Source organism: Panicum virgatum, chromosome 7K, assembly GCF_016808335.1.
Source record: "Panicum virgatum strain AP13 chromosome 7K, P.virgatum_v5, whole genome shotgun sequence".
In the NCBI taxonomy this organism is placed as follows: Eukaryota; Viridiplantae; Streptophyta; class Magnoliopsida; order Poales; family Poaceae; genus Panicum; species Panicum virgatum.
In genome coordinates this window covers 34,127,884-34,246,635 of record NC_053142.1, presented here as the reverse complement: position 1 = coordinate 34,246,635, position 118,752 = coordinate 34,127,884, and the positions used below count along the sequence as shown (strand labels likewise).

General features: G+C 49.3%; 13 protein-coding genes, 1 non-coding gene and 3 pseudogenes across 17 annotated transcripts; 8 read left to right on the top strand and 9 right to left on the bottom strand.

The window, feature by feature from the left end:
* The first annotated feature begins 8,286 nt into the window (after positions 1 to 8,286).
* LOC120640163 (predicted GPI-anchored protein 58) lies at positions 8,287 to 12,150 on the top strand. The gene is made up of 4 exons (XM_039916034.1): positions 8,287 to 8,412; positions 8,586 to 9,233; positions 9,302 to 9,643; positions 12,142 to 12,150. The coding sequence occupies exons 1-4, from the start codon at positions 8,287 to 8,289 to the stop codon at positions 12,148 to 12,150; spliced, it is 1,125 nt and encodes a 374-aa protein (XP_039771968.1).
* A 2,559-nt stretch (positions 12,151 to 14,709) lies between these two features.
* On the top strand, positions 14,710 to 18,531 carry LOC120640162 (aspartyl protease family protein 1-like). Its single transcript, XM_039916033.1, has 7 exons — positions 14,710 to 15,048; positions 15,147 to 15,744; positions 15,847 to 15,985; positions 16,815 to 16,891; positions 17,041 to 17,231; positions 17,406 to 17,483; positions 18,242 to 18,531. The coding sequence occupies exons 1-7, from the start codon at positions 14,742 to 14,744 to the stop codon at positions 18,529 to 18,531; spliced, it is 1,680 nt and encodes a 559-aa protein (XP_039771967.1). The 5' UTR covers positions 14,710 to 14,741.
* Positions 18,532 to 18,815: 284 nt separating this feature from the next.
* LOC120641160 lies at positions 18,816 to 21,329 on the bottom strand (annotated as a pseudogene).
* Positions 21,330 to 23,696: 2,367 nt separating this feature from the next.
* LOC120641159 (F-box protein FBW2-like) lies at positions 23,697 to 35,311 on the top strand. The gene is made up of 2 exons (XM_039917160.1): positions 23,697 to 24,516; positions 34,461 to 35,311. The coding sequence occupies exons 1-2, from the start codon at positions 23,783 to 23,785 to the stop codon at positions 34,975 to 34,977; spliced, it is 1,251 nt and encodes a 416-aa protein (XP_039773094.1). The 5' UTR covers positions 23,697 to 23,782; the 3' UTR covers positions 34,978 to 35,311.
* A 658-nt stretch (positions 35,312 to 35,969) lies between these two features.
* On the top strand, positions 35,970 to 40,136 carry LOC120641158 (gamma-glutamylcyclotransferase 2-3-like). Its single transcript, XM_039917159.1, has 9 exons — positions 35,970 to 36,091; positions 36,429 to 36,610; positions 36,716 to 36,792; positions 37,368 to 37,418; positions 39,170 to 39,226; positions 39,311 to 39,351; positions 39,432 to 39,503; positions 39,610 to 39,689; positions 39,776 to 40,136. Exons 2-9 carry the CDS (start codon positions 36,487 to 36,489, stop codon positions 39,844 to 39,846), a joined length of 573 nt encoding a protein of 190 aa, XP_039773093.1. The 5' UTR covers positions 35,970 to 36,091; positions 36,429 to 36,486; the 3' UTR covers positions 39,847 to 40,136.
* Positions 40,137 to 56,831: 16,695 nt separating this feature from the next.
* Positions 56,832 to 57,628, bottom strand: LOC120640161 (annotated as a pseudogene).
* A 3,327-nt stretch (positions 57,629 to 60,955) lies between these two features.
* On the bottom strand, positions 60,956 to 63,016 carry LOC120641157 (aspartyl protease 37-like). Its single transcript, XM_039917158.1, has 2 exons — positions 62,190 to 63,016; positions 60,956 to 62,109 (listed from the first exon to the last, which is right to left on the bottom strand). Exons 1-2 carry the CDS (start codon positions 62,648 to 62,650, stop codon positions 61,224 to 61,226), a joined length of 1,347 nt encoding a protein of 448 aa, XP_039773092.1. The 5' UTR covers positions 62,651 to 63,016; the 3' UTR covers positions 60,956 to 61,223.
* Positions 63,017 to 63,159: 143 nt separating this feature from the next.
* LOC120641156 (aspartic proteinase nepenthesin-1-like) lies at positions 63,160 to 65,180 on the bottom strand. Its single transcript, XM_039917157.1, has one exon. It carries the CDS (start codon positions 64,801 to 64,803, stop codon positions 63,466 to 63,468), a length of 1,338 nt encoding a protein of 445 aa, XP_039773091.1. The 5' UTR covers positions 64,804 to 65,180; the 3' UTR covers positions 63,160 to 63,465.
* A 1,751-nt stretch (positions 65,181 to 66,931) lies between these two features.
* LOC120641155 lies at positions 66,932 to 73,620 on the bottom strand. Of its 2 annotated transcripts, none has more exons than XM_039917155.1 (6): positions 73,020 to 73,620; positions 72,639 to 72,895; positions 70,275 to 70,966; positions 70,092 to 70,178; positions 67,549 to 68,538; positions 66,932 to 67,422 (listed from the first exon to the last, which is right to left on the bottom strand). In XM_039917155.1, the coding sequence occupies exons 2-6, from the start codon at positions 72,733 to 72,735 to the stop codon at positions 67,372 to 67,374; spliced, it is 1,917 nt and encodes a 638-aa protein (XP_039773089.1). In that variant the 5' UTR covers positions 72,736 to 72,895; positions 73,020 to 73,620; the 3' UTR covers positions 66,932 to 67,371. The 2 variants fall into 2 exon arrangements, with proteins under 2 accessions (XP_039773089.1, XP_039773088.1); XM_039917154.1 differs by having other exon boundaries at positions 67,549 to 68,550; positions 73,020 to 73,493.
* Positions 73,621 to 75,870: 2,250 nt separating this feature from the next.
* On the top strand, positions 75,871 to 79,464 carry LOC120641153. Of its 2 annotated transcripts, XM_039917152.1 has the most exons (3): positions 75,871 to 75,961; positions 77,478 to 77,562; positions 78,171 to 79,464. In XM_039917152.1, exon 3 carries the CDS (start codon positions 78,183 to 78,185, stop codon positions 79,098 to 79,100), a length of 918 nt encoding a protein of 305 aa, XP_039773086.1. In that variant the 5' UTR covers positions 75,871 to 75,961; positions 77,478 to 77,562; positions 78,171 to 78,182; the 3' UTR covers positions 79,101 to 79,464. The 2 variants fall into 2 exon arrangements, with proteins under 2 accessions (XP_039773086.1, XP_039773087.1); XM_039917153.1 differs by lacking the exons at positions 75,871 to 75,961; positions 77,478 to 77,562 and adding an exon at positions 77,571 to 77,751.
* Positions 79,465 to 79,582: 118 nt separating this feature from the next.
* LOC120641152 lies at positions 79,583 to 81,628 on the bottom strand. The gene is made up of 3 exons (XM_039917151.1): positions 80,413 to 81,628; positions 79,972 to 80,314; positions 79,583 to 79,878 (listed from the first exon to the last, which is right to left on the bottom strand). Exons 1-3 carry the CDS (start codon positions 81,436 to 81,438, stop codon positions 79,742 to 79,744), a joined length of 1,506 nt encoding a protein of 501 aa, XP_039773085.1. The 5' UTR covers positions 81,439 to 81,628; the 3' UTR covers positions 79,583 to 79,741.
* Positions 81,629 to 84,741: 3,113 nt separating this feature from the next.
* On the top strand, positions 84,742 to 85,692 carry LOC120643044 (transcription repressor OFP3-like). The gene has a single exon (XM_039919579.1). It carries the CDS (start codon positions 84,797 to 84,799, stop codon positions 85,541 to 85,543), a length of 747 nt encoding a protein of 248 aa, XP_039775513.1. The 5' UTR covers positions 84,742 to 84,796; the 3' UTR covers positions 85,544 to 85,692.
* LOC120640160 lies at positions 85,687 to 86,452 on the top strand (annotated as a pseudogene).
* Positions 86,453 to 94,254: 7,802 nt separating this feature from the next.
* On the bottom strand, positions 94,255 to 96,409 carry LOC120641151 (glutamate decarboxylase 2-like). The gene is made up of 5 exons (XM_039917150.1): positions 96,254 to 96,409; positions 95,946 to 96,150; positions 95,194 to 95,863; positions 95,024 to 95,076; positions 94,255 to 94,916 (listed from the first exon to the last, which is right to left on the bottom strand). Exons 1-5 carry the CDS (start codon positions 96,343 to 96,345, stop codon positions 94,419 to 94,421), a joined length of 1,518 nt encoding a protein of 505 aa, XP_039773084.1. The 5' UTR covers positions 96,346 to 96,409; the 3' UTR covers positions 94,255 to 94,418.
* Positions 96,410 to 97,426: 1,017 nt separating this feature from the next.
* LOC120641150 (deoxymugineic acid synthase 1-D-like) lies at positions 97,427 to 99,796 on the bottom strand. Of its 2 annotated transcripts, XR_005662156.1 has the most exons (4): positions 99,306 to 99,796; positions 98,726 to 99,152; positions 97,874 to 98,225; positions 97,427 to 97,477 (listed from the first exon to the last, which is right to left on the bottom strand). XR_005662156.1 is itself a non-coding variant. In XM_039917149.1 (3 exons), exons 1-3 carry the CDS (start codon positions 99,632 to 99,634, stop codon positions 97,995 to 97,997), a joined length of 987 nt encoding a protein of 328 aa, XP_039773083.1. In that variant the 5' UTR covers positions 99,635 to 99,796; the 3' UTR covers positions 97,724 to 97,994. The 2 variants fall into 2 exon arrangements, 1 of the variants encoding a protein (XP_039773083.1); XM_039917149.1 differs by lacking the exon at positions 97,427 to 97,477 and having other exon boundaries at positions 97,724 to 98,225.
* A 4,519-nt stretch (positions 99,797 to 104,315) lies between these two features.
* On the bottom strand, positions 104,316 to 106,932 carry LOC120640159 (deoxymugineic acid synthase 1-D-like). Its single transcript, XM_039916031.1, has 5 exons — positions 106,625 to 106,932; positions 106,307 to 106,369; positions 105,743 to 105,986; positions 105,101 to 105,271; positions 104,316 to 104,675 (listed from the first exon to the last, which is right to left on the bottom strand). The coding sequence occupies exons 1-5, from the start codon at positions 106,930 to 106,932 to the stop codon at positions 104,448 to 104,450; spliced, it is 1,014 nt and encodes a 337-aa protein (XP_039771965.1). The 3' UTR covers positions 104,316 to 104,447.
* A 4,804-nt stretch (positions 106,933 to 111,736) lies between these two features.
* LOC120643240 lies at positions 111,737 to 111,875 on the top strand. Its single transcript, XR_005662927.1, has one exon. It is a non-coding gene; the product is annotated as a small nucleolar RNA Z247 (small nucleolar RNA).
* The last annotated feature ends 6,877 nt before the right edge of the window (positions 111,876 to 118,752 follow it).

Here is a 118,752-nt window from a genome sequence, read left to right as displayed (position 1 = left end):
CAGGCTAGGGAAGCAAGTGGGGGGAAATGCTTGAGTGGCTTGGCTCCGAGGAGTGTGATTATCCCTACATTATATAGCTAGCAACCTGCCGAGACGTCCAAGCTGGCAAGATGAGCACCATGCATACATATGTCCAGCTATACAGGCGTCGACGATGTAGATGAATTAGATGTATTACCTAATAATGGCTTATCGATAAGTTTCAGAAAATAATGGCTTATCAATGTGTACAAAAGTTAGTACCACTGGGCCAACGACGTAGTACGACCTATGGGCGTGGTCCGTGTCGGCAATGTACTCGTTTTGTCACAGCCCAAGGAAAAAAAAGAAATAAATAAAAATCCCTCGCCGGGCCCGCTTGTCAGCCTCCCCTTCCCTCCCTCTCTCTGTTCTGCTTGGCGCCACACCGCACGCGTCGCCGCCGCCGGCCATCCTTGCGCCACGTGCCGGCGATCCTCATTCTGCGCGTGCGCGTCCCTATCCGCGCTGCTGTCGCCGGTCTTATCCTTCCCCGTTGCCGTGTTCTCCTTCTCCTCCCCATCTTCCTCCTCCTGGAGCTCGAGCAGAGCTCGCCCCCATCGCCGCGCCGACCAACTCCGGCCGCTGTTCCTCGATTCCGCGCGCCCACGGCCCCCTCACCTCGCCCTCCACCTCCTCCAGCCTCCTTGAGCTCGCTCCCGCGTTCTCCCGGCCGGAATCGAGCCCGCGCCGCCCGGCCGCCATTGCCGCCCCCGCCCCCGAGCTCCGTCGCCGCCGCGATTCGTCGCCGCCGGTGAGGTCCTCCCCGATCTAGCACGCGCGCCACCTAGTCCTCCCCATCCTCGACCGATTTGGGCCCTAACCCGACCTCCTCCCCCTCCCTGCTAGGCCGCCGGCGAGCACCTCCGCCCACAGCCGCCTAGCGCCGTCGCGCCGCCCCCTCGTCGCCGTTCCCCGCCGTCCAACTCGCCGGTGAGGCTCGCCGCCACCTCCTTCACCCCGTGCGCCCTCGCCCCGAGCCCCTCCGGCCTTGCATCATCGTGCCGCTGTCCGCCGGCGCCGCCGCGTCTGGCCGCGCCCCGCCGCGGGTCAAGGCCCTTGGTTGGCCTTGACTCGGGTTGGTGGGCCGCTGGCCCATGGGCCCCACTTGTCAGCACCTGTGGGTGTGGAATCCGGGTTCGTTTAGCAGTTTAGCTAGGGTTTTCTTAGGTTTTGTATATCTGCAATCTTGCAAAATGTGTAGAAATTCGTGTATAACTCCAAAAATTATGAAACTTGTTTTGTTAGATTCCTCTAGCTTAGATATACTCAATAAAAATATTTTTTTTGCATATTACTTTGCTGTAGATTTATTTATAGTTTTATTTTGCAAAAGTGAGTTTAATGCTTAGTTATTTGTATACTGCTCGAAAAATGCCAAACCAAATTTTTTTAGGTTCCTCATGAAATATTCTTTCCAGTGGTGCAACTTGCTCATGTGTTTCCTTGCTGTTTGTTAGGGTTTTATTTCGATTTCGTGCTTGCTGTCCAAAATGTGGTTTAATATAGAACTGTTTGCTGGAAAGTGAGAAAATAGTAAAACCAATTTTGTTAGCTTTTTTTTCATGCCTAGTTTCTATGTTAATTTTCTTGGATTTGTTTAGTTAAGTTTGTATGCATTTTCTGTTTTACCTTGCTTAGAGTGGCTGAGAATTGATCTGTTTATGATTAATTCTAGGAAAATGCTTTTGCTGCAAAACCAATTTTCCCGAGTTCCTTGTAACATCCTCTACATGTTCAATTTAATTTGTGATTTATGCTTGCTGTATAGGTTGATTTATTAATTCTCGATCTAGCTTTTCTGTTCGCGTGTGCGTTAGTGATTGTTTGTCGTTGCGTGTGTTACGTTTGTGCATCATCGCATATGTGCCATTCATTATGCATGTCTTATCACCCTTGCATAATCTATAGTATCACACTAATGCATGCATCCCATTTTATGCATAGCATTTCTTGCACAATCATGGCATCATGCTAATTCTTGCATCGCATTCATGCATTATAGTGACCGAGCCGTCGGAGGTCGAACCCGTGGAGCCCGCCGAGTCCGTTGAGCCTGAACCCGGAGTCCCGTTCGTGGTCGAACCCGAAGTTAACCAAGGCAAGCAGCTAAGCATAATTCCTTGCACCTATCTAATTTGACTAGCTTAGTTATCTCACTTGGGTAATGTTGGTTTATATATATATTATGTATGTATTGCATTCTTGTACCTACTTTGATGCACTAGCCTTCCTTGAATTGTTCAACCATGTCCTTGCCACATATTAATCAGATACTCACTTAACTTGACTAGATGCTGAGCTATGCTTAGAATAATCTTTTAGCTTACTACAAAGGATAGTTTGGAGTATGACACTTACCGGTTACCCTTGATCGCACTGTTTCGGTTTAGTGGTAAGGGTTTGGTAGTATCAAGATTCGAGCGGAATGGTAGGGCCTAGAGAATGAAGTCATATGGGCATAGTCCGCTTGGATCGATTAAGGACCGAGTGGATGTCATCGGCCTTAAGCACCTTTCCGTGCTACCACATATCCAATATAATAGTATGAATGAGCCAATTACCTTCTTTGACTTGATCATTGATGTGCAGTCCTAGATACGTGGCTACGGGCTATGCAGAGAGGCTTAGTGTGTCCCCAGGTGGACCTATGTGTAGGAAAGTTTAGAAATGTCCCTGGTGGAACTAAGTCTCTACTCGTAAGCTAGGTGTGAGGTTCAATGATCGAGCCTTATTGGGAACGGTTGACGTGAGTACCCCCTTGCCCGGCGTGATCGGTTGGGTGAGTCGCATGGTCCTCGCGTCGTGTGGGTAAAGTAGTACACCCTTGCAAGGTTATAATCAATTCGAATTGCCGCGCTCTCGGATATGAGCAAGCTCTTGGTTCGCCGAATTCCTCTTAAAGAATTCCGGTTTTGTTGGTGTTGGTTTCATGTCTTGTCAGTGATCTGTTGGTTATTATATTACTCTCTTAATCAACTAAAATTGTTTGGGGTTGGGCAAGATTAATTAATTCTGATAGGTGATAGTGTAGAGAGCTAATGCTTATGCAATAATTACTTAATTTTAAAGCTTTTACTTGAGCCATTCCATGATCCTTGTATATATAATCACGTAAGTCTTGCAAGTACCTTTTGTACTCAAGTTGCTTTCTAAACCTAGTTGCAGGTGAGCTCGAAGTGGTGTTCGACCAATTCTACCCCGCTGATCCAAACGCGGGGGAAGAGTAGGTCGTGGTGGCTGTAATGTTGTCCTTGAGCAAGGCATCATTACTTTAGTAAGTCTTTATCGTAATCGAGCTTCGTGAGAGCATGTAAATGCAATAAACTTTATGTTTCTGTTTAATATGACTTTCGTGAGCCCACGACTTGTAAGTGAAGCTTGAAACCCACCTATATTGAACTTGTAATATTAAGTGTGTAAAACTGCTCTTTGTGGATTATTGACGATGTAAACGGTATGTGCATATGCTGATTCTGGGCGTATGTTGGAGCACATACCGGGACTACCGGATTTGATATTATTTTGGATGAATGACGTGTCGGTTATTCGTGTCTCTAGATGTGAGATAACACGTGGCACGCTCTCCGGCAAGCATGTGTTAACTCTCATCTGGATGATAATGACCGGCGGTTCGTTTAAAATAGTATCAAATTGGGCGGTTCTCGCACGTTTCACCTTCCATCATGAAAAATCTCATTTCTGTTCGCAAACTGACTCGCGACAACAATGTTTCCATTGAATTTGACCCTTATGGTTTCTCCATCAATGATCTTCCAACCCGCACGGTGATGCTCCGATGTGAGAGTTCCGGCGAGCTCTACCCTCAGCCACGGAACCTTGCACTCAGCACCTCAGCAAAGACGGTGGATCTCTGGTATCATCGTCTGGGACATCCTGGGAATAATTCTTTGATTCAAGTTCTGCAATCTTTTGATTTCCAATGTAAATATGTAATAAGTCGGCTGTTCATGTCTGCCATTCCTGTCAAATGGGCAAACATGCTCGGCTGCCATTTTCCCACTCAAATACAATTTCCTATTTCCCTTTCCAATTTGTTCATTCGGATGTTTGGACGTCTCCCGTTTACAGTAATTACGGCTACAAATATTATCTTGTTTTACTGGATGACTTCACTCACTACATTTGGACATTTCCCGTTCGCAATAAATCTGATGTTCCAGCGTTGCTCCGTTCTTTCCATGCATACATCCGCACGCAATTTGGCTTGCCATGGCTAGCTTTGCAGACGAATAACGGCCGGGAGTTCGACAACAACGACATGCGCCCCTTCTTCTCTGAACATGGCATCGCCCTGCGGCTCTCCTGTCCGCATACGTCGCAGCAGAACGGGAAGCTAGGCCGAGCGGATTCTACGCAAGCTCAACGACTGCATGCGCACGCTGCTCATCCACAGCGCCGCCCCGACCTCATTCTGGGCCGAGGCTCTCGCCACCGCCACATTCCTCATCAACAGGCGTCCGTGCCGCGCCACTGGACCAACGACGCCGTTCGTTCGAGCTCCTTTTCGGCGTCCCGCCCTCCTACACCGACCTCCGCATTTTCGGCTCCTTGTTCTACCCCAACCTGACGTCCACGGCGCAGAACAAGCTCAGCCCGCGCTCTACCGCGTGCATCTTCGAGCGGCCGCCGCAGCCGTTTTCATCGAACTGAACCATGGAAACAACCCAAGCGGAAAGCCGGGCACCTCGTCGAACCGACAAAATAGCAAAGGGGCAGTGGACCAAAACCTCAATAACCACAGGTTCGAGTGGATCGATCCGACCCCTTCAATCAGCTTGCGGAGACAGCTCTCCCATCAGACTTACCTCTGTCTGACACCACGCGCAAGCTGAAGGAGCCGCCGCTTGGCTGCCGGCGTTGTCCTCCGATGACGAGTGGAGCAGCAGAAGCCTCGTGCAATCGTCTTATTTGAAGGAGCAGCTAGCAGGAGGACCATGCATGCATAGGGGTGGCGCTTCCACATCAGCTCGTGACTCATGCTGATTGAACATTCTAGCCGCGATACCCTCCGCCACCCCATCCAACTCGCCGCCTCCGGCATGCGGCGCGCATGCATGCCGCTATGCTGTCGTGATCGGGGCGATGTAGCTCATCACAGCCACGCTGACTACTGCACCACAGGAACTTGTCCCCTGCAGCAAGGGAGATGATCTTCTCAGCTACCTGAGGTCTCAATGGTGATTCTGTGCATCCTTGTCCTCAAGGAAGAGTTGCTCGTTCAAAAGCTCCATGCAAGAACGTAAAGCTGAAATCATATTTGATCTTACATGGTGCCAGCAGTTGATGGTTTTGTGCAATTAAGAATCAGTTCTTTTGATTCCGATAGGTGCATTTTATTAGTTAGTAGTGCCACATATACTCTGATTTTGGATTTTTATTGGCCGATTGGTGGTCCGATCCGACACACGGGAACCAATGGGGCACCAAACCAGGCAGTTTAGGAAGATTTTTTTTTGAAACGAAAACCAGGCAGAAGAGCTGTCGATTATATTAAACAATAGTTTAGAAAGAAATGGATCAACTAGTGCCCCGTTACTGCAAGTTTGAGTCGATGGGTCTAGTTGCGGTTCGATCCATGGAGCAACCTCGCCCAACCTACTGCCATTTCCATTGTCTTCATGTGTACAGGCCGATGGGTAGGTGCTGTATATAGATGGTCAAATGGGCGGCCTAGTACGACGTGCCCCAGCACGATAAGACATGGTTAGCTAATCGTGCCAATCTCGCGGCCAGGCGGTCGGCCTGGTGTGCCTGTGCCAACCCAAGCTCAACACGATGGCAGCGACAGTACGGTGGTGGTGACTGGTGACGGCGCGGATGCGGAGGGGGGGGGGGGGGGGGGATGACGTCGATGACGGGGAGGGACGCGAGGAGGCTGGCGGCGACAGCAAGGGATGCAGGGAGGCCGTTTGCGACAGCAAGGGACGCGGGGAGGCCGGCAACGGCAGCTAGAGATAAACATGGAGAATTGATTAACAAAGGGCAAGATACGAAGCTATAATTACCATTACTAGTAAGTTGGTCCGTGCTAATGCTACAGATTAAAAAAATAAACATATTTAAGTGCAACATCACATAATTCTACTCAGAAAGAATGAGATTAGGCGCCCGAGCAAATAGCTTGAATCTCTTCTCTTGCAAATCCATCTATATAATTCCACACAATGAATATGTTTTAATTTAGATGTCAATGGGATATGTTGATAAATTAACTGGAACTAACATCACATGCATGGAAGAAATATGGAGAAACAAAAAATGGAATTTAACATAGAAATGCAGCAATGGAGTCATTGGAGCAAAATGCTAGCATTAAATCGAGTCATTTGAAGAAGCTATCCTTGATGCCTTAAGGGACGACAGAGCCAAATCGCAATTGCAAAATGCTAGCACCAAATCGCGTCATATTCTGAAATCTAAAAGTTGAAAACATAAAATATGCCAAACATACTTGTGAAAGGTTTTCTGAATGTCCCGTTGGCTGGCATTCTTATCAACTCCAAGAACCTGGAATCAAAATATAAAATCATGAGGGCTATGTCATGTAGAAACGGTGACAAACTAATACATCAAATATATGCCTGGATTTCCAATTGGGAAATAGGCTCAAACGGAAGTAATATTTCAGGCCTAGAACGTGACTATTTTTTTTTACAATTATCACATGACAGTTATGAAATTATGAACATATGCCTGCACACATCATCTCAAACGTGGGCAAGGAAGGATGCCGGGAACTCGCAGCCGCCAGAGCCGACGAAGCGGATGTCGACGCCCATCAGCGGCTGCAATCGCGTTGGGGACACCAGGTTTGCCTTGCGCCCTGCCCACCACCTTCGGGCCCATGGTGTCAAAGCTCGTACGTCCTGCCGCAGTAGAGCCGCTCCCAGCCGGAGCTGCCGCTCTTCACCTCCGCGGCTCCGCGTCCTCGTCGCCCTCGGTGGCCGCGGCCGCAATGTCGGCGAGCTCCTCAAGTTTCACTGTCCGCCCGGTCGCCGCAGCTTGCAGCCAGAACAAGAGTTGATCCGTCGTAGTCTGCTAGGAGGGGCAAATTCCAATCAATTGAAATCACACAAAAAGTCCAAATCCAAATCAAACTTTGGTCATGGCCAGCCTCCGTCCCGCATGCCAAATCCGTCCAGGAGGTCGTGATTCCGACCAGGATCTCGCGATTCCGTAGCGAATCCGTCCGCTCTTTGCAGCCACCTGCTGCTCACGAATCCTGGGTTGCTGCCAGGAGATGCCGCGCCGCCGCCGGGTCCTCGCTTCCTCAAACCCCGCGCCTCAGCTTGCGGCTCGTGCCCGCTCCGGCAGCCCAGGTCCATGCCTCCGCGCTGTCACGCCGGCAACGGACTGAAGGCGGGAAACAACAGGACGTGTTTAACGGCGTCTGTAAGTCGTCCACGGTCCACCTGCGTGTGGCGCGCGTGAATATGTGGGGCCCAAGGGGCAGTTGTAATCGGCTATTAAGCCAGAGCCGTGCACGGGAGAAACCAAGATTGAACTGAATCTGAAATGAAATCGTGAAAGGGGTCAGAGGTTCTTCCTCCTCTCCAAGTTATCCCCTGTACGCGTCTATCTCACGTCGCCGGAGAGCCGGTGGGAGAGCGCGAAGCCGGACGCAGCGGACGCGTGGATGACGGCTTTATAAGTTTCTATTGACTTAGTAAAATTGACACTTTTTTATAATCATCTTGATTTATTTGACATTCTCATTGTTTTAATAGATTTTATTTGACAATTTGCCCTTGCTTTACTTTTTTTAATCACACAGTACAACTTCGACACGCACAACGCACGCATACTCACACTTTATGAACACACGTACGCAAGTCCTACCCCTATGAGCATCTTTGAAGACTGAGTCGTCAAATCTTCGAGATTGACAAAGTCACCATAGACGCCTCACTATCGACGGGAACATCGCCTACTACTGAATGCATAACGCCGTTAAATCCCAGAATATTCGCTCTCCTGGGGAGTCAAAACTAGAACCTCAGGTGCTATCGAGTCTCTTATAATCACTAGGCTAGATGCCCTTTCGCATTTGCCCTTGCTTTACTTGGTTGGCTTGATTGGGCAATTTGATCACAGATTGATCGGGCCCATCAGTTTTGCGCGTCGCTCCGGCAGTGCACCTGATTCGGTCGCCAGGCTCTGCACCTGATCGAGTTCGCCGGCCAGTCCTCGGCCCTGCTCCTCATCAACGCCTCTTTCAAGCACTCCGCGCACGGGCGCAGCCAGATGGAGCTGCAGTTCAGGCACATCTTCCACACCTCCATGGCCTACGAGGAGAACGTGCTGGGTGTCACAGCGGCACAAGCGCGCACGGTGGCCGTCGTGTTGCCGTACGTGACCATGCATGACGATGTGACCGCCACCGTTAAGGACCGGCACGCGCCGCTGATCCTGCTGCCCTTCGGTCGGTGTACGGCGGCCTGGAGGTGTTCCACTGGCGATCCTGCCGCTCAACCAAGTAAGACTGAGTCCAACGAGAACTTGCATTTTTGAGATGCAAATCGGCGATTGCCTCTCGTCTACAGTGTTTTGCCTCTCCTTCGCACCGCGGCGTCTCCAACAGAAGCGTTGCATTTCCACGGACCCTGCCACGCCCACGGGCTCGCGCCTCTAGCTCCTCCCCGCTCGGCCCTGCTCCGTGCGCGCCGGCCCCCTCCTCGTCCACCGGCCGCTCGCTGCCGCACCTCGGCGCGCACCTGCCGGTCCTCATCGCGCCCCGGCGGCCCCGCCCCTCCGCCACCGGCCTCGCGCGCCGCGGCCCGCGCAGCTTGGCTCCTCCCCGCCGGCCCCGCGCTCAGCCGTCGGGCCGCCACCACCTCGACTCCTCCGCCGCCGCCAGGCATGAGCAGGAGGGGGAGCAGGGGACGAGGCGCCCCTCTCCTGGAGCTTGCGGCCGCCCCGGCCCCCTGGAGCTTGCGGCCGCCGGCCCTGGAGCTCCGGCCCCGGATGCACGACTCCTCCCCTGCTCCTCCTCCGCCTGCGAGCTGTTGCGGCCGCCCAAGGCCCACCGCCGCTCGCCACGCTCGCTCCGCCGCTCGTGGCCGCCCGAGGCCCGCCGCTGCTCGTGCAGGCCGCCCGCCACACCCGCTCGGAGACGCGCGTGGGGGCGGCGCGCCTCTACGCGCGTCCGCGTTCGGCCCGCGCCGGAGACGCGCGTGGGGGAGGACGCGCCTGTGCCTCATCCTCCTCTGCTCCGGTCCCGCGGTCGCACTCCTCCATGGATCGCGAGCGCTGCGGCCAGGAGCGCACCCGCAGGAGCGCCGCCCCCCTTGTGCAACCTCGACCCCGGCAAGGACGCGCGCGGCCGAGGACGAGCAGCCCCGGCGAGGTGGCCGCGGAGCAGGAGGCCACGGATCAGGTGGCCGTCGACGTGGCCGGCGAGGGCGCCGAGGACGAGGAGGAGACGAGGAGGGACGAGGCGATGGAGCTGGAGCGGATCGGGAGCCAGTGCCGCGCGGTGCGGTCGCGGTCGGGGCGGCCGCCGCCGCTCGTCCCGCGGTCGCACTCCACGGGCCACTCCCTCGCGACGCGCCTCGACGGCGACCTCGAGCAACGGGAGTTTGCATTCGAGGAGAGAGGATGTGTATATTTGCATCTTCTCTCTCCACCGAAAGCAGTTTGCGTCGCGTGTTGCCTCCGCTGTTGGAGAGGGTGCCGCGAGCGCACAGTGCTGACGGGAGATGCATTTTGCTTTTGCCTTCACCGATGCCTCGCCTGTTGAAGTCAGTCTAAGGCAAGGGCAAATTGGTCACTTGCTTAGTTTTGTAACAAGAAAAGAAAGTAAAAACCATTAAACAATGATAATGTCAAAGAAATCAACATGATCATAAGAAGAGTGTCAATTTTGCGAATTCAATATTGAGAGCGTTAAACTTGCAAAACCCCACAAACAAAATGTCAAAAATTTAAATTTCGTTTGGACTGGGGGAGTCGGGGGCTCACTACGGGAAACGGCCAGTTTGCCGTGTGTCCAAACTTTTGTCGTGTGCAAATTTTCGAGCACACGGCAAACGGACCGTTTGCCGTGTGTCGAACAAAAAACACACGGTAAACTGTTTGCTGTGTGCCCAGATCTGGGGCACACGGAAAACAACCACCCACCCCACCCACACACTTAACCGGCACCACCTCCCTACCTCTCCTCCCTCAGATCCACCGCCGCCCCCTCCTGGCCTCCCCTCCTGCCTGGTCACCTCCCCTCCCCTCTCCTGCCAGGCGGGGCGGCCCCTCCTCTGCCTCCCCTCCCCTCTCCCCTCTGCCCGCCCCTCACCGGTAGTGAGGAGCAGCGGCGGGGCGAGGAGCGGCGGCGGCGTACTGGGAGCGCCCCCTGCCGGCAGTGAGCTCCAGGCGCGGCGCGAGCTCCGGCAGCGGCGGCGGACTGCGCGGCGCGAGCTCCGGCAGCGCCGGCGGACGACGCAAGGTCCGGCAGCCCCCTCCCGGCGCGGCCCTCTCACGGTGCGGCGGCCCTGCTCCTCCTCTAGCGCGCGGCCCTCTCCCTCTCCTCTCCGGCCACCGGATCTGCGGCCCCTGCTCCTCCTCCACCGCGCGGCTCCTTTCCTCTCCTCTCCCGCCGCCGGATCTGTGGGCCCGGACCCTCCTTCCCCGACTGGAGGCCGGATTCGGCCCGCCGCCGCTGGAGCCACCACGTGCTGGCCCTTCCCTTCTTCCCCGCCGGGAGGGCGCACTGGGGGACGGCAACGGCGACGGCGACGGCGATGAACTCTTCCTCCGATGCTCGACGTCGACAGTGGAGGGGGATATGGCTCCTGCGGCGGCGGCTTCTAGTGGTAGCGGTGGTGGCGGTCTGTTGGTGGCAGCAGCGTGCGGCGGCCGGCAGGGCAGCAGCGGCGGGGGTGCGAACGGCGGCGGGGGTGTGGCCGGGCCCAATTTTTTTATTTACTGTTCATTTATTTTGCCATGTGTCGGAAGCTTCGCCGTGTGCCATGAGCAATTTACCGACACATATATGCCGTGTGCGCGTTGCCGTGTGTTGCACACGGCAAAGCTTTTGCCATGTGCAATATGGGTAGTGGCTCGTCGCTTTCATCTGCAACCTGCCTCGGGCACCGGGTCCGCACCGCTGACGTGGCACACTGTGGGCCCGCTGGCAGCGACAGGCTCCTGGCCTCGCCCGGGCCCGTGCCGCCGTGCGGCGGCCGGCCCCGAGGACGAGCGAACGTGGGACCGAGGGGGTTGCGGCCGGCGGCCGGTCGCCGTACCATCAGCGGGCCGCGCACTGCTTTGGGAGAGCTCCCGGACGGCCGGACCCCGGCTGCCGTCTGGTCCACCCGTCGGCGCGAGCCGGTCGTCGAGGTCGAGCCGATCTGGCACGCGATTGGTTTCTTGCATCGCATTGGCCCCAGCGGCCCAGCCTGCCCCGCACCACCGAGCCAGCTTTGTCTGAGTGTCGGGCCAGGTCGACGCCATGCAACGCCGTCGCCGAGAGCCTGGCTCGGGCAAAACCGGGCAACCAATCAGCCGCCTAGCCAACCTCGTCTCCACCGTCTCTCACAAGCCACACCCGTGCTCCCCTTTCCTCTCTCTCTCCGCTTCTCTCCCCAGGCGGCAGCTCCAGATCCGAGGAGGCGCCTTGCCGTGTTCTCCGAAAAAATGACGAAGTGATTAGTAGAATGAGCATTGGCAAGAGAATCATAATTAACAGAATTTTATGAATGATTTATTGACCGTAGGCTTTTGGAGATTTCTCTTGGTGATTCTTTGGCTATGGTGCTCATCCTTGTCGTCAAGGCTTTCCACCGGCTTTGTGCCATCCTTCTTGACCCACGGCTTCTTTGAGGTTTCTTGGCCCATCTTGGTTCCAAGACCTGGCGCGCCATTAATTGGGTATATCTTGTCTCGTCTTCATCTCCACTCCTTTCTGCAACCACAAGTTCACAATAGGTATTTCTTCAATCTCACCGGACTATCCCTCCAAGCTTGCCTGCATTGCTCCAAGACCCAAGGATAAGTTCAATGATCGTTGCTGTTGAGCTCCGTTATAGATATACTAAGTTTTATTGTAAAGTTTAACGTTATGTAATTAAACACTGTTGCTGATATGAACCATTTTTATGGGTACAGATATCTTAGGCATACATATCACAAGCGATTGGTTTTAGTCGTAAAACCGGGTGTGACAATATGACAAGGGCAGGAGCACCAATACGTTCTCGGCCTCTCTTTCTCCACGCGGCACCTAATTCTAACCTAGAGCTAACTATTGGCGACACTCTTAGATCAAAGGAATCAGCAGTGATTCAATATAATGGCTGCAAACTTTGGATGGCACGGCTTACTATTTGCATTGATTGAGGTTTATAGCAATTAGTGATTGGTAGGAGCCTCCACTGTATATACAGATATGATCCAGCTCTAATAAATTTTAAGAACATCACTCACCGGAGCATATCATTTTTCTGCACTGTCACTTAACCACCTTCTGAACCGAATTGATTCCATTATTGACTGAGCAACATACGCTACATTAGCATAGTGTCAACGAACACATGAAAAAAAAAGAAGAGCGAGCTCACATCTGACTTTCGTCGATCCTAGGAAGAAATGATTGACAGACCATTTTTTTTTTCAAAATTATCTTTGCTCTAACCTTAGTTTGTCGCTGACCGCCCATGATGATATGGAATCATGGAAGCATTTTTTTTAGTCATTTATTAGCCGTTAGCTTATCAGTCAGGTAGGAGTATGTTTCTAAATTAAACTATGGATATGGTTGCACACAAATACGTAGAATATACACGTAAATAAATAGGAGTAAATTCTGGGTTTCACACGAAAGGCTATGTATCATGTGTGCACGTCTGCTCTGTTGGCCAGACTACTGCATTGTTTTTCATTCCCTTGGACGGCATCGACCACCATGTAGTTTGACTTTGACAACATAGACACACATGCATGTTTCTGTTCAGGCTATTAGTTAAAATTAGCTTGCTGTCTGCTTTGGCGATTATAAATTTCTATTGTGCCATGGCCTCTGATTGTTAATAATAGCAGGGCAGTTTTTTAACTGTGCCATGGCCTCCGTTCAGGTTATTCTATTGTGCCATGGCCTCTGATTATCATTACATATATAAATCTCTAAGCCACAAGTAGTTAAGGTGATGAGGAACAAGATGTACGTTCCATTACAATATATAAGGGCACATTTGCTAGCTAGTAACCTCAAATAATGAATAAAATAATATCATGACTAATGATATATATATATATATATATATATAAGCAATTAAGCATATATAGTTTTGTGTAAAAACAAGCAAAGTTTTGGCACTCGAACGCCTGCCACATGAGTACACAACGAACAACTCATAGAGGCGCGTACGCTAGTACCCCTTTAAACTTTGTTGCTTTTTTTTAAAAAAAAAACTCAAACTCAACTGAGAAAGGCTCTATACCCAATTACACATGCAACACTGCAATGTTTTGTTGCTTAGGCCTTCTCCAGTGGCCGCACCCTCCACCCATGTGGCACTAGCAAGAACCGAAGCAACTACTGGAGAGAGCGCACCCTGGATGAGAGAGAGAAGAACGGAAGCTTATTTTGGGTTCGAGGTATGGGAATTGAATATGGTTTTTTACGGTGCTAGCGCAACTCACCGTGAGAGGGCAGGTGAGGATTCTAGTGAATTGAATACGGTAAATTTTTTTAGTTTCAAGATTCCATGTGGCACGGGTGTCGCACCCACCATTGTGGAAGGCCTTATACGCCTATCTAGCCTGACAGAGTTGAGATTGTGTTTATTAGTTGCAAGTAAAAGATCATATATATTGCATGATATAAAGTTGGGTAAAGAACTACTCTTAATTTATCTTATTATTCTTAAATATTATCTAAAATAAATTAATATACGCTAATTATGTATTAACAATGTCATTATCTAGACAGTTGCCCGCATCTCACGATCATGGTCGTAGTAGAAAAACGCTCAAACAGAAACTTGCATAAGAAACTTGAGTGAACCCAATCTGAGAATAGCTTTTTACATGACATTCCACAGCAGTTTTTTAAATGTCACGGCCCACAGTATCTTTACTAAAAGCCGCAGCCCAACCAAACGCACTCTAAGTCAAACCTAGATGTTGTATGGGCACGGCAACGACCAATTATTAAGGGGAATATATCAGGTGCAAACCAACCTATTCGTGCAAATTATGAAAATTTTAATCTGGGCCATCAGATTAACATCCAAGGGGAGTGACGCAGAGAGGTGGGAGGGAGGATTTGTAAAAGTGTGATTGCCCAATCCAAGGGCAGGTCCATGTTGTAAAATTATCCAATCCCCCATATCCCTTGGATGTTAATCCAATGACTCAGATTGGAGTTTTCATAGTTTGCACGGAGAAGTTGGTTTGCACCTGATATGTTCCCATCATGAAGAACTTAATTGCATCTCATGATTGTGGCTAGAATATAGACAACCACAATCACACCGTACATCTCCTACTTAGATCATACTCTGGCACGTTGTTCTACCACTGCCCTCCCGGCCCTTCTCCAGCCAGCTCAGCCTCTAAACCTACCGTTGACAAAAACCACATAACAATGAACTTGGCTTCTCCACGCCGTGCAACTATTAATATCTGTGTTCTGCCCGCGCCATCGACACCAAGCTTCTTGTTGTACCTGCAGGCCAGCCTCTGCACACGCTTCGTTCTTCTCCCCCATGGCTCACTGCAATCTTCTCGTCGCCAATGCCGCCGTCGTGTTGTTTCTTGCAGTCGGAACCGAGGCGTCGTCCGGCGGCATCGGGTTCAAGCTCCACCATCGGTTCTCGCCGGTGGTCGGGCAGTGGATGGAGGCGCGAGGCCATGCCCCCGGTTTGCCAGACGACGCTCCGAAAGGCTCGAGAGAGTACCACTCCGCACTTCTCCGCCACGACCGTGCCGTCTTCGCCCGCCGCCGCGGCCTCGCCAACGCCGACGGCCAGCGCACCCTCACCTTCGCCGACGGCAATGCCACTCGCCTCGATACCTATGAATAGTATGCGCTGATCCCCCGTTCGTTTTCCGCCGCCATTGATTGATCGATCCAGCTTCTCGTTCATACATGTAAATATTCCATCTCGTTCGCAGCCTGCATTACGCGGAGGTGGAGGTGGGCACGCCGAGCTCGAAGTTCCTGGTGGCGCTGGACACCGGCAGCGACCTCTTCTGGCTGCCCTGCGAATGCAAGGTGTGCGTCAACACCACCACGGGCCTGCCGTACAGCCCGAGCCGGTCGTCCACGAGCAAGGCGGTGCCGTGCGGCCACCCGCTCTGCGAGCGTCCGGACGCCTGCGGCGCCGGCGCCGCGGGCACGGGCAGCAGCAGCAGCAGCTGCCCCTACGAGGTGAAGTACGTCTCCGCCAACACCGGCTCGTCCGGGGTGCTCGTGGAGGACGTGCTGCACCTCGTCGACGGCGGCGGCAAGGCGGTGCAGGCGCCGATCGTGTTCGGGTGCGGCCAGGTTCAGACGGGCGACTTCCTGCGCGGCGCTGCCGCCGGCGGCCTGATGGGGCTCGGCATGGACAAGGTCTCCGTGCCCAGCGCGCTGGCCAGCAGCGGCCTCGTCGGGTCCGACAGCTTCTCCATGTGCTTCAGCCGAGACGGGGTCGGCCGGATCAACTTCGGCGACGCCGGCAGCCCGGACCAGGCGGAGACGCCGTTCATCGCCGCCGGGAGCTTACAGTTAGGTCGCCGGGCCTGTGACTAGCCGAGACAGACGGGGGCCTACATGTCACTGATCAATGTCGTCGTGGTCGACGACGTTTTCGTTTTCTTTATTTGCAGGCATCCTTATTACAACATCAGTGTCGGAGCGATCACCGTGGACAGCAAGGCTATGGCCGTGGAGTTCACCGCCATCGTGGACTCCGGCACGTCGTATACATACCTCAACGACCCGGCTTACACATTGTTCACGACCAATGTAAGTCTCTCTCTCTCTCTCTCTCTCTCTCTCTCTCTCTCTCTCTCTCTCTCTCTCTCTCTCTCTCTCTCTCTCTCTCTCTCTCCACTTTTGTATCATTCTTTAGTATCGAGACATGGATATATTATTGTTTGATTTGAGACTTCGTGGTAGTCCATCATCTTGAAACTAATTAATAACCTGCAAGGTTGCATTGTTATTTTTTTTGTATAATGTATGGAATGGAATAAGAAGTTGATATATTCACCATACCAATGATTGCATTATCATTAGCTTGAGGAATAGAGTTACTCTACTAAATTTCATAACTATGAAGTCATGATATGCATGCGCCATGTCACCACCTCACGTAGGACGATATGATTATTATGATGGGTCCATGCCTCCATGGTTCTTGGAGCCAAACTCCTATAACTTTTTTTATCATTTTTTAGTATCAACATTACATAGTGTACTCATCCCTCACAAGCTAATAATTATATTGCCATAAGCTTGAGGTAGAGTTATCACTCCAAATTTTATGGGATAACCCATGGTGCACCACACCACTATTTTTTCTGACATTATTTTGTACTCTCTCTGCCCACAAAAGGATGCAATTTTCATTTTTTGAGGAGTCAATCCCGGCCCGTAAAAGGATAATTTTTTTTATTTTTTTGAGGAATCAATCAAACAATTAAATGTTTGACCAAAATTATTATAAGAAAAATACTAACATTTATGATACAAAATAAGTACAAATATTATAGTGACATTCTTTTATAGACCGAGGGACTAAATATGTGTTTTTGTTTTGTTTAACTAGACGTCATATTTTTCTGTTATTTAGTTCAATTCAAGGGTTTCCGAGGCTAGAGACACTTACGGGAGTGGCTATGAAAGGTTCGAGTATTGCTACAGATTGAGGTAAATTGGAATCACTTGGTTTGAAGTTAATGAAGAATAAAACAGGCTACTACAGTTGCAATTGCAACAACCAACAACAGCAAAAGATATGTTGTTCTTGCTTGCACTACTACTGACCATCATTATATTGATCAAAACGCATCATGCAGCCCAGGCCAAACAAGTATGAGACGGCTGCCGGCGATGAGCCTGACGACCAAGGGAGGCGCCGTGTTCCCCGTGACGTGGCCCATCATCCCCGTTCTTGCCAGCACCAACGACGGGCCGTACCACCCCATCGGCTACTGCTTGGGTGTCATCAAGAACAGCATCTTCAGCACCGAGGACGCCACCATTGGCCGTACGTTGTTCTCTCTCTAGCTATAACTTGTCTCATTGCCAAAAAAAAATTATAGTTTTGTATTGTTTTCACGTATTCCAGCTTTCATTTCTCATTGCAAAACCTATAGGAATATACGTTTGTATATCCACCATTTTCTGAATCATTTGGCTCACGCATGATGCATGAATGCAGAAAACTTCATGACCGGGCTCAAGGTCGTCTTTGACCGTAGGAGATCAGTCCTAGGATGGGAGAAGTTCGATTGCGAGTGTTTGTTGAGTTACACTATACACTTGATTTGATGTTGAATTAGTTTTGTGCATTTTGATGATTTGGAAACATAAAGAAATGAGGTTGATCTATTTAAATCATAGATAAAGAAACTATATAGAACACCGGCGATTTTTAAACCCTAGTGGAGATTTTTTTCAGATGAAAATTCAGTGGTGGAATAAAAGTCAATGGCAAGCTATGTCGTGTCCTGCTTCTTTGTGAATTCAGTTCAGTTCAATCGTGAAAAGGAAAGGATATGATAATCTCCAATATACTCCATCCCCCAGCAAAACCTATTCGTCCCCAAAGATACAATAGAGTTGCTCCCTGTTTGTTCGTGCAATTGACTGTTTGAGCTTTGGATAGCGTGTGGACTCATTGGGGGTAGCTGGATACTGGATAGGACTGAATTGCCCATTGATTTATAAATGCTTGTTCAGTGCTCTTATTCTTTATAAATGCTTGTTAAGCGATTTTAAAATCAAGGTATGTAGGGATAAATCTTGCTCCTGCTTTGTACACATGGTACTCATGGAAAATTCAGACTGTATTAGGCAAATTACACTTTCTTTTGTTCACTGCTAACGAGACTGGATTTGTTACAGTATAGAATCAGGCAAATGTTTTTTTTCAAAACACGTGCGTGTCGCACGTGCGTTGCGTTTTACTAGTAAATTAAATATGAGGAAAGAAATTAAACATGAAAAAATAGCTTATTAGTAGCACCAACAAACTATATTATTGTTGTTGTACAGGTTACAAGGATACTAAGATGCAAGACGGCGGGAGCCCGGACACTTCCCTTGGGAGCCCTGCCGGTGACTACTCTGCTCCGGGGAGCCCCAACGGCGACGATTATGTTCCCTACGTGCCACTGCCATGGGATGGCAACACAACCGATGGACCGTACTACCCCGGCAGGGTGCCCCTGACGTGGCCAGCGAGGTCAGGTTCAGGCAGCAGCAGCCGGGCGTCGTTTGGAGGCATCTTCTCCTTGATGCTGCTGCTTCATGTGCTGGCTGTGATGATATCTGTGTCTTGGTGACAATATGTCCCACAATATATGCATGTGTATTTTCAATCTAAACATGAAACATGATGTCTTTCATGTCAATTATGCAAACCATCTAATTCATTATATATTATTAATTTCAAAGTGTTTCACTAGTGATTAAGCTATTTTCAAAGTGTTTCACTAGTGATTAAATATATGCATTTTTTTGCATTTCTCCTTATGCTATTTTCAAAAATCATATTTGTGGCGGAACTGCTGCTTGTTGATTAAGCTCGAGACGTGTACAAACTATGATGTGTAAAAACACTGTTCCATGGCTGAAAAAGTAGGGCTGATTCTGGCCGATAAGCTCAAGATCCATGTTGATGGCTCCTTTATACGTAGTGCAGTCTGGCGAAGGTGGTGCTGGGGTTTTTGTTAGAGATTGTAATGGATCGATCCATATGATTCTTACAACCTGGTGTGGTGTGTTCTTTTCAGATGTGCAAGTGCAGCGGATGCGGAGTCCACCGCATCATCACCTGCTCTGCTCCACAAGTTGACACGAACTGTTGGTCACTCGTGCTGCTGGCCACCACTGTCACTGTCAGTGGCGGTACCAGCAGCAGCGGCCGAACCCGAACCCGGCGTCCCCCTCCCCGACGACGACGCTGCCGCGGGCCCACGGCTGTGCAGCCACCACAGCAGGTTGGTCAGCGAGTTGCCATTGTCATGCGCGGTGAGCTCCCGGACCTTGGCCAGCGCCACCTCCGTGTCGTAGATCCCCTGCAGCGCGTACACGAAACCCTTCCACCAGTCGCCGACGCCGTCCCTCGCCAGCGCCGGGAGCGCCCACTCCACCAGGTCCCTGGCGAACGCCGCGTCCGGGAACAGCGCCTCGCTGACGGGCAGCAGCGGCAGCACCTGGATCCCGAGCCGGCACTCCCTCCACTCAGCCGGCGCGAACCACAGCGCGCTGTCGCGCTTGTTCGCCCACAGCACCCCGACGACGCGGTTGCTCCCGCTGAAGTCCTCCTCGTACATGCCCTCCCCGTCCCGGACGTGCCACCACGTCCACGCCGCCAGCGTCTCCAGCGCCGCCAGCGTCGCGCCCAGCGAGGAGAGCCGCGCGTCCCCGTAGGCGAGCCCCACCAGCGCCGCCGAGTAGTAGGCGTTCACGGCCTCGCTGGTGCTCTCCTGGTTGCGCCCGTCGGGGATCGCCGCCAGACCCCCCGCCCACGAGTGCAGCGTCCAGAGGTCGAACATCCGCAGCCGCGTGAACAAGCCACCGCCGCCGGACTTATCGTCGCACGACACCGTCATGAAGTCGGCCACCATGGCGTAGGCCTGCGGCGCGTACTGGCGGCCCCAGCCCGGGTCCAACCTCGCCAGCACGGCGACGGCGTACAGGAAGTAGCCCAGGTGGTAGTGGTGGTCGTTGTAGACGCCGAACCCGAAGTCGGCGCCGGAGTCGGTGAGCCCCTGCAGCGTCACCAGCCCGCCCCACGTGGCGTCGTACAGGAAGCCGTTCCCCTGGAAGCTGCCGTCCAGCCAGGGCGTGACGGTGGCCGCCAGGAACTCCCGCACCGCCGGGACCACGTCGGGGCACCCGACCTCCTCCGCGATCACCGCCAGCCGCGCCGCGCGCGCGACCGCCTTCCCGTAGAAGTAGGACGAGGTGGTGGTGACCGCGTCGGGCGCGAGCGCGCCCGTGTCGGCGCGCAGCGCGGCCACCACCTCGGCCACGCCTTCCGCGCGGACGCCGCGGGTGGAGTGCCACGCCGGGGGCACCGGGTCGGCGCGCAGCGCCCAGGAGCAGCCCACGACGCCGACAATGTCGCCGTCGATGCTCCGGTACCGGAATCCGTCGAGCACCCGGACGCCGGCACGGTTCTCGTCGGCGGCGAGCGCGAGTAGGCGGAGGTGGAGCGGGTGCGCCAGCATCAGCAGCTCCCCGTGCCCCTCCTTGTGCCAGGCGTAGTCGACGCAGAAAGGCCGGCCGTTCGGGTTCACCGTGGCGTGCCCCGCGGTCGGGAAGCAGCGGCTGTAGCGGTCGAGGACGGGCTCCATGGACGCGTCCGGGAGGTAGGCGACCCGGATGGCGCCGGCGAAGGCGGGCGCCGAGAGCTGCGAGGGGGTCGCCTGCGCGAGGCGGAGCGGGGCCGAGGCGTAGAGCAGGAAGGTCTGGCCGCTGTCCATCCGGAGGCGCCACTTGGTCCATCCGTGGCGGTTCTGGCAGGAGCTGAGCTCGACGAAGGCGTGGACGGAGGCGACGGAGATGTCGACTGGGCCGGCGGCGGCACTGGTGGTGACGACGGTGACGTAGGGGCAGCCGCGGACGAGGTGCGCGCGGAGGGACCGGGACACGTCGAGCGTGACGGAGAGGTCGTCGAAGGCCGACACGACGTGGCGCTGCGGCGCGCTCCCGGCCCCGGTCCCGGCGGCTGCGGCGGCGGCGTCGGAGACGGTGAGGTCGGCGGCGAACGTCTGGGCGACGGAAGACGGCGAGTGGGTCCGCGACGGGTAGCAGACGTCGAGCGCGCCGCCGCCGGGGGAGCGGATGGAGTACGGGTGGATGTACTCCGGCATGTCCCCGTCCCTGAGCACGAAGTTCTGGAAGAAGGCGTTGGTGGGCAGAGGCGCGGCGAGGAGCGCCGGCGCGAAGAAGCGGGACGGGTCGGGCACCACCGTGGACGTGGCGCGCGGGAACACGGGGTCTCCCCGCACCGGCGCGCCCGGGCGGTGGTGCGGCATGGTGGTTGCCGGTTGCCTGGTGCCTGGTGGTGAGGGGAGGGCCTGGGCCGGGAGATGCGCGCGCCAACGGGTGGCTGGCCCAGCTTCTTCGAATCTTCGCGGCCCTGCAGCTGCTAACTAACCAAGGGAAGCTTTTTATACTAGCAAGTCGTACTGATCGATGGACAGAGATGGTTAATTAGCGGCTAAGCGTTGCTGTGCTATATTTTCCTCAGCACGATGATGATATGATTGTTGTAGTGCCGGCAATTATAATTAGTTGAGTAGAAGCAAATAAAGAGGCCGGGAGCGAGACGTGCGACGATGAGCGGAGCACGGATCGGGAAAAAGGCTTGCCGTGGCGGCGAATGCTTCTGCCCGCGAAGCGAGCTAGCGAGAGCGAAGCGAAGACGGCAAGGGTGGCCGTCGGTGCTCGACTGCTCGTTGCTTGCTTGGTTCCGGTGCGCCACTCGCGAGCCCACTACGTTTTGTCTTTAATTTGGTTGGACGCGGCGGCCGCAGGGAGGAAATAACCCGTCACGTAGCAAGCCACGTTGCCGGTCTGCTTGTTGTTTATTTAACACCACCATCGCAAGGAAATAAGAGTACAGTACTAGCAGGACAGGCGCGCGATTGCCTTTGTTCAGTTATTGCTAAGGAGAGTGATTGCTGTACCTGCGACGCTGACTGAGGTCATAAAGTGCGTTTGGTTGCCTGTACAGAGAGAGTTTAGCCAGGCCAGCCGAATGCAAGAGAGGGCTTCTAGTATGCCAAAATTGAGTGCTTGGTTCAAATTATCGGGAGTTTTATCTTTTACCTCCTACTTTTGGTTCAAATTGCCCTTTAATATAATTTAAATTTCTTACTTTCATGCATAGGTACAGTTTTAAATTAAAATTTTACAAGATGATAGTACACATTGTAACACATGTTAAAAAAATACATCATAGTTTTTTTTATTTTAATATATTAGTATATTTAATATTAAATTAATTATTGGAATGCAAAATTATATGAATAAATATAATGAAAATTTTATAATAATTTTATAATATGCATTGTGATGCTTTTTATAATATGCATTATGATGTTTACTACTAACCTGTAAAATGTTACTAAAATTCAACTTATGTATGGACAAAAAAGAAAATTGTATTATGAGGTAAAATATATTAAATGGTATTGTCGGTACCTCTGGACTAGGGTACCCCCTCTTGCTGTGTCTAGGAGGGAGTCTCGTAGTTATCCTTGACTACGCGCTGACGGCCTGAGCAGCCGGACCCCCGCGGTCCGAAGCCCTTCTCACCCGGTTAGCGGCCCCATACCCATTCCTTGCTAGGAAAGGGTCCGGTGACGCCGCGTGTCTCGAAGAAGGGAGCGCTCAGCCAAAACAGCCGGGGGCCCCGGACTCCCATATATTATCCGGACCCCTCAGCGGGGAGGGAACAGACACCCCGCCTGGGGCAGGTCTGGAGTCGCCACGTGTCCGCAGGCGCAGGCACGCGCGCGGCCGCGAAGCTTCCTCCGGAAGACTCGCCCACCTACCGCATTCAATACGGGAGGCATAAGTGCGCTCTGCCACAGCAGAGCACGTGGCGACTTTTGCCAGGCTGCACTATTGATCGCGCGTTACCAAGGCACACAGTGCAGCCGCTGGCGCCGCCCACGCTACGCATGTCAGTCTGCTACGCCAGTTGGACACGACGGCTCGTCTTCGCCCATCATGACGCCTACGCGGTAGACCCAACAGTTTACGCTGCAACCTACACTATCTCAACGGGCGCCTCGCCGACGGGACAAGTGAATCCACTCCTCGGTCAGAGAGTCCACATGGCGATGAAGCGTATCCGGGGAGAGATTCTCAACCACTGTAGCACCATTAATGCCTTCTGCGCATTATACTATACATCCGCGTTGGACCCACCTGTCGGGGTCTCAACGCCTGTGTACGCGTCCCCTTGGGCTATAAAAGGGATACGCCCGTTAGAGAAAGGGGGGCCGAAGGAGTCCCGGCAGAGGCCAGTCCCCAGCCTGGGCAGAGGATATATTCATTCATATGCAAGATTAATACAACTCACAGTGGAGGTAGGGTATTACGCTCCGGCGGCCCGAACCACTCTAAATCATCGGGTGTTCTTGTGTTCTTGCTCCCTAGGTAGATCTGCCGAATCGCTTAGCGCTTCCCCGAGTAATCACCCTCTGGGATTAGGCGGGTGCACTACGCCACCCGGCGGTGGGTCTCCACAAACTACAACAGGTATAGTTTAGGATTTAAATTATATCAAATTATAGTTTAGATGATTGCTATTGTTGAGTAAATTGAAGGAATATTGGAGTTGCTCGAGAGGCCTTTCCACCTCCTCCGCTCCTCCTGTTCTTTTTTTTTTCAAAATTTCCTCTGTTCTTTGTCCTTCCCGTCCCCCAGTGACCACTGACCACTGACCAGTGTGCGCGCTGAGACAAGAAAACCCCCGTCCCTTCCTCTCCCCTCCCCTCCCCTCCCCTCCCCTCAAATTCACAAGAAAACCCCACAGCCATACGGGTTCCCCGCGGGCGGCGATCGCCGGAGATGAAGCGTAGAGACCCTAAATTGTGGGGTCGCTTCGGTGGAGGAGGAGGCCAGGGGTGGAAGGCGAAGAGGGGGAGGCCTGACGGCGACCGGCGCGGCGGGGGAGGGCCTGTGGTGAGGTGGTCGCACGCGGAGGCCATGAAGAAGAGTCCCGCTCGTGGAGTCGGTGCGGCCGTCGCTGGAGGTGGAGGATGGAAGAGGGGTGTTCTTGGTCCGGGAAAGGCAGAGCTTGGTGGGCCGAGCTGCGGGAGTGGAGGGTCTTGGACGAGCTGGTCGGAGGCGGCGGCGCCGGCGAAGGAGACCGGTACGGCCACCTGCAGGGGTAAGGGGGTGCAGATGTGGGAGTGGGACTGGACGGAGCAGGACGCGAAGAAGGCGAGGCCGTGCGACGCCGGGCGAGGAGAGGCGGGACGCGATGAGGAGGAGGAGCTGGTCTACGAGTGGAGGTGGACGGAGGCGGTGAGCCCGGAGATCCTGGCGCTGGTGCTCCGCGGGAGGCTCAAGGCGGACGAGGTGGCGCGGGGCGCGGCGCTGGTGTGTAGGGCGTGGAGGCAGGCCGTGGCGTCGCCGGACATGTGGGGCGACGTGGACATCGAGGCGTGGTGCCGCCGCGTCAACTGCCGCGCCAAGGCCGACGCCGCCGTGCGCCGGCTCGTCGCCCGCGCGCAGGGCACGCTCCGGAGGCTCTCCGCCTACCACGTCGGCGACGCCTCGCTCACCTACGTCGCAGCCTCGTAAGTCACGCTGTCATTACTGACGCTTGGTCTGAATTAATCCTGAAATGGTCGTTCTTGGCTTGGGAAAAATCGTGTTAATTAATCTGACGCGCGTGAACCAGTGAACCACATTGCCAATTTGCCATGCCATTTCACAAAAGAAGATGGTAATATCTTCTGAAACCACGACTTTTTTGCGTATAACATTGCAAAATTGTACTTTTACTGTCAATGGGTGAGATGCCCGTGGGGCTAGGACCTTGTGATGAGTGATTGAACAACACAGTGTGCGTGTGACGTTTCTCTTGGTTGGTGTCGTTGCAGGTGATAGGTGGAGACTGAACATGCGGCGACGTGTGAAGAATGAAGATATGATGCCACGCCGATGGACTGAGAGCGGTGAAGGGTGGATCAAGACTTGCGTTCGAGGGATTTGAGATCGTGCGGTGTATGTCTACTGTACCTGACGACACAGCGAGAGAACGTTGGTGGACGGTTTCTTGGTTAAGCCACAAAACCAAGATCCCGGACGTTCGTTGCGGCGGACGTGGCCGAAGATGGGGACAATTGTCGATCGCGAGAAGATTCCGGATCATCGTGCGGCGAGATCACGGGACGCCATGGTGCTAGATGGAAGGATCGCGGACATCGAGATTGTTTGCCGTGGAGGATGATATTGCGTGATACGCGCCGATTACGTTAATTTGATTTACGTAATGGCAAATTTGTAATTTAGGTAGTGCCACCCTATGGGTTATAAATATGCGGCACCTAGGATTGAGGGATGCACGTTTTTAGGGTTTTGGGGGGCGCTGCTACAGTAGCCGCCGTGAACAGTGCCGCGCTACAGTCTCGCGTGAACAGTAGCCGCCGTGAACAGTAGCCGCCTCCCTGAAGCACTTCTTGCGTGCACTCCTCTCTCCAGTCTAGCCTAGGGTTTAATTCCTAGTGAGGGATTTTTGTTGATCTCTCTAATCAAGAGAGGGAGGACGATCGGGCGGAGGCTAGATGCAATTTAGTAAGAACAAGTACTTGGTTTAATACTTTATCATTAAGTATTGTTCTTCGTTTCATTGCATCGTGCTTATTTGTTCTTCGTCAGGTTTATCGTCGGTTTCAATCTAGGTTTTCTTGATCCGCATTTTATACTTAATTTCCTTGCATAATATTTTGAGAATAGATTTCTAGTGATCTTGTGAACCTATGTTTCGAGTTTCCTCGCGTTTGGATCTAATTTGCTAAAGTTCTTGAAATTTGGGAGTTTGATCTGTTTGCTTCCGTGCGAAATTATTTTGAGTTGCTCCCATTCACCCCCCCTCTGGTCGCATTTTCCGGTCCTACAATTGGTATCAGAGCCGGTTAAGGTTTTCTCATACCTAATCTGTTGTGAAATCCACTTGTGGCGATCATGACTTCGTCTTCACATCCACCTGCTTTTGATGGAACCGATTACCCGTACTGGAAGGCTCGCATGAGTGCCTTTCTCAAGGGGAAAGGGATTGCGATTTGGAATATTACAATTGATACGACTTATGTGATTCCAGCTGATCCCTCAAATGCAGCTCACGCTACAAAATATGAAAACAATAACAAAGCTGTAGATTTTCTCTTTGCTGCTTTGAGCAAATCTGAATTTGATCGTGTTTCTGACAAACAAGTTGCTCATGAGATTTGGTCTACTCTACAAAATTTTCATGAGGGCACCAACGCAGTGAAGATCCGGTTATTTGAAACTTACAGGCGCGAATATGATAATTTTATGCAATCGCCTGGTGAGTCTATCGAAAATCTTTTCGCTCGATTTTTGAGTCTTGTCAACAAAATGAAAGCCAACATAATGGTTATGCCGTATGATGATCATGCAAGGGCTCTCAAATTGTTGCATGCACTCGACTTGGATGTTTGGGGTACAAAAGTGGAAGCGATTGTTGAGTCTACTAATTATGAGACTCTTACAACTGATGAGCTTTTCAGTAAGCTTAAATCCAAAGAGATCGACATCCAATTTCGAAAAAAGCTTAACAATCCCACAGCTGGTTCTTCTTCAAATATTCCAATGGCTTTGGTTTCTGGGAGTACTAACACTAATGCTAATCTTTTATCTACTCCTAGTTTTGCTTTGTCCTCCTTGTGTCATATTGCAGATGATGAGTTGGAGGTATTTGATGATGATCAGCTTGTTTTGCTCACCAACAAGTTCAAGCGGGTATATGAAAACAGGCGAAATAGAAGGCGTTCAGAAGGATGCTTCAACTGTGGTGAGCGTGGACACTTCATTGCTGATTGTCCAAGCAAGGTGAAGGCACCGGAGCATGGCAACAGCTACAGGCGCCAGGAACAATCAAGGGACAGGAAGAACAAGAGTGATAGGCGTGGGAGAAAGAAGGGACAACAGAAGTTTACTGACAAGCAAATCAAGAAGGCTGCACATGTTCTCTTTTCTTCGCTGGGTAGCTTTGATTCAGATGCCTCCTACAACTCTAGTGATTCAGAGTCCGAAGATGAGAAGCCCAAAAAGACCAATGATGGAGGACTCTGTTTTCTTGCTGACATCAAGGGAGGCATGTGCACTATGGCTTTAAATGAGGGTGATGCATATGACTGCAGCAACGACTCTTCTGATAATGAGGTACAAAATTCTGCTGAAGAAGAAATTGAAGAGTTGACTAAACTTGTTGATAAACAAAATAAAATTCTAGCAAGACTTAAGGCTGATCATGATAGAATATCTGCTGAATTAAAAACACTAAAAGATGCTACACCTGCTGCTGTAGAATGTGAGGAATGTTCTATTCATATGGTTTCTATTTCTGAATTGCAATCTAAGCATGCTGTTTTAGTTGATAAATTTGATTGTGCTAAGATTGAATTGGAAGAACTTCGCTCTCGTTCTGTTTTACTTGGTGCTTGTGCTACTTGTCCAATTTTGCAAACTGAGTTGAATGTTGCTAAATGCCATATTGTTCAGTTGGAGAAACACACTTGTCCTGTTTTACCTGAGTGTTTGACTTGTCCTACTTTTGTTGCTGAAATTTCCATCTTAAAGAAGGACAATGCTGCTTTAGAAGAAGAAAACACTCATTTGAGAACAATCCTTGGTTGGTGTTCTGTGCGTGAGCCCCAGATTGGTATGACTATTGCACAAATTAAAAGGGGTGAACATTTTGGTGTTGGTTATGATTTGAAGCGTACTTTTGGTAAAAAGAATGCAGATGGTGAGAACAATGGGCCTACTCCCAGTGAGAAGAGTCCACCGGTCTCACCTGAAGGTTTTGTGGTAGAACCTCCCAAGTCTGTTCCTAAAAAGCAGGTTTGGAGGGTTAAACCCAAACACTTTAAAAGCCTGAATAACACATGGCCACCAACTTGTGAACATTTGGATAACCTTAAGCCTGATTTTTCTGGTTCCACTTCTAAGGCTAAGGTTGTCGTTGCTCCTACTCAAAATATTTACCATTGCGATTTTTGTGATCGTGATGGTCATTTGGCGGAGTTTTGCTTCCGTAGGAAGCGTGCTGAACGACGTGATCGGTACCCTGCACATGGTGCCTATGATCGTAGTGACTCTAGACGAGCGCCAGTTGTTCGCTTTTCTGGTTTTCGCTCACGTAATAGTGCCCCTGCGTCATATAGGAATGACATGCCACGTTTTCCCCCTCGTGGGCATCGTCGTTCTTTCGAGAGATTTGATTTTGCTAATGCTTCTTTTGAGCAAATGGCCCAGCACTGGTTTTCATTGCATTATCCTAACCCCAGTGTTGAGTCATTAGCTCACTCTCGTGTTCGCTATTGATTGCAGGATGGAGGCGAGGAGAACATATGGATAATGGACTCTGGTTGTTCGCGTCACATGACCGGAGATGATAGATGGTTCTCCAGTCTCACCCCCGCGAGCGGTAAAGAATACATTACATTCGGGGACAATAGTAAAGGAAAAGTGATGGCACATGGCTGTATCAAGGTAACCAATAAATTCATGCTAAAGGACGTCGCGAAGGTACGGAACTTACATTATAACTTGCTTTCTGTCTCACAACTTCTTGATGATGGTTTTGAAGTGCGTTTTAAGAAAGGCAATTCGCGAGTTCTAGATTCTATCGGTAACCTTGTTTGTCAAATCTCCCCCTTTGGACGAATTTTCATGGTTGATTTCTCTAAATCTTTTGGACAAGCTCGTTGTTTGGTTGCTCATGGTTCTCTCCCCATTTGGAAGTGGCATCGTCGTTTGGGTCACTTGAGCTTTGATTTACTATGCCGTTTGAGTTCGATGGGTTTGATAGATGGTTTACCGAAACTCAAGTTTGAGAAAGATTTGGTTTGTGCTCCTTGCAAACATGGCAAAATGATTGCGGCTTCTCATGCACCTGTGACTCAGGTGATGACAGAACGACCGGGTGAGTTGTTACATATGGACACTGTAGGTCCAGCCCGTGTTCGTTCTGCTGGTGGGAAGTGGTATGTGCTCGTCATTGTGGATGATTTTTCTCGTTATTCATGGGTGTTCTTTTTGGAATCCAAGGATGAGGCTTTTCAATTTATTCATGATCTTGTTCTAAAGCTGAAAAATGAGTTATCCAATAATGTCGTTAGAGCAATTCGCAGTGATAATGGCACAAATTCAAGAATGCTCGAATGAAATCTTTTTGTTCAGAACAGGGTCTTGATCATCAGTTTTCCTCACCGTATGTCCCCCCTCAGAATGGTGTTGTTGAAAGGAAAAATCGAACGCTTGTTGAGATGGCTAGGACAATGCTTGATGAACATAAAACCCCTAGACGTTTTTGGGCTGAGGCGATCAATACCGCTTGCTATGTTGCTAATCGTATTTTTCTGAGAGCTTTTCTGGGGAAAACATCTTATGAGTTGAGATATGGTCGTTGTCCAAAAGTTTCTCATTTTCGCGTATTTGGTTGTAAATGCTTTATTCTGAAAAAAGGAAATTTGGACAAATTTGAATCACGTTCTTCTGATGGGTTGTTCTTGGGGTATGCTTTGCAAGGGCGAGCTTACCGGGTTCTTAATCTTGATACTAATCGCATCGAGGAGACATGTGAGGTCACCTTCGACGAGACGATGCCTTGTTTCTCTTCTGCTTTTGAGTGTGCAGGTGATGATGAGATTGGACAAAACATTTTTGAAGATGAGGTTGATGGACTTGATGATGATGATGATGCAACAGAGGATCCAGCTGTGCTCGAGGCAACTCCCATTCAGACGCCTAGCAGCACGATAGACGATGGGCCTTCAGAGCTTTTCACATCCACAGCAGATCCTGCAGCTATACCTATTGTTGATCATGAACTAGCTACAATTGAGGGGGAGGCAACTTCTGTTAGAACAGCACCTCGACATATTCAGCGTCGCCATCCACCTCAACAAATGATAGGTAACTTGAATGAGCGCACGACAAGGTATAAATCTAGAAATCAATGTGTCCTTGCGCATTCTGCATTTGTTGCCTCTTTTGAACCCCGTGATGTTGGACATGCGCTGTCTGATTCTAATTGGGTCAATGCCATGCATGAGGAGTTAGAAAATTTTGAACGAAATCAGGTTTGGGTTTTGGTTGATCCACCTTTTTCTTGCAAACCAATTGGTACTAAATGGGTTTTTAAGAACAAACAAGGGGAAGATGGTCTTGTTGTCAGAAACAAAGCCAGATTGGTGGCTCAGGGTTTCTGTCAAAAGGAGGGTATTGATTATGGTGAAACTTTTGCTCCTGTTGCTCGTTTAGAAGCTATTCGCATTTTGCTTGCTTTTGCTGCCTCACGTGGTTTTAAGCTTTATCAAATGGACGTGAAGAGTGCCTTTTTGAATGGGTATATAGAAGAGGAAGTTTATGTTAAACAACCCCCTGGTTTTGAACATCCTAAATTTCCTAATCATGTTTTCAAGTTACAAAAGGCTTTATATGGGTTGAAGCAAGCACCTCGTGCTTGGTATGCTAGACTGAAAACTTTTCTACTTGAAAATGGGTTCAAAATGGGTTCTGTTGATAAAACTTTATTTCTCCTCAGACAAGGCAATGATTCTCTAATAGTTCAGATATACGTGGATGATATCATTTTTGGTGGTTCGTCTCATTTTCTTGTTGCAAAGTTTGCAGAATCAATGAGTAAGGAGTTTGAGATGTCTATGATGGGTGAGTTGACCTTTTTCCTAGGATTGCAAATTAAACAAACACAGGAAGGGACATTTGTGCATCAGGGAAAATATACAATGGATGTCCTGAAGAAGTTCGACATGGCTGATGCTAAGCCAATTTCAACGCCCATTCCGACTAGCGCAGCTTTGGATGCTGATGAAGATGGAGAATCCGTGGATCAGAAGGAATATAGAAGCATGATTGGGTCACTTTTGTACTTGACTGCGACGAGACCGGATATACACTTTGCTGTGTGCCTGTGTGCTCGTTTTCAGGCGTCTCCCAGGACCTCTCACCGTCAGGCGGTGAAGCGCATAATGAGGTACCTTCGTTTCACTCCTGAATTTGGTCTTTGGTACTCTGCTTCTTCGACGCTCAGTTTGTGTGGTTATTCGGATGCTGATTTTGCTGGGTGTCGTTTGGATAGAAAATCTACATCAGGTACTTGCCAGTTTTTGGGTTCTTCTCTTGTTTCTTGGTCCTCTAGAAAACAATCCAATGTTGCTCAATCTACTACAGAGGCCGAGTATGTTGCTGCTGCTAGTTGTTGTTCTCAGCTTTTATGGATGATAGCTACCCTTCGCGATTTTGGTTTGTCGTTTTCTCATGTTCCTCTATTGTGTGATAGCACCAGTGCCATCAGTGTTGCTAAGAATCCTGTGCTGCATTCTAAAACGAAACATATTGATGTTCGTTATCATTTTCTAAGAGATCATGTTGAAAAGGGTGATATTGAGCTTAAGCATGTTGATACTAGTCAGCAGTTGGCTGATATTTTAACTAAACCACTCGATCAAGCCACGTTTGCACGTTTGCGTGGTGAGTTTGGTGTGTGTTATCCTTTCTAGTATCAATGTTTTTGTCGCTTCGGTTACATATGCCTTATACTTGTTTCAGCGAATTTGTGATAAATGCCTTTGGAGAGGTTGTGATGCTTTGGGTGACCATATTTTGTTTTGAAAACAGCACACAGATACTTCATGATTTTATCAGGCTTGTTTACATGTTCTTGTTCTAGTATCTGGTTGAATACTCGACATATATCTTGCTCACGGTTCGGTTTTGGCTCCTTTCAATGGGTCAAAGACCGGTTCGTCACTGTGAATGTAGCTTCTTTTGGGCCTATGAAAGAACAAATGTTCTTTGTGTCGCAAAGACACACATGAACCGGGCACTCTATAGTCCAGGGGCTGTCAAAAGATCCCAGATCAGCAGGGACAACAAAAGAAAAATGGGTTCAGTATTCAGCATATAACATTGGGAATAATATATATATATGATGCTGAGATTTGGGTTTGTATATACAGACTTGTGCTTTAGGCATGGCAGCCTAAGTTGGTTACTCACAGCTTGCCCCAGTCGCAGGTGTTGTGTGTGCCACGGGTTTGTCTTTCATGGCATAGACCTGATTCAAGCATTTGCAGTGAACTTTGATTGGAAGCTTTGTTACCCGTCGTGTGAGCTTGCTATATGTCTTGTCTTCAGCTTGATACTGGCTTTGAATTTGTTTGCATGGTCTAACTAATTGGTTTTCAAAAGGCTCTAATTTAAATTTCTATGGTCATTGCATTGTGTTGCTGCTTTTCTGAACAGCTGGTTTTGCTGGTTCGCTGGTATAAGTATTTGATATATGTCTCTGAAGCTTCTATCTGTGCCGTCCCCTCATGTATCTTTTACTTGATGGAGTGCTTTGTCAACAAGGGGGAGAATGAGTGACACAAATTCATTTTGCAGGGGGAGTTAATTTTTCTTGCTGAGATTATGCTTTTGAAATGTTGCTGAGTCTCAGGGGGAGGTTGAGTTTGAGCATTTTGACAGGGGGAGTTTGTCAGAGTTTGAGCATTTTGACAGGGGGAGTTTGTCAGCTTTGGAGCTTTTCAGTTACTCTTGTATTTGTCTTGATTGTGTCGAGCCTAGCTTTTGTTGCTAGCCCATGTCTTTGGGGATCAAGTTTGTTAGATTGTTTTCTTTTCTTTCTTCTTTTACTCTATTTTTGTTTGAATAAATTTGTGTGGTGTGGTGTTGTCAATGCACTCATCAAGGGGGAGATTGAGATGCCCGTGGGGCTAGGACCTTGTGATGAGTGATTGAACAACACAGTGTGCGTGTGACGTTTCTCTTGGTTGGTGTCGTTGCAGGTGATAGGTGGAGACTGAACATGCGGCGACGTGTGAAGAATGAAGATATGATGCCACGCCGATGGACTGAGAGCGGTGAAGGGTGGATCAAGACTTGCGTTCGAGGGATTTGAGATCGTGCGGTGTATGTCTACTGTACCTGACGACACAGCGAGAGAACGTTGGTGGACGGTTTCTTGGTTAAGCCACAAAACCAAGATCCCGGACGTTCGTTGCGGCGGACGTGGCCGAAGATGGGGACAATTGTCGATCGCGAGAAGATTCCGGATCATCGTGCGGCGAGATCACGGGACGCCATGGTGCTAGATGGAAGGATCGCGGACATCGAGATTGTTTGCCGTGGAGGATGATATTGCGTGATACGCGCCGATTACGTTAATTTGATTTACGTAATGGCAAATTTGTAATTTAGGTAGTGCCACCCTATGGGTTATAAATATGCGGCACCTAGGATTGAGGGATGCACGTTTTTAGGGTTTTGGGGGGCGCTGCTACAGTAGCCGCCGTGAACAGTGCCGCGCTACAGTCTCGCGTGAACAGTAGCCGCCGTGAACAGTAGCCGCCTCCCTGAAGCACTTCTTGCGTGCACTCCTCTCTCCAGTCTAGCCTAGGGTTTAATTCCTAGTGAGGGATTTTTGTTGATCTCTCTAATCAAGAGAGGGAGGACGATCGGGCGGAGGCTAGATGCAATTTAGTAAGAACAAGTACTTGGTTTAATACTTTATCATTAAGTATTGTTCTTCGTTTCATTGCATCGTGCTTATTTGTTCTTCGTCAGGTTTATCGTCGGTTTCAATCTAGGTTTTCTTGATCCGCATTTTATACTTAATTTCCTTGCATAATATTTTGAGAATAGATTTCTAGTGATCTTGTGAACCTATGTTTCGAGTTTCCTCGCGTTTGGATCTAATTTGCTAAAGTTCTTGAAATTTGGGAGTTTGATCTGTTTGCTTCCGTGCGAAATTATTTTGAGTTGCTCCCATTCACCCCCCCTCTGGTCGCATTTTCCGGTCCTACAATGGGGTACAAGTTAGCACTGCCGGCTGCGACTTGTTACAATGCTGCTACCAGAAGCCGTCCGTTTTGTGCATGAAACTAAAAAAATTTGAATCACTCGGAGAGTCTGTTTGTTGTAGCTCATATTCATTGATTTATCTTTGTCAACTCAATTCATAGACATAGACAGAGAGCTGTTGTATCACATATCTTATAAGATGCTCTGCTCTGCATGTTTTCATCACTTTGTGTATGGTCGTCAAAATTGTTATTGTGTTAGGGTGGTAACATATTGCCTTGGCACTGTGAACATCATTATTTAGGTGTATCCCTTGTTCAACCTTACTCATTTAGTGAATGAATCTCTGACTTTTGATGATGTATCTTAAGATGTTGATGCTTCCCTGACTAATGGTGTGTAATGCCTCTTTGCTATGGCCTAATTTGTTCGATTAAGGATGTACTTCTTGTACTGCTTCAGTGAGGTATATTGGTTATACACTTGATAGTGAACTTGCAAAAGGAAAAAAAAGGGGGGGTCTGCCATGCTTTCTTATGTGCATTTAGTGGCTTATGTAGCTAATAGTTGTTATTTTCAGTTCGGTGTACTCTGTATATAAATATGACATCCAAATCAACATGTTTGCTACTGATAATGTTTGATGTTTGCTTTTGTTGGACAGTGGGAAGCTGCTCAATGTTCTCCAGATCCCAATGAGTGAGATCACTGATCAAACCGTGGAGAAGCATGCAGAATTCCTTCCTGCACTGAAAGTGCTGGACATCAGTAACTGCCTAAATATCACGTCCAGAGGAATTGAGGCACTCGGCCGGCACTGCAGGTTGCTCGTTCATCTGAAGAGAAACATGCCCCCTCCAGATCCTCCTCAGGGTAACAACACAGCTGCTAGGGCGGTTGAAGAAGAGGCATTGGCAGTCGCAAACACCATGCCGACGCTGGAACAGCTTGAGCTTGCGTATGGCCTGCTCAGTGACCATGCGCTAAATACAATTCTTAACAAGTGTCCGCTGCTGCGCGCCCTGGACATACATGGCTGCTGGAATGTCAGGCTTGGAGGTGACTTAGAGGAGAGGTGTTGCGCGCTCCAGTCATTCAGGGAGCAATGGGAGCCTGTGTACTGCACTGACACAAGCAGTGGAGGTGACTATGATGATGACAATACTGACAGTGATGATTGATGGGGTTCTGTTTAGAGGTTCAAGTGGTTGCAGCTGTGATTATTTGAGGTCTCAGATGATGATTATGAGGTAGTTTGGGTATATATTGCAGTCCGATCCCAGCCGGCGCATCTACCCTTGGTGACAATTATTCGATACTCTACAAGGTTTGCATTGGAGTGCTGCTGCTTATGCAGAGAAGCAAAAGTAAAGCATTATAGTATTGGAGATTAATTAATAATGATGATTGTTGACATGAGACGATTTCTGAATGTGCTCGTATGGCTTTTGTCATAGGAAACACCTATTCAAATGCTTATATTTCACCTGATTGAAATGAGGGAATTTTTTGTGATACTGTCTACTGAATTTCATGTTTTGCTTCCTACTTGGTGCAATGCAGCAATGGTGCATCCTTCGCACCGTGCATAGCATGGTTTCTTGTAACCATTTTTCGGATTAGTCTTGCACGTTTTACTGATTGACTGGGTTCATAGTAACTTATAGGGGTTCCTGCTTGTTCTATTAATAATTTGCATAAACTGGCCGTTCTGGCAGTAACATATTCTGCTGGCTTCTCATTTTTTTCAGTGCTGCTTTGCTTGCTTGTGTAGCAGACAGACAGTGTCTCCTTTTTTTCGTTTGATTATCTTACGGCTTTTCGGATGGGGATGTTGTTGTGAATTCCTGATAAGTGATCTGAAAAGAAAAGGAAATGGCCATCTTATTTATACGTTATATGTGTAAAATTTTCTGGGAAATTATCTTGAGACAAAATAGAACTCGTTGAATATCAAACATATACTGCAGGTGGATTTTTTTTTTTTGAAACTAACTGCTGGTGGAAATCCACGAGCAAACTTGGTTACATGATGAGGAGAGGAGATCACGACAGAGCTCACAAACGTTGCAACAAAAAATTCATGGCTAGCCACTTGTCGCGTTCAGCCATCGCCCAGAATGAAAAGGAAAAGGAAAAAACGAACGAAAATGACCAGCAAGCTGTCGCCGGTCTCTCGATTGGCCGCGTTGATTCGCCTCGTGCTGCTCGCGCACGCACCAACCACCGCAGCACTGCAGCCGCGGCACCACTGGGTGGGCCCCGCCGCCATCCACCAGCAAACGAGAAACCACTCTCGGGCCGTGTTTGTTTTTCAATAGCATAGCATACTACACATTTCTCGAGAAAAGAATCTTCAATGTATGGAATACTAAACGAAATTTATTTGCAAAATTTTTTCACGGATGAGTGTAATTTTTCACGACGAATCTAATAATAGTAATTAATCGATGATTAACTACAGTGATGCTACAGTAACTATCTTCTAATCGTGCTATCAGAGACCTCATTAGGTTCGTCTCGCGAAGTATACAACGCTGTGGAGTTAGTTTTATAAATTATTTTTATTTAGTACCCCTAATTATTGGTCAGAGTTTTTGTGCTGTTTGTGCTAGCGCAAACCAAACAGGGCCTCGATTCCACCGGCGGGAGAGAGGAGACAACCGGGAGAGGGAGAGGAGGCATCTGGCATGGCGGCGGCGGCGTCGCCGACGTGGGTGTTCGGGTACGGCTCGCTGATCTGGAACCCCGGCTTCGCCTACGACGCCCGCGTCGTCGGCTTCGTCAGGGACTACTGCCGCGTCTTCTACCAGGGTAACACCTCCTACCCACCCGCCCGCCGGGGCCGCGCAATCGCCGGCCTCTTCGTGCCCGCCCTCAGTTTTTTTTTCCCCTCCGTTTCCTTTGGCCGCCGGACAGGGAGCACGGACCACAGGGGCACGCCGCAGTTCCCCGGGAGGACCGTCACGCTCGAGCACCAGCCCGGAGCGACTTGCGTACGCTTCTCTTCATCTCTGCCTGCTACTCTGCTACTGTACTTGCCATGAACAACCTGATAGGATGAGCATTCATAGTCCAGGATGCGATAAGATTTGGGAGTACAACCAAATGAATTAGTAAAGTCACAGCTACCTGCAATGGCCGTGTTTGGTTACATGTGATTTTTTTCGCGCACGTTTTTCGAGAAAAGAATCTCGTACGCATGGAGTACTAAATGAAGTCTATTTGCAAAACCTTTTCAGGGATGAGTGTAACTTTTCGAGACGAATCTAATGGCGGTAATTAAGTGATGATTTGATACAGTAATGCTACAGTAACCATCCTCTAATCGCGTGGTCAAAGGCCTCATTAGATTCGTCTCGCGATTTACACGGGGGGTTGTGGAGGTGGTTTTGTAATTAGACTTCGTTTACTCATCTTAATTTTTGGTCAAAGTTGCTACAGTATTTTCATGGTTTTAAACCAAACACGGCCAAAAGCTTTTTCATGCATTCATTTAGGATAGCTTGGCAGTCATGTTCACAGTTCAGGCATTCATTTTGCACTGAATCTCTGTATTTAACATCCGTAGTGGGGAATTGCCTACAAAATAAAGGAGGAGGATAAGCAGACAGCTTTGGAGGTAAAGTTTTTTTTTTTGCAAGTCAGCCAGGTACGTTCTGTTTGCCAATACTGACTACAAACAACTGTTTCATGATGACACTCATTTGTTTCATGATAGTGTTACTTACCGATCGTAATGGAAATCAACAGATTGGTTGATGACCCACCAATCGACCTGTTCTGTTTAGGTCCATGAACTTCAAAAATGTATTTTTAGGTCCACGATCTATTCAAGTGTGTCACTTGAGGTCCAAAACGCCTCTGACCAGTGTTGACTGCCTACGTGGACCGCCACGTCTGATCCAACGTGGCCATTGGCCGCCACGCGTGCCTCACCCCCTGCGCCTCCTTCTCTGTAGTAGCCGCCAGCTCCCCCTTGCATGCAGCGCCGGCGGCTCAGGGCGGAGCCTGCAGCGCCGCCAGCCCCTGCACGCCACGCGCGAGGCCACCCCGTGCGTGCCCCTGCGCGCCGCCGGCCGCGGGGCGCTGGCCGCCCGGCCGCACGTCGTTGCCTGCCGGCGCAACTACCGTCAGGCAGCCGTTCCTCACCCGCCTGGCCGGGGCTCGCGGTGCCCCTGCCTTGCCTGCGCGGGCCCTGCGCGCACGCCACTGGGCCGCCGCCGCCACGCAGTCGCTTGGCCGCCGCTCCTGGTGCCCCTGTCGCCCGTGCTGCCACCCCCGACTCGCCTGCGCACGACCGCCGTCCAGCCTGCACGCCGTCTTCACACCACCGTCAATGCTGCGACCGAGAATTTGAGGACCCCGGCCGCCGCGCCCCTGCAATAGAAGGGGGAGGAGCAGGACCTGCCGTCGTCGTCCCTGGGAGGAGCCCTGTCCGCACCACCTGGAGGTGTTGCCGCCCTCACCACGCCGCCTGCGGGGCCGTGCGCCGCTGTTGGCGCCTTGACTTGCCGCCAGCGAGCGGCGAGGCGGCAAGAGATGTGAGCGGGGGCAGGGATGGCGCGCGCATGGCCCGTGTGGGGGTGCGGCGAGCCTCCCCGGCCGGGCGCAGGACGAGTAGCGGCGGCGAGGAGGCGGCCCGACGGAGGACGGTGGCGGCGGGCAGAGCTTCAGCGCCGGAAGCTCTGCACGACGAGGCCAAGGGCCGGGTGAGGGCTCAAATAGGAGGAGGAGCGGTGGCCGGGGCGCGGCGTGGAGGAGCGAGAGCGGCGTGAAGCGGCACGGGCCTACAGCAGGGGAGCGGCGTGCGCAAGGAGCAGGGGTGGGACGCGCGAAACCAGGCGGCGGCCAGGCGGGCCGGCACCGGACCGGCGCGCGCCGCACGTCGCGTGGGGAGAGAGGAGAGGAGGGGGGAGCTGGGGTTCGCCGGAGGGGAGCTGGGCAGGACGCCGGCGCAGCAGCGAGCAGCTCAGCAGGGCGGCGAGGCACGCGTGGCGACTTGTGGCCACGTTGGATCCGACGTGGCAGTCCACGTAGGCAGTCAACGCTGGTCAGAGGCATTTTGGACCTCAATTGACACACTTGAATAGATCGTGGACCTAAAAATGCATTTTCGAAGTTCATGGACCTAAATAGAACTGGTCAACTAGTTTAAGGAACCCCAGTGCATTTTACTCTTTTCTTTTCTACACAGTCCCTCCAGATATTATGATTTTAAGTCATGAACGAGTATGAAATTGCCTTATATATGAAGTTTGATCTGTTTATCTTGATGGTATTTCATATTTGTAGCAGTAAGTCTCTACATAAACTGATTTTGTGTCGCTTACCTTGCTTCTATTGGCATTTACCTTCAGATTTGAATTGCAGTATCTAGAAGTCAGAGAGAAGCAGTATGATGAGAAGATTCACCTTGATTTGTATACGGTAAGATATTGTAGCTGGAACTATTTCTTTCCAATTTCCGACAATGTTCCACATGTAACTACTCATAAGTATAATAACTTTCAGGATTCATCACCTAAAGTACCAGCGGTAGAACATGTGACAGTGTAAGTGGTCCCGAATTTCGAATAAGCATTTCATACATACCAAAAATTTTCACGGATGTAACTGAATACATGGATAATAGATACTTAGCCACAACGAATAAGGAGAGCAACAAAAACTATCTTGGTCCTGCACCTCTGGAAGAAATGGCCAGGTATGACATCCCATTAGCTTCCACGTTACTAGATTGTGCAACTGAACCTGTTGTTAATTTATAGAATAACTGTGCTTTTCTCTAAGAAAAGTTTTGCTGTGTTTAGGCAAATTTACCTTGCGGAAGGCCCTTCTGGACCTAACAAAGAGTATGTATTCAAACTTGAGGATGCCTTAAACAAACTAGGTAAGTATAACAAGGTTGTACTCTTTTACAGAATTTGTAAGAACAATTTGAGGCATGGGTTTCAGAGTTCAAATATTTGTTGACAGGATTTGTAGACCCACATGTCCAAGAACTGGCGAATGCTGTGCGTGAGTATTCAGATGCCAAGTCCAAGTAAAAAAATCACATTTCCCCTTTCTTTTGAGGGTAGAAGATTTCGGAAGAAAGTCAAAATTTATTCATGCTCAAACATCGCTATATTCTTGTAAGCTGCTAGTTATATGGCTATCTTGTGACTATATTCCTGTGACATCCCGCCCGTCCATGAATGGCGTTTGAAAGCTTACTTTAGAGATTACAGAAGTAACATTGGGTTTTCCCTACACTTTGTTGTTTCTAGGCTGGAGTGAAAACTAAAATTTCTTGCTATCTACTTTCAAGAAGCAATAACAAGGGAAGGCAAAAAAACAAGAATGGACCAAACAAATGATGCGCTATTATTATTATATAAAATGCTAACGGTCTTGTAAATTTTCTAGGTCTGACCAGCGTAGAAAAAAAATGGATTTTGTTAGAAGTTTTTTCCCCAACGATTGTTTTCTCCTTAACGATTGTTTTCTCCTTTTTCGCCTCTGGTTGATGAAAATTGAAAGAAATTACACTGTTTTACGTAGTTCATAAATTTCAGGCAAAGGCTAATACAGATCATCATCTGTATCTCTCCCAATCTGCAATTTTTGGCTAAAATTCTCGGCACGGAGTACAAGATCAAGCGGCATGGATTTGCAGCTGGCCTTGGCGAAGGTGATCTTTCCCCGGCGCTGGTTGTAGAGGACTTGCATCTTCTGCTGCTGGAAGTTGCCCAGGATGGGGCACCCCGCTGGTCTTGCCGACCATCAGGCACATCGTCCGGCCGATAGTGGCTAATAATTGTTATTTAGTGGCTTATGTTGCTAACTAGGTTCTAGTCAGTGCGTTGCTGTAGACCATCATCGTCCGGCATGGATTCGCACTGGCACGAAAAAATTTCACATAAATACACAAAGTATGGATAACAAATGATATTTTTCAAATTCCTTGACATCCACACGCAAACTTTCACGTAATACTTGTCCTTTCTTAATAATTTTATATAGGTTCGTGTGTTGCTATGGGTGGTAAAAAAGTTTCACATCAATAGACAAAGCACCAACAGCAAATGGTGTTTTTCACATTCATTGATATCAACACACAAACTTTCACATAATACTTATCCTTTTTAATTTTATATAACTCACGATGCGTCTTGTTCATGTCATTCTTCTTTCCCTTTTCATCAGATATTGGCTCATGATGCGCATCGTTCATTTCATTTATATATATTCAATGGACATTTTGAGGTCAAGGCCGGGTACTCTTTCCCATTATCTAAAAAAAAATATTCAATGGACATTGTTGTGGATCAGGCTCTCTCCCTCTCTTTAGTTCCTTAGGATCACTTCTAATGGTCGTGGAAACCGCGCGGTCATCGGCAGGATCATCGGCGCCGCTGACGTGCACACCGTGGGCACGTCCCGCACTTGCTGACGCACAGCTGGTTCGTGTCCGGCGGGCTTCCCACTGCCAGCTCGGTCTGCTGATCGTCCCCGGCGACGACGGCCCTGCACCTCCTCTTTCCTCCATTGCCGCCTTCGCGGTTTCGCCTAGCTATCTAGCTCGATCGACACTCGACAGAATCACCTAACACTGACGCGCTTGCCGGCGTTGCGTGTGCTCGCTTTTGCAGGTGGATTCCCGCGAGCTCTCGTGGATCAGGCAGTTTATAAGCAGCCCGGCAACCGGAGCCTAGAATTCGTGAATTTCCGGGCAAAGAAAACGGGAATTTCGGGCAAAGAAATCTATAATCGGGAATTTCCGGGCAAAGAAAACGGGAAGATTCCAAGAAAAAAAACGGAATCCGTGAATTTGATCAGGAAATCCCTCCAACCGATTTCGTTTTGGATTTTATCTGGTTTTCCCGGATTTCTTCCTATTTTCGAATTTTTATGTGAAAATGATATTCCGTCGGCACATACGGGATATGGTGTCGGTCGGTACGCTGTTTCTATCCCTAAGAAAAAATGCCAGTACCTTCCCCGAACTACCCCTCGCTCTCTCCTCACCTTGGAGTAGAGCTCTTCTCTTCTTGTTGTTGTGTGTTATATGGGAAGCTCTCCTCGTCCTTTTATCCTTTTATATATAGTCCTCTAACGTCAACATCAGTTCAAGGCAGAATTATACATGAAAACATTGTGAACCGCCTTGGGGAGAGTGCGAGAGATCTTCCCGCCAAAATTGAGCAAGTCGGGATGCCGTCCAGGGTCAGGCGAACCCTAGGGGTTGGCCGACCCCTGGATGCCGCCTCTCACACGTCGCCTTTCGGCCGGGGGCACCGCCAGGTTGGTCCCCAAGTGTGTACATGGTGGTTCGGGATAAATTTAGGTGGTTTTCTCTTGTTTGTGGGCTTGTGAATTTGTGTGCCAGCCTCCGATTGGTCGGAGGTGTGTTTCTTGGCCTCTTGGGTTCAATTACTTCAGGACGTGGGCTCTCCAATTCTCATACTCGCATGGAATGTTCTGAAATGTATTCTCCCCTTTGATTGAACACGATTTTTTTCCGTATGCAAACATGATCTCTTATAAATAGTGATTCACCAAAACTCATGAAAATAATTAAAAATAAACTTCTACACCTAATTTGGTGTTGTTATTTCACTATCCTTTGCAGGAGTTGATGGTCGGATTTCCTTCAACAAATGTGGCGGGTGTAGTCGTGCAGATGGTATGGGAGCGAGCCTACGATGTCATAATGGTCCGGCTGAACAAGGGTGCGCCCGCTGCCTGCTAGTGCTAGACCATCGGCCCGTAGGCGGCGCTGCTATCCTGTTTGCCAGACGATGCGTCTGAATGCATATGCGCGTCACGGCAGTCTGGCGCATTCAACACTCCGAGGGGCCAGTACTTCACACCCCCTCACACTAATAGAAAACGGACCAAAGATCCAGACCAAAGGTATCAGCTGCTGTTGCAGCCGGTACCGTTGGTACCAATGGTATCGGCTGCAACAACAGTTGATATCTTTGGCCTTGAACCGACCCCGTGGAGGACAATTGGCACCGGATGGAGGTACAAACCGATTCTAATGCGGCAGTATAGGAACCGGTTTATACCACCACCCGGTGCCAAATGCAGACGCCGATATAGGCACCAGTTGGTGGGATCAACCGGTGCCTATTGTGCTGCAAACGGCATCGGATCCTACCACAACCCGGTGCCGGTTGACGCTCGGGCCAAAGGCACCCGTTTGTGTCTTGACCCAGTGCTATTGAATAACATTTAGCACCGGGTCATAGGTACCAACTGGTGCTTTTTGTCCACGCCTATAAATACCCCAATCTCTTCCCCCTCCAAGCTGTCGTGAACTCACTGTTCATGACAGCTGAGTGAGGGGAGGGGAAGAGAATTTTTGTTTTTTTCTTCAAAAAAGATTAGTTATTTTTCTCCATAACTTAGCAATTGGTTTTTAAAAGCAGTTATCATTTAATTTAGTTTGTATATATGATAATTATTTTTAGTTGTAGCATTTTATTGTAGTTATATGCGTTATCCATTTATTTGATATGTGAATACTATCAAATTATTGTATTTATATGTTTTATCAATTTATTTGATAAGTGAATAGTATCTATTTATTATAGTTATATGCATTATCAATTATATATTTGAATTCAAATTTTGTATGGAAATATTATCAATTACATATGCAAGGGTGCTTTATTTAGTTCCCTTCAAAATTTCAAAACTTTACAAGATTCCACATTCGAGATGCATGCTGCGCCAATTCGAGACCCGCAGCTCAGCTAGGCCAGAAGGCCACATGCGTCGTTTCTTGTACAAAAATATAAAGTTCCATATAGAGAAACAAAGTTTTTACACAGTCATGCAGTCAGAAGGCCATATGCATCGTTATAATTTTGTAGTTCAATTTTATTAATAGCGTATTCAATATTAGTTATAAATTGGTAGTATGAATGAACTATTTGTACACTACAATGATGTATATAAATATATTGTGGACCCAGATGAGTCGGCAATGGATGTACATGGCCGACCGGCGTTCAAAGAAGTTCATTGATGGCGTGCATGAATTCATAGAAGCGGTCGAGAAACACAAGTATGGCGGTTTCGTTCGTTGTCCATGCAAATTCTGTAAGAATGAGAAGGATTACTCATCATCAAGAACCATCCACAGTCACTTGTTCAATAGTGGTTTCATGCCGAACTACTATGTTTGGACCAAGCATGGCGAAAGAGGAATTATGCTGGATAATAATGTAGAAGAAGAGGACATGATTCCTGACTTTGCAGCCAATTATAATGCCTTTTTCAATGACACTGCAATGGGTGAGCCTGAAGAAGATACTGAAGGATACGTTGTAGAAGATGATCTTGGTCAGATGCTGCGCGAAGCTGAGGAAGGTTGCGAAACAGAAAAGGAATCGAGAGATCTGTAGCGTATGTTGGAGGATTACAGAACATTATTGTACTCTGATTGCAAACAAGACCAAAACAAGTTGGGTACGACATTGGAATTGTTGAAATGGAAGGCATCAAATGGTTTGTCTGACAAGAGATTCGAGGAGTTGCTGAAACTTATAAAAAACTTACTCCCTGAGGGTAACACCTTGCCGGCGACAACATACGAGGCAAAAAAAGTTGTTTGTCCTTTAGGATTAGAGGCACAGAAGATACATGCTTGTCCTAATGACTGCATCCTATATCGAGGTGAGTATGAAAATTTGGATTCATGCCCTGTATGCAACGCATGCCGGTATAAGATCCCTCAAGATGATCCAGGCGACGTTGAGGGGATGCGTGTCAAGAAGAGGGTGCCTGCCAAGGTGATGTGGTATTTCCCTCTAATACCACGTCTGAAACGTTTGTTCATGAACAAAACGAATGCTAAATTGATGCGATGGCACAAAGAAGAACGTAAGCAAGACAATATATTGAGACACCCCGCTGATGGATCGCAGTGGAGAAAAGTGGACAGAACATTCCCAACATTTGCAAATGATGCGAGAAATATAAGGTTCGACTTAAGTACGGATGGCATGAATCCTTTCGGTTAGCAGAGCAGTGGCCATAGTACCTGGCCTGTGACACTCTGTATATACAACCTTCCTCCATGGTTGTGTATGAAGCGAAAATTCATTATGATGCCGGTGCTTATCCCCGGCCCGAAACAACCCGGTAACGATATAGATGTGTATCTGAAACCACTAATTGAGGATCTTCTATTGTTGTGGAAAGAGGAGGGTGTTCATATGTGGGATGCGCACGCAGAGGATCATTTTAACCTTCGTGCATTACTTTTCGTAACCACCAACAATTGGCCAGCACTAAGTAACCTCTCCGGACAATCCAATAAGGGTTATAGGGCATGCACCCATTGTTTAGAAGAAACCGACAGCACGTACCTCAAGCACTATAGGAAGATCGTGTATATGGGTCATCGCCGATTTCTTCCGATCAAGCACCCATTAAGGAGGAGGCATGCTCAATACGATGGAAAGGCAGATCATCGTACCAAGCCTAGACACCGTTGTGGGAAAATAGTGTTTGAAATAGTCAAAGATATAAAAGTAGTATTCGGAAAAGGACCCGGCAGCAGATCAGTGCAGAGTGATGACGGACGTGCACCTATGTGGAAGAAAAAGAGTATTTTTTGGAGTTACCTTATTGGGAAGTCTTAGACGTCCGCCACGCAATTGATGTGATGCACCTAACAAAAAATCTTTGTGTGAACCTTCTAGGCTTCCTTGGTGTCTACGGTAAGCCAAATGATACATTGGAAGCGCGGCAAGATCTTCAACGTATGAAACAACGGGTCGTCCTACATCCAGAAAAAAGGATAAAGGACGTCATTATCTAGGTCCTGCGTGCTACACTCTTAATAAGGAAGAGAAGCAAAGTATGTTCGACTATTTGAACAGTATCGAGGTCCCATCAGGCTACTCTTCAAATATAAAGAGGCTACTGAACTTGAAAGAGAAGAAATTCGCACACGTAAAGTCCCATGACTGTCACGTGTTGATGACGCAATTGATTCCAGTTGCACTTAGAGGTATTCTACCAGCTAATGTTCGAGCAACAATTATAAAGCTATGCGCCTTTCTCAACACAATTTCTCAGAAGGCAATCGATCCATCGAGTTTAAGAGGGCTACAAGAGGATGTTGTCCAAAGTTTAGTCAGTCTTGAAATGATATTTCCTCCATCATTCTTCAATATTATGACGCATCTTCTAGTTCACCTGGTCAAAGATATTGGTATTCTTGGTCCTGTTTTCCTTCATAATATGTTCCCTTCTGAACGATACTTTGCAGTCCTAAAGAAATACGTTCGTAATCGGGCTCGTCCAGAAGGAAGCATTGCGAAGGGTTACGTCACATAGGAGGTCATTGAGTTTTGTGTTGACTATGTGGAAGAACTCTGCCCAATTGGGATTCCGGTATCACGTCATGAGGGGCGGCTGATTGGAAAGGGCACACTTGGAAGAAAATTAGTAAATTCCACAATTCATGCCACGTTGAGCAAAGCACATCTCACAGTTTTGCAACAATCAGTCTTGGTGGCTCCATACATGGAGGAGCACATGCACATTGTGCGAAGCATATACTCTTTGAAGTTAGACATGGATTACAAAACATCATAACGATACATTCGCCACCTGGTTGCAGAAGGAAGTCATGGCCAACGATCAAATTCATGAGCAGCTAGCTTGGCTGGCCAGGGGTCCGGCAAATTCAATCCTGATGTACCAAGGATATGAAATTAATGGTTACACATTTTATACAAGAGCCCAAGATAACAAGAGCACCAACCAAGGTGCCATATTGTTCTGGCAGGAAAAAGAAAAATTGTGGGAGTCGATGATGTCACAGATGAAGAAGAATACAATAAGGTTGAAGATATGACTCCGTTCGCAGTGGAAGTTGACACAAGTATTCTTTTAGCCGAAGAGGAGGCTCCGTACGGACGTCATGATCATAATGAAGGGACGATTGTAAAGCGAACCATCGTTAATACTCCCTTAGTTGAATGATTATGTCTTGTAATATTTTCTATGAACATTATCAGATTTCTTATGCAATGAATTGATTTATTGGCAATTAAATGATTTATTATGTAATTATTTGATTTATTATGATTTATTATGCAATTAAAATGCTTAGTTATGCACCTAAATGATTTATCATGTAGTAATTAGAATTATTGTGCATTTAAATGATTTATTATGCAATTATCATAATTAGTTATGCACCTAAATGATTTATTATGTAGTAATTAAAATTATTGTGCATTAAAAAGATTTATTATTAAATTAACTAATTTATTAGACAATTAAATGATTTATTAAGCTATTAAATGATTTATTGTGCTATTAATGTAATTATTTGCTTTGAACATTATCATATTTATTGGGCAATTAACTGATTTACTAGATATTTATCAGATTTATTATTTAATTAACTAATTTAGTAGACGATTAAATGATTTATTAGGCTATTAATGTAATTATTAGGTAATTAACTTATTTACTAGGCATTATATGATTTATTAGGTACGATAATTTTTTCGAATATCATGAAGCAATATTTGATTTATTGGGCAATTAACAGATTTATTAGACAACTAACAGATTTATTAGAGAAATAGAAAAGGGAAAAGAAAAGAAACAGAAAAGTCTTAGGTACCGGTTCGAAATATAAACCGGTACCTAAGGCTGCCTAGTCCCAAAAAAGGGTTGAGAAGTTTCGAACCGTGGCCGCGGCGAACAAAATTTCTAGAGTTACCATTGCGCTATCGAGTAATTTCAGTTAGATCGTCGCCAACAACCGAGAAAAGCAAATGTCGTGGAAGCCTTAGGCACCGGTTTTCGTTCCCCACCCGGTGCCAAAGGGGAATTTCAGTTCCCGCCCGTTGGGCACCTAAGTCACCGGGTGGGAGGTCACCCGGTACCTAAGGCTGACTTAGGTACCGGGTGACTTTATCACCCGGTGCCAAAGGCTTTCACCATATAAGCACCGGCCCTCTCCATCTTCCTCCACTCGTTGCTGCCCTCCGCCGCCTCGACCTCCGCCGCCGCCGCGCCGCCGCCCCACGTCAACGCTCCTCGCTCTGCAGATCTGCGCCACCGAGCACCGCTCCCGTGCGCCGCCGCCGTCGACGCTCCTCGCTCTGCAGCTCTGCGCCTCCGCCACCGAGCACCGCTCCCGTGCGCCGCCGCCGTCGATCCGCCGCCCCGCCGTGCCTCTTCGCCGCCCGTTCGTCACCGGAGCTAGGTGAGGTGGTGAGGAAGCCCCATACCCCCATTCCCCTCTCTCTATCGCTCTATCACGCCGGCGATTCCTCGCCGAAGCCGCGGCTCCGCCCCCTCGCTGCCGAGCGGCGACCTCCGGCCACCGCCGCACCTCCTGGACCCCCTAGCCACATTCCCCGTCGCCCACTCTCCCTCCCCGGCCTAACCCTGCCACGAACCGAGCCCCGGAGCACCGTTTCAGTGTACTCCGGCGGTCCGCCGCCGCCTCTGCTCGCCGCCGGCGCAAAGCACCGCCAGCCCGAGCCGCCGGCTCCGTCTAGCGCCAAGCCGCGCCGTCGCCAGAGCCGCTAGCCAAGCCGCCGTCCACCTGAGCTGTTGCCCGAGCAGAGCCGAGCCGCAGCTGAGCCGGCAGTCGCGTCTCAAGCCGCCCCCACCCTTTTTCAGCCATTAGATCGAGCTCCAACGGATCGGATCTGTTAGATCCGAGCCGAACCAGAGCCGCCCCAGCGCTTTTGCTAAAAAGACCCTGAGTTTCTTCAAAATTAACCCGCAGTCCTTCCTAGTTCAAAAGAAATTCCAGAGAGGCCCTTTCTAGATTTTTCTTGCAAATAAACCCCTAGAATCTTGTTTTAGCCATATCTTTCACATTTTGACTCCGATTTTAGCGATTCTTGCGCTCACGCGATCCTTGCATCGTGATCTACATCTTTTCAACTTTTCTAGTACTGTTTTTACTGTTTTTGTACTGTTTCTTATTTGTATTATTTTTTCCTCTTGTGTGATCGTGTAGACGACATGCCGTTCGAGTGTGATCTTTCGAGGTGAGACAATTTTTTTCTAAACCCATTAATGGACTTTCTATTTTTAGTCTTATGTATAGTGTACAATGTTTTCTTTATATATAGTGTATAATTTAGTAATAGAATTTAGTTATTAGAGAGACTTTATTTAATCATGTATTTAAATAGAGAGTTAATAATGCTTGTATTTATGTATTTATCATGTATTTCTGTAACTCATGTATTTATCATGTAACTCGTGTATTTATGTAACTCATGCATGTATTTATGTATTATGAATTCTTTATTCTTAATTATGAAATCAAACACGACGCTCTCTCCTTCTTAATGACTTCTTAACGGCGATCGGTCTCTCGCTAACTCTCGTTGTCTTCTTGTCCCCGACGCTCTCTCACTGTCTCCCCACTGACGCTCTCTCGCTGTCTCCTCACCGATGTTCGGTCTCTCGCTCACACACACACACACACACTCACTCACACACACTCACACAGACTCACACACACACTAACTCTTTCTCTCTTTCTCTGTCCCACTAACACACAAACACACACACACACACTCTCTCTCTCTCTTTCAAACACGCATATTCGTTCAAAGAATTGAATTCTCCTACTTCAGTTAAGGATGGACACATACTCTAACATATTTTTACGGTTTCAGTTAAGAATGGATCCCCTTCGGTGATGATGAGGTCGCCAAGCAATACATGTTGGACGCAATAAACGAAGATACGAGGGCCAACACCACCCAGCCAATCGCTGAAGAAGATGCTCGGACAGCTGATTCGTTCCTGAATATGTCTGGAGATACCGATGAAGAAGATGATGACTTTGTGCCGCCGCCCAATCAACAGCAGCATGTTCCAGTACGAATCTTAAAACTATATGCATGGTGACTTCAGTAGATTAGTTTTGCGATTAACATATCTTTTCTGTAATTTAGTCGACCTCCGCATCGATTTCGTTGAGCCAGTCAAAAGGGAGACGCCGGCCAACCAAGAAAATGGAGGGAAGACAGGTCGTCACAGAAGCGGACGCAGAGGGTTGTCCATGTGCTCCAGAGGCTGCTAGTACAAAATTTGTCAACCAATGTGGGGTTATTGTTCAGGCAAGAATTCTGATCACCACAAGACTATGGAAAATGAGCAAACCCGAAGAACAGCAACACGCCGTGCCTGCACATCAGAAGGAAATGCTATGGGCAGAACTCAAGGATATGTTCACTCTTCCTGAAGGAGTTGAACAAGAACTTGTGAAGAAATGTGCCTTGAAAAAGATGGCCCTTGCCTTTGCAACTTTCAAGAAGAAGTTGTACATCAATTACATCAAGAAGGATAAGGAGCCGGACTGGGACGATCTTCCTCAGGTTAAACCATACTGGGAGGAGTTCAAACAATACAAACTATCAGAGGAAGCCCAAGAAAAATCCAAACAGGCTAAGGTGAATGCGGCAAATAAGAAGTACAGCCACCACCTTGGGGCTACCGGGTACAAGAAATCAGTAAAAAATGGCAGAAGATGGAGCAGGACCTTATGGATAGAGGCATCAGACCGACAACTTGGGATTGGCCGGATAGATCCAAGTGGTGGTTATTTGCTAATGGCATAACACTAAACCAGTTGGATGGAAGTTTGGTCGTGCCCGAGCATATGCAAGAAGTGTCCCGCGATCTAGTCGCTGCAATAGATGAGACCCAACAAGGAACATTCCAGCCTCAAAGGGAGAATGATGAGCTGACAAGGGCATTAAAGAATCCGGAACACCCTGGACGAGCCCGCGGCATCGGCGTGGTCCCATGGAAAGTTGCTTGGGCCGGAGATTCCTCTTACAAGACTCACCGAAAGAGCAAAGCCGAACGGGAAGAGAAACTTCGTGCCATGCAAAAAGAGATGACCAGGAAGGTTGCGTCCTTGGAATCTCAGATGGACGCCAGGGTCAATAAGGCAATGCAGCTAGCTCTGAGCCAAAGGGGCACTGCTGGGTCGCACCCGGATGTTGTGATAAGCCCGGTCTCTCAGCGACGCAGCAGCTGTGCATCCACAGTGGCGCCCGACGTACAAGCGGAACATCAACCCTAGATTGGGCCAACGGCGGTAGATGACCATAGGTATCCAGTGGACGATGTCACCATGCCGACACCGTGCGAGCTTCAAGTGCGAGCAAGAAATATATCCATTCATGTCGCATACGGGCCAGCCCTGCCCCTGAATCCTTCTACTACAATTCATGGAAGGCCGATACCCCCTGCTCGATATATAAAAGAACAATTGAAGCCTAAAGTCCCCCCGCCGAGGGAAAAGGTACCTCTAGAACTAGGAAAAAAGCTTCTCGCAAACCTAGACAACCCACCAAAACCGAAAAGCTTATCCTCGGACTATGATCGTACTCTGACAAAAGCACACAAATTGAGAAATCTGAAGAAAAAATATGGCAAGACCATTCCTCAGCTTGGCACACAACAAAAAGGACTCAAGCCCCTCCGAGTGCCAGGGTTGCCACTCCTACACCCGACGGACGTACAACTCCAGGCGGACCTACAGGCCGCGATATTTCTTTCTGAAACTGGATTAATGCTAGAGGAGGCAACGGGGCAAGTGGAGGCGGAAATCCCTATCGCTCCCGTTCTTACTCCATTCCAGCATGGAAAATCTTTTGTCACTGAGGAAGAGGAGAAAAGTCTAGGCACGCAGATGTTCAATTTGCATAGATGGTACCTGCGAATGTCGAATGACGAAGGGAAAATGTTTGGAGTCAAGTATCGTGACCATGATTTCTTCCGCGGGGAGGACGACTTCTGGGTGTACTTCGAAAATTTATATCACATTTACCATCGACAAACCCTCGACGTCTCTATCATCACTATTTGGGTTTTGTAAGTATCACTTACCTCTACATTAATACTTTGTTAACAAGAACATAATTATATGTGTACATTATAAAATTTCTATTGTATCATTTAGCATGAGATCCAAAGAAGACGAAAACATGGATGGCACTATCAGATCGGCTTCATGTCTCATTTGCTAGTCAACCAGAAAGTGCTCAACGAAAATTACAAGGAAACGTGTCAAAACATGTACGATTCGTTGACAAGGTAAAATTACAAATCCTATATACTCATACCATACAACTTTGGGTAAGCCTTGGTCGACTCAATCCTCTGTTATATTAATAAATAAATACTAAGTCGTCTAATGCATGTATGTATATATCCTATCTATATCTGCAGTTATCATTGGATTTTATTCATACTTTCCGTAGAGACCGGCAATCTTATAGTCTTTGACTCAATGAGAAATCCAAAGTCCGCAATCCAACATATCCTAGACCCCTTGAATAGGTAAGTTCAGTTTGCACAATTAAATCTTTTTTCTGTTAATAACAATTCCTGAATATCAAACTTAACTTTGAGCGCAGGGTTTGGAAAAAAATTTGTGAAAAATAACAAAGGACGTGGTCAATGGAGGCCCGAACTGAACGTTAACATGGATTATCCGGTAGGTTGATTCATAAAGATTTGTCTAGTTAAGTATATAATCCCAAATTGTTCTAAATTGAGTAATTTATTTGTTTCTCCTTAAGTGTGCGAGACAACAACAAGGAACTTATTGGTGCGGGTACTACGTATGCGACTACTTGCACATCATGACTCCATGAGGGAAGGCTACTGATGAAGACACGAGAGTATGTCCAAACCGCTCATTAGTACATTTTTATAATTGTGCTAACGCACATGATGTTAATCCTTTTTTCCTAAATGATAGATGTCTTAAATGGGGGATAAATGTTACTCTACTGATCGGATCAACGCCGTGTGCGAGCAGCTCGCCGGATTCATTTTGAACGAGATCTTGGATCCTAGATGCGAGTTCTACCACGACGGTCACATCCATAGAGGACTTCCATCGACCTCCTGAGGGGACCAGTAGTTGGACTGCAAACATGACTTGCACATTTGTAAATATTTTTAAACATTATGACTTAATGTTTGTAAATTTGTAAATATATTAGTTCATCTAATTAACTTAATTATATGCTCGCATTTCACTTTTAGTTAGTTTCAAATATTCTCTGAAAACGAACACGAACGACCAATAAACGTATAGTACTGTAGAGCTTGAGTGCGTTTAGCAATTATAAAAGAATAAACAGTAATAAATATAACAAACAAAACTGGATTTGGAAAAAAAGGGAAAAGGTCATTGGTACCGGTTGGAAATACTAACCGGTACCTAAGGGGCTGCCACCTTGCGTTAGCGTGACAGCCTCTTTGGTACCGGTTGGTCTTTCCAACCGGACCAATCTGTACCAATGGAAGCCTAAGGCACCGGTTGAAAAACCCGACGTATTAAGGCGAGGCCATTGGTCTCGGTTTGCGGAAACCGGTGCTAAAATCTTTTCCAATCGGTTCCATAGCCTGTTTTCCAGTAGTGTAAGGCGCTCCCCAGTGTGTGGGCTAAGTGGTGCCCAAAATAGAGAGAAGGAATAGGCACTACTCCCACCACTGCAGCCATCGATGCTTGTGCTAGAAAAATTAGGAGCGGTGCAAGTAGATTCACCGATGCTATCTCTTAAATAATTATTATTTCTTTAATTCGCATAGCGTGGGAAAGAGCATCAAACGGCAAGACTCATTGGCAGTTACATGAGTCCTACTAGTGATGCTTGTATCGCTGCCCACCGCAAATCTTAAGGAGCGATGCTCACTTTTGGCTGTGGGATCTGATTTTTTTTACAGGCTTCACTCCACACTGTAGAGGACCTAGGGTCAGACTAGGCCGTTGGGCAGCACAAGTTGCCAGGCTCGACAGGGATGGAGATATTGCCACGTTTCCAGCTTAGCTAAATTCTGGTCAGCTGATTCCAGCCCCCCCCCCCCCCCCCTCTATCTCTCTATACAATGTGTATAGTATATTATAGTGTGAGATAAAGGGTTGAATGCGAGAGGCTACCGTCACCAAGATTCTTCGAAGCAGTCTCCTATCTTAAATTTAGAGGATTAAATAAAAAAAATACACTTGGATAGACTCTCTACTAGGCCCTCTATTTCGAAGAGACCTCCAAATCCCTCGACAGTATTTAGGATTAGGAAACCCTCTATTATAGGTGGAAAAAGTCCATTTTCACCCTCAAACTATCGCAAAAGTATGATTTTCAACCTTTAACTACGAAACCAGACAACATAGACCATCAAACTGTCAAAACCGGACAAATTTGGCCCTTAGGGTGGTTTTGAAGGTGGTTTAGCATTTTCTAAAAAAATTAAATAAATCTAATTAGATCAAAAAAATGAAAACTAATTCACTTTAAATCAGAAAAATATGAAACTAGTACCAAAATTTTTCTAAAAATGTAACCTATCTATTATTGCTCCATTTGAATCTTAGTTATTAAAAATAATAGGCATAACTATAAGTAACCAAATATTATGAATATAAAAAAATTAGATATGAATAGCTCGCAAGTCATGTGACAATAGATATGTTACATTTTTAGAAAACTTTTGATACCCAATTCATAATTTTTTGACTTAAAAAGAATTACTTATAAATTTTTTAATGTAAAATTGAATATTTTTAATTCTCACAGAATGAAAAAAACACCTTCAAAACCACCCAGGGGCCGAATTTGCACGGTTTTGACAGTTGGATGGCCTATATTGTCTGCTCTCGCAGTTGAAGGTTGAAAATCGGACTTTTGCGATAGTTTGAGGGTGTAAAGCGGAATTTTTCCTAAAATTGAGGGTTATTGCTGCAGTTGAAAAAAATAAATGCATCTGAAAAATAGATGCAGTCCTATTTAGCATTTAAAGAGTTTGATTTAGAGACTATTGCTTGTGTTGCTCATACTTAGAGCCTCTATTTTGAAAATCTCTTCCCACAGCTCTATAGGTTCTCCCCACTGCCTCTGCTTCGCGCTTGACGTGCGCTGAGAAAAAAAAAACTTGTGACTTTTCTGGCCCGCCCGTCACTCTCCTCTTGGCGGCATGCCGCACGCGTTTTGGCGGGCATTTTACCCGCTCCGACTTCATTTTGTACAAATTAGAAAGACAGAGGCAATATGGTACAAAGCTGTTTTTGCAAACTGACACAAAATAATTGAATGCTGAGTGATAAAATAAATTGAAAGCTGTTTCACTTTTTACAATGTCTTTTTGTTTCATCATTGAAACCGTCTTGGAAGAAGACTTCTATATTTTTAACACAAGTGCCCAACCCTTAGGGGAGCAGCATGCATGGGCGCTGCTCTCTATACCGAACAAGTAGAAAGTAAATAGTGCGAGCTTCTTCTCAACTCAGTCCAAGCCCCCCCCCCCCCCCCCGGCACCCGCGCCGCCGCCCACCGCCCCTCCGAGGGCCGCCTCCGGTGACCGCCGCCGTCGGCAACCGTCCGGGCGGCAGCGGCGGCCGGTGGCCGAGCCGAAGTCGGCTCCGCCCACGCCCCCACATCTCTCCTCTTCCTCTTCCTCTCCCACCTCCCTCCTCCCGCTCTGCAACTCACCGCGCTGCCTCGCCGCCGGCGGTCGCCGGGGCCAAATCCGGGCACCCCTTGACCGAATCTCCATCGCCGCCGCCGGTTCGGGTGAGGGGTGCGCGGCGCGGCGCCGACCTCCCGCTCTGCAGCCTCGCCACCGCTGGTCACCGGGGCCGGATCTGGCCTCCTCCTCGCCGGATCCGGCCCCCCTTGGCCGGATCTCCGTCGTCGCCTCCGGATCGGGTGGGGGCCGTGCTACTGCCCCTGGGCCCTCGCCGTGCCACCGCCGCCAGTTCGGGTGGGGGGCACGTGGCGCGCCGCCGCCCCTGGGCCCTTGCCGCACTGCCACCGCTGTGGCCTTTGGCCGCGCCGCCCCTGGGCCGCGCCGCCGCCGCTGCCGCAACCGCTTGGCCGTGGCCCTTCGCCGTGCAGTCGCCGCTTCGGGTGTACAGGGGCCGTGGGCCCTTGGCCGTGCCGCCGCCGGTGACCAGGTATTCCTGGCTGTGTCACCGCCGCATTTGGGAAGGAGAAAGCCTTGGTCCGCTCGCAGGCCGGTGACGGCGACGCCCGTGGGCGTCGCTTACCTTGTTGAAGGCGTCCCCCTATGCGCCGTGGCCGCCGCTTCGGCCCCCGCTGGCCGTCCTGGTTGCGTTGGGCTCCCCTGCGCGACGGCGTCTACTGCCATTGGCACTTGGTTGGGATTGGAGTGAAGGCGAAAAGCCTTGGCTCATTTGCGGGCCGGTGACGGCGACGCCCGAGGGCGTCACTTGCCTTGTTGAAGGCGTCACTCTTTCCCCTATGCCCTCCCGAGCTTTCCAGGTGAAAACCTAGACCATGTTGGTCGAACGACGACGGTGCCTTTTGCATCGCTTCCTCCCTGGAGGCATTGTCTTGGATGCTCTTGCCGGTGGAGGTCGTTGGCTCTTCTCGGGGTGGATCCACTTCTGCGCCTGCCTTCGCTTAGTTTACTCTGCATCTTCCAGGTCGTGTTGGTCGTCTGTTAGCGGATGCTTTGCCGTTGTGCTGCTCTGGCGGATGCTTTGCCGCCTTGTCGTTGGCTTGAGTTCTCTTCGGACGGATGCTTTGCCGTCATTGTTGGTCGGCCGGGTGGATGCATTGCCACCTTGATTGTGTTGCTGATCTTCGCACCTTTGACGGTGTAGTTTCTTTTAGCAGGTCCAGTTGTTGGTTGGCGTTAGGTTGGCCTTGGTTTGGGTTGTAGGGTTGGAGGTGTTCTCCCCCGTCTTGCTTCTGCTGCTGGTTGTTTGTTGTGGTCTTTAGGTGTTGTTTGTGTTTTTTCAGTTTTTTCTCTTTTTTTAGTCATTTATGATCTTATGTTGGTCAAGCTCAGTTTGGCCGCATCAAGAATTATCTGTAAACTGTTTTCTTCTTAATGAAATATGTGCTCAGGCACGGTCGCGGAAAAAAAAAGAAAGTAAGACTTTACAGTAGTTCTAGTTTAGAATCCATGTTTGCCACATCTATGTTTAGAAAGCAATAATGTTGCTGGTCTCTTGGACCCACTCATTACAGAATCAGAAGAGTTATCAGGCTAGTCCCAAAGGCAAGGTCGACCAAGTCACCTTCACTATGATTAAAGCAAGATCAGTCTTTATTTCCCGAGTTTCATGTCCATGGGTTTTCGCCTTGAAGGAACAACATTGGTAGGAACTGGATGGCAAGACACCTATTTTGAACTTCAGGTCTATCAAAGAATTCTTCCGAACAGAAACCAGACCTCTTTAAGCTACATGCCTCCACGATGGCACCATCAAACAGCCAGATTCCTTTATTCAGCCCACTAGTTAAACAACTGAGTGACAAATCAAAACTGCTTTGCACTTCAGATATGAGAACCTCTACAGTCGCCTCAACTGCATGACGAAGACGCAATAATGTTATGTCAACTGCGCCATAATCACCAGGGATGCGCATTGTAGATGGTTTATTCCATTTGCCTGAAGGGCTTATGAATGATGCACCATCGATCAGCTGTAGGTCATCCTTTTCTTCTTGGCCTGTCTTGATCCTCATGTCATATTCGATCAGAGTAAAGCTCAACATTTCTATCCCTCGCTTAGGGTCAGCCATTGAGATGAGAGAACCCTACAAAAATATCATATTTAGTTGCTCATCACATCAAGTAAGAAATATCTAAAGCTAGATGCTTCCCATGTAACAACATTTACTTAAAAATAATATTTTACAGCTGATAACCAAGATCTTCATCATGTATCAAACGAAATGGTTACAAAGTGCATAATGGTCATAGATAAGGAAATTGAGACCTCCCATATTATTTTGATTATGTTTTTTTTCTCGAACGCACATGAGAGGTGCGCATCGTTATATTAAAGAAAAAGTCTGAATTACACCCAACTAAGTCTGATTTTTCACCTTCAACTACAGAACCGAATAACATAGGCCATCCAATTGTTGAAATCGGGCAAATTTGGCTCATGGGGTGGTTTCAAGGTGGTTTTATATTTTTCAAGAATTAAGGAAAGTTCTAATTATTCAATCTAAAAAATCAGAACTAATTTATTTTAAATCAAAAAAATTGGAACTATTACCAAAACTTTTCTAAAAATGTAACCTGTCCTATTTTAATCTTGGTTATTCAAAAATATTAGACATAACTGAAAAATATTGTGGCCCAAGTTTGGCTAGGCGCTAGTCGGATTCTAGGCAGTGACCCACTGCCTAGCGCCTAGGTGGGAGTAATCGCGCCTAGGCGGTCCTAGGCGTTTTTCTAAGCATTTTGCCAATATAGGCAAAACTAATATATATTATGTATATATAGCAAAAAATATTGAATATATAGGACTATAGCAGCTGCACTTTCTGATGACATACTATACATTCAGGCAATATTCATTCAAGCAAAATCAGATGAGCAGGGGGAAATAGATGAGCAGAGAGGGAGAGCAGGGAGGGGAGAGCAGGAGAGGGCTCCCTCGTGCGCATGGGGGAGGAGCCCCTGTGCGCGCCCATGCGCGCGGCGTGGCCGCGCCCACGCATCTTGGCCACGCTCGCCGGCGCCCCTGGCCGCTGGCCCCTGTGTGCGCCTGCTGGGGGAGGAAAGCAGGGGAGGCCTGCAGGGGGAGGAAAGCAGGGAGGGGAGCAGCTGGCGGAGGAGGGGATCTCACCTTGGGGAGTGGGGTGGCCGGCGGGGAGGGGTGCGCTGTCGGGGAGCAGTGCCGGCGGGAAGGAGCGAGGCAGTCGAAGAGCAGGGCCGGCAGGGAGGGGTGCGCCGTTGGGAGCAGGTCCGATAGGAAGCAGGGCCAGCGGGGAGGAGCGAGGCCGGCGGCGCGCGTCGCAGGCAGAGTCGTGGAGGAGGGCGAGTGGGAGCACGAGCGGAACTGCGCTTATTCTTCCCGCGCGGTAGTTTTTCCCGCGCTCGACGCGGGTTTAGCGCGCGCTTCCACTGTGGCCAAAAAAATTGGCAGCGCTGCCGGGCCGCCCGCCTACGCGCCCGCCATGGGCGCCTGCACGCCGCAGAATCGCCGCCAAGGCACCGCCGAGCGCCGCCTAGGCAATGCACCCGCCTAGACTCCGCCCAACCCTCTAGGCTATGCGGCAGGCCATTGACTACCGATTAGGCGTGCCTAGTCGCCGCCTAGCCGAACTTGGATCATGGCAATAAATAAGTTACTCCCTCCGTCCCATGAAGAGTGCAATTCTAAGTTTTTTCAGACAGATTAGTGGTGGCGTGGAAAGACTCTCATGCCCTCAATTGTTTGTCACATATGGTTAGTTTTGGCATGCAATTCAAATCTGACCACTTAATTAGGCAGGTAATTGAGATCAAATCTCTAGAATTGCACTCTTTGTGGGATTTTTTTTAAACTCAAGATTGCACCTTTCATGGGACAGAGGGAGTACATTTTTAGAAAACTTTTGATACATATTTTATAGTTTTTTGATTTAAAATAAATTATATATGAATTTTTAGTTTATAATTAAATATTTTAATTCTCACAAAATGGAAAACCACCTATTTGCCCGGTTTCAACAGTTGGTTGGCCTTTGTTATTCTAGGGTGTAAATCGGACTTTTCTCTTACATTAAGAAGAGAAACTTTCTCTCTCACACACACACACAACAACAACAACAAGACCAAGGCTAGACCAGAAAAAAAAACATCAAGTGTAGGTGGTCGTAGGGGCCAGGCTGAGGAGGAAGGAGACTCCTTTAGCCCCAGCGATAGACCCCACTGTTGCAGTGCCTCCTTGGTGGCCGAGATGATGCTATTCAAGTCAGGATCAGCCCCATCGAAGACACAGCAGTTTCGATGATTCCATAGATTCCATGCTCCCAAAATGACTATAGAATTAACTCATTTTCCGACCTGACCAGACCAGCCACCCTATTACTCAAATTATCCCACCAATCATCGCAAATCAGATCATCCAGTCCCGAGGCAAGTGCTTGCAATCCAAGCCCCTACAGTACATTGAACCACATCTGGCGGGAAAAAAAACACATCCTCAACCTGGCCACAAAGGGGCAAACAGCAGGGTGGGGAAGTCCTTTTCTTGCTAGGCGATTGGCTGTCCAACATTTTTTGTGCGCCACTGTCCACATGAAGAATTTGCACTTGCCAAGTGCCCAACTCTTCCAGACTCTTTCCTACGGCGTGAAGTGGACAGCTCCAGTAAATAAAGCTTCATATGCAGATTTTGTAGAGTACTGGCAAGCAGAAAACTGCCAAATATGAGTGTATCCACATCAGGTTGCAGCTCGACACCTGAAATACTTTCCCACAAGTGAAGATACTCAATCAAGACATTTCTATAAGAGCACCCCTTATGTCAGAGAACCATCTGTTATCATGGAGAGCAGCATGTATTGTCCTTTTCTTTGCTCTGGCAGCCACTGCCTCCAACAAGTGAGGGAAGGCCTGATCCAGTCTTTGTCCAAGCAACCATCTGTCAGTCCGAAAAATGTATTTTCTCTATTTCCACCTTCTGAGGTAATGGAAACAGCTAAGAAAGCTTTTACTTGGAGTGGGGCCTGGACTGGGAGAAAGGCCTATGGTTTGTCGGGTTTAGTTTTCTGGAGCCAAAGCCACCTTAACCTTAGAGCCCAACCTAAAAACTGGAGGTGGGAGATGCCCAAGCCGCCTAAGTTAGGTGGTCTTGCAACTTTAGGCCAAGCTATTAAACAGTGCCCTCCCCTCACATCTTTTGTTCTCTTCCATAGAAAACCCCTTCTAATTTTATCAATTGCCTCCAAAGCCTTGGCATGGAGGTCTAGGGCCAGCAACAGGTAGATTAGCATGGAATTGAGAACAAGTTGGACCAAAATATTTCTGCCAGCTTTTGTGAGCAAATCAGCCTTCCAACCAGATAGCATTTTTCCCAATAATGGGCTAAACTTGAGTTTTGGTCAATTTGGAGGCTGGAGAGGTGGCAGCGTTTGGGTGTCGCAGGAGACGTAGAAATTGTAGAACAGGGCAGAGGATTTGCATCTTCCATCAACTTTGGTGAGCTTCGATTTGGGTTAGCATTTGGAGTTCGGGGTTAGGTTTTGTGGGGTTCAGGTTGAGGAGAGGCAAAGACATCATCAAAATCTTTTCATGGGGGTGGGCTACTATTAAAACTCAAATCCCCTGGATCTCTAACTTTTCCCGGGGTGAGCAATTCATGGGGAAGTCATTTTAATAAAATATTTAGTCCACGAAGGTTTTCCTCCCTAGTTTTAGCCAAATTTTAGATCGAAAAAGGAGTTAGATCCCCCGGCATCCAGGGTGAAATAATTATATGAAAACGTTTTCAGATGAAAGGAAGGGGGTTGTTGCGGTGTACTACTAACCAAGCTCGCCACTCCAGTAGCGGCAAGTGGCATCATCAGAATGTAATCTCCCAGTGTGCAATTTGGCTAAAATTCTCGGCACGGAGTACAAGATCAAATATGCCAGTCCATGTGGAACCTATCTACGGCATGGATTCGCAGCTGGCCTTGGCGAAGGTGATCTTTCCCCGGCGCAGGTTGTAGAGGACCTGCATGTTCTGCTGCTGGAAGTTGCCCAGGATGGACACCCCGCTGGTCTTGCCAACCATCAGGCACATCGTCCGGCCGTCCTCCACGAACAGGCGGTCCCTCTCCAGCTCCAGCCACCGCCCGTCGAAGGACAGCGACACCGTCGGCACGTACACCCGGTCCATCCCCACCCCCTCCGGCAGGATGAAGCAGAGGTCCAGCCCCAGGCGGCGCGACGGCGTGGCGCGGGGCAGCCGGAGCTCCTCCTCCAGGTCGTCCGCCAGCTCGTCGTACAGCGACGTCTCCAGGAACGAGATCGTCGACGCGATGTCCACGATCATCCCGTAAGCGTTCGCGCTGCCGCCGCCGCCGGCGGCGGCTCCTCCTCTTCGAGCCGTGGGCGGCGGCGCCGTGGTTTTGACCATGCGCGGAGTCTGGTCGCCCACGGCGAGGCCGTCGAGGTTGAGGTAGTAGTAGGACGGGTAGCGCGTGCTGGACGACATGGTGATGGTGACCCGGTCCGACACGTTCCGGACGGCGTCCGCGGCCGCGCCGAGCACGAGCTTCCCGGGCGTCCGGGACACGGGCGGCGGCAGGCAGTACATGAACCGTCGCACGGAGAGCTGGGACACGAGCGAGAGCGGCCCGCGGCCGAGGCCGACGAGCCCGGACGCCTGCGCCGGGGGCCCCCCGGCGCTGGAGTCACTGCAGCCGAAGACCACGCCGTGGAACACGTCGCTGCCGACGGCCAGCTTGTCGACGGCCAGGGTGCCCCTGGTCACGCCGTTCCCGCTGTACCTGTACGTGTACTGGCACGCGTCGTCGTCCTCGGAGCGGCACCTGCAGCGCACGCACGCAACAGCCAGATCAGCGGGAGGTGCTTGTCTTCACTTGTCAGTGAGGATGAATGCGGCACGTGCCTGTGCTCATCGAACTGGACGCAGGTGTCGCTGCTGCAGGGGACGACGGCGTAGGAGGAGGAGAGCCTGGGGTTGAAGACGGGGTCAAGCTGGCGGTAGCAGCTGACGCAGGGCTGGCACTGCATCCAGACGAGGTCGGTGGCCGTGTCGATGGCCGCCGAGAAGAAGTGCTGCGGCGTGCCGATGCCGAGCTTGACCAGGTACTCCCCGCCTCCGGCCACCACCGGGGCGGCGGCGGAGGACCTGCGCCCCCCGTCCGCGGCGGTCGCCGCGCCGGCGCCGCCGCCGGGGCGCGGCACGGCGACTCCCGGGCGGTCGAGGCTGCGCTGCACGGCGCGGCGGATGAGGTCGTGGCCCGTGAGGTTGGCGTCCACGCGGGCCAGCTCGAGGCGGACCGGCGCCGGGAGCACCACCGGGATGGCGAGGAAGAGCAGGAGCACCAGCAGCAGCTCCATGTCCATGGCGGGCGAGGGCGAGGCTACGCTGCGCGCGCGTGATCGCGGAGGCTGGTGCTCGTGTGCGGCATGTGTGTCCCGTGCTTGATGGCGAAAGGAGTCGAGTAGATAAGCGGCGGCGGCGGCGGCTTGGCTTGGTTTCCTCGGCCTCGGCCATACAAAGGTGGTGTGGCAAAGGCGAGCTGGTTAGTGTTAGCATCGCACTCGCACCGCGCGGCACGGCATGAGGCATGACATCCTTCCTGTGTTCCTTCTTTTTTTTTCTTTCTTTCTTTCTTTTTTGGTCTGCGACCTGCGGCTGCGTGTGTGCTGCTATTTTTTGTTTTTTTTCAAATAACGATGGTGAGCAGTGATGGGCCTGGGCTGCAACGATAAGATTCTGAGCTAACGGGCCGGAGGTTGAAGGCGCCCTGAGTGGCCCATTTAGCCGAGATGCTGGACTAACTTCAGATGAATGTCCTCGTTTCTACACGTTCTGAATCGCCGACCTCAAAGCAATTGAGAAACTTCAGGTGTTTGAAAACGCCGGGGCGTCGCAAGTCAATTCGAGGTCAGGCAGCTCATGGACCAAATGGGTCTCCGTCTCCGTCCTAAATCTCCCTGCTACTTCCTCAGCAATCCAACCCATTGTTCCAGCAGACAAAAAAAAAATCAGCGTGTCACAAACATGATGATATCTACAGGTCGGCATCGATTCACTGACCGGTAACCACCCCATCGTCAAGCTCAAGCAGCGAAGACCAATCAATCGCCCATCCAATACAACCACACATGTACAGCCGCGCGCTCGCGCGCGTACGGCTGCGAACGAACCCGGCGGCTCACAGCTTGGCGCACTGCACGGGCGCGAACGAGAGCGTGTCGCCGGCGACGTCGTACACGAACTGGAAGTTCTGCTGCTGGAAGTTGCCGATGATGGAGAGGCCCCTCGACGGCATCACCGTCAGGCACAGCGCGCCGGACGCGGCGTCGAGCACCATGTAGTTCTCGGCGGGGAGGTCCAGGTCCGCGCCGCCGTCGAAGTGGAGCACCAGCTTGGGCACCCGCACCTGGTCCACGCCCTTGGCCGGCGCCTGGAAGCACAGGTCCAGCCCGATCTCCGACCCGTCGGCGACCGGCAGGGACATCTGCGCCACGAACGCCTTCCTCAGCGCGCGGTAGCCCGGCGCCTCCAGGTACGTGATGGAGGTGCCGGAGTCGACGATGACGCCGCCCGTGCCGTCGTCCTGGATCGCGAACGCCGAGCTCGGGAGGGCGATGCGGGCGGACCCCACGGTGAGCCCCGTCAGGGTCACGTAGTAGAAGGACGGCTGGCTCGGGTTCTTCACCAGCGGGGTGCTCTGCGCGGGCGCCGTGACCGCGCTCTCGGCGATGCCGGCGGCGGAGCCCAGGAGCAGCGGGCTCTTGCCGCCGGCGTCGTCCAGGGAGGTGAGGCAGTAGGAGAACTTGTCGAGGCCGAGCTGGGAGACGAGCGACAGCGGGCCGCGCCCGAGCCCCACGAGCCCCGCGCCCTGCGCGAAGCCGTCGCCCTCGTTGGTGTCGCCGCAGCCGAACGCCACGCCGGGGAGCTTGGACTTGGCCAGCGTGAAGGTCTCGGTGGCCAGCACCCCGCGCGTCGACGAGGCGTCGCCGTAGGTGTAGGCGTACGCGCACCCGGCCGACGCCGCCGACGACGTGCAGCTGGAGGTGGGCAGGTCGCCGCACAGGTCGCTGGAGCACGGCACGGGGGCGTAGGTGGAGGAAGACGCGGGGTCGAACACCGGCGTGCTCTGGTTGAAGCACTCCACGCACGGCTTGCACTGCGTCCACACCAGGTCGCTGCCTGTGTCCACGATGGCCGCGTACGCCAGCGCCGGCGTGCCGATGGCCAGGTCCAGCAGGAACTCGCCGTTGCCCGCGTGCACCGGCACCTGCAGGTCGCCGCCCCGCGCGACGGCCTTGCTCGACATCGGCACGCCGGTGGCCCGCGCGACGAGCCTCGACATGCGGTGGTGGCTCCGCCGCGCCGCCCGCTGCAGCAGCTGCAGCCGCGAGTAGTTGCCGTGCGCGTCGACGTGCGTCAGCCGCACGCGCAGGCCCTTGGCGGGGTGGGGCGGCGTCGCGGCCAGGGCGCCCGTGGCCGCGGCCACCAGCAGAAGCAACCGTGCTAGCGACTCCATCTTTTCGCTTGGAGCTCGGAAGAGCAAGAGAGAAAGCTAGTGCAGTGTGGGCTCGATCGATTCTTCTGCCATTGGACGGAGGCCGGACTTATACTTGTGTGATCACGAATATTCAAGTGCCATTTGGTAGTTACAGATAGGTTTGCTGCACACGACCATTTTATGCAAATAAATGGCGGCAATAATCCGGCTGTACACAAAGTGTACAATACAAAGCTCGAACAAGAGAACACGTACGACACAGGGAAGTGGAAAGAGAGAGAGGATCGAGGGCGGTCGAGGAGGAGGTGTGAAAGCAGCCGGTGGTGGACAGGAAGCCAGGGCGGCGAAGCAACCGTGAGGGAGACTGAGGTGTGGATTCGGACCTAATCTATCGAGCAGCGAAGCTTCTCCTGGGCTCTTGTCTGGTTTCATTTGTACCACTTGATAGCATTCCTCTCTTTGCTGAGAAGAGAGCGAGTGTGTCGTACCAACGTGGCCTTTTAGGTCCAAATGGTTACGATTTTTTTTTTTGTTGCCGCGTTTCACTTTAGAACGTTCTGTTCTTCGCAGCTGGCTAGAATTTTTGCTTCTCTGCGTGTTCTCTAGAAGCAATACCATTGTTCATGTGTTAAATCCATACGGATGTGGATTTGCGTACCGGTCTTTTGTCTACAAAAGTTGTGCGACCCTTTTTGCGAGGAAAGTAGAGACCGATTTGCATTGTTTGACTCGTTTCAAAAGGGGGAGGGGCTAGGTAACCAACACAGGCTAGGTATGATGCCCAAGTTGGTGAGCGACTGGCCGGTCCAATTGGGGCTTTTGGATTGTTGCTTGGCCCCTGACCATGTTCGTCTACCAGGAGTGGCCTGCCTGCCTCGGTTTGTTTCCCTTGCAAGTAAGCCATGATTGCGATTGCACTTGTTTGTGGTCGATTAGGTGCATTCGTCAATGATCAAATCGATCATACGATGCTCTTGTGATCTTGTCTACCCCGCGTGCGCTCTGTACACCACCGGTCCGTAGCTAACACTCTGTGCGCTCCACATACCCATCATCCAAATTTCAAATCAAATCAAAGTATTTAAACGGAGTCCTGGAATTCTTTTTAAGTTACACGGTACGATTTGTCAATTCAGACACTCATAACGTGCACACACGGCCTCCTACGAACGCACGAGTGCAAATCCCCCATGAATATGTTTAAAGACTGAGTCGACACATCAAGATTGACAAAATCACCAGTCGTACTGTCGACGGAAACATCGTACCATTAAAAGTACGGTACCGTTAAATTCTAAAATATTCACTCCCACAGAGAGTCGGAACTCACGATCCGAGGTGCTACCGAGGCTCTCGTAACTGCCAAGCTACAAGTTACAGGACCTTTTGCAGGTTTGTACTAGTTTGCATGACGATGTTATGTTATGACCCGAACCGTCACGGAAGACTGGGCGAGGCAGCAGCCAAGACTTTGCCACGCGTACAAACCAGCCGTGCATCTTCAAAATCAAATTTTGCAAGGTGAACAAGTGTGGCCAGCGTGTGGGAGCTTCTTGTGACAAGGGGGTGTGTGATTCGGGGACCAACAATTCTGAACGGCTGGTTGTTATTTTTGAGAGTCGTCGATGGGTGTAGGTGAGACAGCAACGTTTTACCTGCAAAGCACTATATATATCAGGGGGATTTCTGCGTGACGACTGGTCCTACGGATCCGTTACGTAGATCAGCGCCGTCCAACTTGCTGGGTCCCCTTTCCTTTGTAGCTGGGGTCGGTCTGGGGGCAGGTGCCCGAGCCCAACCGTCTGCTGTAAGGTTCCGTGTCATCGGAGAATCTTATGACACACTACTGGATAACGAGAATTGTTATTGAGAAGCTCTGGTGGTTTGTGGGGTAGTACCCGAAAGCACTGTGTACGAGCACTCGGTAAGAAGCTGACCAATCACTAGGCACAGAAACAGACATTGAAGTTAACCCATCAGAAGAGAGCTAGCCGAGCTAGCCTTTGCCAAATTTGTTCCACGTGGAAATTTGGCATTAAACCTATTGGTCGCTATAATAAGGACCAAAGGAGACATTCGCCAGACCGGAGCAAAAGAAGCCACGATAGCAGTATGAAACCTCAAAAAGAAAAAACGAGGCAAGAAAAATTCAAGACCGAGATAATTCCTGTGCAACTTTTTCATGTTAAGCTCGACCATTCTTTTTTCCCTTCTTTTTCTGAAAAAAAAGATAAGCGATGAAAAGCAAAAAAAGAAAGACAACCTATTCTTCTTTCAGAGCAACGCAGCCCTGTGTGCCCCCAACACCAGACAAGACTTCCATTTGGTGTATTCCTTCTGGGAAAATGAGGAAGAAAAACCCTAAAACCTCTTTTAAGCGGGGGAAATTATCAGCTCTACCCATGAAACCTCCCCCCACAATGCTGAACAAGCATTGACAAAAACAAAACCCCATTTGCTAAGCTAGACAATCATTCCCTGATCGGTTGACCGAGGTAGTTACCAAAACTCGTCAGGCCATGGCTCAAGTCCACATGTTCTCAGCATGGTGACCACACAGTTTACGTTGCTCCACAGATTCAGATATCAGCCCCTGCACTCCTGAAGCTTCTGCTGCAGCCTCACATTCTGCCTTAGCTACAAAACAAATGTTCGAAACATAGGAAAATTTTAGCACCCATTCCTGAAGTAGCTTCAGAAAAACACACAAGTGCACTGAAGTAATTTCAATCAGCTAGATTATTGAATGTAACAAGTACTTACACAATCAGCAATCTCCTCCTGCTGAAGAGGTTGAACTACTTCGTTCTCATCCCAGCCCATAGATCTCAGGAGGTTCAACTCTTCCTCCCCACCAGCTCCAATAGGCTCAAACTCCTGAGCAGGACAGGGTTTCTCCTCCCCTGCTCCAATGTGTTCGAACTCATGAGCAGGATGGTCTTCCTCCAGCGGCAAATTGGCCTCACTGTCAACAGAGTTGGAAATCATGGAACTACCATTTATATATGCAGGTTTAATGGGCAGAACATCTTCAGCTTTGTCTGGCTGGGGCTTCTTAGAAGCTACATCTTCTGTGTCAGCAGGTACTGGTGAAGAGTTGGCATCCCTGTCGTCAACTTGAATCCCCAGAGATCCCTCATCTAAAACATCATGAGATTCTGAAGTTGGAATGATTTCCTCGTTGTCAGACAAGTGTTGCTGAGATCCCTCACAAGAATTTGCTTCTTCACATGAACTGCTTCCATTTTCAATAAACTTGAAGGACAAATCAAGACAAGAGTTATGCTGGTCATCAATCAGGCTAGATGAAGACTCGATAGCAGTGCTTGAACCATTTACAGACTTGCTCCGCAAAAACTCAAAAAACTTGAGCTTGTCTTTTGCACTTGTTTTTCTGTCACCAAATGAACCTTGCACTTGCAGCGGATGCAAAGAACGACCGTTAGTGCCAACCTTAGGCTTAGGATTGACAACAGACTTCCGCATAGGTTCCATCGAAGAAGATCGACCTAGAACAGGGCTCACAGGATTGCTGGTGCTGTCTTTGGCAGCAGTATTTACAGTACCATTCTGTTCACGGCTAAGGACTTGAAAGCTGCCTGATTGAGATGGCTTTACGAGCTCAGTTTTGACTGGAGTGCGAATAGAGCTGCTAGATGGCTGTAGCGACAGTTGTGGAGCAATCTTGATAGGACCATTAGACTCTCCAGCTCTTGAACCTTTAGGTTTTAATTTATCCAAGGAATTTGATGCCTGTACAGTATTCTGAACGAATTAGTTCAAACAACCATGTCACCAATTCAGCAGATGAGAACATATGTGAAACGAACAGGGAAATGCAATCACAAGAACATTCACCTCAATAAAGTTATCTATTGCATTCGAGTGACTACAGGAAATACATTATGATGACGAAGAAATACAGTAATAAACAGATGGTTTTCGGATAAGCGAAAATACTGACCAACAGAAAATATAATCTCTTGTCACTTGTCAGCTATCAGGTATCATAATTTAGACTTGAGTATTTCAGTTGCCCACTAAATTTTATGCTATGCATGGTAACTAACACTCCACAACCACACACTACTGATAGCACAAAAAATTTGGAAACATGCTGCTGCTATATAGCTCCTTTCACAAGAGTTGGATGGACAATAACGAGTTCACATAAGGAACACTAACCATAATACAAGAGATCCAATGGGGTATAAATGGATCACTATTACTGAAAATAGTAATATTACCATCGAAAGTACAACAGCATTGCTTCAATCATGAGTACCAGCTACCACTGAAAACTAAGTGCTAGGTATGTTTGTTGTATTTATTGCAACAAAGCATATATAATTTCATCATTAATAGAACTTTTTAAATGTTAGCTAATTGGTGTCAACGACAATAATACAGCCACAAAGTCCATATCTAGATGGACTCTGACAAAGCAAATCACAATGTAAGGAAGTTGTGATTAATCAGGAAAACACATGGTACGCAAAGCATATTTCTGGTGCCATGTATACCTATTTTGGGGACCTTTTCTTTGTCCAAAGAGAATTGGTAAAGCACTCCCAACAATCTGATGAGGTACAGCTGAAGGGGCAAAGTTGCTTTTCCAATTTAAGTCATTTATGAAGCATGTCCCTTGCAAACTACTAGTTCATATGTGATTTTACAACTTTGAATAACTGATGTAGGACAATATTCAGGATTCTATAATTTGAAAACAGGAAAATGCACAGATGATATATCCAATTCCAAATTTTTTTTTTGAACTAAATCCAATTCCAAACATGTATGTTCAAACAGCAAAGCAATCAGTTCTCCAGTAATTTTGCTTGCATAATTGACTGATATAAAGACAGCTCTTACCGCTCAAAAGGTAATTGCCATTTGTCAGCAACTAGTAGTCTATTAGGTCGTGGGTAAAATGAGATTAAATAATACAATGGGAAATCTTAGTTCAAATACATTTATTATGATTGCTCACTAATAACATAGAACAACTATTATCACATGCTAATGAAGTTAGCAGACAATGTTGATGCACTAATTAAAAAGAACTAAAATAAAGCGTTGAAGTTGAAGAACTATTTGCACATAACTGTACTACTTGATTATAAAATATACTACAAGAAAAGCTGAAAAATATATTTGTACTAATTGTGTTGTCCTCAATAGGCCATAATAATTACCAAACAAGATGGAAAGTGAGTAAGGAACTCATTATGAACATATCCATTAAGTGGCATAGGAGCTTAAGCATGAGTTGGCAGTGGCGCAAAGGCAACAGGTTAGGTACTTACAGAAATTTTGTTCGTTGATGGTGTAAGAGGCCTCAAAATGCACTGCCTCAAAGTCCTTTCTTCAATTTTCTGAGCATCAATTGATAGCTGAATAAAAAGAACCATAAACATAAGATTTAGATCAAGAGAAGGGAATGAGATGCAAATGGGAAAAAAAACATAAACATCATATTGATTAACTACCTGGGGTGTGGTGGAAATCTTTAACGGTGACTGCATCACTGTTTCAGCCATGCTCAGCACACTGCCAGAATTGGACACTTCAGTCTGCTTACTTGAACCAGCAGGTGATAAAGAAGAGGAAATGGAGTTAATGCTTGGATCGCTGAGTGTCGGTACTTCTGCCAGCACTGAGTTCCATCCTTCAGATGAAGTAATCAATGGTATGTTTTGAATTGGGGTGCTAATTCCAGGAGATGAAACTCTACCTATGTCTTGTTTTCCATTTTTGTCCTCAGAACCAAGGTGTGGGAATTCTCGCTCAAAGGAGATGCCACCAGTATCCTTTTTAGATAGATTACCATTGTCTAAACTTACTCCTACTGCACGGTTTGATACGGACACCTTTGAACGAGTACGGTTAAGCCTGTCCTTTTCAGACCTGCATGAGCTAAACGACTCGAAACCATCACGTAGAGGGTCCTCTGGCTGAATCAACTTACTATCCCGGTCACGAAAATCCGGGTCCTTTTCCTGCACCCTTTCCCTGTTGTGCCTTCCAAAACTAGAATAGCCTCTTGATTTCCCTGTACCATCCCGATCATTCCGCCTTGACCCACCAGAGCCTGAACTCCGGGGGGAGGACTGTTGAGAGCTCCGATCACGATCACGCCCTGATGAACGATTTCTTGATGAAGCACCCCTGCCTTGATCATCTAGAGTCATCCAAGCAAGAGCATCTTAGTACATAATGCCAGATAAAGCATCAAGATGTAAACCAGTGTCACTAGCAAATAATGAACAACTCATGCATATGCATGTAAACCAAGTACAACAGTATGCATTGTAAGAAGGCATTAAAACAACAATCTTGATGAGAAAAGAAAGACATATCTGTAAACTACATGAGAGATTTCACTGTGTGCAAGAACAAAAGATTCCATAAGCATAGAAGCAATATTACTTTCTAACAATGTTAGCGGCCTATAGAATTTAGCTGCAGGGTCCTCAAACCTCTATTAGCGCTATTGCCCGCTATAGCGCACTATTTTCTACTGCAGTGATCATAGTGGCAGTTCCGCGAAACCGCTATTTAAAACATTGCTTTCTAATCAGCACAGAAATATAAATATACAATCCTCATGCTATTGTCCCCAATAAGCAGGCAAGACACAACAAGCAACAAAGTTTATGTACGAGCACACTACAAGAAAACACAAACAATCTACAACAAGCTAGTCATAGCTGAAGATACATGCAATGATCTGCCCTAGAATCCATTATTTGACCTTGTACCCATGCATCAAGGCTCAAGCCAGCAATGCCAAGTAAGCAACAATTTCCCTGTGTATTGATTTCCTTTTTTTTCACCTCCGTTTGTCGAAAGCATAGCCTGGTGACGAATTGGATCACTTAGTTATAAATTTATATTTAACTATTGCTATTTGCTTACCAATTGCTTTGTTTGTGTATATTAGTAGCAGGTGGAAAATCAAGCTTTAGAAATCCCTAGTATTCTCTACACGATACAATAGGAAAGAAAATGTTGGGTGCAATCCAAATAGAAAAGGCACATTAGATGATTATGTTGCCTTTACAGATGTGATTTATGCCACTGACGGTTGGCATTTAAGTGCATTCTTGCAAATACAGAGTCGCACGTGTCCCCTGTTCCTAATCCTTAATTGCGCTGAAGAAAAGGTGATGGATTGCTGCTAGACAGACAGTAAAAGCATCACCAAAAGTGGGCTAACAGACAAGGAAAAGAACGAATACTTCGATCAACCTCCAAGGTTCCAACAAGGCCCCCAACACTCCAACAACAAAATTTCCTTACACATGAATCCCAAACGTCACAATAATCACTGCAGTTATATTGTTACACAACAAACTGAGAAACATCAGTTCCACAATATACAAGGCAAAGCGCATATCCAAAGCAATGCCCCCCTAACAGCTTCCCTTTAATAGTTACCATAGTTAGCCAAACTTCTAAGTTCTAACGTAAGCACGCAACCGGGAATCAATGAGGCGATTAGTTACATGCAACATAATAAATAGAACACCTCAGCATGCAAACATTGCTCATATACCACAATGATGGAACAAAACAGTGCAACCATGGAAGGCTTGTTTTTAGTAGCATGGAATTGTAATGAGGCAGCAAATTATCACCATAAAACTGAACTAGCTTCCACAAGCACAAACAGAAGCCAACACTTGGCATGTATAAATCTAGGCACTGGCAGGATAGCTGCCGTATCCGATGTCACAATAAATCTATCCGTTACGACTTCTCATCATTACTGACATAAATTGCACGACAATTTATCCATAGCGCTAGCCACTATAGCAGCCCAAACAGATAAGTAACACGCGCAAGCTCACCAGCGCGGGGCGAAGTGGCAGGCCGGAGGGCTGTGACAGCTGCTGGAGCAGGCCGCAGCAGCCATTCCGGCTTCAACGAGGGCTCAGCTCGTTCCATGCCCGTGACGAAATCAGCAGCGTCCGCCAATCCAGTCCACCACCACCAGGGGCGGACTTAACGTCGGGCATGGGGGTTCAGTCGAACCCCCCGAATTCTTGGGGAAACAAACTGCTCGTGCACCTTTGTGGATTGATCTTCCGCCCTGGATGATGAAAACCTAATCGGGCCATGCACCGATTGGATTGGATTAGCAGGGTATCACGTCTATAACAAATCCTCAGGTCCACGAGAACAAAACGAAGTCCTTTGACAATCCGCCCCAGCAAGCTAGGGTTACTCACCACCGAACGGAGAGGAATCGATCCACGCCCGGGTGGATCTCCACCCCCACGCCACTCAAGCACCAGCAGAGCGCGGGGGCGGCCAGAAAGAGGGGGCGCCTCCTCTCGACGAGAGGGGATTTCCGCGGAAGGGAGCCCCTGGCCTCGCAGGCCCGAGAAGGTCCCCGATGACGGCCCGGTCGCGACAATTCGTGGCGGCAGTAGCAGAGAGGGGGAGAGACGAAACACCTCAGGTGGATTTGGAAATCGCGGCAGCGGCTGCGACGGGGAGGCGGGTCGGTCGCAGGGAAGGCGGCGGCGACCCGCGGAGGATTGGGGAATTTCAGCGGGGATTTGCAGGATTCGGAACGGGCTCGGGGGAGCGCTTCGGGGTCGGAGGGATTTGGAGCGCCGGATTTCGCACGGGATTTTTCCTCCCACGGGAATTTCTGTGCCTCCGGTGGGTTTGTGAATTTCGTGGGGGGGGGGGGGGGGGCGTGTGTGTGGTGGTGTACTTGTCTGTCTCGGCCGGGGGGGAGAGAAACCCTAAGCAAACTGTGGCTTTCAGCGCCCCTCGCTTCTTTCTCCTCTCCTCTCACCCCCGAGTTCGATGACGGTTTCAGGTTTCTGGGTGGCCCATTCCATTTGGGTTTATCTCTTCGTCTGAGCATATTTCGTAGACATTGAGCATACATTTAGTAATTAGAATTTTTTATTATATTTTTGTTTTGTTGAAATTCTTAGTACTTTAGAGTTTTTTCTGGAGTATGTGCCTGGATCTAGAGAGATGGTAAAGGATTTCAAAAGAATGCTACGATACTCCTTTTTTAAAAAAAAAGATTTTTAAAAGTTGCGCCAAACATCACTTATGTGTAAAGAACACATGAACATAAGTATACATTTGAAGTAAGACAAAATTAAATTTTGTATAGGCTCACTTGTAACGTATGACGAGCTTGTCGTGTTGCAGCCGACACTTTAAATGGTAGTTTTTGAGTCTAGTGTGATCCTGAAGTAATCTAATGATTTGCAATATCCGATGGCAAGTATAGATAGCAACAATTTGTTATATCCTAGTCAGCAGGCATGCAACATGTTTGGGTAGAAACACGACAACAAACTATGGAGACGTTTGGATTTAATGTACAAGCAAGCTAGAAAAATGGGTGGAAAGATTACAGGCGAGAAAACACAATATGAATTAGTGGATGGAGGCAAAGAATGGTGACGAGACGACAGAGGTGAAACAATAGCTTTATTGCCAGGTGAGCTTTCGATACATCGAAGCATTTTAATAAAATAAAATGCTTTATTTGAATAGAAAATTCTTAAAATTATATGAGAATATAAAAGGATGCTGGTATCAACACAAATAATGTATCTGAATTAAAAGTGTTTGCTAAGAAAATGATAGCTAAATTCACTTAAAATGTGTAGATTGTTTCCCTTGAATAACTTAATAATTTTCGAGGTAAAAAGAATGGAAAATGATTTCCTGCTTGAGGAGAACACTATCAACCTCCGTTTCAAAATACTTGTCACTCCTCGTTTATCGTGCCAATTTTGACTAAATATTTTTTTCTAAAAAAGTTTTATAAATACTTAAAAATATATAATAATAATAATAAAATCTATTTCATAACAAATCTAGTGATATATGAACATTAAACATTGATAAACATTCTACAGAAAAAAACAATTGGTCAAAGTTGGCACGAAAAACGAGGAGTGGCAAATATTTTAAAACGGGGGTTGGCATTAGATTATTTTCAGTGTGACAAAAAACTAATATGTACAAATAAAGTAGTTATTTCAAGCTACATAAGGTTCACCTGGAGCTAAATCAAACCTATCTTGACATAGACAACCCTACCCACCAGTCTTAAACTTAGAGGTTGTTTGGTTTTAGAGGCTAAATTTTAGTCCATGTCACATCAAAGAGAATCTTAGTATTTAGAAGTATTAAATAAAGATTAATTATAAAACTAACTGCAGAACCCTAGGGCTAAACTACGAGACGAATCTAATGAGGTATATTAATTCATAATTAGCGGATTATTACTGTAGCATCATTGTAGCAAATTATGAATTAATTAGGCTCATTAGATTCGTCTCGCGAATTAGCACTCATCTGTCAAAAAAATTATAATCAAATTTTGTTTGATACTTTAAAATAGTAAAAAAAATTGATGTGACAGGGACTTTAGAAAAAAGTTCCTGGAAACAAACATGGTCTTCAGAGCTGCTCAGACGGGGCACTAATCACATCACACGGTACATTTGTGTTCTCCGCGCAGCAGTTAAGCATGCCAACGTCCCCAAACTCACCTCCAACCTCCTTTCCACCAGCACGGTGCACTGCAGGCGCATTGCAAAAAGCTACAAGTTAAACTCGCGCTCACTTTTATCCGATGGTACTGAATGCGGCAGGGATCCGTCCGAACTTTGCAATTGACTGACGAGGAACTCCAACTTTGTGGCATATATTTACCTAATTATAGATGATTTTTGTGATGGAACGTCAATAGGATGCTCTGATCCAATGCGCATATTCATTAATCCTTTTGGCGTGGTCTTTGGTGCCTTTGTTTATCGTTGTTTAATTTCGCGAGGCAGTTTTGATCTTAGTTGAGATATAACACATGCGGTGTGAGCTACACCTCTATTTGGAGGTACTTAAAGATCCAACTAATTATAGGGTTATTCATTAATCCTTTGTTTACCATTAACTCGGTCTCAGCCATTTGGAAGTGGCCTGCCAAACCCAAGCCCAGCTAAAACACAAGCCCAGGCCTACGAGGCGAGAGCAAGGGGTAGCCCAAGTGCCCAACTATATTACCCTGACTGAACCTTTCCAAAATTCTACTACTTGCTCGCCGCCACCGGAGATTATCGTGAACTCGACACCCCCGTCGCAGCCGCGCCTCCCTCCTCGCGGCCAAGAGGATCAGCAGCGTCTCGCGGTTAGACTTCCCGTTTTCCTTTTTCGTCCCCACGCCTACCCCCGTTCTTCCTTTACTAGCGGCGACGATGGGGCGAGTGGCGCCGCCCTTGGCCAGTTCTTCGTCGGGCTCTTCGCCGGCGTCGAGCATCCGGTAGCTATGCCCGCCCATTCCCTCCCCTTCCTGCCGTGCGAAATCGAACGCCCAAAACCTTAATGTACGCTATCTGTATTCGGATCTGACCGTGTATTTTACCTACTAGCTTCGATTTTTTTTGGTAAGCACTATCGGGAATACACCCATGTCCTACACTGGGTCCGCCCCTGATGGACAGGCGAATGCAAATTTTTTGATGTTAGGTTTTGGATTAAACCACGTCCTTCATATTTACCGCTATCGTTCTTTGCTTCCTCTGTAGGATTACCCAGAAAATACTTCTCCTTACATTGGTCCAATTACATTCTACCTTGTTGGATGCTATTAAAACCATGAATATGTTGAGGAGCTGCTACACTTAGCAAAATTCTCCTTACATATTAACAGTAAACTAAATCACTTCCATTAGCTTGCTGCTTGCATGTTGGTTTCTGTGTTTATGGATGCTTGTGAAATTGGCTGCTCAATCGGTCCTGCACATCTATAGTTGATGAGTTGAATTTCGATATGCAATTCTGAATTGCATTTATGAGTGAGTCATTTTATTTGTGTGGCATCAAATTGGAAACCTTTCAGTGTCTGATGCAGTTTTTTTAATTTTTAAACGAATGTGAAGATGTTACTCCCTCAGCTCCAAATGTGGGTTGCTTTAGTTTTTTCCCAAGTCAAACTTCTGTAACTTTGATCAATTTTATAGGAAAACATATTTATATCAACCATACCAAATAAATACACTCTCAAGACCTATTTCATAGTGGATTTAATGAAACTAGTTTGATATTGTAAATGTTGCTGCATTTTTCTATAAACTTGGTCAAAATTTGAGGAGTTTGACTTAGGAGAAAACTATGCAACCTCCATTTTGGTCAAAATGTCGCTGGCTGTTCTTGCTGACATGTGCTGAATCATATCTTGCTTCTTTGGCTGTCTTATACTGCTGCTTTACTGAGAAATGAGCCAGTCTGTTAGTACTTGCTTACTCAACATATAATTTTTTGATGCTTTATATAATTTGTGCTGAAACTGCATGGTCTACATTGATGTTAGAGGAGTCAAGGGCTTATTGGGCCTTAGCCCATTAGGGTTAATTAGTCGCTTGCTTAGGGGTCAAGTATACCTCTCTATATAAGGAGAGGAGATGTATCAATCTAATCAAGCAAGAGATTAGAAGGAAATCCCTTCTCTCTTGCCGGCTGTGGGCAAAGCCCCGCGGCCGGCCTCCCTCGGCGCTCGAAACCCTAGCAATCGCCCCCTCTCCCTCTCTCACGATCTGCAGCCCAACAACAGCCATAACAATTGATTTCATAACTGTTGTGATATGTATGCTTTTAATTTCTTGTTTAAATTTGCGGTTCTGATGATTTACCGTGTTACTTCACAGGTTCCATTCTCTCCTTTTTAAGGGCCTGTTTGCAGTTGCTGTGCTATGCTGCGGAGTAGTCATTAATTCCAGCTGTATTTTGCCGGTAAGAATCTAAAGGGCTGCATTAACCAAACATCCAGCCTTGGGGAATAATGCTTTTGAAATGCCATCATGATGCAAACAAAGCCTTATCTTGAATATGTGGAACTTTTTGAATTATGAGTATTTTACAAGTTTGACTATGCCAATGCCCAGTAAATGGAAGTGGAGAGCTTATAGCAGATAAGATCAGGTCACTTCAAGTTTTCACTTTCATATTTGATATGCTATGTAAATATTACCTTGTGCTTGGAATATGCTATGGTAAAAATCTACATCATCAGGCGCTTACAGCAAACAGTAAGGTTGCTGTAAATCATCTTTGGCATCACATGATTTCAAAGCCTGCCTTCACCTTTGTCGCATCAAACCGAATCTTGCAAAACAATTTGTTTGTCTTTGTGTTCGTTACATGCGCATCTACAAAACTGCAGTACATCATAGAACAGCCAGTGAACCAAAAGAGTATTACTCTATTTGTATATGACGTGATTTGCATAAAAGTATGGATCAATCCTAATTTTTTTTATGAGAATGTAGTTTTCTGTCCTTCAGATTTCTAGCTTTATGTAGCTGTAATTTTATGCCATTCTACCCTGTCTGTTTTCCCAGTGTTCTGAAGATATGGCAAGAAGTCCAAGAAACCGTAAGCTGGCAGCTCAGCATCTTAGGTCAGCCTCCCATGCTGTACCTTGCGACTACAAGAAAACAAAAAAGTTAGACAAGGAAAATGAATTACAATCAACCTCAGAGGAAAAGGACTGGAAAAATGCCACCTGCTCAATATGCTTGGAGCGTCCACATGATGCTGTCCTGCTCCTTTGTTCTTCTCATAGCAAAGGTTGCCGGCCATACATGTGCGGTACCAACTATAAACATTCCAACTGCCTTGAGCTGTTCAAAAATGCTTATTCGAGGGAGAAACCAGCATGCAAAGTCTCAACCGTGGTGGCACCAACTAACCAGAAGCCAGAGACAATGCTGCTTGCATGCCCCATCTGCCGCGGGGAAGTTAAAGGGTGGACAGTAGTCAAACCTGCGAGGCGGTTTCTGAACCGCAAAAGGAGAACTTGTATGCATGAGGATTGCTCATTTGTCGGGACATATAAGAGACTCAAAAGGCATGTGAGGTCCAAGCATCGCTCATCAAAACCACGGGAAGTTGACCCTGTCCGTTTGGCTGAGTGGAAGGAGTTTGAAAATGAAAAGGAGAGGCAAGATGCAATCAGCATTGTCAGTGCCTTAAATCCAGGGTCGATGATTATGGGGGACTACATCATTGATCCAGATAGCGACAGCGAACCTTACATCGATGACCCTTATTTCGATGATATCTTTGACCATGACACATCCTTAGATGGCAATGGAGGATCTTATCATAGAGGTTTTGTGCACAGAAATAGATCTCATAGGAGAAATGGGGAAAGAGCAAGTCGAAATCTCCCTCGTGTCAGGGTTTCTGGCATTCGCCGTGGTGTTTCACGAAGGCCATCTCGAGTTGATTCTGTCATAAGATCTGTGAGTCAGCCAAGTGACAGTTGAAAGATGGGATCAATCTGGGTTTTATGGTATTGTTGCGAGGAGGTAATGGTGATATGGAGTCGCTCTATTTCGTTTTGCTGCTCTCTGAGATGCGCCCATATGCGTATTAGGACGAAGGCAGCAGTGGATGCGTGATGATCATCTGATCGGCATTTATCTTTTTCCATCAAAGCAAAGGAATAGTTTATTTTTTTGAGGTTAAGTCGTCATCGTTAAGTTAGAGATCAAAACCACCATGTAAATCTTAGTCTCACTTATTTTATTTAAAGTTAAACAGTCGCCATATACTGTAAGTTTTTTTTTTTTGGCGAAATGTTCAGCGTTATATGTGAACTGATGGCTGACGACCTGTGCTGTTTGCTAACTGGTTGGCTACCATGAAGGCGTGAAGGATGAAGCAGATTGCCAGAAGCTACGAGCTCCTGGGTGACTTGAGCAATTGTTTGCCACATTTCTTACTTATTACGTTCCTACTCAAATTGACATTTGGAGAAAATTACTCTACCATCTCAGCTCAATTTTTTTTACTACATTCAAGAACGACAGGATCTACATGGAACTTTACAGTATATGGCCAGCACCAGGGGGCGATGAATTCTTGATTTATATCATACACAGCGGCACAGGTATACAGCCCTTCCTCACGATATGCCGATCGTCTTCCCTAGCAGCCACATCACCAGCGAGAACTCGATCATGAACAGCGCGTGCAGCCATGTCCGGTCGACGACGAAGCCGAACACCGTGATCCCCGCTGGGTTGTTCTCCAAGTAGGTCACTGAGAGCGCCATGGACGCGGTGAGCCATGATCGCAACACTGGCGAAACTGGAGCACGAACACATGAGGACAGCAGGAGGTGCGGGTGCTTACCTAGCGCCTGCCTCTTCTGGAAGGAGATGTTGGTGACGTGGAAGGGCGCGAACCTCGAGGTGTCGACGCTGTCCTCGCTCCGGGACTCGTCGTCGTCGGACTCCTCGCCAGAGGAGGCGCTCGCCGCCGGGAAGGGGCTCGTGGGGGTGTGCTGCTGCTGCTGCTGCAGGTACGCCGCCTTGCTGGGCGTCCTGGGGTTCTCCTGGTCGCGGTCCAGGCTGTTGATGGTGGCGTCCGCGTGCCACGCCGCGGCGACGCTGGTGATGGCCTGCGTCTTGTGCGTGATCTTGGCCGCGCTGTGGAGGCAGATGAGCAGGCCGGTGACGAGGCTCATGGAGCACAGCTGCAGCAGCAATCGCAAGCATACGCAAATAGAAGCACACGCATGTTAGGATAGACGACACGGCCAAGATCAGCTGAGCTGCAGCTGCAGGGACACACCGCGAGCTCGCCGGCGGTGGCCAAGTTGACCTGCGCGCGCGGCCTCGTGGCGGCGAGAAGCGCGGTGAACTGGCTGACCGTGACGAGGATGAGGCAGTAGAGGATGAACCTCCGGTAGCGGTGGCTGATCCGGCGGAGCTGGGCGCGGATGCGGCGGTGCTGCCTGAGCACGGCGGCGACGTCGGCGCACTGGCCAAAGTCCCGCGCGAACCCCGTCATGCGCAGGATCTGCAGGTAGCAGATGGTCTGGAACAGCACGCACGCCATGAAGAACATGGCGGTGCGGTACATCCAGGACGCCATCTCGAGCGCGCACGCGGCGGCGGACCACCACCAGAGCGGGAAGGGCCGGTGGGCGCAGTACCAGAACACCTTGTAGGCGGCGTCGGCGAGGAAGCAGGGGAGCACGAAGCAGGCGAGGAGGCGGAAGGAGCCGGCGAGCTGGACGATGTAGCCGGCGCGCACGTCCTGGGAGTCGTGGCGGAGGCGGTCGAGGTAGAGCAGGCGGCGCAGGCCCCGGCGGCGGACGAGGGAGTAGATGGTGGCGTAGGCGAGCGCGGCGGAGAGCGTGAGCGATGCCTGCACCTGCGTGTCGTAGGCGCGGCGCGGGAGCGCGGCGCGCGCGGCGCCCGGGACGGCCACGGCGAGCGCGGCGAAGACGAGCCAGGACGCCGCGGGGCTGGAGGCCTCCGAGTGGTCCACGCACATCCACCGCAGGCAGGACCTGAAGCTGCGGAGCTCGTCGCGCGCGTGCGACATGGACCGCGTGTACGAGCCCCGCCGCCGCAGCAGCGGCGTCGACGCGGACCCCGCCTCGGCGCCGGCGGCCGCCGTCGGCGACGGCGACGGCGTGTCCGCCATCGCGCGGTTTCTCTCTCTCTCTCTTGCCCTCGTGTTCCTTGCTCCTTCTGGCTGGCTCCCTTCTCCTATCCTCCCTAGTGGCTGCTTCCGTTTCGATGGCCGCCCTGGTGTTTCGGGAGACGGGAGGAGGTCGATCAGTCGATCAATGTATGCCGATCGATGCATGCGCGTGGTGAGCTGGGGTGGGGTGGGGTGGTTTATGGAGGACGAGAGATTTCGTGCGCGATGAATCTTGCGGCCTAGCTATTGGCTGTGGTTAGCTGCGATCGGCGAGCTGATGAGCAGCTGACGACCTGTCTCGGATCTCAAAATCAGCTGTGAATTTGCCGTGCCTGGCAAGCCTAATTGGCGGCTGTGATATCTTTGCCCTCTTTATTTTTTTCCAGGCTTTCAACCAACAGATTTCATGGTTGTGCGCGTAAACTGCTGAGCTCTTTGGTTGGAGCCTAGGATTCCTTGCGTGTTCTACGAGAGGAATTGAATCCAACTTTCCTGCGAAACCGGCATGCTTTCAGAAGCATCCCTTCGTCTCGTACCAACATCTTCTTTAATTAATTTCAAAAAAGAACATCTTCTTTAATTTACTGAATTCTTTTTTCAAGCAAATTTTACTGAATTTGTCCATCAAGAGTTTAGCCTGATGAACATTTCTTATTACTAACCATATTAGTCCGGTCATACCTCGTTTCACCGATTTCCGTTTCCAGCAGTATGAAAAACATCCTATACATAATAATACACCATGCTGTGCGTCATATGTAACTAGCGTTTTCTGTCACGTTACAAACGGCACGTATCTTTTGCACAGTGGCATGCAGGACAAATAAAAGGCCATGGCTGACGCCCACATACAGGTAACCAAAGAGAAATGCTTCCAAATGCCATTCACCTGGTGTACACATGACGCAGGTGTATATCGAGCACCGAGATACTTACAGCCACGTTCACCTGTGTGTCGCTTGCCACGTTCACCGTGAGTCCGTGACTGTTCAAAGATAGAAACGGGAATTCGGTTGTCTAGTTGGAAGAGGGACAGTGAGGTCGATTCTACCAAGCCAGTAAGAAGCACTGAAAAGAGTCGGCAACATGATCCGTCAAGTTGCTGAAAGCCTCAAGTTGTTGCAGTACGGGTGGTTAGCGGGGGAGGCGGTTTTCTTTTGCTTGTTTTCTTTTGCGGCAATTCCTTTCTTTCCCTTTTTTCCTTGTTGGCACCTAGATGCATATCAGCATATGTTTCTGAATTTGTACATTTTGCACCGTTGCACGCTTAAAAAATTCTAGAAAATATTAAATGCGTAGCATATGAGGCCCTGTGCCTATGCAAAAAAAATGAGAAAATTATGAAGAACAACGAAGGTAAATGAAGTAAACTCAGAGTGCAAGTAGAAGAAAAGAGCGAGTTACAACCTAGGATTGTTTTTAATTAGGGAAAAGTACAATTTACACCCTCCAACTAATATGGTAGTATGATTTTTCAACCATAGACTAAGAAACTGGACACCAAACATCATGCAACTGTTGAAGCCAGATAAAATTGGTCCTCTAGCTAGTTTCAAAGGTGTTTTTCTATTTTCTATATATAAGGGTATGGTTTAATATCTCAAAGTTCATAACTAATTCATTTTCAATTAGAAAATATGAGTATTGTACCCTTTTAAAAAAAAAGTACTCTAGCTATCTGTTGGTAATCTATTTAGAATAATTTAGAACTTATTTATCCTTGCACCTATCGTGTTATTGCTCATAGTTGTGCCCATTATTTATCTAAATTACCGTTTAGCATTGTATGACACCTAGAGATCAAGCAAGAGGATCAAACAGACTTGGAGTGCATAGAAGATTTGGAAGAGAAGACCAACCACGCAGCTGCCATGTTGTACCAAATACAGATCCTACTGAGGCATTGCATGGCTAGCGCTTTACTTTATAATAAATGCATGATTAGATTTTAGGTGTCAAACAAGGAAGGGACTCAAACACCATGCAATGAAATAATCGTGCAAACAAAAATTTAAATAAATAACAGGTCTGACTACAAACAATAAAACACTAGGAACATGAATAGATAAGACATAAATAACTAAAAATAGAGCACCACCTTATATGTTACTTATTTTAGATTTTTTTGCACCAATTTTATATTTTTATTTAAATTAGTTAGTTATATTTTTTTGGATTAACCAGATTATATTTATTTATAGAAAATGGAAACCACCTTTAAAATGAGCTAAATGACAACATTTCTTAGTTTTCAACGGTTGCATGGCGCTTGGGGTTCAGTTTTTGTAGTTTAGAGTTGAAAAAATCATACTATTGTGCTAGTTGGCACATGATTAGTTGAAGAATTCGAACATAGAACCTCCTCCAGCTCAGATTTCAAACATATAATGCCAATTGAAAAATGGACATAAAGTTTACCGTTCTTTGTTTTTATTGTCCCATAGTATTTTCTTTTCCACAATAAATATACGATAATAAATTATAAAATTTGCTTATGAAGTGAATATTTTCTAACATGAAACAAAATGATGGTTTTTGGCAAATATAATTTTCTTCATATTGAAAAAATGTTTGAAAAGCCAATACTTGGTTCTACATGAAGTAAATTTTGATTAGGCATGGTTGGCGACACGCTACCAACCAGATTGCCAAAAAAGGAAACAGGAAAAGAAATGTAAAGAAGACGATAAGAAAGGGGAGATCAGAGCTTTCTAAAGCTGTTGACCATGGCCAAGCTTGATGATAGCCACATGACGGCCACTACACCAGCTGGAATCCTGCCCTTGCTTTTTGATTCTTTAGGTTTCTTTGTCTCCCCTTTTGGGAGATTGATTTGGTGAATATACCCTATTTCTCGAGAACTCTGAAAACTTCGTTATGAACATCACAAACAGATTTCAGCTAACTAGCACCAGCATTTAGTTAGCTGAATTTGACAGACATGCGCATGTGCTGATCCCATGGAGCTGGATTATTACTGAAACAGGGGTAAGTACTCTGGCTAGCTAGGAACTGCTCATTACGAAGTGAGAAAGAACAGCTGATCATAACTTGGGATTTAGTACTAAATACTCTGCTCACTTCAAAAGCTCAGATCTGGGTTCATCCGATCAATACTGCTCGACGGCTTGTCGCGTAATTATGATGTGCTGGCACCGCGCAATGACGACTACGAAACATGATTGCCGCCTAGGGTTTTTAATATGCAGCGCAGCTAATCACGTTTTTTGATCTCGCAAGCTAGCTAATCCGAATTGAGAATTCGGCATCAAAGGAAGGCGAGATGCCAAGTTGCTGCTAGCAAGGGGACAGCATGATCCGGCTACATCCCTAAAGCGAGCTAGGTAGCTTGCCATGCATCCCTTTCCCGAGACTTGAAAATTTGCTCAATCAGAGAAGCAAAAGGCGGCGCCCGCCCCGCCTTTGATCGCTTTACAATGGCGCACTGTCCTCTTCTAGCGCACGCCGCGCGAGCTGCTCCGCACAGCCTGCTGCTTAACTGCCAGTTGCTTGCTGCCACTGCATGCCCTCTCTCCAACTACTCGCGCGCGCGCGTGCCGGAGCAGCGAGCGCAGGAGCAAGGCTGCAAGGGGCGGCGACGCGGAGATCAGCCATGCAGCTCTTCTCGGGCCGGAGCAAGGAGCGCAGGAGCGGCGGAGGCGGCAGCAACTGCCAGGCCGCGGCGGCGACGACTCGGCACAGGAGTGGCAGGTGCCGCGCGCTGTGCTGCGGCGCGTCGCGGCTGAGCGTGTCCTCGTCGGCGTCGTGCTCGTCCGCGGACGCGGCGCCGGAGCCGCTCCCCCTGCCGCCGCCGCCGCATCCGCACCCGCGCGGCCTGTCCAAGCTCGCGCACAGGATGGTCCAGGCGCGGCTGCAGTCGATGATCGACGCCGCCTCGGAGACCCCGGTGCCGCGCCGCGCGCCGGACGACGAGCCCGTCGCCGGTGAGCGGCCCCGCCGCGGCCTACCGCGCGCGTGGGCCCGCGGCGGCGGCCGCGGCTACGAGAAGAGCGCCCGCCGGGAGCCGGCGGCGGGCGTGCGTGCGTGCGTGGTGCTGCTGGCGGAGGACCGGCGGACGCACGACCCGCGGGAGGAGTTCCGGCGGTCCATCGCGGAGGTGATCACGGCGAAGCGGATGGCCGAGCCCGCGGAGCTGCGGGCGCTGCTCAACTGCTACGTCTCGGTGAACGCGCGCGAGCACCGCGCCGCCATCCTCCAAGCCTTCCACGAGGTCTGCTCGGTCCTCTTCTCCTGCAAGCAGCTGGGCTGAGCTGAGAGTTCGATCGCCTTGGTGATTGGGCTGCAAATTAAATGCAAGCGTGTAATTAGCCAGTCGTCCTGTGATTACCAAACGTACAAACGGGAATGTGTGACTATTGTTGTAGAGTGTAATAAGTGGAGAGAATTCCTTGAATGCCATCCAAATTTACAGTAATTCCTTCAATGCCACTGGAAATTAAGCTATCCCTTAATTGCCATCAGACTTTAATGTTTGATCCTTTCAATGCCATTTTGTTAAATTTTGCTGTTACCTTGATGAAAGTTGCCGTGGACCTGATAAGTAAGTGAGAGGGAGGACTAAAGCTTTCCTTTTCGCTCTTTCTTCTTGATTTCCGATGAGCCTCGGCCCCTAGTCAGAGGCGCGGGGTGCAGCTCGCGGCCGTGTGGGCAGGGGCTCTTACTCAATGCCTATTTCCTCCACGGCGGCGCCCGCAAGTGGCTCTCGGCCTTCCTCCAGACGGCCGGCTTCCCGATGCTGCTCGTGCCGCTCTGCGCATCCTTCTCCCGGCGGCGTAGCTGACAGCGCGGCGGCGGCGGCCAGGAGGCGTCCGCAAAGGTGGCCAGCGGCATGCCGTCCTTCCTCATGACGCCCCGCCTCCTGGCGGCTTCCGCAGGCATCGGCCTCGCCTACCTGCCGATCTCCACATCCTCGATCCTCATCTTCACGCAGCTGGCCTTCACGGCCGCCTTCATGCTGCTGCTCGTGCGCCAGCGGTTCACGGTGTTCTCGGTGAACGTCCTGGCGCTGCTCAGCGTTAGCGCCGCGATGCGGATGAACGCGGCCGGTGACCGCCTCGCACGGGTGACTCGGGCGCGGTACGCCGCTGGGTTCGCCATGACGCTCGGCGCCGCCGTGCCTGTTCGGCGGCCTCGTGCTCGCCGTAATGGTAACCTGTAACCCATGGACACAAGTGAAACTAAAGCAGCAGAATATCTATTGTCCAAGCTTCGACTTATCCGTCGCCCAGCTGAGCATTGAAGAGAGATGTCCGATGCAGGAACCACGTTCGTGCCGACGGTGACGTACTTCTCGGCGAGCTCGATGTCCTTGCCGGCGAACCTGTTTATCATCGTGATGCTGGAGATGGGCCGACATAGGTGTCACCTCCAGCCCGTCCGTCACCATGTACATGACGTCGTGACCACCCCTTGCATGTACCCGCCGCTCTCGTCCGAGGATGAGGACGAGGACAACGACGCCGGCGCCGGCGTCGCGGACGGCAGCACGAAGGCCACCTCGGTGGACATAGCCAGCTTGCACAGTGGGCACGTGGCCTTCGCCTCCATGGTCGCCGTGGCGCAGTACCCGGGTGCACGTGTACAGCCTGAACCTGGCAAGCGCCGGCTCGCCATCGCCGTCGGCGCCGCCGCCCTGCAGCAGCAGCTTGCGGGCGTCCGGGTGCAGCACCTTGGGCTGAAGGAGGTACGACCTGTCGGTGCCTGGCTGCAGGTAGGACGGGACAATGTGCTCGACACTCTGGTACAGGCGCCGACGCTGCCGTGCATGGTGCCGGCCGAAACGAGCTTCGCCACGGCTTCGATCAGCAGCGTTAGGAGGCTGCACGGCCACGAGCTGTGCCCCGCACCTCGACTAGGGGCCGAGGTCCATCGGAAATCAAGAAGAAAGGGAAAAAAGGAAGGCTTTAGTCATCCCTCTCACTTACATATGGGTCCACGGCAGCTTCCGTCAAAGGTAACAACAGAATTTAACGGAATGGCATTGAAGGGATCAAACGTTAAAATCCAATGGCAATGAAGGAATAGCTTAATTTTCAGTGGCATTGAAGGAATTGCTGTAAATTTGAATGGCATTCAAGGAATTCTCTCTAATAAGTGTCTTCTATTTTCTCTTAATAAAATATGTGCTCAGTTACGTTCGAAAAAATAAATTTGTCCTCTCTCCTGTGCTTTGCTCAAAGAATGTTGGTAAGAACAAGTACGATGCTCATGTATATCTCGGGCGATTTGCTAGCTACTCCTTCCATTCCAAATTATAGATCGTTTGACTTTACTGACACAAAGTTTAATCACTCGTCTTATTCAAACAAGGTAGTACATATTGGTTCTGTAATTGTGTTCGTCGGAATCATTATCTGGGTTCGAATGTAGAATCCAGCGTATTGATCTTTATTTAATAATAATGGAGTATAGAAATATCCTTGAATCTCCATTATTCTCACTCGCGCACAGCCGTCAGTCCGGATTCTACAAATATACAATCATACGAGATTCTACATCTAGTGTTGTTATTACATGCTTGAGCATAGTTATTAGCTTCATAGTTAGCTAGTAGTACATATTGGGGTTATTATTTGAAGTTATGAACCAATATTAGCTAGCTTCATTTAGTATTTTTTTTCAAAAAACTTATTAAATCCTATAATTAGGGAAGGAGCTCAAAAGAGCTTGGTACACATCAGTTCGATGGTAGTATACTTTTATGTTTAGGACGCACATTTATTTTCTGATCGTAAAAGAAGGACCAGCGTGCTCGTCATTGGGACATGCTTTATTCCTTGCTTTTGTACCCGCTACAAGTTGCCGTGTGTGTGCGCGCGCGCTTAAGGTCTAAGGACAGTTGCTGCGCGCTCAAGGTTGTCGGCCTCGTGAAGCTATCTAGGGGGGGTGCTTTGCGGCCATCATACAGCCAGTAATTAAACTCGGAGCTGCGCTGTCACTGATCCCCACCTTTGGATCAAGCTCAAGCATTCCTCATTCATTCGAACGGGATGGATCGATGCCATTTTTCTTTGCGGTTTTTTTTCGTTTTTTACAAAAATATATTTTCGATTTGGAAATTTACAGGAATATACCCCAGCCGCCCCGCCCGGCCGCCCGGCAGCGGGGCGACAATGGCTGTCGGTACCCCAGGACTGGGGTACCCCCTCTTGCTGTGACTAGGCAAGAGCCTTTGTAGTCATCCTTGACTACAACCAAACAGCCGGACCCCTGCAGTCCGAAGTCCTGTCCTCCCGACAAAGGTCCGGACCTGTTCCACGGCCGGGGAAGGTCTGGGAACGCCACGTGTCCCAGGAAAAACAGGCGCTCAAGCGCAAGCAGCCAGGGCTCCGGACCTCCCAAGGAATCCGGACCCCCGCGGGGTCCCGGACCCCTCATAGGGTCCTGGATAGCAACCGGACCCCTCTCCAAGGGAAAGTTTGGACGCCCCGCCTCAGGGTGGTCCGGGGCCGACACGTGTATGAGGCCCTTGGTCTCCATATTGAGGTCCACCTACCTTCGCATTTATTGCGGTAGGTGGACGTCCACTTTGATATAGTGGAAGCCGAGGCGTTTGACTGACCAGGGGGCACTATTGATCGCGTATTACCAAGGCAGTGGAGCCGATGGCGCCGCCCATGCCGCGTCTGCCAGTCTGCCGTAACAGTCGGATACGACGGCTCGGCTTCACCCATTATGACGCTACATAATAGCCTCAGCAGGCCACGCCGCAAGCTACGCTACTCCAACGGGCGCCTCGCTGACGGGACAAGAGAAGACCCCCTGTGTCAGAAGAGCAGCAGTACGCATATCGAATGAAAGATTCGCTACCACTGTAGCCACAGTCACGTTGGGCCCACCTGTCGGGGCATCAACGTTCTATGTATCCGCCCCCCCTTTGATCTATAAAAGGGGAGAGCGCCGTTAGAAAACCTCAGGCTGGGTAAGAGCCAAGACCAGCAGAGGATAGATTCATTCACACAACCAAGACAATACATCTCCCAGTGGACGTAGGGTATTACGCTCCGGCGGCCCGAACCACTCTAAATCGTGTGTTCCTGAGTCCCAATCTCAGCGTAGATCTAGCCCCATCGCCTAGTACTTCCCCGAGTACTCCCTCACTGGGAATAGGCGGGTGCGCTCCGCCACCCGGCTGTGGGTACCCCTGAAAATCCCCGCGACATTTTGGCGCCGTCCGTGGGGAGGACAGGCGTTGGCTGGATCTTCAGGCCTCTGGGCTGCGTTCTCCCTCTGCAACGGCAAACTTGAAGATGAAGGAAGGCACACTCACTCCGCATGCTATGGCACCGGCGCTCCGACGACCTCGGTGCGGCGGCGCACGGCAGCGGCGTCTGCTGTGTGTCGCCACCGCGACACCTCAGAGCCGGCGTAGCAGCATGCAGCGGAGGCGCCGCTGCGCGCCGCCGCTCCTACGTCGACTCAAGGTTTTCTCTCAAGCAACGGCCACGCCCCCTCTGCGATGGCATGACGTCGGCTCAAGGCTTTCTCTCAACTTGGAGCCTAGAGCCGACAGCCATCCCGGAGGAAGTTGACTGAGACCTCCTGCCGCAGCAGCACCGGAGATCCACCTTAGCGTTGCTCGGTGCTGCTGCAGGCAGGACCCCGCCACCTCGCGCGGGGGCCCTTGGCGCTAGCACCAAGGACAAGCCGGCGAACGACCGCACTTCTCCACGCGTCGCACCGGTCCATCTGCTGCGCAAGGGTTCTGGTTTCCATCGGCAACGGCGACGGCAGGGGGAGGGGGCCTCTTCCATTCAAGGCCAAAGAATTTGTCTCATGCCATGTAAGCATGTGACAGCTCTTAGGCAAGGAGGGGCCCCCCCGAGCTCCCGAGGTGATCCTGGATGATGCGGTTCAGGCACGTCCAAGGTGCCTTCACCTCCGAAGAACACGCTGTATAGCATGCAGCCGTAGGTTACTCCTAAGAAAGGAATAAGAGAATTTCTCCTTTATAATAGCGTGGTGTCTATGTGTGTGTCCAGAGCGGTTAAGGTCCGACCTTGTAAACCCGGCCTCTGGCCCTATCACACAAACAGGCAAAAGCGGTCCGGAGCGGTGGAGGTCCGACCTCGTAATCCCGACCTCTGATGAATACCGTGATAACCACAATGATAAAGGAGATTTTCTTTCTTGACCTTATCTAGGCTCCACCCCGGTTACATTCATTCATTCTGGATGGCTGTTTTTTCGGTTGACCATTTCTTCCTCCCAAACAGAGTCTTTACCATTGTTGCTAACAATCCAAGTTGAGTTGCTGGCTTGTGGTCAGGTGAAGACACCCCTTCTAGCTGGAAGGCAGTCCGGACCCCTAGGGACCTGCTCTGGAGAAGTGGTATTTGTATCCTGGGGTAGAGAAGCTCCGCGTGGCTTAGCCTGGTAATGTACCCTAAGTTTACGTACTTCACTACCCTGTTACAAGTACTCTAGTATCCAGGACTGCTGACTTTAGAGGTCCCGGGCTCTCTTCTAGTATAAGGCTTGGTTTCTTTGCACCTTACTATGAGGTCCGGTAACATGCTTCATCGGATTGTCAGCAACGCCCGCTCCGGCGGAGACCGCTCGCCCCGGTCGCTCCAAGTCCACTCCGGTGGCCCGCTCCGGCGGAGACCGCTCGCCACAGTCGCTCCAAGTCCACTCCGGTGGCCCGCTCCGGCGGAGACCGCTCGCCCCGGTCGCTCCAAGTCCACTCCGGTGGCCCGCTCCGGCGGAGACCGCTCGCCCCGGTCGCTCCAAGTCCACTCCGGTGGCCCGCTCCGGCGGAGACCGCTCGCCCCGGTCGCTCCAAGTCCACTCCGGTGGCCCGCTCCGGCGGAGACCCGCTCGCCCCGGTCGCTCCAAGTCCACTCCGGTGGCCCGCTCCGGCGGAGACCGCTCGCCACGGTCGCTCCAAGTCCACTCCGGTGGCCCGCTCCGGCGGAGACCGCTCGCCCCGGTCGCTCCAAGTCCACTCCGGTGGCCCGCTCCGGCGGAGACCGCTCGCCCCGGTCGCTCCAAGTCCACTCCGGTGGCCCGCTCCGGCGGAGACCGCTCGCCACGGTCGACAAAAGCCGGGTCCGGGAAGTAGTGCTACCCCCTGAGCGATCCGAAGTCCGTGTAGCCGCTTAGCTTGGTTCCGTACCCTAAGCCTACACCTTCGTCGCCCCGTGGAGAGCACTCTAGTACCTAAACCAGGCAACAAGCATACCGGCCTCAGGGGTCCGGGATGCCCACTCTCTCCAAGAGCACACCAACGCAATCAAGTTGCGTAGGAACACATCACGGTGGTGGCCCCACCCGCGGGTTCGGACCTCTCCCGAGGTGGGCCCGGGGGCCACTGTCGGTACCCCAGGACTGGGGTACCCCCTCTTGCTGTGACTAGGCAAGAGCCTTTGTAGTCATCCTTGACTACAACCAAACAGCCGGACCCCTGCAGTCCGAAGTCCTGTCCTCCCGACAAAGGTCCGGACCTGTTCCACGGCCGGGGAAGGTCTGGGAACGCCACGTGTCCCAGGAAAAACAGGCGCTCAAGCGCAAGCAGCCAGGGCTCCGGACCTCCCAAGGAATCCGGACCCCCGCGGGGTCCCGGACCCCTCATAGGGTCCTGGATAGCAACCGGACCCCTCTCCAAGGGAAAGTTTGGACGCCCCGCCTCAGGGTGGTCCGGGGCCGACACGTGTATGAGGCCCTTGGTCTCCATATTGAGGTCCACCTACCTTCGCATTTATTGCGGTAGGTGGACGTCCACTTTGATATAGTGGAAGCCGAGGCGTTTGACTGACCAGGGGGCACTATTGATCGCGTATTACCAAGGCAGTGGAGCCGATGGCGCCGCCCATGCCGCGTCTGCCAGTCTGCCGTAACAGTCGGATACGACGGCTCGGCTTCACCCATTATGACGCTACATAATAGCCTCAGCAGGCCACGCCGCAAGCTACGCTACTCCAACGGGCGCCTCGCTGACGGGACAAGAGAAGACCCCCTGTGTCAGAAGAGCAGCAGTACGCATATCGAAGGAAAGATTCGCTACCACTGTAGCCACAGTCACGTTGGGCCCACCTGTCGGGGCATCAACGTTCTATGTATCCGCCCCCCCTTTGATCTATAAAAGGGGAGAGCGCCGTTAGAAAACCTCAGGCTGGGTAAGAGCCAAGACCAGCAGAGGATAGATTCATTCACACAACCAAGACAATACATCTCCCAGTGGACGTAGGGTATTACGCTCCGGCGGCCCGAACCACTCTAAATCGTGTGTTCCTGAGTCCCAATCTCAGCGTAGATCTAGCCCCATCGCCTAGTACTTCCCCGAGTACTCCCTCACTGGGAATAGGCGGGTGCGCTCCGCCACCCGGCTGTGGGTACCCCTGAAAATCCCCGCGACAATGGCATTTCTGAAAAAAAATTCGCGGAGAAAATTACGCGCAGGTCCCTGGGAGCCGGTCGCCCGGCAGCGGGGCGGCCGGCCCTGGCCGCCCGGCAGCGGGGCGGCCGGCCCTGGCCGCCCGGCTGCGGGGCGACCGGCCGTAATTTTTGCAATTTAGCCCTTTTTGTGAAAGAATTTCACATATGTGCCATTTTTGTAACTTTTTGCAGAAATAGACCCTGATTCCTTTCCGGAACCAATGTTTGAGTTTCCGCCACAGCACAAGAGTGAATTTACCAATGAAACTCCTCTTCGACAATACGATAACCGTAGAGAACCGTGGCCAAAATGCAGACATGGTGAGGACTGCTTAGTGCAGATGTGCACCGACGGGATAGATGGCGGTCGGCGTTTCTTCAAATGCCCACACGCATGGGTAATACTCGGTTGTTTTATTTCTTTATCTTCGTTGAGACACCTTACATGAAATTATTTTGCAGTCTTCAGATGCTCCAGAAAACTGTGGTTTTACCAGGTGGGTCGATCCTGCACCAATTGATTCAGTTCAGGAGTTCATCGAGTACCTCCAGATAAAGATCTTTGATCTGGAATGTAAGGTGAACCATTACGAGGAAGTGAATGAGGGTAACAAAGACGACGAAGATGATGATACCAGCAATGCTGCCGCTTCACAGGATGAACCATGCACTATTCCTTACTGCAACTGCCCTTGTCACAAGGAGAAGGGCCCTGCCCCTCCGGCATCACCGGCTGCACCACTTGCAATGGGTGGATACTGCGGAGAAGGCTCAACGCAGTTTTCTACGTGGGGGTACGGCGGCTACTAGGACTACTTAGTGCTAGTAACATGCTGCATCGTTGTGTTTGTTGTGTTTTTTTAAATTACCTAAGGCATGTTAGCTTAGTTCAGAATCTGTTTATCGTAGTTGCAACGGGTTCTGCCATGCCACTGCATGTTTGATGTGTGTTTCATTAACGTTGTATTATGATATAATTTCTATAATTTATGTTGTGCAATACAGTTTTTAGTTCTTAATTCTTACCGTTATATTTAATGTGTGGTTCACAGTATTCTAGTCTCCTGAAAAAGTCCGAAAATATTAAAGGCAAGTTCGAAGATTCACTAGATTTCTTGTGCGTGCGTGGCATCTCGGCGCCGTGATCTGTGACGCCAAGACGTGTTATCTCGGCGCTGACCCCAGGGTCTATTTCTGCAAAAAATTACAAAAAAGACACATATGTGAAATTTTTTCGCGAAAAAGGCTAAATTGCAAAAATTACGGCCGGTCGCCTCGCAGTCGGGCGGCCAGGGCCGGCCGCCCCGCTGCCGGGCGGCCGGCCCCAGGGACCTGCGCGCAATTTTCTCAGCGATTTTTTTTTTCAGAAATGTCCCGGCCGCCCCGCTGCGGGGCGGCCGGGATATATTCTTATAAATTTCCAAATCGAAAATATATTTTTGGAAAAAACGAAAATAAAAAATAAAAAATAAAAATACCGCTTTTCCTTTGTTTGGGTGGCCCGAATCGTCGGCTCATCATAAATGGGCCGGGGATGCCCCCTCAGAGTTCGGCCTGCCTGCCTGGTGGCGCGTGCACAATTCATCCCAATCGTGTCACGACTCACGACGCCACGATCGACGATTCCATTCCAATTTTTCATCCATCGAAGAAGATACACAGTAGTGCCTTCGTGGACACAGACAGGTGTTTATTCAGGTACGCGTACAACCACCGGGAGTTCCGGCCACCGACTGACCGACCTCAGCTCAGCAGACGCCCTTGGTCTTCCCGCCGGCAACCGACACGCTCCGCTGCACCGCGACGACGGACTCCCGCTTGACGACCCTGGCGGAGGCCTCCTCGCCGGAGCCCTTGGCGGCGGGGCCGAGCTCGATGGTGACCCGCATCCTCGGCACGGGCCCGCCCCTGGCCTCGTCGTCCAGCGCGTCCAGCGCCATCCGCACGTGGGCCAGGAACCGCTCCGCCAGCGGGCGGCCGAAGTCCTCCCGCACCACGACGCGGAGCACCGCCATGCGCTCCAGGTCCGCCGGCATCGTGTACGCCGGCACGATCCACCCGAACCGGCGCAGCTCCGACGACAGCCGGAACGCCAGCGAGGCGCCCTCCTCGCCGCCCTTGGGCGTGAAGGCCACCAGCGGCACGCCCCGCTCCTTGGAGATGATGGTGAACCGGCCCGTGCGCTCCAGCCCCTCCCGCAGGATCCGCGCGCTCTCCATGCAGTTCTCCATCACATTCCGGTACCCCTGTGGGCGAAGAACACAGCAAGAATACAAAGTTACAAACTACAGGTTCAGATGCAAATAAATTTGTGTTACCAAATTGTTACAGTTCGTGCACAGATCATAGATACCTCGAAGCCTAATCGGAGGAACTGGTAATACTGCGCGATGATCTGGCTAGACCCTGCACATACAGAGCTGGAAATGTCAGATCGAGTTCAGAATCTCAATCAGCAACGAGATGCTGATCTACTAGACTACTACTGTTGCTGGCATGGCGATGATCTTGGGTTGTGCGTGCCTTTGGAGAAGTTGAGCGTGAAGGTGGGCTGGTCGGCGCCGAGGTAGTTGATGTGGAAGATGAGGTCCTCGGGCAGGTCCTCCTTGCTGCGCCAGACGACCCAGCCGACGCCGGCGTAGACGAGGCCGTACTTGTGGCCGCTGACGTTGATGCTCTTCACCAGCGGCAGCCGGAAGTCCCACTCCAGCTCCGGGTACAGGAACGGTGCGATGAAGCCGCCGCTGGCCGCGTCCACGTGGATGGGCGTGCCCCACCCGGTGCGCCTGTTCCTGGCGGCGAGCAGGTCGTTGAGGCGCTTCACGTCCTCGAACTCGCCGGTGAGCGTGGAGCCGAGGATGGCGGCGACGCAGATGGTGTTCTCGTCGACCATCGCCACGGCCTCGTCGGGGTCCATCACGTAGCGCCCTTCCCGGAGCCTCACCTCCTTGAGCTCCACCTCGAAGTAGCGCGCGAACTTCTCCCAGCACACCTGCACGTTGGCGCCGGTCACGATGTTGGGCCGGTCGCAGGGCTTCCCCGCCGCCCGCCGCCGGTGCTGCCACCGCCGCTTGAAGGCCAGCCCGGCGAGCATGATCGCCTCCGACGACCCCACCGTGCCGACCCCGACGGCCTTCTCGCCGTCGCCCACCGGCGCGTTGAACAGCCGCGCGATGATGTTCACGCACCGGTTCTGCGTCACAATGCAAGGAAATTGAATTCCAGAGGACGAGCTAATTAAATTAAAAAGAAAAGATCTAGATGGATGCGTGTGCCTGGAGCTCGGTGGTGACGGGGTACTCGTCCATGTCGGCGTAGTTCTTGTTGATGCCCTCGAGGATGAGCCTGTCGCACTCGGGCTCCATCCACGTGGTGACGAAGGACGCCAGGTTCAGCCGCGGGCTGCTGTCCAGCAGCAGCTCGTCGTGGATGATCTGGTACGCCGCGTCCTTGGAGATGGACTTCTGCCCCAGCTCGTACCTGCACGCATGCCATCACCACACGAGATGAAAACCCCTGCTCGTTGCTCGCAACGAATGATCGATCGATCGGAATTCAGAAGACGGCGGCGGCGGCGTTCGACCTCGGGAGCGGCTCCTGGACGTATCTCGAGGCGAAGACGACGGCCGACGCGGCGGCGGCATCGTCGAGCTCCTCAACGTGCGTCAGAACCATCTCTCCGTTGCCAGCTCGCTTCGCTCCGGTTGTCTTCCCGGTGACAAGAGATTGCTGTTGCTGTTCGATTAAATTAGTCCTATGATCTATGCCCATATATACTGGAGGGGGGGGGAGAAGGGTGACTTGTCCACTTGGGCGACGATGCTGTATCCACTGTGCGTTGCTTGTCCCGTGCTGTTGCCGCCACGCGACTCTGCTTCGCTCCCACGTCAAACCCTTGCCTTGCTTGTCCCTGCTGCTTTACTTGCTAGCTTCAATTGCTTCCCGGAGCTGCTGAATCATTCGGTTATCGTACCAGTGCATCACGCATGGGCCCATCCTAGGATCTGAAAAGCATGTGTAGAATCTAGGATGTAGCATATTTCCTTCTTATGGGCAGATGCAGCACGATTGCAAAGTTCCTGTTTCCATCTCCAGCTGCCTTTCTCTGTTTCTCCTCAAAATTCTTCCAGAGGCAAGTTCAGTTTCGGGCTTTCAGCAGAACTTTGAAGCATTTCGTCTCGCAGGTTTTACTAAGGCCTTGTGTAGTTGCTTGTGTAAATTTTTTGAAATGGAATCTTTTCACATTTGAAATATTAAATATAAACTAATTACAAAACTAATTATAAAACTCGTCGGTAAATTACGAGACGAATTTATTAAGACTAATTAATCTGTTATTAGCATATGGTTACTGTAGCAATTTAGTGACTAATTATAGTATAATTAGGCTCATTAGATTCGTCTCATAATTTAAAAGCAAACTATGCAATTAGTTTTTTGTTTTGTCTAGATTTAATACTTCATGCATATAATTAAGATTCCGTGATAGTTTTAGAATTTTGAATTTTGCAACTAAACAAGACCTATAATTTCCTTGTTGGGCGAGTTCCGTGGGCACCTGTTTCAGCTGGAGCAGGGATTTATTTATATACAGAAATCGCTTGCCATGAGAATAGCGGGGCTTGACAACCTTACTGGGAGGAAAGAAAATCTAGGTCTGACAAGTGTTTATTACAGTATATCTTTTTTTTGAAAGATATTACAGTATATCTTTTGAACTGTCCAAAATTTAGCAGGTAACTTATCTTGGTAAATATGTCCAATGCGGTTTTACTTGGTGCTTCAGTATTGCTGTCTGGTTATAGTCCTGATATTCAGTAATAGCTTCTGTCATTGTGTACCTTTTTGTTTGCTGTGGATGGGTTGTTACTTTGATCTCCAGTCAATTCCTAAAATGTTGATCAAACAATGTGAAGAAAAGGTTATCAGAGAGCAACAACATATGAATATATTTATTTTAAAAAAATACGCCCTAGGGCCTCTTATACATGGTTTATACTATGGAAAATATGAATCAGTGCAGCAAAAAACCGTGTAAAAAATGGGAACAAAATTTGAGAAATTATTATTGCCCATCGATTCCATTACGACCATCCACTTTCTGTGCTGTTGTTCTCCAACACCGTCGATTCTGTTGCCAGTAGAAGTGGGGACAAAAAGAGAACCAATCAAATTCGTATATCACCACCGAGACGAAACGTTCCATATCGCAACTTTACAAGGACATAACAAGAAGAAATTACTGCATCGACACGATCAAGACCGGAAAAGCCTGCTTATTCAAATGTTCATCATGCCTGCGGAGCCATATGCCGCGTTATTCCCTATTCCTCTACGATTTCCAGGTCTGCTGGATCAACGGACGTGAATTCACCCTCCTGCGAGAACAAAGCCTCAGCCCTGACAATCTTCTTCTGTGGGATCTGGCTGATCTTGAGCCGGTCGTCGTCGGTCAGCTCCCAGTCGAAGATGTCGAGGTTTTGCCTGAGCCTCTCCTTGTTGTAGCTCTTGACGATGGACGTCACGCCCTGCTCGTATATCCATCTCAACGCCACCTGAAGGAAGACAAGAATGGATGTGTATCAGTACAGGTAAGTTTGGAGCTAATAGAACAGAGCTTTTTGTTAACGTACTAGGCTAAACGTACGAGCAGACATGGAGACCAACAGAAAATCACTGCTACTAGACTATGCAAGCTAGGTAGAATCCTTTCTTATTTTACTACTAACTAATTAAAAAACTGTTTTAGTTTTCAGTGTAGTAGCAGGCACTAGACATCACGCGATTCACGCGTGTACTTTCCCAAGGGACACCGTGACAGCAACATCAACAGCAACGGAAACCAAAAGCCAGACACGCACGCGTGACGAATACGTGATCGACCAGAGCACGCTGCACACCGTGGCGCCATAGGATTCTCATCCACGCCCGGGCAACAGTCCAAGCCACTACCGACGACGTCAGAAGCTACGTGTCAGAAGAGAAACCCAGCCTGCCGCGCGCATGGCGCCCGGCCCCCACCACCAGCAGCGGCGGCGGCGGCGTAACGACGTACCTGCGCGACGGATTTCCCCCTCGCCTTGGCGATCCCGGCGAGCACCTCCGACCCCAGCACGGCGTTGCTGCCCGTGCCGTCCCAGTTCTGCCCCCCCAGCGGCGAGTACGCCGCGACGTGGATGCCCTTGTCGGCGCAGTACGCCCGCAGCGTCCGCTGCTGCCACGCCGGGTTGAGCTCCACCTGGTTCACCGCGGGCGGGACGGTGGCGGCGGCGAGGACCCTGCCGAGGTGCTTGGTGGTGAAGTTGCTGACGCCGATGGCCCTGGCGAGCCCCAGCCGGTGGCACTCCTCCATCGCCCGCCACACGCCCTCCAAGTCGAACGGCACGGCGTCCTCCTTCCTGCTGGGGAAAGTCGGCACCCCGGGCTTGAGGGCCACCGGCCAGTGGATCAGGGACAGGTCCAGGTACTCCATCTGCAGGCTCCTGCTCCCACGCGGAACGCACGAGAGAAAAGATCAAAAAAAAAATTTAGATTGAGAGAGAAATTTTATTTGTGATGACTACTAGTAGTAGCTCTGTAGCTGGATCGGAAGAAGGGGCGGCGTGCATGGTTGGTGAGGCCGGCCGGACGCTTACCTGAGGGTCTCCCGGAGGGAGGGGAGGACGAGGTCCGGGTGGCTCTGCGTGCACCAGAGCTTGGAGGTGACGAACACCTCCTCCCGGGACCGGAGGAGCCCGCGGCGCACGGCCTCGGCCACGGCCTCGCCGAGCGGCCCCTCCGTGCCGTACATGGCGGCCGTGTCGAAGTGGCGGTAGCCCAGCTCGATGGCCGCCAGCACGGCGTCCCTGGTGGCCCCGGGCACCGGCTGCAACGACGCCGTGCCCATGCCCACCGCCGGCATCGGCCGCGCGCCGCCGCCCGGCCGCAGGGCCACCTCCGGCACCGGCACCGCCGCGGACGCCATGCCGATGCGAATTGCGATGCGCCTGGTCTCTCCGCGGGTCAGATGTGTCGCGCTGCGATGATCACGTCTAGGTGCAGAGATGGAACAGGAGCGCGCGCGGCGTGATGGAGCAGCCTGTGCGCCGCGGCATCTTTATGTGGCAATCGCGCCGCGAGTCGAGGGCGGAGGGAACGTGGCGTCGGCGTTCGTGTCGTGACATCGAACATGTCGTGTTGGCACGGGAGCGTTCTGGCCGGCGGATGCGATGGTGCATGCCAGTCTCCACCGGAATCCACAGCGTTTGGCGTCGTCAGCAGTCGTCACGCGTTACGCTTGCACTTGGTGGTTATTTTTAGTAAAAAACTTTTCCGCTAAAAAAAAAAGAAGTTAAAACTTTTCCAGGTGAATGAGTAACGAGTGACGTCGACCACTCATCAACAACCGCGGGCGCTGACTAGGGCAGATTTTTATTAGGACCGGTCTCCTGAGGCTGCTTGAAGAAAGAAGAGAAGAAACAATCGACCACAACTCCACTACAAGCGACTGTTGGGCCGTTTAGTTCCCAAAAATTTTCACCCAAAAATTTTCACCTCCCCTTTAAACACATGTATGAAGCACTAAATATAATTAAATAACAAAACTAATTACACAGTTTGGATGTACACGGCGAGACGAATCTTTTGAACCTAATTAGGACATGATTAGTCATAAGTGCTACAGTAACCCACATGTGCTAATGATGCGGTCAAAAGCCTCAAAAAATTCGTCTTGCGGTTTCCAAGTGAGTTCTAAAATTAATTTTTTAATTAGTGTTCGAAAAACCCTCCCGACATCTGGTCAAACACTGATGTGACACCCAAATTTTTTTGATTTTGGGAACTAAACGCCCCCACAATGACACCAATTATGACGATTTGAAATGACCAGTACCGCTCTAACCTAAGAGGGAAGGGGTGAATTAGTCACTATTAAAAATTTAGACATATAGCTCCAACTATTTACACAATATTAAACTAAAACATGCTATCTTGATGTGCAACTATAGTTGTTCTAGTGTGAAACCCCTATCCCAAAAAAGTTTAGCAACATATAATCTTTCATATCAAGAAACTACTCTATGAAAATAAAGGCACACAAATTGCTAGTATGAATGCGGAAGCTTGAAGAGCGGGATAAGAGAAAGCAAACTCTCGACGCGGGTGTTTATCCTCTGGTTCGGTTAGCCACAAAGGCACACATACATCCACGTTGTTGTAGCACTCACTAAGAGTATTGCTACTCGGCCACCAAGTCTCTTCCGTGAACACAATCACGGTCACCTTGGCCCCGGGTTCCACTAAGGAGCTTCTCCACAAAGGATGGGGGTCTCCACGTCCCCCGCACAAAGTGTCGTCGCCGCTCCACGCCAAGTCGGAGGGTCGATGACGTTGCCGGCGAGCTTCACAGCTCCAAGGGGCCGGCGCACCAAGCTCTTCTTTTGGTTCACTTAAGAACCACAGCACAAATGCTCAAGCCCTTGCAATCTCACTCACTAAGAGCTAATCTTTTACACAACACTCTCAAAGTGTGCTAAGGGCTAAGGATATGATTACTATGCTCTTGTATGGCTTGGAGGTGTTCTTGATTATGTGTGGGAAGTCCAGCAAGTCCAGCACTCTTCAAATGGCCGGGGGATGCCATATATATAGGCCTCCAAGTCGTGGAGCCGTTGCTCCAACGGTCAACAGAAATCTGCGTATCATTGGTTGAACCGATGCCTCTGGCAGGGGTAGCGTCAGTTCATCCGGTCACTCTAAGACCCGAAGTAGCCGTTGAACACCTGACAGCTGACACAGTGATCATCGGTTGAACCGATGATTACCCGTCGGTTAAACCGGTCACTCACAGCACTCAACTAGTCGTTGGTCTTCTTCTCTTCTGCTGACGTCATTACACCGGTGCTTTACTCCGATGCATCACCGGTTCATCCGGTGCTGAAAAATCTTCTCCTGGGCGCTTGACATCGTCTCTGGAACATAGTGTGCCCAATGCACCGATGCCTGTCGTGATACCGTCGGTTCAACCGGTGCCTCACATGATTTTCACTTGAGCTTCAGAGACACACCAGGGCATCGGATCATCCGACAACCATAGGATGCACCGATGCTGTAGGCATCGGTTCAACCGGCAATCATTTTAGTTTCTTTGATTGCGTTGTCATTCGATCACCAAAATCACTTGAAATGGCATAAATGATGCCATATTCGTTACACGATTGCGCATCGTATATCCATATCACCGGTCTTCTCTGTTGCCGGAAGCTCGGAACCGGATGCAGTGCTGCCCTCCAGTGCCGGACGGGAGCAGTGCGGGCACCAGAGGCAACCCCAACGGTCAGGTTCACAGTTAGCGACTGTTGGCGTGGACTAAACGCTCGCAATGCCATCTTCTCTCTCTTTCGACAAAGCGTGTGCTTTCTTCGATCAATCATTCTACTGAAGATCCTTCAAGTCGAGGAGAAGAAAGCAAAAGAAGTTCGTGGCTCTGTGACACCATTTAATTTGGAGAAAATTAGTTTGTTGGCCCTCTAGAAAAATTGAGTTTAGATTCTTGGCCCTATTCCGTTTTAACTTTGGTATATGGCCTCAAAGCTAAATTGATTTTGATATATGGCCGTTAGATGGGCATGTTAAAAGTGTTAGAACAAACCTGAAATGACCCTTTTATCCCTGTGGGTAAATGGAGCACCACAACACAGAAGGACTGTGCCTCCTATAGGTAAATGGAGAACCAAACCTGATTAATATTTTCATATATACATTATTCTCTAAATATATTGTCTCTTTTTCTACACCTACATGTTCCTTATGTGCTTTAGGGTTTCTAAAATGAGCACCCTCATCAATCTCTATGGTGTTCTTGGTTCGAAAATTATCATTAAAATTCCACTTTATAACTAGTACAAATGGATCATAAGAACCTCGATATGTGATGAACATGATTATAACCCTCCTCTTGCGGTGCTTACTAAACATACACATCAACTCATGATCCGAGTTTATTTCAGGAAAGGTTTTTAGAGCTTCATCATAGTATTGGATATGAGCAACTTCCATATACCCTGGAGGATATTTCTCTACCACTGATTCTACCAAATCCTTGAAATTTGTTCTATCTGAATCCACTACCATGTCAAAGCTAAAATATTTAACATCCTTCCTGCAGTTTCTTCTGTTGCCCAACAATTTGATTTCCAAATTGAAACTAGAATCGAACCTGTTTGCACAAGAAATTGAACCTGTTTAGTACTGCAAATTTGTAGGTGATGGAATAAAAACGATGAGAGATGCTACACTCACCCTTGAACCGTGTCGTTGTGCTCATCCTCGCTGTCAGCCCTATGTGAAGCCTGAGAACCATCATCCACGTTCCGGCAAGGGGCTTCGCCCGTGGCGCCCTTGGAGGGCTGCGCGCCCAGACCGGCGCTGGCGCCGGCGCCGCTGCCTCCCTGCGCGCCCTCCCCACGTTCCCTTGCTTGCGCGGCCATCGGCGCCCTTGCTGGGCACGCCCTGGCCCGCGGCCCCTCGCTCGGCGAAGGACTCCTGGCCCTGGCTGCCTCGGGGGTCCTCACGCAGGTCAGGAGCGCCGCCTAGATCCGCCGTAATCGCGGCGGTGTGGGGCCGGGCCAGACCCTGACCGGTGGGAAGGGAGGCAGAGGGGAGCTCGGGATCCGGCAGCCGGTCCATCACCGCGGGGGGGGGGGGGGGTGAGGGTGCCTGGATCCGCCAGGAAGATGGTGCGACTGAGGGAGGCCGCCGCCACCACGAGCAACATCATGGGGGTCGGGGCGGGGCTCGGGGGCAACTGGGCAAAAAGTTAAGGTGAGAAAGGCTAGAATGGTCTTTTCCCCATGAGCAGAGACCAAGGACTAACAGTTGGACTGGATGGAAGCCTACAAATCTAACGGAAGAGCCATATACCAAAACCAATTTAGCTTTGAGGCCATATACCAAAGTTGAAACGGAATAGGACCAAGGATCTAAACTCAACTTTCTGGAGGGCCAACAAACTAATTTACTCTTTAATTTGACTGCGACTGCACACCATCGATCTGTGTGGTAGCTTTTACAGAGTTCGCCAAACGCCCAATGTACTTCTTCATCAGGCCGCTGCCACGGCTCCATGGAAGTACGTCCTCGAAGCTTCAGAAATAATGCAACTGCACCTGGAAGCATTGGGCGTTTGCAGGCCGGGAGGACGTCTATTCGTTCGCTCGTGCGAGCTGAGCCATGGCTGAAGAAGACTTGCCCACACTTCCAGTCACCTTCCTGTCCCTAGCAGCCCGATCCACCGCCCGGTTCCTGATCCGCTTGTCAAGCCACTGAACTGCCGCCACCTCGGAATCGGACACCGTCGTCGGTCTTCCGTTCCGTGCCATCCCTCCCCTAACCCCGGCAGCCAATCACCATCGTGAGCTCGGCAAGCAAGAAGAACAGTACTCGCGGCTCCACCTGCAGCGACGGCTCATCCGATCCCTTCGGTTTTCCACGGTACTCGAAGAACGAACAGTCAATTTTTTTTGAAAAATTTGGGTCTGTACCATTAAAAGATTTCAAAGTTAGATATATACCATCGTGAAACAACATATTCGTTTCTAACCACCAGTACAATAAGAAGTGATTCAAGACCTCCGGCCATTCTGACAATTTAATGTGCTGCCATATTTTCGTTTGTTTTGCGAAGTGTACCGACAATTCAAAGCGGCAGTATGGCTCTGTAGAATTCAGGATGTATCAAACAACCAGCACCACCAATTTTTCAGAACACAGCCGCATCAACTAGATGGAGAATTCAGCTACATTTCCACGATATCAAGCACGGCAAGATCCACGCGGGAGGCGCCTTCGGGGCTAAACATCCCCGCCACTCTGACCCTCTTGTGTTGCGGTATCTGACTAATCTTGAAACGGTCTTCATCACTCAGTTCCCAGTTGAAGATCTCCATGTTCTCCTTGAGCCTCTCCCATTTAAGGCTCTTGACAACCATGCTGGCACCTTGCTCGTAGATCCACCACAGAGAAATCTAGGGGGAGAACGGAAACTAGTTATGCTGCTATGTGCTAACATCGCAGAAAAAAAAGAATCAGAGGAATTCGACATATTAACAGTATTGAATCGATACTTTTTTAGATTAAGGAAAAACCCGGACTTCAACAGTATTGAATCGATACTACCTTCACCATTTATTCTATCATGTATTTAGATGGCTGTGCCATGATGTTGTGCAAAAGTTCTGTAGTTTTCGAAGGGCTTCTACAGTCTAAACTCGCCCAAAAAAGTCCCTAAATGTTAGCATATCATTTACAAACTGCAGAAACCTAGTAGACATTATGCAGTGCAACATCAGAAGCTAGATATGCGATAGAATTTGAAAATGTTTAAATAGGATATGAACTAAGAACGATTGGTAAACTTTGACAAAGATTCAGAGGGGCAGGGGGATCGAACCTGAGCCACTGATTTCCCTCTAGCCTTTGAAATCTCTTCAAGAACTTCAGACTGTAGTACTGCATTTGACATGCTTCGGCCTCCAAGGGGAGAATATGCCGTCACATGAATACCCTTGTCTTTGCAGAACTCAATTAATTTTTTCTGCTGCCAAATCGGATTCATTTCAACCTGCAAAGATCATACATAAATACCAATGCTGACATGCCAGATGATACATACGCTATACTTCAGGCTATAGGATTCTTTCACAACTCAGGGCATTTCCAATTGATTTCATATTTATGATATCATTTCAGACCGTTCCCAATTTTGCAAACAAAAAACCTGTCACTCGGCTTGCTTCTTTAAATGACAGAGCAAGGGTCTGCTTTTATTTAAAAAAAACGTGCCATTTGCAAAAAATGATTTCACATTAAACTTGTAACTGGACCTTAATAGTTCATTTCACAAACGATGGAAAAATCCCATATAGCATCCGGATCGGAACCATTTTCGTATTTTTAATATCTTTTTCATCCCGTCCATATAGAAAGTTATTTACAAATGATAATTCGTTAAACGGCCTTCAATCAAACACTGGAGAGCTAATGAAGGTTACTGAAATTGCCATTACTAATTATCCACTAGATCAATACAAACCTGATTAACCGCTGGGGGGATTTCCGCAATTGCAAGTAGCTCTTGCAGCTTTGTTGTCGTGAAATTGCTGACACCAATCATTCTAGCAAGCCCAAGCCGATGGCATTCCTCCATCGCCCGCCACACGCCGGTCAGGTCCATGGGCATTATGTCCTCCCTTTTAATTGGAAATTGGGGTTTGCCTGGCTTTGCAGCAACTGGCCAATGGACCAGGTACAGATCAACATAGTCCATTTGAAGGTTCCTACAGATATGAAGAGGTAAGAATCTTGATTGCCACCAAAGAGCACCAGTTTTCGTTTTTTTTGGTACACCAGGCTTCCAGCTACTGCAGAATTGCTAGGTTGAATTGCAAGAATCTAGTTTTAAGTTTCACATCGCTCTTGCCTGTTCTTTCAAAAGCCGAGATTTGAACAGGTTTTTAATTTTTAGTTTCAAGTTTTATCGAAATTAGGTATTAAGTTTCAGGTTTAGTTTTGAGTTGACTGGATTGGATCCTAGTAATTGACATCGAATCTCCAAAAAGAAACGAGGAAGCAAATCTGTAGCTCAATAGACCCTTACTGCAAGCTCTCCCTGAGCGAAGGGAGCACGAGGTCCGGGTGGCACTGCGAGCAGGAGACATATCTGGTGCAATCACGGAACTGGTGAAATCACCGTGCAATCCGACTAAAAAGGTCTTCAAAAAATTCTGAAAAAAATCATGAATGTAACTGCTAGAGTAAGATGAATTTGACTATGAAATTTTATATGTAGATGGGGTAGACCGAGATGTACATTCATGATTTTTTTCAGAATTTTTTGAAGACCTTTTTAGTCGAATTGCACGATGATTTCACCAGTTCCGTGATTGCACCAGATATGTCTCCCTGCGAGCACCACATCTTGGTGGTGACGAACACCTCCTCCCTGTACGCCACGACCCCACGCCGCGCAGCTTCGGCCACGGCCTCGCCGACGGCCCGCTCGGAGCGGTAGAGCGAGGCGGTGTCGAGGTGACGGTAGCCGAGCTCCAGCGCGGCAATTACGGCAGCTCTGACGTCCTCCTCCACGAACGGGAACGATGCCGTGCCAAGCCCCACCGCTGGCACCGGCACCGGCCGGCCGGCGGCGGCGCCAGCCATGAACTCGGGACAGCCTGTGCCTACCCTCCCTGCTGGTGGTGATGCCATGGCCGGCGCCGCCTGCATGCTCCGCGTGTCTCCAATACGAGTCGTCACTCGTGACGCGCGGGCTAATATAAAACAAACAATATTGAAAGATATTCCTCACCAAAAAAAATAATACTAAAAGATTACACAGTACAACTCAGATACTCACAACGCACGCACACTCACACTCCTATGAACACACGTACGTAAACCCTACTCCTATGTGCATCTTCAAAGACTGAACCGGTAAATTCTCGAGATCGACAAAGTCACCACATGCGCCTTGAAATATACCTATTGTTATTGTGTTAGTATAGGATTGAGATCTCTTTTGTAATGATTGTAAAGTATCAAATGGTACTTTCAGGTAATTATTTTTTAATTTTTTTTATAGTTGATCTATAAAAATTAGAATAAATTAGTACTTCGTCCCACCATTTTTGATACTTGATCTCACATTTTGAAAATACCAGGTACTTTACTCTAGATACTTTTGAATACTTTCTATCTTTACTACCGTACGATTTTACCAAATAAACAGTTCCTATTTTTTTTCAATCATTGTAAAATTTCTCTAGAATTGGACTACCGGTACGTGTATAGGATTGGATTACTAGGCTAGCCTTTTTGTTGTGTTAGTAGAAAACTAGAAATGCCACCAGGTCGCTCGAGTTTGTCGGAGGCCTGGCCCAGTTCAGAACGAGAAAAAAAAAACAGTCCCCTGTTGAATGGGCCCAGTGAACACGTAGAAACGCACAGGCCTCTGAATGCCGTAAAACTACTCGATGCTGTTTTATATGATTTGACCTTCAGTCTAATTTTGCGATTTAACCTAAGGCTCGAGGGCTACATATGGAGCGTGAGTTCATCGCGCACCATATAAAAGAAGATGATTTGGGGCTTCACCTCACAGCTCGATGCAGCCAAAGAAGTATTCGGAAGACTATTCGAAACACTCGGAGGGCCACTCGAAGCACTCGAAGACGTCTTCAGAAGCATTCAACATCTGCAGGACTCGGCTACGAAGAACTAAACCTTTGTGAGACCCGGAGCAATAGGACTGCTTACAGCCTTACATGTGTGGAATATTCTAGAGTAAGAGGTATCGTATGACATGTACCTTAACCTCACGTAACTACCCGATTAAGGCATATGTGTAGTCGATATATAAGGAAACTATCCGACCCTATTGGATTAGGACTCTGCTAGTATTCGGCTAACACTTTCCATGTAACTCTGCCCCCGGACTATAAAGACGGGCACGGATCCCTCCAAAACATCCTAGCTCAGGGCGCAATATACCAAACTATGACACAGAATGTAAGGTATTACGCTATTCTGGCGGTCCGAACCTATCTAAATTTGTATCTTGTGTCCTATCATTTACCCTCAAGTTCCAGTCCGGCGATCTGTCCCCAAACAATCTTCTACCTAGGGCGTCCCTAGGTAGGCCGGCGGTAAAAACACTAACACCCGGTACTAGGGGCGAAGGCATATAATGATTAGCAAGTGCTAATGCACATCATAAAAATGAAAAATAGCAATTATATCTAAATTTTCATGCAATCACAAGGCAAGTGCACCCTTTCCGATTGGTTCTAGTTGTACCACTGCCCAGTACTGCCACCGACTAAGAGGACGCCACCCTACCCTCCAGCTCAGTCTTTGGTCCACTGTATAGCAAACTGTCGACCACTGCCACCCCGCAACCAGCCACCACTGTCCATCTTCCCTACCACCCCTCCTTCTTTTGTCCTAAAACCCCACTAGCTCCCCTCCCCTGACCTGGCAGCCAATCACCATCGCGAGCTCGAGAAGGAAGAAGAACAGTACTTGCATGCCCACCTACAGCGACAGCTCATCCCTTTGATCATTCTACGATGCGCTGGTAGCTTGACCCAAGTTATAGTTTTTGTTGTGAGATCGTAACTTAATGCTCCCCGCTTGGCATTAATCACGAAACATGTTCCCAACATGGGCAGGGGGCACCGGCTCAACACCCATGAGTGAGGAGGGAGGACCATAAGTAGGCGCACTCTAGATATCCCTGTCCGAAGAGTAGACGTGAACGCGTAGTACATTGGTGTTCGAGTCGAGGAAGACGATGAGGAAGCGGTCATGACTGCAGTGGACGTGATGAGCAGCATTCCATTGGTACACGTCTTGCAGCTCATGGGCTATCGACAACGCTGGAAGAACCCGCCGCTCGTCTGTGATGGGGAGCCAAACGTCGAGGTCTGGAACCCAGAGTGCGTCGGCAAAGAGGACTCGACCGTGCCGGGTGTCAAGCGCACTGCAGTTGCGATACTCGGTGGTGGGGATGAAGCGCATGCAGTTGCGGGCACCGTATCGGATGTTGGCGATGAATCCGAGCAAGGGGCGTGCAGTGGTGTTCGGCAAATCTGCTGCGGAATCCTGGCGCGGAGATGATGCGGCACCAGCGCCTGGACACTGTGGCGGCGTGGAGGAGGCTCACGGGGTCATCCGACGGCAAGCGGACATGCTAGTTGCTTGGCCGAACACGGTGCGGATCCTTGCGAGCCGATGAGCAAGGGGAGTTTGGGGGTGGGGGATTGGGTGGGAAGGCGAAATTGCGTCGCGACGGGTGGATTTTGGTTGGGCGCAGGCAGGGGCAACCCATTTGTAGCAGCTCTGCTGCAGCTGGCTTCTATGCCCCACCTCTCAACCGCTCCCGCATGTTTCCACAATGTTTCAACGAAACTTTTTGGCTTGAAATTGGATAAATAACTCGTGAAACTTTTTCCTATTTTCAGCAGTTAAACATGCCATATTGCAACAGTTAAATTTCTATTCCATACTAGGTCAGTCTATCAATATGTTGTCTGATTGAACTGTAGGTGTAGCCTCCAATCGTCCAACAAGTTTGCATTGGTAAATAAGGTGCAGCCTCCCGTTAAATGTTAAGATTTGTGAGAGTTCATAGGATTTTTCTAGTTTTCTAACTACGCTCTATCTTATCTATCTCGACATTATCATGCTCACTCCATCACTTCCAAACTCTAGCCATGAGAAACTTATGAGTAAGTAGTCTTCCGTAGATTTAATAATGAATAACATTGTAGTTGTCCTAACAAAAATATAAGAAATTATAATGCCCTCATATAGCCATAGTCATAATATATACACCATCTCATGTATAAAATCTTTTATCTAGAAACATCTATAAAAGTAGTAAGTTTTATATGATTTTAATATAATATATACACCATCTCATGTATAAAATATTTTATCTAGAAATTTTTATACTATCTCATGTATAAAATCTTTTATCTAGAAATATCTACAAAAGTAGTAAGTTTATATGATTTCTATATATCATCTTATATAAAAATTTATTTATATAATTTAAATAATATTCTAGAAATTTTTTAGCTTAGTAAAGATTTTTAGAAGCACCAACTGACATGCAGTGTTAAGGCAGCGGTGAACGAGCTGCCACGGACAGCGGCGGCCTCGGTATGCCATGCCAGGGCTACCACAGCGTTGAAGTTAGGGCGATGATCTCTTCCCGGCGTCTTGAGGTGGGCTTGTCTTGAGGCAGACTTAATGGCTACCAAACTCAGCATAAATCGCACTCGTGAAATCCAATCAAGTGATATGCATGTTCAGGACTATCCAGTTTTGCTGTGCTATTTGAGCCTAGCACCGCATCTCATCCCGGGCCCATCTGAATCCAATCCACCAAGCCCTATCTTCAGCCCACGAGCTCGCTCGTCCACCCATTGTTGTTTTCTAGCTTATCGACTAAAATTGCGAGTCACAAAAACGTAACCTGAATTGAGGCTTGAAATTGACGATCATAATCAAAACAATAACAAGAAGAAAAACTTAAAAATCTAGACAGAGATGGTATATAAATGATACAGTATATATTCTGATGAGAAACAAAGGCAGGCAAGAAGCCGGCCGTGTATTTATTGACTGACACAAAAACATGCAGTGTGTAAATATTTCAAATTGTATATTGATCTAACCAACGACAATTAACAAAGTCTCTGACTTGAATATGGACCTAAAGTAGCTACCACTGTTAAACAAGTTGTAACTAACCGAATATGGTTGTATCTAAATATAGAAGAGATATGGCTGGTTAGGAAACATAGGATGTTATTAGAGATAGAACAGTTGTAACCGTGTAAATCTTCCTTTCCTAGATAGTTTCCAAACCAGCCAACTTTCCTATATATTGTGTACATGCGCTTGTTATGCGCCACCAATATTATTAACACGAAGCCGTCGTGATCTCTGATTTGAGGCCGACGTTCACATCTTCTATTGCGCCTCTGATTCTTTTCATGGTAATCAGAGCCTAGTAGATTCAATCCTTGAAGCAATGGCGTCCTCAAGTTCGTCATCGAATCCTCTCCTCGGCGTTCAAGTCACGGAGAAACTCACTCGCCAGAATCACGGGATGTGGTCTGCACAAGTTCTTGCGATCTTACGAGGCGCAAGATTGGAGCGATATGTCAACGGCAAAGCCGTAGCTCCACCTGAAGAAATTGATGAGAAGAAGGGTGACGTCAAGGATGGTGCACCCGTCAAGGTCTCGAATCCGGCCTATGAAGAGTGGTTCGCCACGGACCAATAGGTCCTATGGTTTCTCCTCACCTCCCTGTCCAGGGACATCCTGGTGCAAGTCGCCACGGCAAGAACCTCCGCTGAAGCATGGAAGACGATCATCGACATGTTCGCCTCACACACGCGTGCATGTGCGACTAACGTGTGTCTCGCCCTCGCCACGACAAAGAAGGACAACATGACGGTTGCTCAATACTATGGCAAGATGAAGGGGCTCGCAGATGAGATGGCTGCAGCAGGAAGGCCCCTCGACGATGAGGAACTGGTGATGTATATCTGCAATGGTCTTGACACTGAGTACAACTCTCTAGTTTCTGCTCTTGTAACTAGATTAGAACCTATTGCTCCTTCAGAATTGTACTCCCAATTATTAAGCTTTGAGACCAGATTAGAGCTGCAGCTTGGCTCCGGTTCATCGTCGTCAGCAAATTCAGCAGGAAGAGGTGGTCGCGGTGGGGGCCAGCAAAGGGGAGGCTTCAATCGTGGCCGAGGTGGACGGTCCAATCCTGGCCGCGGGTCTGGTGGCCGCGGGCGTGGTCAGCATCAGCCACCACGCCAGAATCAACAGCGCAGAAGCTTCCCCACTGGACCTACCGCGACCCATGACAACAATGGGCGCCCTATCTGTCAGGTCTGCTTCAAGACAGGACACACGGCGATTGACTGCTAGCATAGGTTTGATGAAAACTATGTCCCAGAGGAACGCCATGTTGCTGCTGCTATGAGCCTGTACTCCATGGATCAAAATTGGTACATGGACTCTGGTGCTACCGACAATATCACAAGTGATCTTGAAAAGCTCGCCGTTCGTGACAAGTATCATGGAGGTGACCAAATTCATACGGCAAGCGGTGCAGGTATGGAAATTAAACATATTGGTCATTCATTAGTTCACACCCCAACTCGTAATTTGCATCTAAACAATATTCTTCATGTTCCAAAGGCTGCAAAAAATCTTGTCTCAGTTCATCGTCTCACCAAAGATAATTCTGCTTTTCTTGAATTTCACCCTGATTATTTTTTGATCAAGGATCAGGCCACGAAGAACACCATCCTTAAGGGGCCATGTCGTAGGGGTCTCTATCCCCTTCCTCCATCCACTTTAAAGCAAGCCTTTGGAGCCGTCAAACCATCCTTTGAGAGGTGGCACAATCGTTTGGGTCATGCATCCGCCCCTATTATTTCTAAAGTTATTAGCATGAATAATCCCCCCTGTTTAGATGAGTCAAATAAAGAGTCTGTGTGTGATGCTTGTCAAAAGGCAAAGAGTCATCAGCTTCCGTATCCCAAGTCGCATAGTGTTTCAAGTAAACCTTTGGAACTTGTTTTCTCTAATGTTTGGGGTCCTCCACCTAATTCGGTTGGAAGAAATAGATATTATGTTAGTTTCATAGATGATTACAGCAAATATGTGTGGATTTATCTTATTAAGCACAAATCTGAGGTTTTTCAGAAATTCAATGAATTTCAAAATCTAGTTGAGAGGCTCTTTAATCGAAAAATTGTTGCAATGCAAATAGACTGGGGGGTGAATACCAGAAACTTCACTCCTTTTTTGAGCGAGTTGGAATCTCTCATCTTGTGTCGTGTCCTCATGCTCATCAACAAAACGGGGCTGCGGAACGAAAACATAGACATATTGTTGAAGTTGGGTTAGCTCTTCTTGCTCATGCATCTATTCCTCTTAAATATTGGGAAGATTCTTTCGTTGCTGCCACATATCTTATCAATCGGACACCCAGTCGAGTCATTAATTATGAAACACCTCTTGAACGGTTGTTCCAACAAAAACCAGACTATTCATCTCTCAGAGTCTTTGGTTGTGCTTGTTGGCCTAATCTTCATCCATATAATACCCACAAGTTTCAGTTCCGCTCCAAACAGTGTGTGTTTCTTGGTTATAGCCCTTTGCACAAAGGTTTCAAGTGCTTAGATCCTTCCACAGGACAGGTCTATATATCTCGGGATGTTACTTTTGATGAGAATGTTTTTCCTTTCTCTCAACTTCATCCGAATGCAGGAGCTAGACTTCGTCAAGAAATATCTCTCCTTCCTCCTGATCTCCAGCCACTACCATATGATCAAGGGGGAGAACTAATGAGTGATCATATGTTTAATTCTAATAATTCGTGTGAAGAATTGTGTGCAGGAGATGGTGGTGAATTCCATGCAGATTCGGTTGCAGACGCCGAAACCGCGTCGCTTGCGTCCCCTCCGACCAGTGCTCCTACCACCTCGTCACCTGGGGAGACAACCTCGCCCATCGTACAACTGACAGGATCCCTGTCGGACTCAGCGCCTGGCTTCCCTGCGTCGGTTTCGCCCACGAGAACAGGTGCTAATCCTACTACTGATCTGCATGGGCAAGCGTCAGAATCTTCTGTGCCTGAGGAAGTTGCATCCCCAGCTGCGGCGACAAATGCACCTGAGATATCAAGACCCATGACACGGTTACAGGCCGGCATTCACAAACCAAAGGTGTATACTGACGGCACTATTCGATATGGGTTTTTTACATCATCAGGGGAACCACAAAATATAAATGAAGCTTTAGGAGATAAGAATGGGAAAAATGCTATGGATTTAGAATACTCTGCTTTGATGAAAAATAAAACCTGGCATCTTGTACCTCCAAGAAGAGGCACTAATATTATTGACTGCAAATGGGTTTACAAAATAAAAAGAAAAGCAGATGGAAGTTTGGATAGATATAAGGCTCGTCTTGTTGCTAAAGGTTTCAAGCAAATGTATGGCATAGGCTATGAAGACACTTTTAGTCCTGTGGTCAAGGCATCAACAATTCGAGTTATTCTTTCTGTTGCTGTGTCAAGAGGTTAGAGTCTTCGTCAATTAGATGTACAAAATGCCTTTTTACATGGTCTACTAGAAGAAGAAGTTTATATGAAACAGCCACCTGGATATGAGGACAAGTCTGTGCCAGGTTATGTGTGCAGACTCGACAAGGCTTTGTATGGACTTAAACAAGCACCAAGAGCGTGGTATTCGAGGTTAAGCATGAAGCTACAAGACTTGGGTTTCAAATCGTGTAACAGTCCAAAATCTCACACAAATAAAATTTGTTTGAATTCAAAATTTATTTTCAAAATCTAATTTCAAGATTGTTGAGCTCATCTTCTTTTGCATAAAGAAAATTTTCTCCCAAACTTAAATTATCTAATTTCTTTGTAACAACCATCATCAAATCATTTTTCCTCTCTCCCTGACCACCGGGCTCCACCTGTCATTCTCCTCACTGTCCCCCTCCAGAAACCTCCTCGTACCTGGCCAGCTCGTCCCCTCGCTCGAAGCATCGCCACGCAGCTGATCGCTCTGCCGTGCTCATCCCGGTGCCTCGCTCCCTTTCCGCACGGCCTAATCCTCTACTGAGGCGCCAGCAGCAGCAGCAATAAACTTCTCACTCTCCCTCTCTTACCTTTTTATTTATGGGTGGACAAAAATATCGGAGCAACACATTAATTCTCATCTCGCTCCCTGCACACACACCTCTCTCTCTCTCACGTCTCTTTCATACTCTCTCTCTCCGTCGGTGGTGCAGCGCCCCCTCTGATTTTTTTTCTCCTCTGAGCAAGAAGGCAAGCAGCCAGCACGCCTTGCTCCTCTCTCCGCTTTCCATGGCAAGCAGCAGCTCTCTCACTTCCTGCATGAACACATGCATGCACACAATTAATTCTCACCTCCCTCTCACTTCCTGTACACATGCATGCACACTCACGCACACATCTCTCACACGTCTTTTCACTCCCTGCACACATGCATGCACACCACAGAAGCCATTGACGGCGAGTAGCAGCAGCAGCCCCTCATCCCCTCTGCTCCACCACACCACCGAAGCTAACCGCAGCTGTATCCTCCACTTCTTCTCCTCCCAAGCCACTGCCTTCTCCTTTTTCCATCGCAAGCCAGCAGCAGCCAGCAGGCGAGCAGCATGCCGCCGTGAAACCCACCGCCCTGCTACGCCCGTTGACGCCAGCTCACGCCGACCAAGCTTGCTCTGCTGTCTTAGGGCACCAAGGTCACCGCGGCACTGTACTCGTTGACGTTCTCCGTTGACATCGAGCTGCAGCCTGCCATGGATGTGTGACATCCCGAAAACTCACCAAAATAAATCATGCGCTAAATTTGTTTTTGTTGTTGAGCTCGACTCAAACCCTAACCCTAACTTCCCGGAAACCCTCTTGCTCCGATCTCCCGATCCCCGGAGATCTGACCCGACACCCGATTTCAATCCACGTCTCATCTCCTTCCCATCCAACGCGACGCGTCGTGACCGGCCGCCGCGAATCCCGCCCCCTCCTTTTCCCTCTCTCCTCCGGCCGCGTGCCCCACCTCCCGCGTGGCCGACCGCAGCCGCGGTCGCCGCTGGCGCGCACCGCCCCTCCCCCTCCTTTTCCTTTCACTCTCTCTCCCTTTTCCCCATTTTCTTTTTCTTCATTTCTTTTTCCTATTTTTCTTTTTTTCCTCTTCACCCTTTTTCCTTTTTCTTTCTTTCCCTTCCTTCCTTCCTCTCTTCCCTCCCCGTCGCGCCTGCCCCGAGCCGCCTCCCGCTCCGAGCGCCGCCGTGCCCGGCTCCACCTCCCCGCGCACGCCCAGCTCGGCCTGCCCCGCGTGCCACGCCGTCCTCCGCGCTCGACCGCTCCCCCGCCCTCGCACCTCGCCACCGCAGCGCCCCGCCCCGGCCGACCGTACGCCGCGCGCACACGCACACGCCGCGCCGCGCCGAGCCGCGTCGCGCACGCACACCGCGTACCCGCGCACTGGCCGCGCCCGCGCGCGCCTGCGCCGGCTGCACCACGACGCTCCGGCCCTGGCCTCGCCCAGCTCGCTCGCCCCGTCCCGGTGCGTGCACCCGCCCGTGCGCACGCGCACGCGTGCACGCACACGACGCCCCAGCTGACCGCGCCACGCCGCGGCCGCCATCACCGCCGCGCCACCTCGCTGTGCCACTCACTGCCCCGCCCCACTCAGCGCCATTCACGCGCACACGCACCGAGCCGCGGCGAACGCGCCAAGCCGCAACGCCGTGAGCTCCGCCGAGCCCACGTGCACGCCTGGCCGCGCCGCGCGCCGCTCGCCGCTGCCCCGCACTGCGCCGCCCTGTGCTCGCCGCTGCCGCCCACGTCCCGTCACCCCTGTGCCACCTCATCGCCACCGGCCACGCCCCCCCCCAACCGACCTACATCGGCTATAAAAGGGCCTACCGGCGCCGCTCCTCCGCACCCAAGCCTCCCCGCCACCACCGCTTCTCCTCGCAGCTCCCAGCGCCGCCCCGCCGGACTCCAGTGACCGCCGCCGCCCGCTCACGACGACCCGCCGCCTCGCTCCATCCCAAGCCGAGCCAGGTGGGGGAATCGAGCCGCCATCTTCCCCTTCTCCTTTCCCCTCTACCCCGGGCCGGCGCTGAGCTCCTGGCCGCCGGGGATTGACGCCGCCGGCGCCCTTGCTCCCCTCCCCTGTTTCAGTTGGGAGGAAGGGGAAGACAGGGCAGTTTTGCCCAAAACCCCCTAGTCTTCCTTGTGTTCTCAAAAGAATCCCCACTCCTTATGGGCTTTTTCCTAAAAGGGCCCTTCTACTTTCCTATTTTTCCAAACAAGTCCTCCACTATTTAAACTTAATAATAATTAGGCCCCTGCACTTTCCTTTTAGGCCCAAATACTTTTAGAAATCATAAACAGGCCCCGGGTTCTCCCGAATTAATTACAAATAGGCCCCTGACCCCTTAACCGACCCACAAACCCTTACAAAACCCATCATTTCATGTAACAAACGACCTCTGATCAACCCGAAACTTTACCATGCCTCTCATAACTAAGTCTTGGCCATGCCTTTAGGAAACCACTCAAAGATGTTACTTCTATCTCCATATTTTATGTGTTTCCGATTCGAGCTCAACAATAGGTCTTTGTACTGATTGGATGCTTGTTGTGTGTGCTATAGATCGCGGTGTGAACGAAGGAGAGCCCGCTAGCGAGCAGTTCTACGAGCAAGGGAACGAGGATCAGTTCCACGACCCCGAGCCCGAAGGACAGGACTTCCCCGAAGGCTTCGAAGACGGCAAGTTCAATCCCATCCTTTGATGCATGTTTCTGTCCTAGTTTTTATGAACACAACCCAATGGCCTGCTTTATAAAAATTGCATATGTTTTGCTTGCATGAAAACACGGTTGGATAGCCACCCCTTGATTTGTGATGACCATTCCTTGACTACCTAGGTTAATGTCTGATTTTGCTTGGACGTTAATCGATATTAGAACGCTTAGGACTTTACTCACATTACTATTTATTTTATAAAGAAAATGTGTGCGTATGGGATGGGATAAATGTGGTGTTTTTGTAAAGAAAGTGTAGACGGGATGGATGGCATTTCTACGGATTTGCCATTTGGTGTGCTTGTGCCAATGTGGCAAAGCAACAGAAGGGAGATATCCATCTTGTCGTGTCTAAGGACCGAGTTGGTGTGTCATCTCACCTAACTCCACTATCGTGCAAACCACTCGACCGTTGAATGGGCAACGGCGTAGCATAAATCCCACTAGTTGGTGTGGTAGCCATCAGGAGAGCTGAGAGCAACGGATGACTGAGGAAAAGGGATAAGCCCCGAGTGACTTATACCCGGTTATACCTAAGTAAATGGTCGATGACCCCTTGGTGCATCCCGTGATGGCTAGTCAGGCTTAGCTATGGTGGGTAATGGCTATGTTGGGATCTACACCGATACGACGGTGTTCGAGTTGTGGTATCCTGCTTGTGGGTAAAGTTGCACACCTCTGCAGAGTTAAGAATCTATTCGAATAGTCCGTGCCCACGGTATTGGGCGAGTTAAGGTGTGGTCACATAACTAGTGCTTCCTGGGGATGGGCTGGTGTGAGTTGTTTTGGAATTATGTCCGGCAGTTGTGCCGTGTGCTACGACGGACGGGGAGTCCGGTAGCAGTTTTAAAACCTGAACTCTGTGTTTCTACAAAAACTGTTTTAAGAAAAAAGGTTTTCTGTTAATTGAACCCCTGCATAAAATATCGTTTTTCTGCAAATTAAACCGTAACCTATTCCTTGATTTACCTATACATATTATTCTGTTATAACCCCCCTCCGTGGGTGTGGTTGGACTTGCTGAGTACATTGTACTCACCCCACTCTTACTTTTTACAGAAGAAGACCCAGACTTCGTACCAGACGACGCCGAGTAGGGTTATCGTTCTACACCCAACCTTGCCTGTGGAACCGGCCCTGTTGAGATGCCTCC

What these genes read in the sequence shown, in the direction of transcription:
- LOC120641150 (XM_039917149.1), bottom strand. Translation starts at nt 99,634, where the DNA reads ATGGCGTCCGCGGCGGTGCCGGTGCCGGAGGTGGCCCTGCGGCCGGGC. An exon ending in TCCCTCCGGGAGACCCTCAG is followed by an intron (nt 99,153 to 99,305) that starts GTAAGCGTCCGG and finishes GCGTGGGAGCAG; the next exon opens with GAGCCTGCAGATGGAGTACC. An exon ending in GGGGGAAATCCGTCGCGCAG is followed by an intron (nt 98,226 to 98,725) that starts GTACGTCGTTAC and finishes GTCTTCCTTCAG; the next exon opens with GTGGCGTTGAGATGGATATA.
- LOC120641159 (XM_039917160.1), top strand. Translation starts at nt 23,783, where the DNA reads ATGAAGCGTAGAGACCCTAAATTGTGGGGTCGCTTCGGTGGAGGAGGA. An exon ending in CTCACCTACGTCGCAGCCTC is followed by an intron (nt 24,517 to 34,460) that starts GTAAGTCACGCT and finishes TTTGTTGGACAG; the next exon opens with TGGGAAGCTGCTCAATGTTC.
- LOC120641158 (XM_039917159.1), top strand. Translation starts at nt 36,487, where the DNA reads ATGGCGGCGGCGGCGTCGCCGACGTGGGTGTTCGGGTACGGCTCGCTG. An exon ending in CTGCCGCGTCTTCTACCAGG is followed by an intron (nt 36,611 to 36,715) that starts GTAACACCTCCT and finishes GCCGCCGGACAG; the next exon opens with GGAGCACGGACCACAGGGGC. An exon ending in ACCAGCCCGGAGCGACTTGC is followed by an intron (nt 36,793 to 37,367) that starts GTACGCTTCTCT and finishes TAACATCCGTAG; the next exon opens with TGGGGAATTGCCTACAAAAT.
- LOC120641153 (XM_039917152.1), top strand. Translation starts at nt 78,183, where the DNA reads ATGGCAAGAAGTCCAAGAAACCGTAAGCTGGCAGCTCAGCATCTTAGG.
- LOC120641156 (XM_039917157.1), bottom strand. Translation starts at nt 64,803, where the DNA reads ATGGAGTCGCTAGCACGGTTGCTTCTGCTGGTGGCCGCGGCCACGGGC.
- LOC120640163 (XM_039916034.1), top strand. Translation starts at nt 8,287, where the DNA reads ATGGAGCTGCAGTTCAGGCACATCTTCCACACCTCCATGGCCTACGAG. An exon ending in ACGTGACCATGCATGACGAT is followed by an intron (nt 8,413 to 8,585) that starts GTGACCGCCACC and finishes TCTCGTCTACAG; the next exon opens with TGTTTTGCCTCTCCTTCGCA. An exon ending in GCGTGGGGGAGGACGCGCCT is followed by an intron (nt 9,234 to 9,301) that starts GTGCCTCATCCT and finishes CGCTGCGGCCAG; the next exon opens with GAGCGCACCCGCAGGAGCGC.
- LOC120640159 (XM_039916031.1), bottom strand. Translation starts at nt 106,932, where the DNA reads ATGCAGGCGGCGCCGGCCATGGCATCACCACCAGCAGGGAGGGTAGGC. An exon ending in GTGTTCGTCACCACCAAGAT is followed by an intron (nt 106,370 to 106,624) that starts GTGGTGCTCGCA and finishes TGATTGCACCAG; the next exon opens with ATATGTCTCCTGCTCGCAGT. An exon ending in GAGGGAAATCAGTGGCTCAG is followed by an intron (nt 104,676 to 105,100) that starts GTTCGATCCCCC and finishes TTCTCCCCCTAG; the next exon opens with ATTTCTCTGTGGTGGATCTA.
- LOC120640162 (XM_039916033.1), top strand. Translation starts at nt 14,742, where the DNA reads ATGGCTCACTGCAATCTTCTCGTCGCCAATGCCGCCGTCGTGTTGTTT. An exon ending in ATCGCCGCCGGGAGCTTACA is followed by an intron (nt 15,745 to 15,846) that starts GTTAGGTCGCCG and finishes CTTTATTTGCAG; the next exon opens with GCATCCTTATTACAACATCA. An exon ending in CGAGGACGCCACCATTGGCC is followed by an intron (nt 17,232 to 17,405) that starts GTACGTTGTTCT and finishes GCATGAATGCAG; the next exon opens with AAAACTTCATGACCGGGCTC.
- LOC120641152 (XM_039917151.1), bottom strand. Translation starts at nt 81,438, where the DNA reads ATGCATCGATCGGCATACATTGATCGACTGATCGACCTCCTCCCGTCT. An exon ending in CCACCGCCGGCGAGCTCGCG is followed by an intron (nt 80,315 to 80,412) that starts GTGTGTCCCTGC and finishes TTGCTGCTGCAG; the next exon opens with CTGTGCTCCATGAGCCTCGT. An exon ending in CCAGAAGAGGCAGGCGCTAG is followed by an intron (nt 79,879 to 79,971) that starts GTAAGCACCCGC and finishes TGGCGCTCTCAG; the next exon opens with TGACCTACTTGGAGAACAAC.
- LOC120641155 (XM_039917154.1), bottom strand. Translation starts at nt 72,735, where the DNA reads ATGGAACGAGCTGAGCCCTCGTTGAAGCCGGAATGGCTGCTGCGGCCT. An exon ending in TGCCACTTCGCCCCGCGCTG is followed by an intron (nt 70,967 to 72,638) that starts GTGAGCTTGCGC and finishes GGATGACTCTAG; the next exon opens with ATGATCAAGGCAGGGGTGCT. An exon ending in AGGAGGAGATTGCTGATTGT is followed by an intron (nt 67,423 to 67,548) that starts GTAAGTACTTGT and finishes TTTGTTTTGTAG; the next exon opens with CTAAGGCAGAATGTGAGGCT.
- LOC120641157 (XM_039917158.1), bottom strand. Translation starts at nt 62,650, where the DNA reads ATGGACATGGAGCTGCTGCTGGTGCTCCTGCTCTTCCTCGCCATCCCG. An exon ending in GTCCAGTTCGATGAGCACAG is followed by an intron (nt 62,110 to 62,189) that starts GCACGTGCCGCA and finishes CGTGCGCTGCAG; the next exon opens with GTGCCGCTCCGAGGACGACG.
- LOC120643044 (XM_039919579.1), top strand. Translation starts at nt 84,797, where the DNA reads ATGCCCTCTCTCCAACTACTCGCGCGCGCGCGTGCCGGAGCAGCGAGC.
- LOC120641151 (XM_039917150.1), bottom strand. Translation starts at nt 96,345, where the DNA reads ATGGTTCTGACGCACGTTGAGGAGCTCGACGATGCCGCCGCCGCGTCG. An exon ending in GTCCAGGAGCCGCTCCCGAG is followed by an intron (nt 96,151 to 96,253) that starts GTCGAACGCCGC and finishes GCATGCGTGCAG; the next exon opens with GTACGAGCTGGGGCAGAAGT. An exon ending in CCGTCACCACCGAGCTCCAG is followed by an intron (nt 95,864 to 95,945) that starts GCACACGCATCC and finishes ATTGTGACGCAG; the next exon opens with AACCGGTGCGTGAACATCAT.